We start from the raw sequence: 136889 nt of genomic DNA on the forward strand, positions 1-136889 counted from the left end.
GGGGGGGCGGACACATGACAAGCCAGAGTTTACAAACACTGGCTTGTCAATCATATCAAGCAGTCATTGTGAATAGAGGTCACTATGAACAAGTGAGGGAGCGAGAGGATCGTGTGGACGGAACTGACCTGGCCAGAGGAGAGAACTGGAGGAACGGAGCGGAGGGACAAGGGCAGTAGTGGAACCCCAGGGCGGTACTGTAATTTAACCCCAGGGCTGTAGTATAATTTAACCCCAGGGCTGTAGTGTAATTTAACCCCAGGGCTGTAGTAAAACTTAACCCCAGGGCTGTAGTAAAAATTAACCCCAGGGCTGTAGTAAAATGTAACCCCAGGGCGGTAGTGTAATTTAACCCCAGGGCGGTAGTGTAATTTAACCCCAGGGCGGTAGTGTAATTTAACCCCAGGGCGGTGGTGTGATTTAACCCCAGGGCTGTAGTGTAATTTAATTCAAATTAACCCCAGGGTTAATTATAAATATAATAACTCAAGGGCTCCCCCTGGGCGGTGGTGTAACAATTACTGAGGATAGTGAAATTGCCACTTGAGAACCATTGGCCCTAATTAAATAAACAAATAAATAGTCTTCATATAAATAAAAAAATAAAGGGGAAAAATGTCTTCCATGAGTGGGTATGCAACCAGGTGCATGTCGTGCGCAATGTATGCGTTTCTTAAACATGCGTTCAAGGGGGAATACATTTTTGCGCAGGGATGTGAGCGAGTTGTTTGTTTGGAAACCCAGATTCTGGATCTAAACAGCAAACTGGCAACACTAAGGAGCATAACCATCATGGAAAGGAGTCCGGACCTAACGCACCAGGCTGTGGTGGAGGGTGGTCTAGATGAATAGGGGCGTTTGGAGGAGCAGGATCCCGAGGTGGGTAGCTGGGTTACCGTTCGAAGGCGGGGTAGAGGGAAGAGTGCAAGGGAGGTCAACTGATTCACCCCAATAAATATGCTAGGTTGCAGGATGTTGGGGATATCAGTTCTGGGGGGACTCTGCTGGAGCAGGACGCCTCCTCTATCCGCAGGAGGAATGATTGCTCTGACGTGAATGGGAGCAGGATGGAGGGTCAGATCTTGGTGGTGGGGGATTCCATCATCAGGCGGACAGACAGGGTAATCCGTCATCGGAACCGTGAGCGTCGAACAGTGTGCTGCTTCCCGGGGGCTCGTGTTCGACACATTGCGGAACGAATTGACAGATTCTTAGATGGGGTTGGGCACGACCCAGCTGTCATGGTGCACATCGGCACCAATGACAAAATAGGAGGCAATTGGAGTGTCCTAAAAAGGAGTTCACAGACGTAGGTGCTAGAATGAAGGAAAGGACCTCCACGGTAGTATTCTCTGAGATACTGCTGGTGCCACGAGCCACTCCGGACAGACAGCGCAAGTTGAGGGAACTTAACAAGTGGCTCCGGAGCCGATGTCGGAAGGAGGGCTTTAGTTTCCTGGAGAACTGGGCTGACTTCTCAGTCTGTTACTGGCTCTTCAGCCGAGACTGGCTGCATCTTAATGGGAAAGGTGCAGCATTTCTGGAGGGTAAAATGGTTAAAAGACTGGAGGAGCTTTTAAACTAGATAATGAGGGGAGAGCATACAAATATAGAAATTAAATAGAGATTAATTAAAAACACGGGGACTAATAATACAGAGGGAAGTAATACAGGGGTAAATAGTGGGCTTGCTCCAGTCACCTGTGTCAAAGCAGTCAATATAATCTTATGGCCCAAGTTAATACAATTAGGAATGGACCACCGATAGCAAGGCCAAACAAAAAAAGTAGTGGGGAACAAGAAAGAAGTAAACGTTTATCCCATAACAAGACCGGAATCAAATGTACACCAACGCTAGAAGTCTAGCAAATAAATTAGATGAGCTTGAACTTATGCTACTCTAAGAGGACTTCGATATAGTGGGAATATCGGAAACCTGGCTAGACAGCGCACATGATTGGGCTACTAATATAGAAGGGTACAACCTGTTCAGGAGGGACAGATGTGGGAGAAGGGGGGAGGGGGGTATGCATATGTTAAAAATAATCTAAATATGCACATAAGGGACGATATCACGTCAAATAGTGGAGAAGACGTGGAATCCTTATGGCTAGAACTAGATATGACGGACGCTAGACATAAACTTATTGTGGGTGTTTGTTATAAACCGCCGAATATAGGGGAGGAAGGGGAGGCTAATCTATACTCCCAAATAGAAATAGCTGGGAAGCAGGGCAATGTAGTCGTGATGGGTGACCTCAATTATCCAGACATAAATTGGGTTAATGGTACCTCAGGTTTCACAAAGGCGGGCTGATTTCTGAACATATTGCAAGACAATTTCATGGATCAGATGGTTGAGGTTCCAACTAGGAAAATGCCATCCTAGATTTAGTCATTACTAATAATGCAGAGTTAATTGAGGCTATTGTAATTGGGGAGTCACTAGGTAATAGTGATCACAATGTGATTACTTTCAATATTGGATACAGGAAAGGGAAGTGGGCCGGTCGGACAAGAACCCTAAATTTCAGCTTTGATAAGCTGTGCCACCTAGTGGGGGACATCAAATGAGAAAACTTATTTCACAAACTGAACTCGGGCCAAAAGTGGGATTGTTTTAAGAACACATTATATATTGCTATTGCCAAGTGTATACTGTTGGGTAATAAAAGTAAGAGATCAAAAACTAAGCCTGTATGGCTAAATAAAACTGTAAAACTACACATCAAGGACAAGAGAATGGCATTTAGAAAATATAAGATGGAGGGGACGGCATTGGCATTCCATAACTACAAAGAATGGCATAAAATATGTAAACTAGTAATCCAGGCAGCTAAAAGAGTGCGAACAGAATATTGCCACAGTTAGTAAAAAAAAATAAAAAAAATTCTACCACTACATAAACAGTAAAAAGGTGAGAAAGGAGCAGATAGGCCCAATAAAGGACGGATACGGGAAGTTAGTCACAAATGACAGTGAGAGGGCCGAGGCGCTGAATAATTTTTTCTCCTCAGTATACACTCAGGAAAAAGACGGGTTTAATGTACATGATAAAACACATAGTTCAACACAAAATATACCTCAGTGGTTGACGGAAACCGGGATACAACAAAGACTTAGTCTACTTAATGCAAATAAAGCAGTGGGACCAGATAACCTGCACTTAAGGAACTAAGCCAGGTTAGAATAAGACCGTTATTCCTCATTTTTAAGGACTCTTTAAATACTGGTAGAGTTCCAAGTGACTGGCGGAGGACTACGGTAGTTCCAATATTCAAAAAGGGGGCAATATGCCAACCTGGGAACTACAGACCAGTTAGTCTTACATCGGTAGTTTGCAAACTGCTAGAGGGAATGATTAAGGACTATTTGGTAGAATTTGTTCAGGATAATGGCATAGTTAATGACAATCAGCATGGGTTTAGGAAAGACCGTTCCTGCCAGACTAACCTGCTAACTTTTTACGAGGGGGTAAGTAGAGATCTGGATGGAGGGAGGCAGGTGGATGTGGTATATCTGGATTTTTCAAAAGCTTTTGATACGGTACCACATAAACGCTTGCTACACAAGCTGAGATCCATGGGCATAGATGGAATGTTGTGTACATGGATAGAGAAGTGGCTACAGGAACGTGTACACAGAGTATCGATAAATGGCACCTTTTCAGACTGTCATGAGCGGTGTGCCTCAGGGTTCTGTGCTGGGACCCATGCTATTCAACCTGTTTATTAACGACATCGGGGTGGGTGTGAATAGCCATGTTTCAGTGTTTGCTGATGATACCAAAATCGGGAGGGTAATTGAAACGGACCTAGACAGTATAACATTGCAGGAGGACCTAGATAAAATAGGGGAGTGGGCAACTATATGGCAGATGAGGTTTAATGTCCATAAATGCAAAGTAATGCACTTTAGGATAAAAAATAAGCAAATGGGCTATACAATTATGGGTATGCCACTAGGGAAGTCAGAAATAGAAAAAGATGTGGGGGTCACTAACTGAGTACAATAAACTTCCCTGCTAAGGACTTTTGGACTCCAGCCTCTACAAGTTTATCGGCTTACTGACTGCATTGTGACACAGTGTTACCCAGGAGCAGGCACACACTGTTACAGAGGGGATATGATTTCCATGTACAGGATGTTCAATGGTCACAGCAACATTAGCCAGAAACTCTTTAGTATTAACTCTATAACAAAAACTAGAGGCCACCACCTAAAATTGATGGGAAAAAAATTCCAGCACAAGGGGTCGAAGGGGGTTCTTCTCAGTTAAAGCGGTTAGGGTTTGGAACTTGCTGCCACAGGCCGTGATTTCAGCAAAGAGTGTGGAATCATTCAAGAACCTTTTGGACGATTTCCTGAGAGACCACAATGTACAGGGGTACAGGTACTCCTAAGAATGAGATGACATAGGGACCTATACATATGCACACATAAGCAAAAGGTTGGACTAGATGGACTTATGTCTTTATTCAACCTCAAATAGTATGCAACTATGACTGCTTGAATAATTAAATTTTTGGTTATAGGCAGCAGAGAAAGTAAATCTGGCTCTGAAAGGGGCACCACTGGCTACTCAGTCAAGTTAGGCAGCTGCCTCAGCACACGCTGGGGCCTCACAGCTGCCTAGTTTTTGTGATTACAGAGCATGGAGGGGAGTCAGTGGACACAGAGCTGATGGTGCAGAGGAGAGAGGTGGCACAGTGGCAGGGAGAGAGCAAGGGGCTCAGTGGACACATAAGGCAGTGGGGGTAGAAGAGGGACATGGGCACAGTGACAAGTAGAGAGCCGTCCCAAGGCTAACATCGGTGGCAGCGGCGCTGGAGGATCGCAGGGGGAGAGGTCAGGTGAGCTCTATACCCAATAGCCAGGATGAGAAGTCAAGTGAGCTCTGTACTCTATAGCTGGGATGGGTGCTCAGGTAAGGTCTGTACCCCATAGCTGGCATTGGAGATCAGGTGAGCTCTGTATCCCATAGCTGGGATTGAAGATTAGGTGTAGCTGGGATTGTAGGTCAGGTGAGTGGCAGATCCAGGGGGGAAGGGTGGCAAAAGGGCAATTTTTGCAGGGGAGTGTGGGGAAATTATCATGAATACCTAGGAGCAGCCTATCAATGAGGAGCAAGTGTGGGCCGAAAGTTCTCCATTAGGTCCTCCTCTGCTGATTGACAGCAGACAGTGGGCGGGTGCAATAGCCAGCCTGCTATTGCATCTTAAAATAATGGGGGTGGGGCTAAAGCGGCACAGGGCTGAGACGGGACATGCCGGGGAAGTGGAGATACGTGACGGGGAAGAGGAGACACGGGTCGGGAAGAGGAGACACGGGCCGAGGAAGAGGAGACATGTGGCCGGGAAGAGGAGACGCGGAGCAGCTGCGGAGGCACAGGAGGGCCAGCGGGGGATTGCAGAGTCACAGCCGTCTCTCCTCCCCACTGGCTCCAGGTGCAGTGGTCTGTGTCCCCGCTGCCTCTGCTGATACAGATGGAGAGAGCAACGGGGATCAAAAAGGACACAGATTGCTGCATGCAGTACAAGCGGGGAGGAGAATGGAGAAGCACAGCGGCGGACACTAATCATAAATAAACTAATCGATGATGAGAATTGTTGCCAACGCTTCTCATTATCGATTTAATCGATTAGTTGTTGCAGCCCTGCTTCTGACCCACAAGGATCATTAGACTTTCGTCTGCCTCAAAACTATGGAGCAGAGGAGGAAGGCTCTTCAATGGAGTAAAGGCATAGATCATGGAGAACTGATCCCATGGAACTACCAGCGCATCCACTGTGAACGCTCTCAGATCCCTGAACAGGGATATAAACCTCAAGCAAATGGCAAACGCGGCCCTGCACTGGTATCTTTCCTAAATTTTTCAGAGAAGGGGGTGGAATAATTGCTTGAGCCTAATGGTTTAGGTTAGGTAGCTCTTCTGCAGGAATCAGGAGACCCCCTAGGAAAGGGGCTAGGACCTGAATCCAGAAATTAAAATGTAATGAGTAGAACGAGAGTGGCAGACCAAGAAAAGTTTAGAAACCAAAATCTTTTAATCACTCAACTGATGGCAGAAAAAAACAGTAGGTAGTCAACGCATATAATTTTGAAACCTACCCCTTTCCCATGCGTCTCTGCATCTCCACCCCAGGTTTTGTGGCTCCAAAACTTCTATCCAAATCTTTTGGAATAGTTTTGAAGTAAACTTTTCTAACATTCACACTTCATCAGGGGCATGGAAGCGAGGGCGTTGTAAAGTTCAAAGGATCCACCTCTGCCCACTAAACACCCACCTGTCACCCCAACCAGACCTCACGACATCACCAGGAGGTCATCACCTGTGTACCCATTCATCTCATCACACGTGAGTGCCCATTTATAATTTATAATAGTTTTTTCCCCTGGTTTAGCCACCTCCACAAAGTCTGCGCCAGCTATTTGCGCTCCTTTCCTCCCTTTCTTAAAGTCAAGATATACTATTAAGTTGCCATAGCAATGACGCCTTTCAAAGTATCTTCCGGAGCAGCCATTCATCCAGTGCATATTCTTCTAGACTTCAAACCACAACATATTTAATTTAATTTCTCATGGTGTAATTCAAAATGCTTTGAAACATATTGATCTTTATACTCCTTTTTTTTTTAATGTTATAAATATGCTCCCTAATTCTATAACGTAATTTGAGTGTGGTGCATCCTATACACATAAGATTACAAAGACACTTTAAAGCATAAATCACCCCTGTAGTTTAACAAGAGATTAAATCCTTTATCTACACATTCTGTTTTTTTTACTAGGAAATTCTTCCTTCTGTTCACATTGGACGTTGCATGTTTACACGCATGACATTTCCCACATGTGTAAAAACCTTTGATGTCAAACAGGGGTGGGGAAGGACAGTACACACACAGAGATCAAGAGTGCTTTTTAGGACCCTTGACCAGGGGGGTTCTTTATTAGGGGTTCTCAACAATAGGATACTGCATGCGTAGTAGCAAGCTGGGAAAAACAAAGGGATAAAAAAAGCAAATGGTCAGAAATCCTCTTTTTTAACATGCTACGTGTTTTGCCTATATATAGCATATCACACTGGCATAACAACAAATAAATAACACCCTCAGTCTCACAGTTTGCAAATTGATGACTTACAAACTGTTAACCCCTAGGGGCGACTATTTGTGATCCCAAATGGATGTATTTGAAAAATTTGCCTCTTTGGCATTGGTAAGTCCCTGGATACATGCAATGTCTCAGTTTTTTTCAGTATTGTATTCACTTTTGACTAAGTTGTCTTTTAAGGAGTGACATCTGCGATATGTCACAGAATGTTGTTTGTATAAAAATGTGGATATTCTAGAATCCCTGGACAGACTATGCCAGTGCCTAGATAGAATTCTAGATATTTCTTTATGTTGGTTATTATAAGTAAAAATGAATCTGACTAGTTGATCATCCTTTTTCTTTCTTTGTTGCTCCGCCTGTGTGTACTCTTTTTTGGCTCTTTTATAAGTGTTTGTCAATGTTTTGTTGGAGTAACCTTGTGCTATTAATCTCCGTCTCAAATCCATTGCCTCCTTCTCAAAATCCGCTTCTAATGTACAATTGCGTTTCACTCATCAATATTGCCCATAGGGAATGCTATTTTTTAGGGCCCTTGGGTGGGCACTGCTGGCCTCTAGAATGGTATTGCAGCAGTGCTTTTTCTATATAAATTGGTATACAGTTTACCCTGATCATCTTTACAAATCACCACACCCAAAAAGGGAAGCTTAAACTCCTCTACCTCCATTGTTAGATGTAAGTTTAGCTCATTAAAATTAATACATCTACAAAATCTCTAAGCAGATCAGTCCCTCCCATCCATAGCATGAAGATATTGTCTATGTACCTGTGCCTTAATAGGACATGGCACAGGTACATAGACAGGTCCTCTCTTGCCCAAAGATCATTCTCCCATCCACCCACATAGAGATAGTAGCGGTTGTCAAATAGGAAGGCATTATGTGTTAAAATAAAATGTAACAATCTCAAGATAAAAATGTTATGGTCATGTTCTGAGGTTCCTAAAGTGGCTAGGAACCTCTCAACAATTTCCAAACCCTTGAAATGTGGTATGGAGGGATATAGGGCTTCTACATCAAGGCCTACCAATAAGGTGCTACCTGGGACATCAAGATCTCTAACTAGGGAGATTAAGTGTGGTGTGTCTCTTACATACGATGTTAAAAACACAAACCGTACAAACAGCGCTCTTGAAATGATCTTGGGGAGGTGGATAATGTGACCCTAACTTGTATGCAGCCCTGAGATCCAGGAGGAGTGCCTGTGGATATGAAAACCAGAACGAGAAACAAAAAAACAAAAGGGCGCAAAACTCAAATTGTCGGCTGGTGTGTAGCCTGAAGTTACTCGTCCCAAGGGGAAGAGGGAGACAAGAGAGGAGAGAAGTGGGCAGGTGATGGAACGAGGGGTTAGTCCGTCTACCTGACGCTGTAGTGGAGGATTATAGCGGTGTACAGGAGAGAAGTCTGGCTGTGCTACTGTGGTCCCGGCTTTAGATGGTGCGGCTCAGTCTATAGGAGGACCGGAGCTGAGTAATGTACCCGAGCCGTGATGGCGGCACTAGAAGGGAGCCGGCGGGGTGGTCAGCGGGATGGCGAATGGTCGAGGCAGAGACCGTCATGGGTGAGGGTCAAGAGCAACGCGTTTCGAGGAATGATACCTCTTTCTCAAGCTCGAAAAGGAACATATCGCGGCGGCGGGAAACCGCCGATTTAAATGTGACAGCTGGGCGGAGCTTAGGGACAGTGGGCGGAGAAGCCGCACAATAGAGGCTGTGGAGCCTCAGCATGTGTAAAAATGTTCGGTATGTGCTTGAAATACAATTGACAGGTTGGACAGTTTGGGGAAACTTGGAGGTGAAGTTGGGGGGACGAGAAGCACACTTTTTTTTTTGTTTCTCGCTCTGGTTTACATACGATGTTAGCGATTCTACGTGGGGACGCAGATGATGATCAACATAAATGCTTATATTTTCAGTACGAGACCCACATGGGTCTTCCTGATGGGTTCTTTAAATTTTCTAGGGAGTTCTAGGGTGTACTACCCTCAAATAGTCAAAGTTTCCTTTATCGATAATGTTGTGATCATATGCGTCCTCAAGTACTTTAAAGAGTTCAATTTGGCAATTGGCTAATAGGGATACAGTAATTGGTTTGTACTAGAGGTGCACCGAAATGGAAATTTTAAAACCGAAACGAAACCGAAATAAAAAAAAATGTCAGGCAGAAACCGATAATGTTTTTTATTTTTTCAATTTTTAAAAATTTTATTTTTTATAAACTTTTTCAATTTTTTTATATGCATTTTTATTTATTAATTCATTTTTATTAAATATTTTTATTTAAGAGACGCCGGCCGTTCACAGCGCTCTAGTCCTGCAGCGCTTGGCCGGCTGCCACTTTCTTTTCTCCCCGCTGGAACAGCGCCCAGCGGGGAGAAAAGAAACCAGAGATGTGCCTATGTATCGGCCGAAACATGGCTCTTTTGGCATTATGCCAAAAGTGCCATTTTTGGCCGATATGTTTCGGTGGCCGATATATCGGTGCATCCCTAGTTTGTACCATGATTGGTTGCTCAATATTTTCATAACCATATCACAGTAATATGTAGTAGTCATAATCCCCACTTTTCCACCCTTGTCTGCAGGTTTAATCACCACATTCTTATTTTTCTTCAGCTCTGCCAAGGCGTTTCTTTGGTCTTGGGTGAGATTATCATCTTTCACCTTGTAGGATGAACCAGCCATTATATCATCACTGACCGGGCTTACAAAGTTCATAATGTTGACATTTTGTGACAAGGGTGGAAAGGAGGTTGATTTTTTTCAACTGTAAAATGCGGTTTTGTGGACAGTAGTTTATTACAATCCACATTTTCATCATCATTCTCAGAAACATGTCCCTCCAACCATAGTTCATGAAGATCTCTTAGAACTCTATAATCTTTTCTGGAAAAATCATTCCAGTCTTTCAAAATCCCTCCAAGTGGTTGGTTTTTACTTGTCATGTAGTTGTTTTAGGAGTTTCCTGGCAAACAAATTCACATCTTTAATTAATTCAAATCTGTGAAGTGGCGCCTCCGGACAGAAAGTTAACCCCTTTGAAATAAAAATTAGTTTGTTACTTTGAGAAAGTATAAGATGTTAAATTGACAATGTGATTCATCTACTGTGGCGGCTTCAACAGATATTGATCCCAGATAATTTTTTTGACTATTCCCAATTGCCCCCATTTGTTTCTCTCTTTCCCCTACAGCTGTTGGGCCTCCTCTTTATGTTGGCTGAGTCAATGTTCCTCCTAAAAAAAAGAGTGTTCATCTATCCCTGTAGCCCACAATCATTGTATTCAGTGGTGTTTCACCTGTTGTTTCTCTATATCTATCTTTAGGGTTTCTACCACTTTGTGTCTTTTTATCTTTCCTTGTAAACTTCCCTTTTTGAAATTGTGTATTATATCTACTTACTGAAGTAGGTCTACCTTCTTCAGCCAATGATAATCCTGACTCTGTTCACTCAGACAATGAATCTCCCATATCTTTACCTAAAAATTTTGTTTGTATTTGGAAATTTCTTCCAGTCTCATCTTTTCTGATGTTCCCGTCTATATGCCTTTCCATTAACAAAAGCCTTTTTGTCTCTCTCAAATTTAAGATCTTTATTTTCCACTAGTTCTCTATCATTTGTCTCTATCTGGATTTTAAATTCTATCATGGATGTTTCAAAATCGTCAAAGTGTTTGTATCTTTATAAATCAACACTGACGCCGTTAATCTGATCCTCAACTACTGTTAATTACATATCATAATATTCAAGCAACATAGCATATTCCTACTACAGATATTAAAATTATATTCCCATTTTTTCTTGAATTCCTCTGTAATGTTTTTAATATTCGGAAAGACCTGCGGGCACATATCATGTTCTACATATTTTTCTAAAAAGATTTTATTCCAAAATGTCAGGGTTCCAAACTGACTTTACTGGTTTGCAGCATTCTGGCTTGGCTGCCATTTTACTCACCTGTGTTTCCTACTTTGCCTAAGCAGACTCTGGAACGTTGCTTACTACTCCCGGGCTCCCTCTTATGGCCAGACAGGAGAGCATCATCTGAGAGAGTCAGATGGCAGTTTCCTGTCTCTGAGTGATGATGTCACCCCACTCACTATATATAAACCACTTAGTCCAGTCTGACCTTGCACTTACGTGGTCTTCCTGTGTTATGGAAATTCACTTGGTTCAACGCACAAATCCATGTCGCAATAAGCTGCGCCAAACGCAAAGAATTTCCCCCGTTGTACTACGCTCTTTTATGCAAGGACTGGAAGTATCCCCTTCTAAGAGTCATGTAGAGTCAGGAGACAGGTGTTGCTTGTTCGTTAATCCCATGCTAAGAGACCTGAACACAGGTATGTTTATTGTTTATACCTGCGCAACAGGAAGTGATGTCAGACAGGAAGGGGTGTCTCAAACAGCGAGACAGGAAGTGATGGCAAACCAACAGATGATTTCAACAACCAGCAAACCAGGAAGTGGGACAGACAGGAAGTGAACAGGAGCCAGCTAACAAAACACATTAGTAGAACAATCACATGTAGTAGAATAATCTATGACCACCGGAGTGACTTTATCCAGCGTTGCTCAGTGATCAATGCCACATAACGTTACTAGGATTCTCATGCGTGCTCATTCACAGGGACAACGTCATTATCCCTAGCGTGTTGATCAGGCACACCAGAGAGAACAAACGCACAATCCTTTCATATACTGCATTCCAAACAAATGTATCCACGCAAGCCAATAAATCCATGCATTGCACGGGGGGCCCCAGCCAGCGTCCATACATTCGCCAAGAAGACACTGCTCCGCCGCGCATAAGAAATCTCCTCCAATGGATTAATCCCCCAGTGTCTATTTACCTAGACACTGAGAGACTAATGACAAAACATTACAATACACTAAAAACACATCCTAGTAAAATTTCCACAACACCTGCTAGTGCATTCCTGCTGCTCTGAGTATCCTGATTCTGTGTATGACCCGATCCTGGCTGACGTTCTCCTCTGGCTCCTGCTCCTGGCTTGTTCCTGATGGCGCTGATCTCTGTGTTCCTGACCTGGCTTGGACGACTACCCACTGCGGCTCCTGACTCTGGCTTGTTGCAGTTTATGATTCTGCTTGCTCCTGTGGACACTATTCTTAATAAATATTTTAAGTAGCACCTTTCGCTTGTCTGGTTTTCATTGTGCTCTGACATTACGCAAGGACCATGAATCTGGACGGTGCTAGTGTAAACCTTAGTCCCTCTCCATTGCAGACTATTTTTACCAGGCTTGATTCACAGGATCAAAGAATAGAGGGGTTTGCTCAGGCCCTGCAGATCCTGCTCTCTCGCATGGCTCATTTGGACCCAGATAACACCTCGCCTCTGGGCCCTGCCACTACTCCTGCTGGTCCTTCCGTTGTTCCTGAGCCTACCCCTGGAAGGGGCATGTCGGGTCAAGCTCCCTTACCCCAACACTACGGGGTTGACCCCAAACATTGCAGTGGATTCCTGAACCAGGTGCCAATCTATTTTGAGTTGGTTCCACAGGCATTTCCTGGCAACAGGCTGAAGGTCGGGTTCTTGATATCCTTATTGACGGATAAAGCATTAGCCTAGGCTAATCCGTTTTGGGAGAATGATAAGCCCATAATTTTCAACTACCCAGAATTTGTGGCCTCCTTCAGACGGGTATTTGATGTGCCAGCTCAATCCCTCTCTGCCGCTAAACAGCTTATGTCCATTCGGCAGGGTATGAGAACTGTAGCTGAGTATGCCATAGAGTTCCGTACCCTAGCAGCAGAGGTAGGCTGGAATAATGAGGCACTGGTGGCAGCCTTCTTCCATGGGCTCTCTGATAATATCAAGGATGAAGTGGCTGCTAAGGAATTGCGTAGCGATCTGGAGGAGCTATTGTCATTCCTGATTCTCATTGACACCAGGCTCCGTGAGAGGCCCTCGTTTTAAAGAGCGCCTGCATAGGCCTCTTTAACAAGTTGGCTCCCTCGTTTTTCTCCCCTCCCACACCTCCCCTCCTCACCATCCGGTGAGTTATCTACTGGAGGTATTGAACCCATGCAACTGGGAGTTACACGTTTGTCTGAGGCTAAAAGGGCCATGGGGAGACGAGAGGGGCTATGTCTCTACTGCGGCCTCGCAGGTCATCTTTTGAGGTCATGTCCCACACGGCCGGGAAACGCTCACACCTAAGACTCCATAGGGGAAGGATCTTAAGTGGGGTTTCCTCTTCCCCAGGGTTTCTTAAAAATAAGCCTCTAGTCACTGTGGTACTTTCATGGACAGACTCCTCGGTGGTTACTTCAGCACTGATTGACTCCGGTGCTGTGGGTATGTTTTATTGATGCGTCTTTTGTCTCTCAGAGTCCGATACCCACACAATCTTGTACCACTCCGTTGGCTATTGAGTTGAGTGGTTCTGGGTTATCCTTGGCTCCAGACCCATAATCCCAGGCTCGATTGGGGAAGGTCTGAGATTTTGTCCTGGTCTGATCAATGTTCTGCAAAATGTTTGTGAAGACCCAAGGGACTCCTATGTACTGCATCTGTCTCCGAATTGCCTGAAGAGTACAGGGAGTTCTCAGATCTGTTTGATAAGGTTCGGGCCAGTACTCTTCCTCCTCACAGACTGTACGACTGTGCCATAGATCTTATCCCTGGGTCTGTCCCTCCTCGTGGTAGAATGTATCCTGTCTCAGTTGCGGAGAACAAAGCAATTAAAGAGTATGTCTCAGACGCCCTAGCCAGAGGGTTTATCCACAAATCCATGTCCCCTGCTGGGGCCGGATTCTTTTTCATCAAAAAGAATGCAGGGGAGCTTCGACCATGCATTGATTATAGAGGGCTCAATCGTATTACCGTTAAGAATGTGTATCCGATGCCTTAGTACGCTCCAGTTTGATGTCACCTTTGGGGGGACAAATGTTGTCTGCTCAGTCCAATGCTCCTCCGGAGAGACCGGTGGGAAAATGCTTTGCACCAGTAGATCTCCGAACTAAGCTCCTTTCCATATACCACAATGCCAAAGCTTCAGGCCACCCGGGCAGGAATCAGATGATTTGGTCTGTGACTAGACAGTTTTGGTGGCCGGGGATCCGTACTAACATTGACAATTTTGTAGCTTCTTGTCAGGTTTGTGCTCAGTCCAAAAACCCCCACCACCTTCCTGTGGGATTGTTGCAGCCCATCCCGAATGGTGAGCGACCCTGGACACACTTATCCATGGATTTTATTGTGAACTTGCCTAATTCTAAAGGCCACACGACTATCCTCATGGTGGTAGATAGATTGTCGAAGATGATTCATTGTGTTCCATTAAAAGAACGTCCTTGTGCCCATGAGCTTGCCATCATTTTTGCCAGGGAGGTCTTTCGATTGCATGGGGTACCTCAGGTCATTGTCTCGGATAGGGGCAGCCAGTTTGTGTCTCGGTTTTGGCGTGCCTTCTGTGCTCAGTTGGGGATTCAGCTTTCCTTCTCCTCGGCTTACCATTGCCAGTGCAATTGTGCTGCGGAGCGGGCTAACCAAGCCTTGGAGCAATTCCTAAGGTGTTACATCTCAGATCATCATGACAACTGATTGAACCTGTTACCGTGGCAGAGTTCGCTTATAATAGCCACGTCAACTCCTAAAGGGGGAGCTTGGTGTCCGGACAACAGTTCACAGCTAGTAAGGCACTACAAGGTCCAGTAGTCCCCAATCACGGAACACACATCCAGAACTAGATGTCCCAGTAGTCCTCATCTTCTTCTAGTCATTTTCCAATGAGGCCCTCCAGCCATGAGTCTCTCGTGTCTACCACTGGAGTAAAACAACTCTGAACACTATGAAGCCAAACTGCCAGTGACAAGGAGTTTGACTTTTTCCTGGTACATCACATCCTGAGCTTCTTGCTGAGAGGAGCCTCATGTCCGGACCTTCATGTGTGAAGGACTTTAGATCATTTATGTAGATCAGCTGACTAATTAACATGAGGCCTTTGGGTTAGTTTGGAACAAATGTTCTTAGAGGTTGTTGATTTCCAAACACATCTAACATTTCAAAGTAATATTTCCGATCTACGTTACAAATGCATTCTCACATTTAGGGGGTCTACTATATTTGTAACCACTCTATCCTGTAAATGTCTTGCACGTCTATGTATAAATTTTAGGTTTCTCTGGTAGAACCGCAGTTAACGGTCTATCAAAATGTAAAATATTTTAATGCTTGTTAATAATCCGCTCAACTGCCTTGTGCTGAACATTAACCACTTGCTGACCAGGTGCTTCCTAGCCAGGCCATTTTTCAGTATTTAGAGCTGCAGTACTTTGACATTTATTCCGTCATGCAAAGCTGTACTGAAATAAATTGTATACCATTTTTTGGTAACAGATAGAGCTTTCTTTTGGTGGTATTTAACCCCTTCATGACTGAGGCCTTTTTTTCATTTTTTTTACCCATGTTATATTAGAGCAGCAATGACGCGATGCTCGGCGAGGTAAGTAAGAAAAAACAAAAAAACCTGCAGCAGCGAGTCAACGCTGGTCCCGCGAGAGGAACTACAGGTGGGATTCTAATTTAGCTGGCAGGCACCTCTGAGCCAGCTAAATTAGGACCCCACCTGGAGCTCCTCCCACTGGACCAGCGCTGACTCGTCGCTGCTCTCTCCGGCACAATGAGTGAGTGCAAGGGGGGGACGGCCGGACACTATTATGCTGCAAAGTTTATTTGTAAATGTATTCTCTGCACTGTATGAGCAGTATATACTCTATATGTACTACATATAGAGTATATATAGAGTACACACTGCTCATACAGTGCAGAAAATACATTTACAATTATACTCTGCTAACATGAATGGATTAAATGATCCATATGTAACCCATTCATGTTAGCAGAGGATAATTGTAAATGTATTGTTCCAGGCACTCTATTTGTACAAGTACTATATACGACATATAGAGTGCACTGCAACAATAGATTTACAATTATCCTCTGCTAATATGAATGGGTTAAATGATCCATAGTACATGATATGTAGCCCTGTACTACAGATCATTTAACCCATTCATTTTAGCAGTGCAGAATTGTATATCTATATGTACTGTACATATACAGCACAAATGTCCCATACATTGCAGCATTAGATTTACAATGATCCCCTGCTAACATGAATAGGTTAAATGATCCGTAGTACAACTACATGTTATGTACTATTATGTACTATGGATCATGATTTAACCTATGCATGTTAGCAGGGGAGAATTGTAATTCTATTACTGCAGTGTACAGGACATATGTACTGCGGATCATGATTTGACCCATTCATGTTAGCAGGGCAGAATTGTGAGCGCCTCCCACAAGCTGAGCACCGAGATGCGATGAAGCGATCCTGCCCAGCGGCGGCTACCAGAGGCACCGTGTGAGGCAACAGGGATCGGCGTGAAACTGAGTGAGGGAAGCCGGGACGGGGCTGGCTGTAAATCTATTGCTATAGTATACTGGACGTGTGTAATGTATATGTAGTACATATATACAGCACACACCTCCACTACACTCCAGCAATAGAGTTACAATTCTCCACTGCTAACATGAATAGGTTAAATGATCCGTAGTACAACTACATGTTCTGTACTATGGATCATTTAAAGTCACCTGTCCCTTTAAGAAAAAGTATCGGTAATTAGTATCGGCAAGTACATGAGGGCAAGTACTTGTACTTGGGCCTGAAAAAGTGGCATCAGGACATCCCTAACTGGGGGTTTTATTTTCTACTATATTAAGGAAAAATGACTGAACATTTTGAAAAAAAATAATTTTTTTACATTTATTATTACCCAATTTTTTGGTAAAATATAAAAGATGGGGTCACATCGGGTAAATAGACACCAAACATGTCAAGCTTTAAAATTGCATGCACTTGTGAAATCGCAGAAGACTTTTACCGCTCATCAGTTTAGTGTTATCAGGGATTAATGGCCCTAGAATTATTGCTCTCACTGCGACGCTCATGGCGATATGCAACGTGTGCGGCGTAATTCTTTTTCATGTGTGACTAACAATTTTTGCAACTTTAATTTTTTTCCCGAGCATTTTCCAGAAATGTCTCAATTTGGAACAGGACCAGAAAATATGTGCAATGGTCGCCTTAACTTCATTACAATGCCAGCAAAGGTTAGAGACCTGGGGCCATATTTTATGAAGGACTGAAGAGACCCAGTAGCAGCATGTTAATAATTTGTAGTTGGTTCCTGCAGGCAATAGAGTTCTGCAGGCAATAGAGGCCCTATGAGAGAAATATAGAACATACGCTCGCTGCTCTGGTGACAATAAGAGAGAGAGAGAGAATGTCCCGATGGACCTTTTTCCACACACAGGTGTTCAAACACTGAGGGAGAGGACAAGGTCCTCTTTCATGAAAGTAAGCTAGAGAGAAAATCCTGTATTTGTTGGGCTCTTCATGAATCTAATGGAGGGCCAACCAACCTCCTGATTTCATCTTTTGATATGATACGTGAGCCAGATAGAAAATCACCTAGCCTGCCTCTCTCAGTATCCAAAAGCCCCTGGAAGGGTCTATCTCCCCCATCAGTGATCAAATCTGGATGTTCTGTGGCTAGGGTTAAAAGAGATGGCTTATACTGTAAGCAACCCAATGTCGCATGTATTACTTTCAGGGCGAGACCAATAAGTGGATAAACATTCAGGGTGGAAAAATGACGTGGTTTAGACATGCAATTCATTTAGTTCCGATTTGAAATTCGTACAAATTTTCAGAAATTTGGATGCATCCAAGTTTCCGAATTAAAGAAATAACGAATCTGAACATATCCAAATTTTTAGATTTTCATTCAGAATGAACTTTTGTTGTTAAACATTACAATAAAAAACAGCCCGGAGTCCCCTCCCCAATTTATATCGGACCCTTTAGGTCTGGTAGAAATTTTACGAGTGACCCAATTAAAAAAAAAAAAAAGCATGGGTCTGGTAGGAATTTTAGAAGGGACCCCAAGTTACAATTACAAAAAAAGTGTGTGGGGAGCTGGAAAAACACCTTGTCCCCATGTCAATGAGGACAAGGGCCAGGGCTGTGAAGGTCTGTGGGCAATGGAGCTTTTCTGAAACCTTTATTTAACCCCCCATAAAAAAGTGTTGATCGATGTAATCCACACGTCAGTCCCAACAAACGTTCAACCCCAATGTCAACAAAAGAGTTGTGATGGCACAGGACTTGTTCCGCCCCTTTGAGGGTCTGTGGGAAGCCCCCTTCCCACAGACCCTCACAACCACCGGGCCAGGGTTGTAGGGAAGATGTTCCTTGTTCTCATCAACATAGGGACAAGGTGCTTTTCCAGAGGGTCCCCTCCTGGAAATGCACCCTCCCCATATTGAGGGAATGTATGGTGCAGAAGGGAGGGCCGCAGGCTCGTCCCCCGCCCCCCCCCTCCTGCTCGGTCCGGCTGCTGCTCGAATCAAGGGTCTGGTAAGGGATTTTAGTCACTTTTTTTTTTAATGTTCCTTTGCTGCAATGAAATTCGTATTTTGATGTCCACTACTCTCAAAAACAATTTGTAATTATCTAATGCATACAAAATCAATGAAAATTTCGGATTTGGACAAATCAAAAACTAACATACATTTATAGCCATCAGGCCCTGGGCTTTTACTGCTGAAATAAAATAGGCTCGTACAGAGGTCAAATATCACTTACAGACCACCAAGTGGGATACCCATTTCCAAATATTGTTAAACACCTCGTTCTGTCCAAGGCTCAGCATAGAGATCACAAATCAGCTGAGACAAAAATGCACACAATCCATAGTGTAAAACAATTTAAACAGTTGAAACCTTTATTAACCCCTTCATGACTGAGGCCTTTTTTTCATTTTTTGTACCCATGTTATATTCCACATTTTAGGCCTGAAAATTACTTAAAACACAACTCTGTGTAGTGTGGTCCTAACACTGGGAAACCAGGTTTTCTGGATTTGGCTTGGGTTCCTGGAACTGAGAGATTTCAAAGAGCATTGGGAGGGATGAAATCTTCATTCCTGGGTCCGGACTCTAGTGGTGACCAGCACCTAGTGATTGTGCACTGCTCTTATGAAAAGGATGCTGGTTAATGTTCAGTGTTCCAGCTGGAAGACAGAGGAGGTGTCTGTCCAGGAGTCATAATCTATGAGAGCTTTCATCTTGAGCATATATAGCAAAGGATAAATTGGGTGCAGGTTTGACATGAGGTAGCCCAACCTTCTTTAAAAGGTACAGGGACACACCAGAAGATCAGCACATCACAATGACAGCTAAAGCCTGGGGGGTTTGTCCCCATACCACAAACTGGGGGGTGTCCCCACACCAAATCCAACAAGTGAAACAAATGGCAAACACACTCATCAATTAATAACTACCTTTAAAGCAAGGGGCACATAGAAGGGTTTTAAACAATACAAAAGCAACATTTTCCCAGCACAATCACCAGCCAGCCTGCAAACCTGCACCCAATTCATCCTTTGCTATATATGCTCAAAGATGGAAGCTTTCATAGATTAGAGTTAGGACCATGAGTAGGGTTGCCAACTTTTTTTGAAGCCAAACCCAAACACTGTAGCGTCATGCGGCAATTTTTTTGTAAAGTATAAACTATGCATATATTTTGTGATTAAATAATATTGGTGTTAATCACAATGTATCAAAAATCATATGGAGTTAATCACAACTTGCCAGTGTGCCACAGGTCCGTAGATATGCATTCTGTACATAAACAATGCCCCCATTAGATGTCAGTGTGCCACAGGTCCCGACTATACTATACAAAGCAGTATCTATATACTCTGCCGCACGCCTTACCGGATATCCAGCAGAGCTCCAATACAGATGTCACCAGCACCAAGATTCCATCTTAGTGCAAACTAGGGATGCACCGATGCGGTGCCGTCCAGCTTACTGATTGGTTAGGAAGCCAGGCTGCTTACCAACAAGTGAAGCTGTTGGTAAGGGTATATTAACCCTCAGGTGAAGTGGGCGACACCCATAGCTGCTAACACAGCAAGAGGAGAGCACACCCTAGTGGAACCACAGGTGCCAGCAGATCCACAGCAGCAAACAGGTAAAACAAATGCAAAGCAGAGAAACTCAGATCAGCTCTGCAGCTGATCTGTGACACTGGCTTCCTAGCCAATTAGGAAGCCGTCATGACCTACCTCCCAGTTTCCTGATTGGCTGGCAAGCCAGCTCCATGCTCCCTCGGCACTGCCGGTCAGAGGGAGAACTCCCTCTGACCTGCAGTTCCCGTATTGGAGGTAAGTATCGGAGAATTTGGGTGAGTACAAGTACTAGTATCGGTATTGATACATCCGTAAAACATATCCTTTTTATTGATAGTTGTCATTAAAACGACAAGCGTTTTCAGGGCCACGCAGGGTCCCCTTCATCAGGCTCAGAAATTACATTGCATAAAAGTACCACAACCTTTATAAAGACATTCTAGTATGGCATTCCTGAGCCTGATGAAGGGGACCCTGTGCGGCCCTAAAAGTGCTTGTTGTTTCAATGACAACTACCAATAAAATGGATTTGCACTAACATGGAATCTTAGTGCTGGTGACATCTGTATTGGATGATATGTACTTTTGCACATAAAAGATGCCCCCACAAAAGATTTCACAGGTTACCTGTGGCATTTTTTCATGGGGCATTGTCACAATCTGGGAACCGATGCACTGGTGCACGAGAGCTCCGGGTTTTGTGGAGCAGGTTTAGAGTAGCAAGCTGGAGTGAAGCCTGGGGTACAGGGCAGAGGACTTGGAAACTAGTGGTCTCAGGAACTGATGCAGCAGTGGGGCTCTGAACACAAGGCAGACAGGGGCATGGGCTGTACACACACAGCAGTAGGGGATACAGATGGACACAGGAGCAGGAGTCCAAACAACAGTGGGAAGGGAACACAAGAAGACAGCAGTGAGATAGTACAACACGGCTAGCTGGAGATAACAGAGGAGTGAGGCTGCAAGGACAAACAGCCACACAGGAGGAAGACAAACTCACAGGAAGCAGGAACTCACAGGGTGCACAAGGGAATCACAGGAGACACAAGAAACAAAGTAGGTAAATGTCAGTTCACAGGGAATCCAAAGCAAATAGTACACAGGGTGCGATAAGGACTTGTTGCTCGAACATCAGGCAACACGTGAGCTGAACATTTAAGACTGAGGTTCAGCATGGATTGGCAGGGAGCCGAGCACCTGGGAGAGGAGGCAAAACCCGGCGCTTGATCATGGCACAGGGAAGTGTGACAGGCATGTTTTATCTGCAATACTACACACCACCCCGTTTCAATTAATATTTAATTTGATTGAATTTAACAAATACCTGTTATTAAGTAGAGAGGTTCAGGTGAGAAGGGCGGTCCCAGACGAAAGCGGTCCACGTCGGCTGCTGCAGGACGATTTCTCCCTCTCTCCCCGATGTCACTTTCTCCCACTAAGTCCTAGCCACAGAGGAGAAAAACAGAGGGAGGGAGGGTTGAGGGACTGGAGACGGCGCCACCTGCCGCACGGTGTGCAAGTCTGCGGCTTTGTCCGGTTTGAACACCCTTGTCCAGGTGAATCCCGGATGGGTGGCAACCCTAATTGGACGATATGTACTATTGCATATAAAAGATGCCCCCACAAAAGATCTCACAGTTTACATGTGGAATTTTTTTATGGGGGCATGTTTTATGTGCAATACTAACCCCACCACCCCTTTTCAATTGATATTAAATTTGATAAAATTTTTATAAATACCTGTTATTAAATAGAGGTTGAGGTGAGAAGGGCGGTCCCAGACTCCCAGACAAAAGTGCTCCCCAACCAACAATTTCATGATGGCTGAGCGGTGAGGAGAACGGAGCCGCTGTCATCCTGTCAGTTTCCGGATGACAGCGGCTCTGTGCGTGGCCGTACGGAGGATCGATAAGTATCATTGATATTTACCGATCCTCTGTGCAGCACAAACACCGGAGTGATCGCGTGATCACTCCGGTGTTTGTAAATAACTGGGGACACATAGGGGGTTATTCACAAAGCTGCCGAAGGCAGCCGTGTGAATAACCAACACGAAGTGAAGTGAGCAAGAAGCTCAAAATTTCCACTCGCCCCCTCGCATTTGGCAAGTGAAAATTGCGTGGGGGCGAGTGGAAATTCATCGTAGTAGCGCTACCGACAGTAACCAGGGGGGAAACTACCGCCGCTTCTGCAGGGGCGATTGTTCAGTTCTCTCTTCTCCTCCTCAGCAGCTACAGAGTAGCCGAGAAGAATGAGTTTTGCTGTCTTCCCTTCACTTCGGCTCCTCTGGCCACCTGCAGCTTCCTCCGCCCACCTCTTCTGTCACAGGCTGGGAGAAAGACTGCAGAGCTACTATTGGCCGGCTGGAGATGTATGCAGCGCTGGACCTGAAGAGAGGCTTCACCTCGGTACATGAAGGATACATCTCTGCCCCCCTCCCTCCCACCACCACCACCATGAGAGGAAGAGGGCACCTGCATCAGATCAGCTATGTGCACTGTAAGTCCCTGTTCTTTCTGCCTTACATTACTGACCTCTGTACGGTGCATTACATTACTGACCTCTTACTGTGCATCACGACTGACCTCTGTATTGTGCGTCATACTGCTGACCTCTGTACTGTGCATTACATTACTGATCTCTGTACTCTGTGTTTTTACTGATCTCCATACTGTGCATCAAAACCACTGACCTCTGCACTCCTATTTACTTCTGTACTGTGCGCCACACCACTGACCTTTACAGTGTGTGTCACACCACCAACCTCTATAGTGTGCACCACGCCGCTGACCTCTGCAGTGCTGGACCTAAAGGCCGGCTCAACAAAGTTGCTGGAGGCTTCACCTCGGAACATGGAGGCAACACGGATGGACCCTCCCCCCACCAACAGGAGAGGAAGAGAGCATGTGAATCAGATCAACTGTGCACTGTAAGTCCCTGTTTTTTCTGCGTTACACCACTGACCTCTGCATTCTGCGCTAGATTACTGACCTCTGTACTGCTGGCCTCGGTACTGTGCGTCACACCGCTGGCCTTGTTACTCTGCGGTGCACCGCTGGCCTCGGTACTCTGCGGCACACCCAGCTGACCTGGCGGAGTTAAGGCTGGGGCAGGGTAGGGGTTAGGTGGGACAACTGGTGGCAAGTAACTCTTAAGGCCTGGCTAGTAGCTCAGGACTTGAAATTTTGAGCCCCAAGTTAGACAGTGTATTTTTTTGCAAGCTGGGTGGTAAGTGTGCTGGGAAATTTTTGCTTTTTTCCTCTAGAAGTCTAACATGCGCTTCCAATGCTCACAGAAATGTGCAAAATGCTTACGTCGCTCATTTCCAGGCATTTTAGTTGAAGTCTGTGGGGCCAAACACACTGTCATTGCCAAAAAAAAGCTCATGTACTTTTTTCAGCGTTTGGCATTTTGCAGCTTGCAACAAAATGCTCAGGTGTGAACAGGAGCTATTTAAATGCATGGGATTTCTTGTGTTGAGTTTTATCGTGCTTTGCTTTGAGCGTCAAAACGCCTAGGTGTGAACAGGGACTAAGAAATACTTAATACATAGTTATAAAGTGTATGCAAATCCTAAGTGTTTATGCTGCTGGTAAACAGCAAGGCTGACCTATGCACATAATGAAGCAAAGACCTGTCTTCACCTGCTACCGTACTGTGTTCTTGTGTGCAAAAAGTAATAGCTAGGATTCAAAGATATAGCTTTGATCATGCAGCCTTGATGTTATCTGTAATAAAATCTACAAATCAATGTAATGACTTTAAACCATCAAAATATTTATTGATATCAAATAAAGATCACAAACAGTTGACCAGATTTAAGTAGTGTTCAAAAGTGGACGGTAACAACACAAAATAGGTCCTGTGTGTAATGCGTTTCTATTTACCACCTTAGTGCTTTATTTATGTTCAATTTTCCTTCAGACAATGTATTGTATAACAGACACAATTACCTATTAATCCTGGATAAAATCTCTTTCATCTGAATAATCAATTCTTCATGCTGAGCTGGATCAAGTTCGATCACACTGTGAAGCTTAGCCATATATATATCAAGGTTTCGTATTGTTGGGGTCTCCACTGTGCCTATGTTGCAAAAGAGTACAATTAAATTTGAATATTGCACCATCAATGAAGTGCATTATATTAAAACAGTATCAATGCAGAACCCATGACAAAACAACTAGTAGATAGTTGAAACAGACGCACGACATATCCCATAGATATTTAAGGGCATTTATTTGTGCAGGCAAGGTCTGACCCTTCTCAGGGCATGAAAGCTACAGTGTGTTGCTAAGTGTTTCAAAAACCTGCAAGTATAGGCAATGTTTATTAATGCAAAGGGAAGGAACATGTGGTTGGAATAGACAGACACTGCTGGCACTGTTAATGTTTGGACAAAATAGCGACTGGGCCCAACTTTCAATCCTGTTTGAGAAATGATTCATTATCTTGGTCTTAAGGCATCTGCCTCCATAGACATAAGATTGTCCCTGCATCCAGTAAAAAAAAAAATTACCAGCTTGGCCAATATCTATACCTTGGATTTAAAGGTCAATTCATTATGTTGAGTGATTATTCTGGTTCACACACTTCTGTCACACCAATGTTAATCTTCCTGAGGCTCCAGCCTGCTTACTGGACGATGAATAAGCACCATACTGATGTTTATTCATTGTGCATTGAGCAGGCTAGAGCAAGAGTTGCTGTTATTCTGTAAGTCCAGGACTGACAAGTTACACATGACGTCAGAGTACAGCAAAGATATGAGTCAATGAGCTGCTGGTTCTGTTCTTCGCCGGCTGCTATCAGAATACAGAAGAGACATCGAGAGCTACACCCCGTCACTCCTGGCATACCTAGTGAGCCCGTACTGACTACCCAGAGCCCCTACTGACCACCTAGCGGTCGCATTGACCACCCAAAGCCCACACTGACCCCCACACTGAGCACCCATAGCCCACACTGACCACCCAAAGCCAACACTGACCACCTAGAGCCCGCACTGACCACCCAGACCCAACACTGACCGCCAGAGAGCCCCACTGACCCTAAAAGCCTGCACTGGCTACCTAAGAGCCCGGACAGCCTCCTGAAAGCTTGCACAGCCCCCCCATAAACCCCACAGAGCCCTCCTGAGACCCTGAAAAAATCAGGCCATGAACCCTGAGCAACACAGAGTATGTAGAAAAAAAAAAAAACCCTCCCTCCCCCACACATAACATACACCAACTATGATTATTTGAGGTACTTTTCCATGTCTAGTTCAGTATGAGTTTTTAGTTATTGTATTTCCTTATTTACTCTTTCTCTTTATTTCTATTTACTTCCACCATCAGCTACATGTAAGGCTACGATTGAAATCATCATATCTCTGTACATTGTGAGGGAATTTGTTTTTCTTACTATGTAAAATTCTATTTTCATAGTAACATAGTATGCAAGGTTGAATAAAGACCAAGGTCCATCCAGTTCAACCTAATAGCAAGACTATTTATTTTCAATAAAGTTTTGCTAAAAAAAAAAAAAGAAGAGTGATGTGTAGGGGGACAGAAAATCTTGCTACCCTTCAGAGGAGGGTCAAGTCATCTGGAGTGGCATACATTAATTGAGTTGGAGACATTTGGTTGATCGAATATCTATGCTTCTATAGAATTATCCAGTATCTGTCATTATCATCCATTTGGGAGGGAATGACATCTGAAGTCTCAGGCTTGTGAGGTTGATTACTAAAATGAAAGATGTTCTTATTAAAATTAGAAGGCAATTCCCTTGTACCGCTCCGGTCTTCTCAAAGCTAATTTGTCGTTTGCAATGGAAACATTTCTCCAACATACAGGTAAGCCTAACTTGCCTTTATGTCCCGTTAAAGAAAAAGGAGGGGACTCTGCCCGAACAGGTACATTCGTAAAGAATAACATGTTTGTGTATTCATCTGCATTGGAGGGTCAGTCAGTAAGGGAGTATGTATAAGATCAGAAAACTGATGTCTCAAGTATTTCCACAAGTGGGCTGATAAGAGACTATGGGAGTCTCCAAACCTTTTCACCACCGTCACGCCAGGTTAATGTAGATTAATGAGGAAATGTGATCAGCAATGTTCAAAGGGGGAAAATGGGTAGGGAGAAATAATGATGTTTGCTGAATCACAATGTTATATTAATCAAGTTGATATTATGCATAATGAAACATATTGTGAAATGTATCTCAATAAGATATAAATTATAAATTTACTTTAAGATAAGGCACACTACCAGAAGTGAGTGTATAACAATTAAAGTGACAGTTTTAAAGCTATTCCACTATATGATTACAGCCTACATTTATTTTTATATTATGATATAAAGGAGGACCTGTCAGTGTGCCTGTGCTATCCACATAGGGGGCTTGTTAGCAACAAAAATAAATAAATGTCACATATTAAAAAAAAATTTAAATGGCCCTATACTCCTGTCCGTCGGCTAGGATCCGAGTCAATGGCTCACTCTCCCCTAGCTTCAAGATCTCTAATGGCACCAGACAGGGCTGTCCATTGTCTCCTCTCCTTTATATCCTCACCATGGAACATCTGGCAGTAGCCCTCAGGCAGGATTCTGCCTTCCAGGGTCTGCAGGTAGGCCCCCACAATTCTAAATTAGCATTGTTCGCAGATGATCTACTACTCTACGTGACCCACCCTCATATCTCCATGCCTACAATTTTACGTGCGTTCCAACATTTCAGCTCTCTGAGTAATTTTCGGGTTAACCCTACCAAATCGGAAATCCTAAATGGGAGCAACAGATCTGCACCTCCTAACTGACAACTACCCCTTCCGCAGTTGCCCAGCCTCGTTGAAATACTTAGGTGTCTCCCTTACGACTAATCTAGTGGACCTATTCTCTGCTAATTTTCGCCCTCTGCTTGACAAGCTCCATCTAGACCTAACGGCCTATAACCGCAAACATCTTTCTTGGCTGGGGCGGATCAATGTACTCAAAATGGACGTGATCCCTAGATTTCTCTATCTGTTCCAGACAGTACCCATCGCCCTACCATCCATATACCTGAAACAGGTCCAAAAGGCCTTCACAAAATGTATTTGGGGCACCTCACGCCCACGACTTGGCTATCGATCACTGGCCCTTCCGAAACACGGGGGGACGGACGGACATCTCCCTCTACCACGCATCAGCCGTCCTAACCCGCATAGTGGACTGGTTCCACAGGGGTGGAGAAACAGTGGGTCGGACTGGAAGAAACACTCACAAAGGGTGATTTAACCTTGGATACCCCCTGGATCCAGACCGACACATCCCCCCCTACCCCTACTAACAGCCCATGTACTGAAACTATGGGATCGCTGTGTCTCTAAACACGCCTTGTCACCTTATATTGGCCCGATGACACCTCTATTCGGGAACCCGACTTTCCCCCCTGCCCTGACTGGGACCTCCTTCGGCAGATGGACATAGGCATCCCACCGCAGGGTGCTTTCGGCGCTACAGGCACAACCACTGATGGGAGTGGACCGCCTTGACCCAGGCCTTGGGGACTGGCTGTCGGAGGGACAATTTCACTCCTTCGTCTCTTCTCTCCATGGACCGGACGGTTTCGGGAGTGAGCAGACGGAGTTTGATTCCCTTCTTCTAGCATCAACACCTCCTACGCACGTAGTCTCCCTTCTATATTCCTTACTCTCCCTCCTAGCCTCTCCTACGCTTCCATCCTACACTTCGGCCTGGGAACGTGAACTGGACCTCACCTTTACAACTGACGAATGGGAGAAGTCGTTTGCCCTCACACATTCTCTGTCCATCGCAAGCAAAGCCCACGAGAAGAACCTTAAAATACTCACTAGATGGTACAGATGTCCCACGGTCCTCCATCAATTTTATCCCAGTGTCTGACTCTTGTTGGAGGTGCGGAGCCTCCCCAGGAAACATGACTCATATCTGGTGGAGCTGTCCCCAGCTTCAAGGATTCTGGCAGGGGGTGTTGGGGACATACCTCAGAGTGAGAGTGACAGGAACAGAGATCATGAATGACCCCAAAATTCTACTATTGTCCATGATCCCTGGTTCGCTCAAGAGGGCGAAGAAGGGCCTGCTACGACACTTTCTTACAGCAGCTAGGGCTGTTGTCCCACGTCATTGGCGTACACCTGTGGTGCCCACCCTTGCGGAATGGGTTGTGGAAATGGACCGCATTGCGGACCTAGAGGGCCTCTTAGCTGGAGAACGGGGTGAGGGAGATAAATATGTACATACGTGGTCCGCCTGGATCGTTTTCAGGAACACTGACGGATTCCAAGCTACACTCTCATCTTAACTTGCCTCCCGGAGGACACCGTTGGCCGCCATGTCTGGGGCTAGGAGACTAACATCCCCTTCCATGAACCTCTATCTGCGCATCTCGGCAGGACCTCTCTCCTCTTCCTACCTTTTCGCTTCTTCCCCCCTGTGGAACCTTCCCCCTGGCACCTTCTCCCTGAGCTGAGCAAATGCAGCTGGTTACCATTCTCATGTGTGCTATAGCCCGAGACACAAATTGCATTCACCTGGGAGGTTCCCCCCCTTGCCCTGTCATTGCGCCCCACGATGGGTGCCGTTGGGAGAGGGCGGTGCAGGCTGCCCAGAACCTGTACCAACCTGTAAGATTTTTATAGAACATTGTGTCCTGTGTGCCATCAGTAATGTTGACATTTTGAAACCACTTATACCCTGCTAACTGTTCTGTTGACGCTACCCTTGGGCCTACTGACCTACAGGCTCTTACTTTTCCTTTATCGTCTGTATTATGTTTTTTTTTTTGTGTCAAGGTGAACTTGCATGTTTACCTTCTTGTAATGTATTTGAAATTTCAATAAACTCAGATTGAACTAAAAAAAAATAAAAAATGTAAGACCCCCCACCCCCACATATACGCACATACAAACGTGATACGCGTCGGAGTGCGAGCAATAATTCTAGGGCCATCAATCACCAATAACACTAAACTGAGTGGTAAAAGCTTTTAAATTGTCACCTATGCGCAATTTTGGGTATAGTAGTTTTTTGCGGTTTCGCAAATGCGCACAATTTTTATGTTTGACATGTTTGGTGTCTATTTACCTGACGTGACCCTGTCTTTTATATGTTACCAAAAAATTGGTTAGTAATAAATGTTTCATAACAAAGTAGGGGAAACCATTTTTTTTTCAAATGTTTTGGTAATTTTTCCTTAATATAGTAAAAATAAAAACCCCAGTGGTAATTAAATACCACCAAAGGAAAGCTCTGTGTGTCCCCAGAATTGGTATAAAATTAGTTTCAGTACAGTGTTGCATGACTGAATAAATGTCAAAGTTCTGCAGCGGTGAAAAATGGCCTGGACAGGAAGAGGTCTTAACACCCCAGGCTTCAAGAGTAACCTAAAAACTGAGTAACCTAAAAACTGTAAGACTGTAGAAATAAGTGCAAAAAAAATCTTTCCTACAAGTGCTAACCTGGAATTGGAAGCAAGGCAAAGCCTGCCAGCAAATTCTCTTGGACCGTTTGTAGTTGCTGCTGAAGGGCCACTGTTTGCCTTTCTTCCTGTACCAACTCCTGTTCAAGTCTTTCTTTTGCAATCAGCATGCTTTCAGTGTGTCTCTGTAGGACAGCATTCTGCTCTTCAAACTCGGTGTTCATTTTTCGTAGCCTCCTAAGTTCTGCTTCACAAACTAAAAAACAAACAAAAAAAAACAAAAACCAAAAGTATACATATATATATATAACATAGTAGGTGAGGTTGAATAAAGACCATGGTCCATCCAGTTCAATGTGTGTGTGTTTGTATTTATGTGTATTTAACGCTTCCTATATCCTTGTATATTTAGTGACTGAAAAACTAATCTAGAAGTTTCTTGAACTTTTCTACGCTGTCAGCGGATACCACTGCTTGTGGAAGGGAATTCCACATTTTTACTACTCGCACAGTAAAAAAAACCCTTGTGCAATCTAAGATTGAACCCCCTCTCTTCTAACCTCTTGTTGTGTCCACATGTTCCAGCTTGTTCCAAAATATTGTTGTCCCCATTAAAAGGAGAATTATGGGGTTAGGGCTTTTACCCATAGTTCTCCTTAGGGTAACGGGAGGACACAAACTAGCGTCCTCCCATCACCCTAAGCTCAGTATACCGTGAGCTACAGTTCGCAGTATACTGAGACGCTGTAGCTGAAGCGGATCCCGACAATTATGTCTGGGTCCGCCCAGCTGCGTGAGTGACAGCTGGCTCTGCCTATCTAGAGGCAGAGCCAGCTGTACCCACCCCCTCCGTTCCGCCATTCATCGCTGGAGGATCGGAGCGGGGAATCCAGTCCCTCCCCTGTCACGTCTCTCTGCTGTGAGAAGTGAGCGAATGCTGGTATGTGTTCGCTCACCTCCCGATCTACTGAGCCGATCTGTGACAGTCTCATTGTCACAGGTCGGCTAGAACTATGAGATGAGTGAAAAGCACTCACCTCATAGTTCTCCTTTAATGATTTTGAAGACTGCAATAAGGTCCAGTCTTAATCGCCTCCTTTCTGAGAATAGATTTAATTGTTGGAGGTGGTCTTCATAGCTTTCATAGGCCTTCTATCCCTTTAATTAATTTTGTGGCCATTCTTTGAACTCTCTCAAGCTCTTTTTAATAGCACACTCTTATCTTAATACTTATATATAACTTTTTTAAATGATACTGCACAAGTTCTTCTTTCACTTTGGCTCTGGTACATTTTACCTCCAGTCTTGAATTTTGCTGCATTAAAATTGGGCTTTTTCACACAGAGATCTTCTCTCCCCCCCCAGCGCACAAACATTGGTCTTTCCACTTTATCTTTCCTCCACATTGACGAGTTCCCCTTCAAGGGACTCCTCCCTGGAAAGTACCCATACTCCCTCTACACAAATTGCATACTGAACAGTATCTATGCCATCCCCATAGCCATTACTTAGTGAAACTGCACACAGATTTTGGATGTTCAGTACGAAGCATAGCTCAGCAGCAGTTTGTGCCCCTTTTTGCAGAAGGAAAGTTTCTTGTCATTTTGTAGTCAAGTGCCTTTAGCGTGTCATGGCTGCATGGCGTGAATTACTCTCGAAAAATAGCAGTACACTTCCTGGTATGTGAGGATACCTATTCAGAGTCACAGTAGTATATCTGCGGTGTAAATCTTTGGTTCCGCTACCTATGACTGCTAGACACAGGAGATTTGGAGTGAGATATGGTAATGTTACTTACTGTACTACTCACTGTTCTTGCTAAAGGCTCTTATATGATGACGTAAAGCCCTGACTCTACCAAGATAACGGCCCCGCTTTCAGAATTACAGTGCAGAACAAAGTATTGTTAATCAGTAATGGGGGGAAATCAGGCAATACTGGTGGCTAGTCCTTTCTCTTCCTAAGTTCAGTTCTTTAAGTACAAGAATAAGTAAAAAGACAAAAAAAGATGACATACAGAGAAAGAACTACTTTAAAGATGTAGCCATAATTTAAAATACATATTCAAGCAAAAATATAAAATTACCTTTGTTTTGATCCAAAAATTCTTCTGTAAATATAGGAACATCAAATATTGCTAATCCATTATTTTGTGATTCTCCAGTCTGAAAAGACAGACACCACAATTCCTTATGAACTAAATGTGCCCCATAAAATAGTGATTAAGCAAAATATTATCAAACTACTGGTCACTGCAAGTCCTTTTTACAGGGAAGCCGGGTGGCTAGTCTTTACACGCTGCCCGGCTTGCAGGCTAAATCAGGATTTCTTCTATTATTTGTTCTATAAACAGTATCTCACAGAAGTGAGTACACCACTCACATTTTTGTAAATATTTTATTATATCATTTCATGTGACGACACTGAAGAATTAACACTTTGCTACAATGTAAAGTAGTGAGTGTACAGCTTGTGTATCACATTTGTTGCCAGTGGTTTAGACATTAATGGCTGTGTTGTTATTTTGAGGGGACAGCAAATGTACACTGATATACAAGCTGTACACTCACTACTTTACATTGTTGCAAAGTGTCATTTCTTCAGTGTTGTCACATGAAATTATATCAAATATGTATAAATTTTGAGGGGTGTACTCACTTCTGTGAGATACTCTATCTGTAGCAAGACACAAACAAGAAACTCAACGTCTCTACATCCTAATGTTTATTGTAAAAGAAGTTTTCGTTTCCCCTTAGGCTGAAAGCCTGATATAGAGATTTCATGTTCAAAATAAAAATGTATAAAGTTCAATAGTTTAGGAAGGAGGGGTGATAAATAGTGGTTTTGTATTTCAAATGAAACACCTTAAAAGTTAAGAACGGATTAAAATAAAATTTGGATGTTAGACAAGGAAATGGTCATGGCACTCCTTAAGTTGTGATTGTTTTTTTAGGTGATGTTCTGCGACTGTCTGAAACTGGAGCAAGTGCAGATGAAAATAGCTGCAAAAAATGCACAATTGAAAAAGTAGTTCAAGCTCTGGTCAAAACAGGTGCAAAACACGTGCAGTTGGGAAAATAGCGCAAGCTCAGGTCAAAACAGGGGCACATGTTAAAAGACAGATTTGCACATAAAAAACAAAATGATCTAAGAGGCTAAAACTGTCGCAATTGCTTTGATAATTTCCCCCCATTCATTTCCTAAAAGTACTATACCCAAGGGTGCCAGTTTTCTATGCTTTACCAAACGTTCATAAGGATATAACAAGACCACTGAGTAGACAAATAATTTCAGAATGTGGGGCAATTACAGAAAAGAAGTATCTATTTGGACCTGTTTTTGAGACCACATGTTGAGCAACTTTCCTCTCGTGTCTGAGATACCCCTATTTGATTTAATTGATTAGTACCACGTGGAAAAATTCCTGTTGGTTTGGATGTTGAGGCTTTATATTCATCCATTCCGCATAAAAAAGGGGCCTTGGTTGGTTAAATAGTTTTTGGACAATTAAGCTATATTTGAACAAAATATTCTTTTTATACTTTTGTAGACAAGAATTGGATTTCCTTTTAATAATTACAACCACCTCCAGGTGCAGGGTTCTGTGATGGGGACTACATGTGCCCCATCATATGCGAACTTGAACCTGGGGGTGTGAACAGGAGATACTATTGAGGAACGACCTGTGCCACATTTTGTACATGTATGACATCTTTGTCCCTTGGACAGGATCTAAGGAACTTTTACAACAGTTTGTGAGAATCCTAAATTGCATTGAGTACAATTTAAAGTTAACAATGGTGATGGATGATAAACAAAATTCCCTATTTTTGAAAATGAAAAACTGTAAGCATTTGCAGGAAATATCATATATGACAGTTTATAGAAAAAGTACTGCTGGTTATACCATCTTAGAGGCAAGCAGTGCACACCCTAATCCCCTTATTAAAAGGATTCTCAATCTCAAAAAAAAATATAGAATATAAAAATAAGAATATAAAGAAAGAAAAGCTTATAATAGGATAACATTTGAAAGTGAAGGGTCTGATTGAACAGAGCAAAACAAAAAGAAAAGGAGAGGAGGAAGAGAAAGTCAAGATGGATTTAAACTACAATAACCAACATGATGAGGCTTTAAATATACTGTCAAAACATTGGCATTACCTAATAAAGGATTCTAACATTTCAAAAATTGTTATGGATAGACCTGGAATAACATTTAGGAAGGCTAGGTTACTGAGACACAGATTGCTTACCTGTGAGTATAGTAGGAATAGAAAGGTGAGATGTAAATTTAAAAGGTACATGTCAATGTCAGAAGTGTAAGTTCTGTAAGTATATCAAGATAGTATTGGTGGGACAGCTGTTCAAAGCCAACATTTTCCAAATTGTGAGACAGTGGGGGTTATTTACTCCAGCTGGGTGGATCTCAAGAGTATTGTCTGGATCCGTCCCGGCTGCGGCGGTCTCAGTATACCGCGAGCTGCAGCTCGCGATATACTGAGCTTTGCGTCACGGGAGGATGCTAGTATATGTCCTCCCGTGACCCTTAAGAGAACTATGGGGAAAAACACTTACCCCATAGTTCTCTTTTAAGTGTTATATGTTTGTATATTTAGGTTGTGGTACATGCTATATGAGATATTACTAATGACTTTGCATTTGCCTCTCCATTGTACACAGTGAAAAGGAAGTTCCACTCTGAGTGTGGAACACAGCCATGTGTGGAGGAACAGGGCCCACTTTGTGTTACGATGTCATGGAGAGACATACGCCACTGAACACTGTATGTCTAGTGTGTGATGTAGAGCAGATCATGCCCCTCTGAGGAAGTCCTGATAGGAGGAGGAAACACATCAGAGAGCATGCATGGTGTGTGGTGTCTCCATGCACAACACAATCAACTCCAATCTGTGGTATGCTTGTATTGTCATAAACAGATGGACCTGTTCGGGAGAGCGTTTAACAAGGTCTTGGGCTCTTGAGGTACCATGAGATAACACAAGACTCTGATTAAATTGAACCACATTATATGACGGTTTGCAACAGAAGAATGGCGTGATTAACTTATGAACTATACTATATGTTGAAATATAATATGAGCCAGTGGGACGACATGAGGCATCTACTACTTGCCATTTATTTAAATTTTTTAAATGCATTCTTTGACTGAAAAAGGTACAAAACAAGTAGCATATAAAAATATTGACACTCAATCATCAAAAAGTGAACAGTGCAATGTACAAATACGAGACATATCATGGAAACATATCCATGAATAAAGACCATGTCAAGCAATATACATCGTTTTCAGTAACGACAGAAGTGATACATAAAAGTACCAGTAAAGCAATGTTCTTAAGCAAAAGAAGGATCAAAGAAGAAAAAAACAAAACAAAACACTTTGTCTAAGGTTTAGCTAGGATTTTGTGATGATGATAAAGAGATCATTCAAAAGGAGGTAGGAAAGGGAGGAGGGAAACAGGAGGAGAAGATAGGGAAAAAGGGAAGGGTGAGCAGTGAAAAAAAAGCAGAGAAAATGGGAAGGAGAGAGAAAAAAAGAAAAGAAGAAGAAGAATGCCCCCCCCCCCCCCACTACAATGAGACGCCGCCCATGTCAGACAGGAGAAGCCCTGGAACAAAGCCAAATCATGTGAGAAAAGTATGATAGGGCACGTAAAATTGATTTAAGCACTCAATGGGTCATAAGGTCAGTATAACGATCAGAGTGTCAAAAATAAATCCAGGAGTCCCACGTGGAAGATAATTTCCCCTCAAAATTTCTTAAGGAAGCTTTCAGGTCTTCCATAACATATACATTTGTGCACCTTAGAGAGCCACAATTGAATTGTAGGAAGACATGACCGTTTCCACAGCAATGGGACACATGCTCTAGCAGCGTCCAATAAGTGGTGTGTGAGGGAGCATTTGTAGTTGGAGATCGGAATCTAGGACATGTGTAAAAGACATGCCGCCAGGTTGTTTTCTGAGGTTTACCATAGTTAGGCCTTCGATGACAGTCAGAAAAACATGTAGCCGCATCTCTAGCACTGATCAGAGATGGAGGCCCTCTATTTGTGTGAGAGCCAAGGAACCCTATACCAGCGAGACACTATGTTGTACACCATTTCTTGAAATTTGCTGGCAGTGGAGGATTTGAATGACATGGTAATGAAGGGTGTGTCTTTGTTGGTCTGTAAAAGTGTACCCCAAGTCCTTTTCCCAACTCTGTAAGAATGAGGGATAAGTATCTGTAGACGATGAGGTTAGCAATTTATATATAGTAGAAATAGTCCAAAAGGCAAGTTACCCATGCACATATCTTCATATACCGTATAGGGTCTATCCACGCCACAGGGATTCAGGATAACTCGTAGAAAATGTCTTGAGTTTCATGGCACTCCAAAGGTCAAAGGGAGGTTCAACCAAAGACTGGAGAGCTGGGCATGTAAGCCAAGCAGAGTTCTCCTGGAAATCTATCAGTCTAAATTTTTCAGCTGACAAAAGGCGGGGGAAACGAGTGTTGCCAGCACTCGGGGGACAAAGTCTGGATCTCCCAGAACTGGAATCATGGGCAGGAGAAAGTAACTATGCAGTATTGCACAAGCCTTCCGTATAGTGGCAGATTTTAAAGGGTGCTCTTGGATCGTGGGCGGGAGAGCTAAGGAAGCCCCTCCAAAAGGGAATTGGTAGGTACATCTGTCTAGGGAAACCCATAGCTTGTCGTTGCGATGCAAGTGCCAATCCAAAATCCTGTTTAAGTGAACCGTCTTGTAGTACAGGTGGAAATCAGGCAGTCCTATCCCTCCCTGGTCACTGGGAAGAGTTAGGGTCTGTCTGCTGATCCTCGAATGCTTACCGGCCCAGACAAAGGACTCCAAAGCCCTATGTAGACGTTGGAAAGAAACCAGGAGGAATGAAGATCGATAAGGCTTGGAACAAAAAAAGAACTTGAGGCAGAATGTTCATCTCAACGCCAGCACATTTGCCAAACCACGAGATGGTAAGGTTAGACCAGATCTTAAGATCTTTGAGTATCTCCGTCAGTAATGGAGTAAAGTTAGCAGCGTACAAATCTTTGATATCAGCCGTGATGTACGTCCCTAAATATTTAAGTTGATTAGTCGCCCAGTTTAAAGATAAATCAAAACGTGGTTGGGTGATAACATTGTGCTGCAATGTGATATTTAGGGCACACAATTTAGGCAAGTTCACTTTAAAGTTAGATAACCGACCATAGTCAGAGAGAGCCAAAATAAGGTGAGGAGCAGATATTAACAGATTGGTGAGGAAACATATTAAATCATCTGCATATGCAGCTACCTTCTGCTGATCTGAGGGCGAGGGAAAACCCTGTGTTAGCCGATTTCCTTAATGTGCAGAGGAAGGGTTCCAACGTTAAAGCGAAAATTAATGGCGAGAGTGGGCAGCCCTGAAGGGTTCCATTAGCCAAGAGGAAGTCTGTAGATCTAGTCTCGTTGACTTGAACTGCCACAGATGGCGAGGAGTAAAAGGGCAGAAATTAATTCAAACATATTATTACCTAGGCCTATATGATGTAAAACAGCCTTCATGAAGTCCCAGTTTACTCTGTCAAATGCCTTCTTGCATCAGTGGAAAGCAATACTAGAGGTTTGTTCTTTTATTTGGCCATATAGATAAAATCCAAAACCCTGAAGCTGTTGTCTCCTGCCTCTCTAGAGGGGATAAAGCCTACTTGGTCAGGGTGGATAAGTTGGGGCATAAACAGAAGTAGACTATTTGCTATAATTTTAAGAACAGTTTCAAATCCACTTTTAAAAGTGCAATAAGTCTATAGTTACTGCAGAGACTAGGGTCACGATCTGTCTTTGGTATTAGGGTAATCCAAGCACAGAGCATGTCTCTAGAATTTGGGGAGTCCTGCAGAATTATAGGCAGAGAGGAAATGATCAGAGAGCTGGGGAAGAAATGATTTATAATAGACTACCATGAATCAAATCAGGGCCAGGAGCTTTCCCAGTCTGGGCAGATTTCATGGCTGACTCCAGTTCCAAGAGCAAAATAGGGGATTCCTACAGATCCCGATCTTCAGGTTGGAGAGTGGGCATGTCCGAATCTCTGATGTAAAAGTGAATCACATCATCAAGAAGAGGTCGGACCCCATCCAAAGCTGGAGGTTGCAGATTATACAGCCTTTCATAATAGGTCCCGATTTCCTTGGCAATATCAGTGGATGTAACTGCTTTCCTACCTGAAGTCGCCATAACATGAGAAATAAAAGACTTGGCATGAGACCCACGCAAGGCCTGCGCCAAGAGTTTCCCAGGTTTGTTTGAAAATTCATAGAGTCCCCTCCTGTCTCTGAGCAAACATTGTTTTACCTTAGAAAACAGAAGGCAATTGGAGTTCCTCCCTAATGGCACGCAGTTCAGTTTGGGTTTCAAGAGCCAGAGATCGCTTGTGATAGGCCTCTAGAGAATGTAAACGATCAAATATATAAGTTATGTGCCGAGCACTCTCTCGTTGCTTGCGTGCACCATGTTTGAGTAACACACTCCTCATGACACATTTGTGGGATTCCCATGAGATCAGTGGCAAGGAGGATGAAGGGACATTTAGTGTAAAGAAAGTGGACAATTCCAATTCCACCTCAGCCTTTATGTGAGGGTTCTGTAGGAGTAATTAATTAAGCCTCTGTGTGAAACATGGTGATGGAGGTGTCGACTGAGCAAGAGATAAATGAATTGGGGCATGGTCGGATAAAATATCAATGGAGGCCGATTGGACCCGTGGTAGCTCTTTATGGGCTATGAAAAAGTAGTCCAGTCTTGAGTACGTTTGATGGACATGGGAGAAAAAAGTGTAGTCCCTACCCTGTGGATGAAGGAACATCCAAGTGTCAGTCAGGTGGAGAAGATGCAACTCCGATTTCAGTGTTTACAGGTACAAAAAGGCCAAGTGGGATGTGCCTTTGGATACACCCACCAATGGGTCCAGAGCAAAATCGAAATCACCTCGCAGCACCAAGATGCCACCTGTAAATTCCAATAGGACCTGAACCAAAGTATGTAAAATCCCAATTGACAAAGGTTATTTGGCAAAGGTCACTGGGACCACCTATTTTTCCTTTTAGGAGGATGAACCTCCGATTATTGTCTGTGTATTGGTCAGTATATGTCCATGGTACAGATTTAGCAATGAGGATGGAGACTCGCTTTGATTTAGTGAGAGGGGAGAGGCAATGGTAAACTAGAGGAAATGCTCTGTTTAACAACTTGGGTATCTGATCACATCTGAAGTGGGTCTCCTGAAGGAACATAATTTGAGAACCAGGTTTCTTCAAATCTGTCAACAATCAAGATACAATAAGAAGCAAGGAATGTATGCATAACGCAAGGTGTGTAGTAGCCCCATGGTAACTAGTAGGCTCTCAATGGGGCCAGAAAGAGGGAAAATCACCTCAGATCCTGGACTTCCCAGTATGTCATACTGTATCTATATCCATCCCGTGTAGCAACAAAACATGCAATTCCCCATGAAGGGGAAACAGCACTCCTGTAGTTAGCCTATACCAGAACAAATACAAGGAAATCACATCGAGGTGAGCATAACAGTGGTCACAAAACAAACAAACATCTTTAGCATAATCACATCCCGAGGGTAACATAAGCATTGCAACCCACCGAATTAAAACAGCAGTGCAATGTAACAAAAAGTTCCATATCAAGGGAAGCGTTAGATCAAAGACGGCTAGCAGGCGATATTCAAGAGTTCAGGATTAGTGCCATGTTGGAGCCGGTCGGGAAGAAGAACGCGGTTGAAAGCGGCATCTGCCTCTGGTGGAGCGAGCCTGTAAAAGGGAAAGTTGAGCAGCATCTGTGGAACCAGAAGGAAAGTACAACCAATCCGGAAGATTGATCAATCCCACATCAAGCAAACGAAAAAGGTCAGGCAGTTGAGATGGTGAGTGAAGAGCAAAGGAGCTATCCTGATGTTGAACTTTTAGATGGAAAGGATGGCCCCAATGATAGGAAGCCCCAGCAGCTCTTATTGTATCCAGCAGAGGTTTCAGCAATCTTCGCATCCTCAGGGTGTGGCGGGAAAGATCAGGCATAACCTGAATTGATGCTCCATGAAAGTCAATAGGACCTCCATTCCACATGATTTCCTCCTTCATCCAGGGCCGGCCTTAGGTGTGTCCGAGCTGTGCAGCCGCACAGGGCGCCATGGCAACAAAGGCGCCCGACACAGCTGGTCCTCGGGGCGGCTTCTCTCCTCCTCAGCGAGCGGGAAGATCGGAGCCGCTGTCTGTGCGTGGCAGAGCGGGGGATCGGTAAATATCAATGATATTTACCGGTCCTCTGTGTGAGAAGGACAAACACTGGAGCGATCATCTGATCACTCCAGTGTTTGTAAATAACTGGGGACACATAGTACATTGTGTCCCCAGTTATAATTGAACAGGTTGTGATTTACATCACAGCCTGTTCATTCATGATTTCCTTAATGGAGAGAAGCACTCAGTACAGAGGCTCCTACCCATTCAGAAACGGCTGATAGTAAATATTTTACTATCAGTGTCTGAATGAATGGGGAGGAGCCTCTGTACTGAGTGCTTCCCATTCATTGAGTGCTGAGGCTGCTGAAAGAAATTGAGGATTTGGTGTCCTCAATTTCTTTTCTATTTTAAAAGGGAAATGTCAGGGGTTTGTTTGGACCCTTAGGCCCCGTTCACGCTGATCGATTTATCGCGCGGTAATTCCCGCGATATCGCGGCTATTTACCGCGCGATATAGCTCTCCAATGCTTGGCAATGGGGCAAAGGGTCCTGCTGTCGCGGGTCGTGCGTCGCTACAGCCGGACCCTTTTTGGAGCGGATTTTCCGCGATTCTAGCTTGCTCAATGCAAGTATTTGCGCGACATCGTGCAAAATGCGAATCGCGCAGTGTGAATGGGGCCTTAATATTTGCCCTGCCTCCCCACACACACGCATATTATTAGACATGTGCAAAGACTAAAAATTAATTTCAGATGATATGAATGAAAACTAAAAATGTTTCATCAAACAAAACAAATTTATATGCTATTTTGGATTCAGCCATTGGCGTGTTCTGGAGGTAGGGCGCATGACCGCACGTGCTGGGCACTGCCATCGTGGTGCATATCTAGGTATACACCAAGATGGTGGGGCCAATATAAACGTGTGACGTCACCTGACGCCACGCATGCATGGTGTCATGTAACGTCATGCTCCCCGCCTCCAAGATGGTGGCACACATTCACAGAACACGCCGGTGGCCAACATGGCCGCCGTGCATTCTCAAACAAAATATTATGTGCCGGAATACATGTTACGTATATTCGGACATATAGTAATTCATTAATTTTACACGTAGTCTGGGTTTTGCGTTCTGTTTTCTATTTGTACTTTTCTAGATAAAGTTACTTCAGGAAAGGGTCGGCATGACAACCTGACCTTTAGTTTTATAGATTCTATTTTAGTTTGACATTTATTGTTTGCCTTCTGTTTTATTTGATAAGAATACTTATATTGTGCCGACAAGTTTAATACCTTTGAATAAAAGTTTTATTTTTAATCATACTTTTTAATATGTTTCTTTGCGGCTTAACAAAATAGGAGTCTTTAAATGGTGCGGATATTGCGGAAAAATGTGTGTGGTTACTGGGAGTGTGGTCACCGAAGGGTGTGGCCACTGAGGGGTGTGGCCACTGATGGGCACTGTAAAGCTTTCTCGCACAGGGCGCCTAAAGGCCTAAGGCCGGCCCTGCCTTCATCAAGAAAAAAAAGCACTCGGCAGAGGACATCCCTAGGTATTTCAGTAGTAGGACAAAAGGACTGTACACACTGCACACAGTCCTGCTCAATAGAATCACCTGGAGGTTTGTCGAATAAGATGTTAACAATCGCTGTGACTGAGGAACGAAGCTCCGGGCCCTTCGTAGCTTTAGGAATACCCTTCAGCCTGAGATTGTTTCGGCGACTTCTGTTCTCTGCGTCATATTGATGAGGGAATAGAGTAGTCATGCAATGTTATGTGGCAAGTTGAGCCGATTTGTCAGGGATACCGTGCACGGGTAGGTCTATGGAAGGATCACACTAGACAAGGTTTATAAGCACACAGTTTATTAAACACACCAAAATCATAAAAACACAACTAATAACAGCTAACTGAATGCAAATACAAACACAGACAACAGGGAAAGAGAAACCAGGGAAGCAAGGCAACACAAGGGGAGCCACGGGGCAAAGGTCAGGGTACAAGGGGGCACCTGGATACGGGACTCTGGACTGGACTTGCAGGTTCCAGCACCACCCAGTGGTGGTCTAGTACCCAACAGCTCCTGGCTGCCTGGAAACACCTGCAGGTGAGTGCAGGACATGCAGGACCGGGTTCCAGCGCCACTTGGAGGTGCTATGGTCCCTGACACGATTCTATGGCTGACATCCATGGTCCAGGGACACTACTTGCTGTTTGATCTTGTGTACCTCCGTAGGTAGAGCTTGCACTATCTTGGCGGCCATGGCATCCAGATCAGCCTTAATAGTGAGCTGAGGGAGGATGGCACGCCACGTGCTGCTCTCTCCAGCTTCCGGATCCTGGGCGGCAGTCAAAGACCTGGGGGGAAGAGTCACTGCATGGTATAATCGGTGTCGGGATCGGATAAGCCTCTCGAGCCATCCTCTGATACTTGCCATTTATTAACAATCTACATTTATTCTGTTAGAGACATGAAAATGTCCATGAGTAACACAACATTCAGGGGACCATACATGATCCATGTAATCTTTTTTGGGAAGGAATACACTCTGATGAAAGTGAGATCTTTATGTGCGATGTGTTGAGCACTGTGGAAAGTGGACTGGAAGTGTAAAGAAGCCTAAAATCTATAATGGCAGTTCCCACTACCTCCAGATGCAGGGCACTGCCCATCGCATTCCTTCCCAAAAAAGATTACATGGATCATGTATGGTCCCCTGAATGTTGTGTTACTCATGGACATTTTCATGTCTCTAACAGAATAAATGTAGATTGTTAATAAATGGCAAGTATACTACATGTGCCCCATCGTATGCACATCTATATCTGGGGGGGTGGGAACGTAAGATGTTTTCCATGGATGATTATGCAATATACCTGTGATGTCCTGGCACAGGTACATTGATGATATCCTGATTTTCCTTTTAAATCAAAATACCTGGAATCTAAAATTCACTCCAAAATTTGTATTCCATTTTTAGATATCTACATCTGCAAAGATGAAAGGAGGAAGGAATATAGAAAGGAAACAGCAGGGAATAGCATCCTCCTAGCAACCACCATCCATCCTAATCATGTGGTAAAAAAAATATCCCATATGGGGAATATTTGCGGATTAGCCAAAATTGCTCAAAAGATGAAGACTTTTAAGAGGTAGCTCAAAAATTGAGGACAAAATTAGGGAAGAGAGCATATGGAAGGAAGACTCTTACTAGAGCCTAAAGAAGAGTGAAGGAACAACAGAAGGCTATTCAGGGTGTACATCACAAAAAAGAGAGGAGGTATACAGAACCAGAGCCGCTATGATTCCTGACTACATTTTGTGTGCAACATGAGAAGATACATAATATACTCCAGAGGCACTGGTATTTATTAAAAGGAGATGACAGTGTATCCAAATTGGTTCCGGACTCCCCCATGTTATCCTTTAGGAGATCTAGATCCCTAAAGGATTAATGAGAAGTGAGTACAATGTGAATAGATGTAAACAGTGTTTTAAATATTGGAGCATGTATCAATGTCAAACATGTGACTTTTGCCAATATTTACAAGAAGGTTCGACAGTCATCTTACTAGATGGCAACCAGTTTTCGCCTCAACATTTTGCCAACTGAAATACAGAGTATTGTCTATCTTTTGACATGCCCTTGTGGCATGTATTATGTAAGTAAAAGGAAAAACCTTTAAAAAAAAACGAATTTCCGACCAGTAGGAGACATAAAATCTTATAATCTTTCGTCACCAATAGCAAGACATTTTGCTTTTAAACATAGGCGGTGCCCCTAATGGTCTGAAATTCTGTATGCTAGAAAGGACACATAAAAATGGTAAAAATCATAAAGCAAACATGGCAACAAATTAAAAAATGACCCCTGTTCAAAAGTCTGCATACAATACTGTGTATTGCCCCCTTTAGCATCAATGACAGCATGCAGTCTTTTGTAATAGTTGTCCATGAGGCCCTGAATTCTTGCAGGTGGTATAGCTACCCATTCATCTTGGCAAAATACCTCTAGGTCATGCAAAGTCGTTGGTCGCCTTGCATTAAGTGAGTGTTTGAGATCTCCACATAGTGGCTCGATGATATTAAGGTCAGGAGACTGTGATGGCAAATTCAAATATCCTTGTATTGTGCTCCTTGAAACAACCACACCGTCTTTTTCCAGAGCAGCCTGTATTTCTACTGAGGTTACCTGTGGGTTTTTCTTTGTATGCCGAACAATTCTTCTGGCAGTTGTGGCTGCAATCTTTTTTGGTCTACCTGCCCTTGGCTTGGTATCAAGAGATACCCAAATTTTCCACTTCTTAATAAGTGACTGAACAGTACTGACTGGCATTTTCAAGGCTTTGGATATAATTTTATATCCTTTTCAATCTTTATAAAAAGTTCCATTACCTTGTTACACAGGTCTTTTGACAGTTCTTTTCTGCTCCCCATGGCTCAGTATCTAGCCTGCTCAGTGCATCCAGATGAGAGCTAACAAACTAATTTACTATTTATACACAGATACTAATTGCAATTTAAAAAGCCACAGATGTGGGAAATTAACCTTTATTTGCCATTTTAGAGTTGAATCAGGTTACCTTTAATTGCCATTTTAGCCTGTGTGTGTCTGCAACATGGCCAAATATTCCAGGGTATGTAAACTTTTGATCAGGGCCATTTCGGTGATTTCGGTTATCATTACGATTTAAAAAGGAGCCAAACAACGATGTGATAATAAATAGCTTCATATGATCACTATCCTTATATAAAAGACAGTTTTTTAACATGATCAGTCATATTTTCAATATCAATGGCAAAATGTCATGATTTCTGCCAGGGTATGCAAACTTTTGAGCACAACTGTACATAAACTGGGTCCTCAACACTCCTGAAGCCGACTAACATAAAAAGTACAGTCTTTATTCACTCCAAAAAGGTCAATAATCCATAAGTTAAGCACAACAGTTCATTGGACTCTCACCAAGACATCGTGTCTGTCCCATACACTCAGTGTGATAGTCCCAGGACTTATCCGTATTTCTCTGTAAATACAGTCCTCAGAACTGCTCAGCAGCCCTCCTCAGCTCCAAGCGGTGTTCATGGGTCACTGTCTCTCTCCGTTTCTCTAGCAGATATCTCAGGGTCCCCAACCCTCTTGACCTCTCCAGCCTTCCTGGCTGTGTCACTTGTGCTTGCGCACACAGCAGAGTCTGCCTGTGGTCGTGTGCCTCCTGCAGACCCACAACTCTCCCTGAGCTCTGGGCTGGCTTCCTAACGAGGCTGCTCTCAGCCACCTGATCAGACCAAGCTGGTCATTGGTAACACCTGGCCCCAGGACTGGAGATCCCATCCCACTAAAGTCCAGAAAACCTGGAAGGAACTGAACAGCCAGTTCCTCCTCTACAAAAGGTATTCACATTGTGGAACCTCTTAGCCCCTCTGAGTGTTCATGGGGATATGTCAGACGATCAATCCGGTGTTTGCTGTAAACAGAGGGATCGTTAAATATCAATGATATTTAACTTTCCCCCGCTCGGCCACGCTACAGAGCCGTTGTCATCCAAAAACTGACAGGATGACAGCGGCTCCGATCACTATGCCGCTCGGCCATCCTGAATTGCGGCCACGAAGACAGCTATTATTTTGAAGGGGACAGTCTGCTGAACAGTTCTGCTATAAGCTTATGGTTGCTAAATCGACCATGAGCTTATAGCAGAACTGTAAATGCCACCGACGTAAGGCATACTGAGCTGGCCAGCCGGGAACACTTTTGTTCCGCCGTATGCCTTACGTCGGTGGCAGCGAAAGGGTTAAAGGCTATGGGGGTCAGAGTGTAGATTATCTGACTGAGCTAGGGACGCAATGCAAGAGTAAAACTGTGCATCTGAAAGCCAATATCAGAAGTCATCGGTCTAAGCGATCGACAGACAGGTCCGTACTCCCCTGCAGCCAGAGAATAGGATATGAACAGTGTAAAGACACAGTTGATGAGTGGCCTTGTTTCATCTCCCAAAGTACAAACATCGTAGTGGAGAGGGAAATGCCAGGTTGTCATACGACGGAGCCATAGGGCCAAAACATGAGGAGATTGAATATTTAGAAATAAACTGATCCCAGAGACGCAGAGTATGAATTGTGACTAGAGGTAGGGAGGAAGGCGATCGGCGAGACAGGGGATCCAGCCACCGTGAGGCTAGGTTCACACCTAGGCCATTTATCGCGCGGATTGAGTCGTGCCATATCATGCAAAACACAGATTTGCATTGAAGTCAATGGATGCTGTTCACACCTTTTGCGGCTTGTCGCGTGGACAAAAAATCGCCATCACGCAAAAAGGTGCAGGAGCTTTTTCCGGGCGGTTGTCACACGGTTTGGGTCCCATAGACATTCCTTTACATTGAAAACCATGCAGTTTTCCAAGAACAGTCGAGCAAACGAAAATGCGTAAAAACTGCTCACCAGCGCAATCTACTAGGTGTGAACCTAGCCTAAAGGCTTGCAGGTCACAATCAGATAACGTATGGGCCAGGTTAGAGAATATCTTATCAGTGCCATGATGAAACCAATCAGTGATATATTTTTATACCATGCTGCCGCTCTCCTACTTTATATTTGGGCGCTTGCCCCCCCAATGTTTAGGCAGAGATAAAGTCTTATATTTGAGGTGTTTTTTTTTTAACCTTTTGTAAAAATTTAGGAAGTGGGGGATCATTTGGAACAAATATAGATTTTGGGGCATCACATCCATTTTTTGTACATTTTTTCTACCCAGCCACAAGACAGTCTTAGGATGACAGTTAGCAAGGCCATGAAACATATGTTTGAGTAGGGGTTTAAAATTTAAAGTAGAGTTGGGATAAATCAGAAGGCATTGGTTGATAGGACCGATGAGGAACACGCTTAACAACCAGTGACAAATATTGTTGTGGAAATTTTATTATATGGACTCATGTGGACATTTTTATATTAGGATGTGTGTGTTCTATAGGTTGTCATCTGTCTCCCTGTGTCGGATTTAACCAAGGGACGCTTTAGCAGAGCGTACTTGGGTTGAATCGGGACCAGCGGTAAAACCGTCAGTATGAAAACCTTTTCATGGGGTTGGAGACGTGTTCGTATCTGTGCGTTTGCCGGTTTGTGAGCATTAAGTGAATGCGCTGGGCTTCTTGCCTTCAAACGTCTATGCACCTTAGCGAAGCGGAGTCCGCATAACGAGAGATGCATATTATATTTCTGTTGCGGCTGGGCTATCCCTTTTCGGATACGTATCTGCTTTTGCAAGAGTTATCTGCCTTGTCGGTATACTGGTACGGTACATTGACAATAGCATTAGCAATGTCCCCGCAGAGAGTCTCAAACCTGTACGAACAAATAGAATGAGCTTACTAGATACTGGTCACTCGGGGCAGTATTGAATAGGGTCAATGCTGACTAAGATGGCGGATGTGCATACATGTGGCTGGTTGTGGCAGTGCACATGACTCAGCACATCATAGTTAACACTAGTGAGTCATGTACACTTCTCTGCTCATGCATGTGGGTGCCCTCCCCTTTTCTGTTGTCACTTCCTGTGATGTCATTGTGCATGAAAGAAATGGTAGGCTGTTGGGGCCGCCCTTTCCTGTTGTTACCCCTTTGTTGCCTTATAAATAAACAGAGCTACTGTGCTAGAGGACACTTGAAACTCCAGCTTGAAGCAACACCTTGTCTCGACTCTACTTGGCACTATAGAAGTACCTCCGTTCCTTGTACGAAACAGCTTAATACAACGTGCTTTTAAGTACGACGGAATTGTTTGTGCTTGGCGCACTTTGATGCTGAAAGTACACCTTTTAGCGTGGCGTGGATTTGTGCGCTCAGCAAAAGCGAATTTCCATAACAATATCTTGCTGCCCCAAGCCTTACCTAAATCCTCTGTCCTCTCCCGCAGCTCCACCTCCCGTCTCCAGCCTGTGAATTTAAAAAAAAGTATAAGCCACATACTTACCTCATGAAAAACAATGTCATATAATGTGGGGACAATAAAGGTTCATTAAGGGCCTGTTTACACCTATGTCACGCAATGCACCTTACAGATGTTACAGTGCAGCAAGTGTGTTGTGTTATATGCACTACTTTTTTCCACCCCAACGCATGGTATTGCGGTACCACATGCTGCAGTGCAGTCAATCACATTGTGGCCAGGGGGTGCATTTGTGGTGCCATTCAAACAAATGGCAACACAATGCACCTGCTGCACTGTAAAGCATGGCCCTTGTGTTGGGCGGTACAGTGTGTTAATCAGTTTGGTCCTCCACAGCCGCCCCAGTTGCTCATGTGGCTCCTTGAGAAAATGAATTGCCCACCCCTGTCTTAGACTCTAGATTATGTATCTGGGACTATGAGTTACTCTACTAAGCAGACAGCAATTGCTTGTTCCCTCCTTTCCGTTTGACCACCTATCTTTGCTGGACTCCTTAATATGGCCTTGAAAGCAATAGGTTACAATAGTTTAGTTGTACATTTGTTTATCGTTTCCCTTCTATCTAGAGCAGTGGTTCTCAACCTGTGTAACCTCAGGACCCACATTTGTCCTTGGTCATGAAGTCGCGACCCAAGTCGCACCGCATTGGAACGCACGGATGATGATACAAGACCTTAAGCTGGCCATACACTATGCATATTTTAGACAGTTCTTGATGTTTTATTCTGTCAATGTTTTATTATTGTAAGTCTTCCTGAAAATGACTAAAATGTTTTTGGAAAAAAAAAAAAAAATCATAATAAAAAGATATCCAATCCAGGCATAAATAGTGAGATAGATGGTATTTCCTTAAAATGATACAAATAAAAAGGTTTCTTTTTCTGTTCCCAATCAGTTTTAAAACTAATGCAATTCAAGGATATAGCCTAAATAAACTCCTGTCTTTGTTTATGCACAGCCATGTCCAGCCACAGTATTTCAATCGGGTTGAGGTCCGGACTTTTGACTGGGCCATTGCAACACCTTGATTCTTTTTTTTTTTCAGCCATTCTGTTGTAGAATTGCTGGTGTGCATTGTCCTGTTGCATGACCCAATTTCGGCCAAGCTTTAGTTGTTGCGTGATGGCCTCACATTTGACCCTAGAATACTTTGGTATACTTGGGAGTTTGTGAAAAGTCCATCTTTACCATTGACGCAGAAAAATCTTTTGACAATGTCAATCACACATAGTTCTCCGCGGTTCTAGAATGGATGGGATTTTCAGGTTCGTTTGTCTCCTTTCTCAATGCTATGTATCAGACACCAACAGCAAGAGTACATACGGCTGGTTTCCTTTCTCCTCCAGTATCTTTGCAGAAAGGTACTTGACAGGCCTGCCCACTTTCTCACTGACTTTTTAATGTGGCCATAGAACCTCTAACACAATTACTTTTGAGGACTAATGATCTCCATTGTATAAAAGTTGGCAAGTAAGAAATGAAATCTGCCTTAATCGCAGATCTCCTCATTTTTACTTCGAAGGTTGAGGAGGCAATTCCTAAGATTCAATCTCTACTTTGCACCTTTGGCAAGGTATCCGGATATAAAATTAATGTGGATAAAAGCGAAATTCTCCTTTTATATCAATCATCCCTATCTCTGGCAAAAAGTTGTGGATTTCAATTGGCTAAGAAATACATCACCTACTTGGGCCTAAAGATAGGTAACCTTCCCTCTAGTACAGGGGCGCCCACAATTTTTCATCTGGAGATCTACTTTTCAAATGACGAGCTCAATTAGATCTACCAATGAAAAAACACCTGCGTTCAGGGGCTGGAGGTGCATTGAAGTCAATGGCACCGCAGCCAGGCCCCTCACCCACAGTGCGATCGCCTGCACCTGGAACCCAGGCACATTAGGTCAGAAGCCAGTCTGGAAAGGGCGTGGACCTCGCCCTGGGCGAAAGAAACAAATTTTGGCTTTAAGGATATTATTGATCTGGGTTCTGGGGCCCTGCATCCCTTTCTATGCCTTAGAGAGAAACACTAACTTCCTTCTAAAGCCTTATTTGCATATCTTCAGATAAAACATTATGCTCAGTCCATTACTAAATCCCGATCATTTCCAAAGTGTACTCCGTTTTGAGTCTCTCTGCGCAAGGTCGCCCTCCTCCAGGGGCCCGATTTCCGCTATATACAATTTGCTAGGAGATGCTGCGGTAGGGGAGCTCCCAAGACATCCTTACATGCGGAGATGGGAGGGATTGCTGGGAATATCTATCCCACCGGAACAATGGGAGAGTATTTGGAGAGCGGCATTGACATCCTCCATATGCTCTACATACAAAGAAAATCAGTATAAAAGGTACTCTATCACTGGTACCACACCCATGAATTTCTTCATAATATTTATCCCAGCTTCTCTGCCCTATGTTGGCGCTGTGAGTCTCAAACTGGCTCCCTATTTCACATATTTTGGCAGTGTGGTCGCATCAGGCCATTCTGGAGGAACGTCCAATCGGTGTTGGAGAACCTTCTCCGACGTAGGGTCCCGCTAGACCCACTACATTACCTATTGGGCTTCATAGATTCGATAAAAAACTGGCATCCCATGTGTTGACAGCCGCACGCTGCCTAATAGCCTTTCACTGGAAGCGCAGTACTCCGCCCACGGATTTGGACCTCTATACCAGAATTAAAGATGTCCAAAAATTGGAATATTTGACTGCTAGGCTGAATAACTCCTTGAATCTCTACAATAAGGTTTGGGAAGTGTGGGATGACATGGAGTTTGCCGACTCCGGTAGACAAGGGACCCATTGGGTTCTGATCCAACCTGCGGAGGGGCGGGGCGACGCCGGTACCTAATTTCCTATCCCTCTTTCTTTTTCCTTTCTTACCTGGGCACTCTTCTTTGTTTTCCTCTCTCTCTCTATGGTAAAACTATGGCCGAGAAGCAGAGTCTAAATAATGCTCCTTTCTGATGTAAATGGTCACAGCTCATTTTAAGATAGATATATTGCCGAATATAGCGAAGATGCTGCATGTGTACATTTACTTATCTCTTTTTTAGGGCTGGTAATGATTAAAATGTTTGTGTTCGATTAATCAAATTTTTTTTTAATCGATTCATTGCGATTATAATGCACATACAGATCCAACTACATTGGCCTATACACATACAGCACAGCAGTGAGAATCATTACCCAGAGTATGGTAATGGGGGCCCACTCCACCCCAACGAGGGAACATTTAAATTACAAAATAAATCATTAAAAAGAAGCACAGGTACACCCTAAATTTAGTTTCAGATAAAGTAGAAGCCTTCACCTACCTTCACTTAACCCCCTGACAGTGGATGGGTAGAGTTTTCCCAATAGTCAAAGCCTGCCTTCAAAATCCCACTGGTTTCCATTAAGATCTGCGGCGCTAACGTCGGCTAACGAAGGGAAGTGGGGAGGAGTCCGGTGACATCACGGACATCGACGTCACCGAACTCCTCCCCCCTTCCCTTCGTTAGCCGTCACTGACTGTAACAATACCTCCCCAAATGCTGCTGGATCGCAACTGCGGATATGGCAGCCCAGCACAGGTGGATTTAGAGAGTGGGTCAGGCTGGGGATACTGCTATTACCCTCTTTATAGGAGGTGAGGGGGGTGCAGATCCCACAAACATCATATACCACTTTAATAATCTTAACCTCTGTATTACCACCATACAGGGTTAAACGTTAGTATCTGGTATTGATACTATTTGCAGTGTATTAACCTCATACAATGCGTCTTCAAGGAAATAATAATTAAAGGTAGGTCTAGTAAAGTTGGTGGCTGTAATTTCTGACAAATGGTTCACAATGCAGAATGAATGGTATTTAGTATAGTAGATGGCAATAAACAGTAACAAGTTCCAGCACTAGGTGGCAGTATACCCAAGTTCCTTAATCACTTCAATGCAGGAAGATCTGCTAGGTTACTTGCCTTTTTGCAGACAGTACGAGTGTAGAGGAAGCCAGCCACAGGTATCCCGAGGAGCCTGGGAGAGTCCCTATTCACCATCCGAGGAAGAGGACCCACTCAGCGGTGGAAGTGCAGCATGGGGGAGAGAGCAATTGCTCCACGTTCAATCTCCTTGCTTGAACGCAGAGCAATTGAATCTCCCCCGGCTCCCTTCTTAACGAGGGAGCCGGCTTCAGGTGGGCGGAGCTACGGACGGGGGCCGGAGAGCCAGTGACGACGTGGGGTGACGTCGCCGCTGGAGGAGGGGCCGAGCGCTGCAGGAGCGACGCTGCAGAGCAGATCCCTGACACGGACATCGACGTCACCGGATCTCCGAGGAACTCCCGGAAGCCGGCGGAGAGGTGAGTACCGATCAAAATAATTTTGATTGATCCAAAAAATTAACGATTAATCGTTAATTTCCGCAGCCCTACTCTTTTTGCAAAATTGTAATGAATGCTGGTTGGTATACTCTTTTTTTTTTTTAAACTGGCAGTTATCATTTCTTGTTCTTAATGACTTGACACCAAGGCTGTATTGATATGCATTGATTTCTGTTAGATAATACTTGTTGGCCATGCCTGCTGTACGATTCCTTTGATACTCTCGTATTTTCCGAATGTGAAAAAAATACGTCAGTTAAAAAAAAAAAAAAATCATTAAGCTTATCTCTACGCTCTAAATACAAACCTAAAAGTATCCTTGCCTCTGTGAAGAGCGCTACTGTATAGTGAATCCTTTCATATTCTTGTCTGAGAGGACAGCGGTATCATAGGTATTGTTTAAGTGTTTTAAACTGTTACAGAACTTGCTGGGCACGGTCTTTGTTTCCGTTAAAACACATGGTGGCAGCGAACGTTTGTGAGTAAAGGGTTAACTGCAGAGTTACCCAACCCTGGTGATGATCGATCTCAGTCTGCTGGCTTGAGATTGTGCCCCGCGAGCTGGGGAATCTCTGTGCAGGGTGAGGCTGAGAGTGGCATCGCCATGTTCTTGTGACGCCACGCTCGGTTCAGAACTGTGTATAGCCACGTATGGTTGACATACAGCGGGTTTGGGCCGCTCCTCTGTGATTGACATCAGGCAGTGGGCGGGTGCATTAGCCAGCCTGCTATTGGCTATTTCAATTTTAAATAACCAATAGCAGGCTTTGTTTATTTCTGCCCACTACCCGATATAAATACTCCCCCCCTTCCTGCCCCCTCAGGCTGCTGCCCAGATTAAGGGTCTGCTACGGGATTTTAGGGGGAACCCCACATTTTTTTAATTTCTTTTTTGGCATTGGGGTCCCCCTTAAAATTCCTACAAGACCTAAAAGGGTCTGGTATGAATTGTCGGGGGAAACCACAGGCTTTTTTTATTGTTCCTGCGGACTGTCAAAAGTTAAAAAGAAAGTAAATATTTAAGGTCACTTTTCTGCAACACATTTACATTCATAATTATCATTTAACTCATCTGAAATAAAAAAAAAAATCAGATTTATCCGAATCCAAAAGCCGAAACGAATTAAACTTTAAAACCTGAATCCTGAAAAAACAAAATAACGGACACATAGGAAAAGGAACTAAATGAAACAAAAAAAATGTTTTGCCCACGTGCATCTACACGTAACGGGGCCCCGGTGTTCAAACACCGGGAGCCTGCACTGCCCCATATTGCAGGACTGGACCGCACTGAGAATGTGCGGCCCGGTACCATTTGATCCGCGGACCGGTACCGGTCCACGGACCGGGGGTTGGGGAACACTGACCTAGGGGACAGGAAAGACCCCAGCTGCAGGTAGGCAAGCAACCAAAACAGTGCCAGTACCTCAGTCTGCTGAGCCCAGTCAACAAGGAACAACATAGCTCAGAAGTGCGATGAGCCCCTGCTCAGCCAAAATACTTGCGACAGAGGACATGGGACAGAGCCACAACATGAAAGAAAAAAGGGCCTGCAACAGACGAACTGTGCCCCAGAGACATGACTGGTGCGTTCCACCCCCACCAGGATCTTGCACAAATATGCCTGCAAACCTGTTACAGTCCTTGGGAGTTTGAAGCAGATACTGTCAATCCTCTACTACTGGATGCTGGCTACTGAAAGCCAAACAGCTGAGGAACCCAGGTATAGCAAGCCCAATTACATATCAGACCCCGGTCAGTCAGCAGCACAGCTCCGCAAACACAGTGCATGCCGATTCTCACTTCCCTCCTCCAGTTCAGGCAACATGGCAGAAATGACGATCAGTCCCAGAGGGTGTAAGTGACATAATTAAGGGCAAAACCAATAGAAAACATGGGGGCCACGGCCACAAGCCGCTGTCTCAATTACTGTGGCAGCCGACAGCGAGGTGCCTGCACCTGAAGAAGGGGCCTGGGACCACAAACACTAATCCCTATAAAGGAGCAAGCACCGCAGACGAGATAGAGTAGACCGCAGACAGTGGCCACAGGTACTAAACAGCTAGAACATGTGGTGTTCACTCATGGTCAGGACTCAAAACAGACCCCCATCAGGGGTCCATGTCACAAGCAGCACAGTGAAGCAAGGGGGAAGCCTCCCACCATGAAGAGGCCCTAGGCACCAGTACCCCTGTTGAGTAAGCACAGCACTGTGCCTTGCTCCACAACATTGCCCAGAAACACCCGTGCACCAAAAGAAGTCCACACCAAGCACCACACCAAGGCCGCTGGTGCCCACCCCCACTCCTGTCCAAACACATCACGGCCCCCAGAGAAGTCATTGTAACACTGGGTGGTGGTAGTCTCAGGAAAGAGATCACCCACCTGCCACCATCTAGTGCCCCGGATGAAAAACACATACACAACACTGAGGGGGGAGGAGGAGGGGAGACTGGGAATAGAGGCCTGGGTACCGATACCCCCTCGGAGAATGGAGAAGGAGGCTGAAATACTTACGGATCTTTGCAGGATATGTGGAGGGTACTGCTTCCCAGGACAAATTGCCAGATCAGGGACGCCGTCTGTCCGGGGGGACGACACTGTGACAGAGCAATGAGGTCACTTGGCATATGCACCCCCCATGAGGAACACTCATAGGCTGCTCCAGATCCAGGATAGGGCTGTCACAGCCGACCCTGCACGTAGCTAAGGATCTGAGCTGGGGACGAGGCTGGGGACAAGGCAAGGATTTATATTATCCAGCCTGTCACCCAGCTCAGCTGTTAATTGAAGGTCTTGAAGACAGAAGAAAAATATAATACCCTGCACAAAAAAAGACTCCCAGCATGGAACTTAGGTCCTAACTCGTTGATACTAGGCAAAAAACCCCGCTCCTAGTTGTTAGCGGGTTTGGCTACCATCTGGGACCACCCCTAGGCTGTTGTTTTGGTGCCTAGTGTCCTACTCATGAAGGTGGTGCTATATAACCCAATTGGTCAAGATCTGAAGATTCACTGTGTCCTTCAATGAACGAAAGAGAATCTGTGATGTTGGATTGTGGTTTGTGCTCAAGCTACTGTGCAGCTGTCCTGCCATAGCTCTTCATATAGGTCTATACTCTGCACAACACTATCTCTGAACTAGGTTCATGACAAGTTGGTCTCATCAATGGCTATATTACTACACTTTAATCACATAATGACATCACTTACTGCTCAAAGTTCCCCCATCCCAACTGTCACACTATGATGTGTTACCAACTGTCACACCTAAAAAGGTCTCATGACCCACTATATAATCTGTCACCAAAAAGGCAAAAGTATTCCCATTTGGTACCAGAAGATTAGGTATCAATTATCCCGGGGATACCTTTAGGAGCTCTGCATGGTCATATGATATGCAATTTGTTTTTTAAAGTCCACCAAAAACTATAGGAAACATAAGAGTTAGATTTCTTTTCTATCCATGTATGGCTTTCAAACTTTTTGTGATGTGCCCTCTGCACCCCTTCATTCCATAACACACATGCATACAATCTCTTATATATAAATATATATAAAATGGTAGAAACTCACTTTTAGCATGTGTCCATTCAACAAAGTGCTGATAGATGATGCACGGTTTTCTTCTGTGGGATGAAAAATAGACAAATTTAAGCTCATAAAGTCTGTACAAATAAAAAGTATTGTGCTAATTTGGGTGTTTTACTACACAGCTAACATATATAAGTGAAATAATAAAAGAATTTATGGGGGGCGTGGCTCGGTAATGGCGGAGAGTGCAGCACAATAAATGAGCTCCAGGTCCAACTTCCTCTATAACGGCAGACTCCCCACTCAGACTTCCACCACTCGCCCATGTCCAGGAAAGATAAGCAGAGGGGGTCGAAATATACCGCCAAGTCTGCTTTTAACCCTTTCGCTGCCAAGGACGTATGGCATACGGACCTACAAAAGTGCTTCCAGCTGGCCAGGTCAATTAAAAAAAAAAAAATTTTTAACTAATTTTTTTTTTAACCTTTTTTTCTTCACTTAACTTTACTGCTATCAAGCTCCCTATGTGATAGCCAATTTACAATGACAGGTCCTCTTTATGGAGACATCAAGGATCTTTAAAAAAAAAGGGTCAAAATGCCAACCGGGGAACTATAGACCAGTTAGTCTGACATGCATAGTATGTAAACTTTTAGAGGGAATTATTAAGGACTACTTAGTGGAATTTGTTCGGGATAATGGCATAATAACTGATAACCAGCATGGATTTAGGAAGGATCGTTCTTGCCAGACCAACCTGCTAACCTTTTACGAAGAGGTGAGTAGAGATCTAGATGGAGGGAGGACTGTGGACGTAGTATATCTGGACTTTTCCAAAACATTTGATACGGTGCCACATAAACGCTTGTTATACAAGCTAAGGGATATGGGCATAGATGAATTAGTGTGCACGTGAATAGAAAACTGGCTAAAGGAAGGTGTGCAAAGAGTATCGCTAAACAGCACCTTTTCAGACTGGGCAGAGGTCCTGAGTGGCGTGCCCCAGGGTTCTGTGCTGGGCCCCATGCTTTTTAACCTGTTTATTAATGATATCGGGGAGGGAGTGAGTAGTCATGTCTCAGTGTTTGCTGATGATACCAAAATTGGGAGGGTAATAGACATGGATTTAGACATTGTAACATTACAGGAGGACCTGGATAAACTCGGGGAATGGGCAATGTCGCTAAATGCAAGGTATTGCACTTTGGAGTTAAAAATAGGCAAATGGACTATACACTTATGGGTGTGCCACTAGGGAAGTCGGAAACGGAGAAGGATTTGGGGGGTCATTCTAGACCGCAGATTGAAGAACAGCTCGCAATGCCAGACTGCTGTAAACAAAGCAAGCAGAGTCCTGTCTTGCATTAAGAATGTATTGCAAGGACAAGGTCTATAAACTGTTTACGGTTAGCTCCGTAACAAAGACCAGAGGGCACCACTACAAATTGGTAGAAAAAAAAAAAATTCTACACACGGGGCGCAGGGGGTTCTTCACAGTTAGAGCGGTTAGGGTCTGGAACTCGCTGCCGCAGGAAGTGATTTCAGCGAAGAGTGTGGAATCATTCAAGAAACTCCTGGACGAGTTCCTTGGAGACCATAACATACAGGGGTACAGGTACTCTTAGGAGCCAAATCACACATGGACTCATATACACACCTGCTCAAACATAAATGCATACACACAATAGGTTGGACTTGATGGACCTATGTCTTTATTCAACCTCAAATACTATGTAACTATGTTTAAGACCCCTAATGTCACCGAGTGACCCCTAGAGAAGCTGATGAAGCAGAGATCTGCTTTACCAGCTTCTCCCCGGCTTCTGTAGCTGGGAATGGCAGTTGAATGCTGAAGTAATATACATCAATTCCCACAGAGTATGGGGAGGAGATTAGAGGGAGATCTTGTACTGATCTCCCTCTGATCCACGGTGACAGAGTCGCTGTGCCGGTACCAGGCCCGCACCAGGCACAGCAGATCTCAGGATCGGCAGCAGACAGGGGGGTGCACACCTGCATGCATAATACAAGTAATAACCTGCTGTGATTGGCTCACTACTCTTCCAGGTAGTTTTTCTCCAATTAAAACAGCAGCACTGACAATTAAAGTAATCCCTTATTCAGAATCCACAGAGCTGAAGCAAGTAAGAATCTATTGTATGGAACTAGTCTCAAGGCAGAGGCAAACTCAGTCTTTTTAAAAAAAAAATTGCCAGCTTTTATTCCGGACAGCAGTAAACAAAGGTTAAAAGGCATCCAGCAAAAAAGAGACTGTCATATAACAAAATAAAGATCTGCTCCACTGAGCCTTACTGAGTCCTTGTGATCGTCCTTTGCGCTGGGTCTATTTCCTCTTTGGGAACAGTTCCACTGATTCTTGCCCTGTGGACAGGCGTGGTTCTAAAACAGATGTTTGCTGCACTCAACACACTGTCTCTACTTCCACTGAGAAACAGTCCTCAGGTAGGCCCAGCTGCACACTAAAGAGGACCTGTGCAGTCACCACCAAGTTACTGTCCACATAATTAGGAGTCTGTCCCACCCAGAGCTCTATCAGACTCCTAGTAAAACCACCCCCAGAACAGGTTTTACCAACACAGGTTAAATAAATATCTTTCTTTACCTCCAAGACTCTGCTGCCATTACCTTAGATCATATATTTAAGAATCCCTTAAGGAACATATTTTCCATCTGTCACGATTCAGCTGCAGACTTGCTGTTCAAGTATATACATACCTCTTACCACTGGTACTGCAGGCATGCAGGGCTGTGCTGGTGCTTGTATTCCTCCAGTCATGTGCTCTGAACCTGACTCACACTTGCACCAGTCTGGCAGTTTTAGGCGTCGGCCGACCTCTCCTGCTGTTTCTTATACAGCTTCTCGGCCAATCAGTGCAGTCCGTGTGTGGCCAATCCTGTGGATCCACCCTCCTCCTGTCTCTATTTAAACTCAGGGCAGCGAACGGCACGCTGCCCGAGCAACGCTTTCTCAAGCTAGTTACCGAGTCCCCCATTTGAGATGTACCCTGAATTCCTGTAAGTTTTCCTGTGTACCGAACGTTTGGCTTGTCCTTGGAAAGTCTACAGGCTGCCCTGTGCTTCGCTTTTGTCCTAGGAAATCCCTGTCAACAGGCTGCCCTGGGGTTTGCTTTTGTCCTTGGAAATCCCTGTTTATAGTCTACCCTGTGCTTTGCTTTGTCCCTGGAAGTCTTCAGCCTGCCCCTAACTTTTGATTTGTACCCTGTACCTGTTAGGTGAGTTGGGTGGACCTTGGGATTGTGATCGGGCGTCATCATGCAGCCAAGCCCATCTCCACCATCAGGAGCTCTGGTGAATACCGGCTGGCCCTTAGATTCTACATCCTGGGGGACCCCATGTCACCTACTCAGCATCCCATGCCACCTACTCAGCATTGCAGCACCCTGCCTTGTATTTGAACTTCCAGCTTAAGCTGACTTCCACTGCCTCATTCACATACCTGCACTGTTCCCTGTACTCTAGCTGTGGGAGTCGTCAGCCTACACTGCTTGGACCCTTTTCTCCAAGTGTCCCTGCCAGTGTAGTGGAAAGGGTCCACATACCAGACTCCAGTTTATACCCGTGAGTCCCAATCCATGACACCAAACAGTTTTCCTACCAACCTGGCAGGTTTTACAGGCATTTTATTTTGGATTTTATTGGTATTTGTGGGTTGATTATCTTAATTTATTTGTTAATAATTTAATGTACTCATTTGGATATTACTGGGACTCTTGGGTAAAAATATTTGTATACAAGGGGTGTTGTTTTTAATTCCATGTCTTTATGACATGATTGGATACTATGTTAATTGATTCTTAATTTATTCATGGTGAGATGTATAAATTGGATCTCCCTAAGGGTCCCCACACACCTTACGATTATCGTACGAGAATCGCGGGAAATCCCGCGACCGTACGATGATCGTAAGGTGTGTGGAAGCCGTGCGACCTCTACTACTGTAAGGTCGCACGACTTTAAACTTACGGACATGTTCGAAAACCCACCGAGCATCGTACGATGTTCGGCGGGTTTGTGGCATGTCCGTACGATAACAGCCGCACGGGCCGGTGTGCGCAAGCGCACACTGCCCGTTCAGCATTGCGGTCATCGGAAGCCCGCCCCTCAGGGGGCGTGGCTTGCGATCATCGCAAGTACGATCTGCCTATGCAACATAGGCAGATCGTACGTTTTTTTCAGTTCCTTACAACCATCGCAAGACAGAAGTCTTGCGATGGTTGTAAGGTGTGTGCCCAGCCTAACTCAGCACGTACACCCTCCTTGAAAAAGTCCCAGTGACGAAACGCGTAGGAAGTGGTGTGTTCCTTTCGTCTGAGGCTAGTTTTGTGGTGGATGCTCGATCAGCCTGCGGATGACTTTATACTTACTTGTAAGTTACTACATTTTAATAAATATTTTATCTCGATATACTACACTATTGTATCCCTTTTCCCTTTTTTGGGGATGGATCGTTCAATGGAGTGGGGGAGCTCCTTCGATTTCGTGTGTGGCCTACCCACCCCCCCGTACCTCTGCCCCGCCGTCTCCTCGTCGCCGCTGCCGGACCGTGATCCGATGTGGCGGTGCGGAAACTGAAGGAAGATACTCTTAGAGGCATTAGTTGCCAAATCGCAGTATATCATACTGATTTATATGAACATTAATCTGCATTTGAACACTGTTTGATATTGATGTATATGAACACTTATGCACTATTTGATTTATTGGACACTTATCAAGTCTCATAAGAGACTTACACTGTGAACTGTATCACCTTGGATTTAAATTATTTATTGGAGGTTGAATATATTTGTTTTCAGCATTAAGACACACTTTTTGTTTGATATACTGTTTAGAGGTTCAGCGCGGTGCATTGGTTTAAGAATTTACAGGCACCCTGTTAAACTATTTTAAAGCTTGTTACAATTCTTACAAAGTAAGTAATTGGCCTGTACATACTTGGAGAATTGTGTTTTCTCAATTTATGGTTTCACCTTTGTGGTCTTTACAGCCATAAGGCTACAATAAACATCTAGCACATAAAAGGTATTTTTGTATTTACTCTAAAGTGACATTAGTTACTAAAGGCATATTAATGCTATTATGAAAAAAGATAAGGGCAGAATGAAGAAAACACTGCAATGAATTAAAATATTGTAAAATTCACCTTTCTTCATCTTCTTTTCATGAATCTTATCGGAACACATCTTGTAAGTCTCAGACAGTTGATATTCTCTTAACTCCTTCATATACTGCTGTTTGTCCCTTTCAGCATCATCCAGGTACCTCTAAAAGCAAAACATTAATAATAATGTGAATAAAAGTACCCATGATTCCTAAAGACAGCCTGTCATTACCCCCTCCACAGAAACAGATAAGCATGCCAAGTAAAAGCATTTACATAACAAAGCTTCTCGCTATATTTGGTTTGCTTCCCCATCAGCAGCCAAGGTTATAGCCAGGGCCAGACTAGCCATAGGGCATACCAGCACTTGCCCGGTGGGCTGAACACAAATCAGCCTGATTGTGTTCGACCGGGACAGCCCACTTGGCCTGATGCACAGTGTTGATTAGCTCCTCCCTCTCATCCCCCTGCTCAGAGCAGACAGATGTAAACGAGCGCCGGTCCGTCAGAGCAGGCTGATGCATACCGCACTGGTGCCCGAAACCTGTTTAGATCGGTCTGCTTTGAGCAAGGGAATAAGAGGGAGGAACGTCGGTCCAGGCTGATGCATTCCGTACTAGTGCCCGACGCTTGTTTAGATCGGTCTGCTCTGAGCAGGGGAATGAGAGGGAGGAGCTAATCGACATTGGGAGCCAGCCTGTGTCTGTCCTTTCCCGTGCCTGTAGTGGAAGATGGGGTGATTACAGGCTGAATTGGATGCAGGCAGCTCAGGTCACATGCTGTGCATTGCCCAATAGGACCCCTCTGGTGTGAAGGAGGGAATGGCCACTTATTTTGAGCGCCAGTATCGGCAGGACATGAAGTTACATGAAGTTTGTAACTGACTGTAGCTCCCTGACTGACAGCAGAAGTTTGAGCGACACCCTGTCTCACCCTGAGGAGCAGCTGGAGGGTGGAGTCATCATTGAAGGTGCACATTCAATCCAAGATGGCGGACGCACCTCACCATGAGGACCCGCGGGCCTCTCCGGCTCCCACGCCTGAGGTATTTGACTCCTCATCCCTCGACAGCATGTCCCTGACCCCTGCAGACAACCCAGAGAGCATCAGGGACATGGCCTTACTAGATAAATTCCGATCTATGCTGCAAACCGAGCTGACCCTGGCCACTGACAAGCTAGCAGCAGTGCTGTCTAACGAAATTAAAGAGATAGGCACCCGCATGGATCTTCTTGAAACCAAGATGGATAATGTGATCACGATTGTTGAATCCCAGGAGAGGGAATTTGATTCGATCTCTGAGCAGCTGGGGGTCGCACTAGACAAGCTGGAAGACCAGAAATCTGCGACATAGAGGCCTACCTGAATTCATGGAGGATTTGACTTCCTCAGCCACAGCACTTTTTCAGGAACTGGTTCCATCTACCCCCATTGATCGCCTAGAATTCGATCGCATACATAGAGCCCTGGCACAAAGACGCCGTGATGGCCCTCCAAGGGACATTATCATCAAATTTACTTACTACAAGACGAAGGAGGCCATTTTGTATGCCGCCCGGGGACAACGAGACCTACTTTTCCAGGGTCACCCATATCAAATATATGCTGATCTCTCCCCAACCACACTCCCAACGGCGGAAAGAGCTCAAACCTTTGCTGGAAGTGCTCCGAGTGCAACATATCTCCTACCGCTGGGGGTTCCCCTTTAAAAGGTGCTTTTCAACTGGGATGGGAAGTCGTTTGCAGCCTCTACCCCCGATGACCTCCGCAAGATACTCGCAGAATTGTCTCTACTACCCCCCTCGCAATTGCCCACCTCATCACAGAAAGAGAAGCGACTTCCAGTCCCACCAAGCCCAATTTGGGAGAGGCAACAGAAGAAACGGACCTCCCCACAGAAGAAGCTGAGAGATAACCCCCTTCCTACAGATCCGACCTGATGACATGAGGTCCACCTGGTTCCAGTTTTTCCTACCATCTTCTCCACACAGTTTGTTCACCTCCGAGTTGGTCATTGGGCCATCAACCTGACACTTACTACAGGAGCTGAGGGGCAGCTGATGCTGTCTGTTAATTACTCTAATGCTCCTGCCCTTGCCACCTGGGCGAGTACCCGCTGCACACCTACTTGACAGGAGTACCGTGATGTCACCACCCTCAGCTGCCCTCCACATCCACTTTGGTTCATGCACGCTGAAGCTCCTGCTTATTGCATAGACTCCGTTGATGTCTAATCTTTATGCTTTTGCTGCTAGTTGTAGTAATTGATTTTATTCAGGTAGTAATTACCGATAAGCTATCGCTTTCCATGGGGATCGGTGGTAACACCCCTCCACATGTCAAGCAATGGGACGGATAGTCCCGTTCCCGTTGCCTGCGAGGCCGATCCTCACGGACGGCTACTATTGTTGTACTTTATTGTTACACTTTTTTTTTGTTTTAACCTGTGTTCTGTTACCCTGAAGGTTTTTTCCCCTCCCACCCCTACATCTCTCTTGACTCAACATCCAACTCATCAACTCGGGTTCTCTCACCGGACCGTGCTGACTACCCCATCTACCCCTACTGTGGTATGCGGCTGAAGCCACAAGTATCGTCCCACCTACCCTTCTTTTATGGCTAGTGAGTTTGCATTAACTTCTCACAATGTTCAAGGGCTGAATTCCCCTTCCAAACGACATAAAGCTTTCTCATACTACTCCTCCTGCCATGCGGATGTAATCTGCCTGCAGGAGACTAGATTTTCCACGACATCCTGCCCAGGCTTCCTCCATAAAAACTACCCCCAGTTTTACCATGCCAATTTCACTGGAAAAAAAAGAGAGGGGTATTAGTAGCCTTTAGGAAAACCTTTCCCTTTGTTTGCCACAAACAAATAGCTGACCCTACAGGTCGCTATATCCTCCTAATCGGCACTCTCTTTGATGTGGCGGTTACCTTCCTCACCTATTATACCCCGAATACACACCAACTCAAATTCCTTTCGCACCTATTTCAAGTAGTTCAACATCATGCCAAAGGCTTGCTATTTTTAGCTGGAGATACTAACATGGTGTTACTCCCCCACATGAATAAAACCAATAAGGTAACTACCCCCATTCTAACATCGGCACCCCCTACGAACAATTCTACCTTGATAACCTTTTTAAATGATCATCATTTAGTGGATGTGTGGAGAGAACTGAACCCCACCACTAAAGACTACACCTACTTTTCTAACCCACACCAAATCTATTGCAGAATTGATCACATCTTCACAATCCAACGATTTTTGTCCCACTTCCTGTCGGCCAATATAAAGGCAATCCCGTGGTCTGACCATGCCCCTAACGTCATACAATTTCAAATGGAGGGCGGCACTCAGGGCCGGGGGAACTGGAGAATTAATGACTCCCTATTCTCCACTGTAGACAACATGTTCCGTATTGAAACATGCGCTAGACAATACTTTGAACTTAATGAGGACTCGGTCCAATCGCCTGTGACCCTGTGGGAGGCACACAAAGTTACGATGCGGGGGCACCTGATAGAGCGTGCCTCCCGTCGCAAGAAAGAAAGATTGCACAAGATAGCCAAACTACAGTCTGAACTGGGAGTACTGGATCAGGCCCTTAAAGACAGGTTTGATCGCACACTCCTGGCCCGACTGAATATGGTCAAAGCTGAACTAAACCTTTTGCTGGACCAGCAATCTGATAAAACCCTACGGTGGGCTAAACATAAATTTTATTCAAGAGCTAACAAACCGGGTTCTCTACTAGCCAATAAGTTAAATACCTTGCCGGACCGGTTTACTCCCATCAGATTGCGGGCATCTTGTGGTAGTGTTTCAGCAAACCCTGAAAAACATGATCTGAAAACGCTATATGCCAACTCGAGATCCTTCCGACCAGAGCAGGCGGATGATCTCTTGCAAGATGTGACCTGCCACCGGTCCTGCCGGCTGACTTGGACCTCCTCAATTCGAATATTACGTTTGATAGCGGTCAGAACTTCCTCTAACATCTCAAACCCTCCAAAGCGCCCGGCCCCGACGGCTACTCCGCTTTGTATTACAAAAAACTTGCACCATTGTTAGCCCCTAGGTTGGCCCTGATGTTTAACTCCCTTAAGACTGGCCTGAATTTACACCCATCGTCACTATCGATGTATCGATGATACCCAAACCTGACAAAGACCATCGAAATCCCAGTAATTACAGACCCATCTCATTGCTAAACATTGACATTAAAATTCTAACGAAAATATTGGCCACTCGTATTAATCTCATCCTTCCTTATATTGTCCATAGAGACCAGGTGGGATTCATTCCCAGTAGGCAAGCAGGGGACAACGTTCGGAAAATAATCCACCTGGTTCATGTGCTCAAATCTCTAAATATACCAGGTTTCCTACTGTCCCTGGACCTGCAGAGGGCATTTGATTCCATCTCATGGGAATACCTATATTACATTTTACGCCGCTGGGGTTTTGGAGACTCATTCCTGACTTGGCTGCAGGTCCTTTACTCCACACCCAAAGCCCAAATTAAATACCTAGGTCGCCTATCACAAGAGTTCCCAATCGAGAGGGGTACCCGCCAGGGATGTCCCTTTTCCCATGCCCTTTTTGCACTAGCCATTGAGCCTCTAGCGATTCTTCTCCGCAGGGACCACAACATTAAAGGCATTGAACTAGCGGGGGTAGAATATAAAGCGAGCCTTTTCACCGTTGACGTTATGCTTACCCTGACTCAGCCGCATACCACAGTTCCCAACCTTTTAAGTCAACAACAATTCTCCACCATAACTGGACTTACAGTAAACTGGGGTAAATCCGCTGCATTGAACGTGACGCTCCCTAGACACTTATATGAACATCTTTGTACCAATTTTACCTTCGAATGGGCTAAGTCCTATAACAACTACTTGGGGGTTAAAATTACATCCTCATACGACACTTTATACGCCACAAACTATATACCTCTATTTAGAAATCTAAAGAAAACGTTGACCTCCTGGCTCCCTCATAAACTCTCATGGCTAGGCAACGTGTCTGCAGTCAAAATGACCATACTGTCCAAACTTCTTTACTATTTCAGAACGCTTCCGGTCGTCATCCCCTCCTTCGCCTTGCGTTCAATGCAGCGGAGCATCCTCCATTTCACATGGCACCCTCTTTAGGGCCAGAGTGGCACGCACCACCCTATATAAACACAAGAGAGATGGAGGAGTGGGCCTGCCCAATATACAACTGCACTACCAGGCATCACAACTTTTACCTTTAATTTCCTTACACGAACAACGATCTCTCTCCCCACCCCCCCCCTCAGGCTTATGCTGGAAATTCCGAATTGCTCCCCGGTGCCATTATCGGCGCTGCCCTGGATACCAACTATTAACAGGCCCAAAGCCCTGAGTCCACTAATGTTACATTCGCTTAAAGTGTGGGATTCCATCAAATACTCAGCTAATCTACTCTCCCCATATTTCCCACTCCTGCCTTTGGTGGCCCAGCCCTTGTTCCCACCAGGAATGGACAACCCTAGAGCATTCCAGTGGTGGACGGACAACAGCTTTAAAATTGTTTATGACATGGCGCGATCCCCTGCCATACCCTCCTGGCAATACCTACGGGAACGTAAACAGATCCCAATGTCTGAACACTTCCGATACCTTCAGCTTCACCACTGGACCTCTGCCTTAATAAAAAGGAGAGAACCGGGTTGCATACTTACCTGTTGAGCATATCTGCCTACACTCTCCCGGGGGCCCGGGTTTGGTGTCAATCTTATACTCCCAGTTAAATAGACTACTTAGTCATACCACACACTCTTATGTTAACGGCTGGGGGGAAAGATTTGCAGCAGACGTGGTCCTTGGAGACATGGCGACAAGTATGGAAGAATATCGCCAAATGCTCACGTAATGTTACGAACGCCGAAGTGGCGTATAAAGTGATTATGAAGTGGTATATGGTCCCAGCTAGACTTGCCCGTCTATAACCTACTTCCTCAGGAGATTGTTGCCGGGGGTTGCCGGGAACCTGGCGATATGGTGGCGATGCCCTACTGCTACCCGTTTTTGGATCAAAATATATAGACTACTCGCTGCCTTGTTCCACAAGCATATCCCTAGAAACCTTCAACATGCTCTTTTCCACTTACCCATCCCGGAACTGCATAACTCGCAACGGGCGCTATCACATTTTAATTTTCCTTGCAGCTAAGCTCACCCTGGCGGGCAACTGGAAAAAGCATCAAATCACATATATGGAGTTCACTCGTAGGTTAGATAACATGATGTTAAATGAAAGGCTGTCTAGTATCGTGGAGGATTCACAAGCCAAGTTCCTACTCATCTGGGAACCTTGGATCCTCCACCAACACCCTAATATGGATCCAACCAGCTTCAGAGGTATATAGGCACGCACAATGACATGGGGCCAGGAGGGATAATGGGAATGTGGTGAATTGGTCCTGCAGTATAAGAACTGATCAGTGGTCCGACAAGGAGTTACCCGTTTAATCAAAAGCAAATCAATTATACTGATGTTGACACTTCCCCTCCAATATTCCTCCCTACTCTACCCTACACTGTCTTCCCCCTTCCCTACTTCATTGATCACCCTCTTCTGACAATCCATAATACCTCTGTCTATGTCCCCCATTAGGCGATGACAACCATTCTGCTTTGACCTGCCTAGTAAACAGATTTTAATGTGCTAAGAGGAGTTGAAATGCGAATATAACACTTGAAAACACCTTTGTATAACAACCTTTGCGTGTTTGTTACTCTCCTCCATGAGATTGTTTCCATGGAAATGTCAGAACGTTTTATATTAATGTAACCCTGTAAAACTTTAAAATATTGCAACAGAAGGTGCACATTCAAGGCAGGAGTAGGATTCTATCCTACTTTTCCATTGTACTGTGTACTAGGGATGTGCCAATACCACAGAGAGCCATCATTAACCCCGCACACCTACCCCAGAGCTGCCATTAACCCTGCACACCTACTGCAGTAGGTGTGCAGGGTTAATGGTAGCTCTGAGGTAGGTGTGTGGGGTTAATGGCGGCTCTGGGGTAGGTGTGCGGGGTTAATGGCGGCTCTGGGGTAGCTGTGCGGGGGTGAATTGGCGGCTCTGAGGTAGTTGTGCAGGGGTTAATGCTGGCTCAGAGGTGGCTGTGTTGGGTTAATGGTGGCTCTGAGAGCCGCCATTAACCCCACCATTAACCTCATACAGCCATCTGAGAGCCGCACAAACGACCAAAGACAACCCACCTGAGAGTCACTGCACAACCTACCTGAGAGTACACACAGCCCACAATGGAACCTGCTCAGCCAGGTGAGAGTTCGTATAGCCCACCATAGAACTTGCACAGCTCACCTTAGACCCCACACAGCCACCTGATATCCTCTGCAGGAGATATCAGGCCGGCATCCCGCATCAGCGCAGAGCATGTAGCTTCATATTATTCTGCATTGCTGTAGCTTCATTATTACAAGTATCGGTACTTTCTTACTTGGTCTGGAATAAATGTTATTAGTGCATCCCTACTGTGTGACTCTTTGTAATTTACAGGGAAAAGCATAGCTGTCTGTACCCTGTAATCTGCAAAGCATACCCATCTATTAATCCTTGACTGGCTCAATGGACCAAGCCAGGCAAATACTATCATCCTAATTGTGTTCGGCCTGCTCTGAGAGGGTTCACTCTTGGATTAGCCACTCCTCCATTGCTTGGTGTGGCACGCTGTGTCTGTCCGCTCGGTGCTAGAAGCGTTAGAAGCATAAGGGGTCCTGGGAGGCTCTATTGGAGGTAGCTAAGGATGATGTGTCAAGGAAGACCAAACTGCTGGTGCCCAACGTCATCCTGATTAGTATCCGAGTTACATTGTCTGGGTGACTATCTGCACGGCCTTCCTCTGTGCCCCCTGACCCCGCACCAAAGCTGGAAACCCTGCTCCATGCGGTTTGGCCAGCTGCATGTTGATTGGCCCGGGAACCCAGCTTCCCAGCCAAACAGCATGGAGCTGGCCAAACGGGCTTCCTGATTGGCCAGGAAGCCGGTTTTATGTTGCCTGGCAGCACTGCCGGTCAGAGGAAATCTCCCTTTGACCGGAAGTTCCGGTATCGGGGAAGGTATCTGAGCATTTGGGCATACTAGTATCCCTAGCACAAACCTCTCTATAGAAGGCCTCACAGCTGACAATGCATACTGTATCAGAGAAAAAGCCATGATGTCAAAAGGAACTGCCTGCAGAGCTCAGAGACAGGATTATAGCAAGGTACAGATCTGGGAAAGGCTACAAGAAAACCTTTCTGCTGCACTGAAGGTTCCCAAGAGCACAGTGGCCTCCATAATTCTCAAAATGGAAGAAGTTTGGCACAACCAGGACTTTTCCAAGAGCTGGTCGTCGGGCCAAACTAAGCAATTGGGGCAGAAGAGCCTTAGTAGGAGAGGTAACCAAGAACCCGATTGTCACTCCGACTGAGCTCCAGAGATCCTGTGTGGAGATGGGACAAAGTTCCAGAAGGACAACTATCACTGCAAAACCTCCACCCATCTGGCCTTTATGGCAGAGTGGCTAGACGGAAACCTCTCCTTAGTGAAAAACACATGAAAGCCCGCTTGGAGTATGCAAAAAAGCACCTGAAGGACTCTCCGCCTGTGAGGAACAAGATTCTCTGGTCTGATTAAACCAAGATTGAACTGTTTGGTCTCAATTCTAAACATTATGTCTGGAGGAAACCAGGCATCGCTCATCACCTGCCCAATACCATCCCAACAGTTAAACATGGTGGTGGCCGCATCATGCTGTAGGGGTGTTTTTCAGCAGCAGGCACTGGGAGACTGGTCGGGGTTGAGGGAAAGCTGAATGGAGCAAAGTACAAAGATGTCCACAATGAAAACCTGTTCCACAGTGCTCAGGACCTCAGACTGGGCCGAAGGTTCACCGTCCAACATGACAACGATCCTAAACACACAGTCAAGACAACACAGAAGTGGCTTAGGGACAACTCTGTGAATGTCCTAGAGTGGCCCAGCCAGAGCCCTGACTTGAACCTGTTGTGGAAATTTTATTATATGGACTCATGTGGACATTTTAGATTAGGATATGTGTGTGTGTGTGTGTTTTATAGGTTGTCATCTGCCTCACTGTGTCAGATTTAACCGAGGAGCGCTCTAGCAGAGCGTACTTGGGTTGAATCAGGACCAGCGGTAAAACCGTCAGTATTCAACCTTCTCATGGGTTTGGAGACGTGTTCGCAGTGTGTGGGGTCGTTTGCCGGTTTGTGAGCATTAGGTCCAATGCGCTGGGCTTCTTGCCTTCAAACGTCTATGCACCTTAGCGAAGCGAAGTCTGCATAACGAGAGATACATATTATATCTCTATTACGGCTGCGCTACCCCTTTTGGATACATCTGTTTTTACAAGAAGACATTGATATCTGCCTTGTCGGTGTACTTGTCCCGTATATTGATAACTGCATTAGCAATATCTCCTCAGATAGTCTCAAACCTATAAGAACAAGTAGAATGATCTTAATAGATACTGGTCACTCTGAGCAGTATTGAATAAGGTCCATGCTGGCCAAAATGGCGGATGTGCATACATGTGGCAAGGATGAGTCATGCTCTGCTCATGCACGTGGGTGCCCTCCACTTTTCTGTTGTCACTTCCTGTGATGCCATTGTGCATGGAGGAAACGATTGGCTGTTGTAGCCACGACTTCCTGTTTGTCATTCCTTTTGTTGCCTATACATAAACGGAGCTAGTGGTCAGAATGACACTTGAACACAGAACTCCAGCTTGAAAGCAACACCTTGTCTTGACTACATGACTCTACAGACCTCCGGTCCTTCTATGAAAGAGTTTAGTACAACTGTGCTTTTAAGCGCACGGATTAATATACGCAGGAAGCGTATATTAATTTCCAGAACAAACCCTATTGAACATCTCTGGAGAGATCTGAAAATGGCTGTCCACTGGCGGTGTGCAAAGCTTGTCATGTCATACCCAAAAAGACTCAAGGCTGTAATTGCTGCCAAACGTGCTTTAACAAAGTACTGAATAAAGGGTCTGAATACTTAAGTACATGTGATATTTCATTTTGTTCTTTTTTTTTTTTTTCACAGGACATTTCTAAAATGCTGTTTTCACTTTTGTCATTATGGGGTACTGAGTGTAGATAAATGAGAAAAAAAAGAATTTAAAAAAACAGTAGTATCAGGCTGCAACATAACCAAATTTAAAAAAGTGAAGGAGGTCTAAATGCTTTCTGAATGCACTGAATACAATTCTGCTTCGAAGAAACAAATAGAAAAGGTAAGAAATGTATTTTTTAAAATTATTTTTAGATATGCTGCATGAATGTGAACAGGAACATATAATGGTGGTTTCTCAAATTTGGCTGCAAGGGTGCAAATACATGAAATACTTGAAACATGATCCCATTTCATCGACTGGTTTCTAGGACCATGCTTATTTAAAGCGCATATGTGAATTCAGCTGTTTCCTACCTGCCCATTGAGGTGGCTATGCAAATAATTTCACTACTGGATAATCCACACACACCCAATGCCAAAGCCTGGTTATAGGTTGCTCAGTTCCTGAGCATCTATGTGGTTCAGGAGTAGCCATTGTACTTATGTTTTAATGTTAGTGGAGATACCGGAGTAGATGTTCTGGTTGGCAGTGCCAAATTACATAAAACACTTGCAGTAAGCCTTAAAGTAGTTTGTAGTAAACTTCTATCAAACTAAATTAAAATTGTTTATGGTTGCAGTTCCAACACTCTGCTTTTTCAGAGCACTGAAAAGGTGTGTTCAGAAGAAACACATGCTTTATTACACACAATGAAGACAGTTATGATCTGCTATAAGACCTGTTTTTCTTGTCCCGGCAAAGTACTCCACTCAGCTCCCAGCATCTTTGTGATTTCAGGAAATGGTAGATCAGGGTATTGTGACCGAATTTGCTCTCTGCGCTCGTTTAAAAAACGCACATATCCAGTAATTGGAGCTTTTGGTCCGTTGGGCAAGACTTTTTTTCGTTTCTTTCCCTTTGGCCATCCTCTTTTCTTTACAGGCTATAATTTTAAATGGAGAAAGAAAAAAACACTTAAAACAAAGTTTAAACAACAATAAAGTTATAAGAGTTACGCACGCAGAATATAAATGCTAAATCAGAAGCTAGTCTTTCTGGTGACCTCTTTTGCCAGGGAGCAACATAAAAGATGAGGTCAATCACCTTGAGGTGGTGTGTACGTGGATAGAGAACTGGCTACGGGAACGTGTCCAGAGGGTAATAATGATATTAAAGCTGAGACCAATTTTAATTTCTTAACCCTTTCTTCTTTTCTACATGCATGGAAAATCAAAGGTTACCCTGTTGGGATTTGTGAAAGACACCTATGGATAAAAAGTTCTGATATTGTCAATCACCTTGCAGAACAGCAATATCAAAAGTTAGATATACCTTCTCCAAAACCTTCCTACCAAAAGCCATATCTTGCTTAGATAGAAAGTACACCAGACATTGGTGTGTAACTTTGACCTAGCTAGGAATTAACATATCTTGTTCTCTGACATTCTATAAATAGTCCTATGACTGTGTAAGAGAGAACTGTGGATTTTCTAAATCGACTCTACAGCAAAAAGTTTTGATCTGTTTGAGCCACCAAGAGATGGTGGAACTATAAGCTTGTTCCCCTTTGTGGGGACCATAAGGAAAGATGGAGAGAATACCAGGGTTATTCACATAAGGGTGAAGAGTTTGGAGAAGGCAGGAGTGAACAATCTAGGACAACATAGCTGAACTGGAAAGTGAGCTGAATTGGAGAATTTTTCAAAATCAGCTATTTTGGCCTAGATTGTTCACTGGCTTCTCCAAACTCTTTACCCTTTGTGCATAATCCAGTAAGTCTTTCTAATATAAGCAGTGGCTGTCAAGTAAGCATTCTTTACAGGACAAGGCCAACAGGTCAGAGACATGACTTGCAGAGGTAATGGCAACCAGAAAAGTAACCTTGTGAGTAAATGTGTGAAGGTTAATTTCTGATTGGATCAAAAGGCAATTTCTGAAGATGCAAAAGAACCAAATTCAAATTGGCTGTGATGGTTAAATGCAAAGGGAGAGCCACATGGGACCCTGCACAAAAATCTTAATCAAGGAATGGGAGGTTAGTGGTCCTTGAAACAAGATCGCAAACACAGAGATTTCCCCCCTTGATTGTACTCAGGGCCAACTGTTGATCCAGACCTGACTGCCCACCTTATTCATCACTCAGAGTATTTCCCGGGATGAAAGTTTGTTTCCATTCACCAAGCGAAGTGTGTATTGTATGTGCAATGGTAGACCATGTGGGAAGTGTACTTCCTAGCTTTTATCCACTCTCAAAGTTATTATTCCTTTTGAGTCTCCACTTATAGAATAGTTACACGGCAGGTAGCTCCTACCTGTCACATTTAAACAGTCCCTGAAACTCCCGCCCGTTCTTGACTCCCCGCTCCGGCTGAGGCGTCGGCCTCGAAACGCGTAGCCATTGGATAGCTTCCGCCCAGCCCTCCACTGACATCACACTGTGTATCGATCCTACTGCTCACTGCCAGCGAGACACAGCGAATCAGACAGCAGCGGAGCGGTCTCCTCGCCGCACCTTCACGCAGCCACTAAGGCTCAGCCTGGCCAGCTGGGACCTTGTGACTCTGCACAGAGACACCCTTTGCTTGTGACTCTTCACAGAGTCATCCTTTTGATATATATGCCCCTGATGGAGGCAACCGGCCAAAATACAGCCCACAGCCTTTTCCTTTCCCTGTGACCCTGGATTCCGGATAGGCGCCCTTCTCGGCAGAGAAACATTACTCCTCATCAGTCACCATTGAGCCATCCATTAATCTCATACAACAGTGAGTAATTTTATCCATTTGTACAATCATTTAATCATTCAATTGTCTATCTAGGCTCATGCTAATGTTGCTATGCATGAACACCACAACATACATGGTATTATATGTATACTTAAAGGGCAGTAGCGCTTCTTTTATCTGTTTTCTATTGTTTAACTACAGAGGAGCAAAAGTCTCAGTGGGCACAGAGGGAAAACAAAAATCCCCATAATTTCCCCAAGGAGGGGAGCCGCAGCCCTAACATGGAGCCCAGGCACAAGACATGGTAACTGCAGAAAAAAAACATATCACAAAGTGACTGCAGCCACCAACAGGGGATAGAGGCACACTGCAACCTTGAACCATCATGACAGGCACAACAAGAGTAGCGCTGAGTCAACATCACACAGAGGCAAGTCCACACTTCACCTAGCAGCAGCCAAAGCGCCCTGTGTTTCATCATAAGAGGGGCCGGATGGAGCATCAGACACTCATGCCTACCCACATACTTCGCACAGCCACGCATAACATGGGCATTGGTGGCCGTCAGACCATAGTACAAACACCGTGCCAAGTCAAAACATGGTTGTCGGCAAGTACCCTTGCACAGCAAGTCCGCCAGAGACCCGTCCCCCAACATGGGGTCTTAAGCTCTGCGCCAGACCATATATGCGGCCAGTCTGCAAACATACAAACAGCCCACTCAGGGTGCTCAGTAGGATTAATGGTGGTAGAGGCAGGAAGAAACCTGCTTCCCACCTCAGCAGAGACACTAAATAAATGCACTAAAGCCAGCACATGCCATACATAAGGGGTAGAAGGGAACCCACAGAAGACTGTCTTTCTACATCCCCCCTCAGATGAAAGTGGGGATATGCTCCCTAGACAGATCGCTTCTGCCGCAACAAGGGGCGTTCTCTCCCTGGTGGGATACAATAACTGAGCAACCAGATCACCTGGACATATGTGTCCCCCCATGGGGAACACATACAGGCTGCCCCTAGATCCAGCAAGAGAAAGAAGGAAACCAACAACAAGGGAGAATACAAAACCCACTGCACCTGGAAACAGCAAGTGTGCTGCTGAAATGAGAGTCTTCTGGCAAGACAGCTATATACTCCCCTGTATTACATAACAGTGGAAGTGTACTGGGCACAACATTAGCAGCCAACACCCCTCCCAGGCACAGCACTCAATACATGACATGATTAGACATGAACCCATGCTCAATCCCAGCATCGCTGCCGGCCCCGCCTCCTAAGGTTGCCTGAGCCTACCAAAGGAAATAGGGCTGCCAGAGTTCCAGCTGGTGAGTGTTGTTGGGGGGGTGAAGGGGGCCCACGCAAAGAAACCAGGCAGCTGTGGAAGTGACATACCACATGGGATGGGGCCCAACATTAAGATGGCGGCCATGGCCTCCAGCCCTAGTGGACCCCAAGCCATGGCCTCAATTGTTGAACAGCACAAACGCGTGGTGCGTGCACCTGCGACTGGACACAGAGGAGGCAAAACTACATTTAGGATCTCAGAGCTATCCCTGACGCATATAGCCAACACTGGCTCCCACAGTCCCATAAAAAACACCAGTGTCCAAGGGGGAAGTCCATGCAGCAAACGCGGACTGAAGGCAGAAGAACAGGTTGCTCCTGGTTAGAACCAGCGTCTATCTGCTACTCGGAGACAATGTGACTGGTAGGAGGCACTGCATATCACACACACAGGGAGCAAGGAAAACAAAAAGGTACCCAGACCCCATAGATAGCCACCCCAGAAGGGACGGGGAAACAGGTTACCTCAATTACCACATCATACTGGATGAAGGAGGGCACCATCCCTGTGACAAGTCACCTCACTGCCAAAACAGGGGTGCTGTTTGCCTTGGAGGCAGTGTGACAAAGCAACAAGTCACTCGGTCATATGTGCCTCCCACCCCATGAGGAACACCTACAGGCAGACCTTAAATCCAGGATATAGCCAACCCCAAACGTAGCTAAGGATCTGCATGCACTCGATGGCTGAGCTAGGTGAATACAAGGATCTATATTATCAAGTCTGTCACCCAGCTCAGCTGTTAATTGGAGTATTGCCATTTGCTCTGAAGAAGAGGGTTTATCCCTGGAAACACATCAGCAAAGCCTAATAGATTGCTTCTGCTCACATTCTGGATGTCCGATAGTTCAACAGGGTGCTGACCCAAGTCCACCAATTTGGACGTTTGTTCTGAATGCCCAATATACAGACTGTTTGTGAGTGGATATATATTTTTATCCAGTCTTTTATTGACAAATTAAACAGTATTTCATAAGGAGAAGGCGCTGTTCTTTTGTTATTTTTTGCATGTTTTCTTAGCCTTGTTGAAGGGGCCACTGTTGGGCCTCGAAACATGTTGGCTTCCTCACTTGATCTCTATCTGATCTTGCTTTGGAAAAAAAAAATTTAAATGGACTATTAACCTGTGGTGTGGCATTTCTAGAACTTCACATCAAGGAACTTCTTTTACCAAATGGAAAACCCCTCCAACTGAATATTCTGTAGCAAGGGAAATTCAGCCTGAGCATTAACCCCCACTGAGAATCAGCAGAGCTGCTGAGGCAGGGTGCCGTTTTCAATTTCATCATTGTTCTTCCAACTTATTTAAATTTACTTTTTTTTCCCGCTCAGAAGATCAGCTGCTAGGAAGTCCAAAGTCTTGTTCGCACCAGCAGCCAGCTGCTGATGTGCATGTGCCCGAGCAGTGCCCATGTGCTTAATCTTTCCTTTTTTTTGTTAGTACTTGACAATACATGACAAAACATTTGTTAGTACCATGACAAGGTAAATGACCGTTTTTTTCCAGTGCCGCCCGAATGCAGATGGTGTTAACGAGCCCAAAATGTGGGCCTAAAAAAACAAAAAACCTTGTTGATCTTTTATTACAACTATTTAAAAGTAACCTAAACAAAAGGAAGTGTTACTTCACCTCTTCTTCAACCACTGAGTTTTTCTCTTCACTTGTTCTGGGCACTTCAGTTTTCTCTTGTTTAATGGCGACCAAATAATTGCCACTTGGTGTTTTGGAAACAGGATGCCTGAGATATAAAATCAAAAAATATATCCCGACACAAGCATGATATACAAGATATGTCTAAACTATTTGCTATACAGTATGTACTCACAATAATCCGGTCACATTCTTGGTTGCCTGGGACATGGTCCACATATATCCAAGGTAAACTCCTGTTACACAAAAAGACAAAATTGAAGAAAAAAGGTTCCACTTTAAATTTCTTATGTAGTATCAAATTTACTGACTTCAGCTTTTAGATTTTGATCAAAATGTAAATCCATTTTAAGCCTTATTCACAAAGACTTTTGTTTGAAATACAGTGTGTAAAGCAATCTTTTGCACAGCCTTGGTCAAGCTTCAAGCAGCTTTATTGAAGGTTTACAGACACCATTCACACCAGGGCAACAGTGTTTCTGTGTGCTTTACAGGCGTTTTCTGTTCATATGTAATAGCGTTTTAAGGTGCATTTTCAGCTGGTTTTCAGTTGCCCAATGAAAAGCAGTCTCAGCTGCAAAAACACACGCAAACACGTTGAAAGGCGCTGATCTGCGCGTTTTCATTGAAGTCGATGGAGCAAAACGAGCTGATAATTGCGACAAAAGAAGCTCAGGGACCATTTCAAACAGGCGTATCTTGACAAGCAATTCGGTGAATTTGCGTGAACGGCCCCCATAGGAATACATGGGATTTTAATTTGTGCCTTGCGATCACCAGCGGCTGACCGTGGTGTGTGTGTGTGTGTATATATATTATATATAAATACATACATACATACACACACACACACACATATATATATATTAGAATATCGTGCAAAAGTTCATTTATTTCACTAATGCAACTTAAAAGGTGAAGCTAATATATGAGATAGACTCATTACATGCAAAGCAAGATAGTTCAAGCCGTGATGTGTCATAATTGTGATGATTATGGCTTATGAAAACCGCAAATCCACAATCTCAGAACATTTTTGGCAGTGTGGGCAGGTGCCAAGTCCTGCTAGAAAATGAAGTCAGCATCCCAATAGAGCTCGTCTGCGGAAGAAAGCATGAAGTGCTCCAAAATCTCCTGGTAGACAGCTAAGTTGCATTAGTGAAATAAATGAACTTTTGCACGATATTCAAATTTTTCGAGTTTCACCTGTATATACAGGATGTGATTTACATCACTTCCTGTTCATTCATGATTTTCTCAATGGGGAGAAGCACTCACTACTGAGGCTTTTCCCCATTCAGAAACTGGTTGATAGTAAATATCAAACTATCAACAGTTTCTGAATGAATGGGAAGCCTCTGTACTGAGTGCTGAGGCTGCAGAAAAAGAAATGGGGACTCTGTGTCCCCAATTTCTTTTTCAAAAGGGAAACGTCAGGGGTCTAAAACTAATATTTCCCCTGATGAAGGGACCCTGTGCGGCCCCGAAACATTGTTTTTTTTTCTGTGACGACTGGTCCATCAACAACATTTGCTGAGTGCTGGCGATTCCTGTCTTTCCTATGATGATTGCATGGTGCCATCCATGATTGTCACTGCGAGCACCATTGCGGTTATCTGCGCCGGGAACGCTGTGAGGAGTGCAGAGGGTTTTACCATCTTCTACAATAACAGATGATGTCTACTTCATCGACTCCCTGATGAAGTTGCGCATTTGACGCAACGTACATAGGCTGGAGCAGGCAAGCACAGTTGACGAAGTTCACAGAGGATTGAGAAGTGTATATCCAATTTTGATGCAATTTGTTTTTAATCTACATGCGAGTAGGACTTTGTTTGAATAAAGCATTTTTTAAAATTATATATATATTGATCTGCACTACGTAGAAGATACATTGGAAGTGGCAATACCACAGAGTAACCACAGAGAAAGGAGATCAGGAGCTTTCCCCATGTGCAGGACAGTGGGCTACATTCCCTTACCTGGGTTTCAAAAGAGGGGACAAGCGTGGTTAGACCCGCTTTGGGTCTGGGAGTCAGGTAAGCAGTATTCCTAAGGATTTATGTTATTGGTCACATCGATGAAATTTGCACATTATAATATCGATTATTGATTGACCGTTTGAAGAAAAAAAAAAAGGAAGAAAATACTATTGCCAATTGTTACGGTATCTATTTATTGCACAGTCACTTTATAAATGGCTCTTTCAAATTGCTCTAATGTCGAGAGTGGCATGCCCCAGGGTTCTGTGCTAAGCCCAATACCGTTTAACCTGTTTATTAATAATATTGGGAAAGTTGTAAATAGCTATGTTTCTGTGTTTGCAGATGATACTAAAATTGGGAGGGTAATAGACACGAGCTTAGACATTATAACATTACAGAAGGACCTGCATATAATAAGAGAGTGGGCAACTACATGGCAGATGGTTTAATGTTGAAAAATGTAAAGTAATGCATTTTGGGGTTAAAAATAGGCAAGCGGAATACACATTAATGGGTACTCCACCAGGGAAGTCAGAAATGGAAAACGATTTGGGGGTCATAGTCGACTACAGATTGAATAATAGCATGCAATGCCAGGCTGCGGCAAACAAAGTTCTGACATGCATTAAAAAGGGGATGTACTTGCTCCTATGAATATATCCTTACTCCAACACGAGTATAAGCAACTTCGTGAGAATTTTGCTTTCTCTTGGGCACAACAATCCATACGATATCTAGGAGTGACTATAACCCCCTCCTATGATAACCTGTATATGGCCAATTATATTCCCCAACTGGGTACACCATAAGCCATCTTGGCTGCGGTCAGAATGTCCCTACTCCCAAAATTGCAATATTATTTTAGAACCCTGCCGGTGGCAATATCTTTCTTGGCCTTATGATCATTACAGAGGACTATTTTAAAATGTATATGGCACCCCTTAACCCGTTGCCGTCCACCCATTGTAAAATTACTGGCGGACCCTTCTCGGCTGGGTCACGTAAATGTACGTCTTTTTTCTGCGCGGGCGAGCAGAATCCCGCCGGGAATCCGTACAGCCGTTACACATACAAGCAATCGGCGGCTCTATAGCTGTCCGATCGCTTGTATGTGCCACCATGCGCGCCACCCTCCCTTGCCGCAGTACCACCGCCCCCCCCTCCTGCACCCTCACCTTCAATCTTGCACCCTCACCTTCAATCTTGTAAAGCGTCACCTATGGACAATTTGGGTAGTCGTTTTTCAAAGTTTCACGGGTGCGTGCAATTTTAAGGCCTGGCATGTTTGGTGTCCATTTACCCAACGTGAACCCTAGAGCTGCAACAACTATTCGATTAAAATCGATAATGAGAATCATTGGTTACGATTCTCATCATCGAATAGTTGCCGCTGTTCTCCTCCCCGCTGGTGCTGGCTGCAGTACGATCAACACCCCGTCCGGGCCATTCGTATGACGATACCCAATTTTTTGGTGAAATATGAAAGACTGGGTCACGCCGGGTAAATAGATACCAAACATGTCAAGCCATGTGAAGCCGCAAAAAAAGTAAATACCCAAAATTTCCAATAGGCAACATTTTAAACGCTTTTACCGCTCATCAGTTTAGTGCTAACAGTGATTGACAAGGCTAGAATTATTGCTCTCACGCCGACATTCACAATTGTCCTTTTCACACGTAGGTGCACCGACGCGTGTATGTGCGTGCACGTGCGGGGCGGAGGATTTATTTCTTTATTTTTCTTTTATGCTACTTTCATTTTTATAACTTTTAAACACTTTATTTTTTTACACTAACCCTATTGCTATTACATAGGGGGCTAATAAGCACCCCTATGTAATAGCAGATAGGGTGTGACAGGTCCTCCTTATGGAGACCTCACTGTTATTTCAGACCCCTTATGTCACCTAGGGACCACAAAGAAGCTGAGGAAGCAAAGATCTGCTTTCCCAGCTTCATCCCCTGGCTCCAAGAGCCAGAGACTGTGTACAGTGACACCGGAAGTGATGTAACTCACATCACTTCCGGGTCCAGTGATCGGAAGAGAGATCAGTGGCTGGAAGCACGGGGACAGCGGTGCCCGGAGGAGACAACGGCGGACAGGCGGCTGTACAGACGTCGGATCGCTTGTACATTAACAGCCATCGCCTGTTAAAAGCAGTACCAAGAAGTTCTTGTTTTAACCACTACTATAGGAGGTATTGCGGCCCAGAAGTGGTTAAATAAAGGGTTGTTTTTTTTATTATATTTGCTTAGTTTTACAATTCACATTATTTAAAATCCATGAACCTAATTACAGTGTCTAATATAATACATACAATTATTAAAAAGATGTATCCTTTTAATAATTGTATGTATATAAATAAAAAAGGTGGGAAAAGTCATTTTCAGTTTTGGCCTGACAAATTTTGCTGCAGGTGCGTTGCAGTGCCATTAATTTCAAATGGAACCCAAATGCCCCTCCCGTCTGCAGTGTGATCGCCTGCACTGGAATGCGCGGTACTGCAATGCCCTGCGTTCCAGTGCGATATCAAAAAATGTGTGCACTGTTTTATTCTCAAGTAGACTTTATGTCTGTAACGCTGCATTTGTGTATTTTATTTTAAATAAATTATGGTATTAACTTTATTTTATCCGATTAATCGGGTAACTAATCGATTAGGAAAATAATCGTTAGCTGCAGCCCTAATGACCGCGTCTTTTATATTTTACCAAAATATTGGGTATTATTAAATGTTTCATAATTAAATATAGGAGAAAGGTTTTTTTTCAAAATTTACCGTGATTTTTCCTTAATATAGCAAAAAATAAAAACCCCAGTGGTGATTAAATACCACCAAAAGAAAGCTATCTGTCCCCCAACAATTGTAGAAAATTAATTTCAGTACAGCATTGCATGATGGAAAAAATGTCAAAGTACCGCAGCGCTGAATACTGAAAAATGGCCTGGACAGGAAGAGGGTTTAACACCTCGGACTTCAAGTGGTTAAGACCTAGAGTATCGAGGTCTTCTTTGTATAAACATAAAAAAGATGGAGGCATAGGACTACAGAATGTCCTACTATACTATCAGGCATCCCAAATTTTACCCCTCATTACTATCCATCGCGTAACCAATATTCCTCTATGGACCCGGTTGGAGATTCAAGACTGTTCCCCTATCCCACTCCATGCTCTCCCATGGCTCCCTACTAAAAATTATTTGTCTTCTCTAAGCCCTCTCATGAAACACACCCTTAAAGTGTCTGACTTGCTTAAATATTCGGCGGGTCCTATATCACTTTATTTGCCCCTTCTTCCCGCAACCATTATTGCTCCCGGGATACAATGACCCGAACGCATTTAAATGGTGGAATAACCACGGGTAGAATAGGGTATACGATTTATTATTAAGTGCTAATGTCCCCACTTGGTCATATCTTAAGGAACACAAAAAGATTCCTGATGCAGAATTGTCTGAGGAAGAGAAAAACTTTGAACAACCCACTCACTTGTTTTGAACACACCTGCCTCAATTGCCCGTGTGGACCCAAATTAATATGGATCTTGTACTCTAAACTGAATGCCCTGACGAACCTTAACCTACATTCCTACCCTAATAAATGGGAGATGGATCTTAATTTATGATGGTCCACTGACAACTGGAAACAGGTGTGGGAAAATATCTCTAAATGCTCACTAAACGTTACAAACTGGGAAGTGGCTTATAAAGTCCTATTCAGATGGTACCTAGTCCCCACCCACTTAGCAAAACTATTCCCCACCTCATCTAATAAGTGCTTTCGTGGATGCCCATCTCCCGGAGACATGTTGCACACTTGGTGGTCTTGTTCATTTGCTTCCCGCATTTAGAAAAAGATCTACCAATTGCTATCCGGCATGTTTAACAAACACATCCAGAAAAACCCAACACAGGTCTTGTTACATACAACGGTGCCTGGCTTAACGAAGTTCCAGGGTTCCCTGGCACATCTTATATTCCTTGGAGCCAAATTGACCATAGCCAGGAATTGGAAAAAGCAATGTATTCCTTTCCGGGAATTCACCCAGAGAATGGGCAACATTATGCTGAATGAACGGTTGGCATACATTCTAGCTGACAACCCAACCACACTAAGTTTTTAAATATCTGGGAACCATGGATATTACACCAGCACCCTAGCTTACACTATATTACCAAAAGTATTGGGACGCCTGCCTTTACACACACATGAACTTTAATGGCATCCCAATAATGAGTTGGCCCACCCTTTGCAGTTAAAACAGCTTCGACTCTTCTGGGAAGGCTGCCCACAAGGTTTAAGAGTGTGTCTATGGGAATGTTTGACCATACTTCCAGAACCGCATTTGTGAGGTCAGGTACTGATGTTGGACAAGAAGGTCTGGCTCGCAGTCTCCGCTCTAATTCATCCCAAAGGTGTTCTATCGGGTTGAGTTCAGGACTCTGTGCAGGCCAGTCAAGTTCCTCCACCCCAAACTCGCTCATCCATGTCTTTATGGACCTTGCTTTGTGCACTGGTGTGCAATCATGTTGGAACAAGAAGGGGCCATCCCCAAACTGTTCCCACAAAGTTGGGAGCATGAAATTGTCCAAAATGTCTTGGTATGCTGATGCCTTAAAGAGTTCCCTTCACTGGAACTAAGGGGCCAAGCCTAGCCCCTGAAAAACAATCCCATACCATAATCCCCCCTCCACCAAACTTTACACTTGGCACAATGCAGTCAGGCAAGTACCATTCTCCTGGCAACTGCCAAACCCAGACATGTCCTTCGGATTGCCAAACAGAGAAGCATGATTCGTCACTCCAGAGAACACGTCTCCAGTTCTCTGAGTGCAGTGGCGGCGTGCTTTTCACCACTGCATCCAACGCTTTGCATTGCACATGGTGATGCTATGCTTGGATGCAGCTGCTCAGCCATGGAAACCCATTCCATGAAGCTCTCTACGCACTGTTACATAGTATTTGAGGTTGAATAAAGACATTAGTTCATCAAGTCCAACCTATTTGTTGTGCCAATCTGAAGGCCACACAAAGCTTGGAAGTCTGTAGCTATTGACACTGCAGACAGTTGGCGACTTCTGCGCACTGTATGCGCTGACCCCGCTCTGTCATTTTACGTGGCCTACCACTTCGTGGCTGAGTTGCTGTTCCCAGTTGCTTCCAGTTTGTTATAATCCACTATCAGTTGACCGTGAAATATTTAGCAACAAGGAAATTTCACAGAACACCTGAATCCAATGATTTTGGTAATACGGTGTAGATACCCATACCCTTTGATGCCTGTGATGGGGCCAGGCTCCTAGTGATAGGTGAGGGAGGACATGCTCAGGACCCGGGGGTGGACCTGTATCAGAAAAACGGTAATACTCACCATCTGATGGACCTCTTCCTTGAGTTACTTTGAGTTTCTTTCCTAGTCTCTTTACTTTATTGTACTATATGTGGTTGATGCAACTGTATTTGTATCTTAAATTATACTGTAACGTTTCTACTTCACTGTGTAAGCGACACCTTATGTACTCAAATACTATGTACAGTGCCTTGTTTATTTTCTATTGAAGCTTATAAAAACTGTTACGAAAAATGGAATGGATCAGGCAAATCAGGGGTGCCGTACCTTTCCAAGAGCAATTTGCTAACCAATTGCTGGCCAGAATGAGCGAAGCGCACTTTCCCTATCTATTCCTCACAGGCAGAGTACATTTGGTATCACTCCGCCTGTGACAGGAGCCGGCGCTATAGAGGAGGCATCGGCTTATGCGGCTCTGCTCCCTCCGCTGCCGCCTCGCCTCCTCTAACGCTGGCTTTGTTGGCACAGCTGATTCTCTCCTGCCTCTCCCGCGGCTCTTCAAGTTCCCCCTTATGCCACCACCGGGTCTTATTTTCGGGGTAGGTCTTATATTTTAGCAATTCCCAAAATAGTACTAGGTCTTATTTTCGGGGAAACAGGGTACTATAAAGAAAAAGCAATCATTTTGCCACTTTATAGATCACTCATGTATGCGGTTCAGTTTTGGTCACCAATCCACAAAAAGGATGTCCTTGAGCTAGAGTACAGAGAAGAGCAACAAAACTAATTAAGGGGTTGGAGGACCAAAGCTATGAGACAAGGTTGCTAAATTTAAACTTGTTCACACTGGAAGTGAGGAGTTTAAGAGTGGACATGATTTTGAAGTACAATATGTTTAATGGAGATGGCAACATCAGCTATAAACTTTTTACTGTAAACGCCCTTAAAAAGACTTGACAACACCACCTAAAAAAGATGGAGAAAAGATTTAACCACAAATGACGTAGGTGCTTCTTTTCAGTAAGTCCCTGTTCACAACTGGGCATTTTGGCACTCTGTTGTATGCAGAATAAAGTTACAAAAATAAATATTATAAACTAGGGCTGCAACAACTAATCAACATAATCGATTATAATCGATTATTGAAAAAGTTGTCAACTTTTTCAATAATCGATTAATCGGCTTCCGATCAGTTGGCCCTGTTCACAGCTCCACACGCTGTGCGCCGCACCTCCTCCCCAACTCACGCTCGCCGCTGACACACAAGAATCCCCCTGTTCCCTGCCCCCCCCACACATAAAATATAACAATAAAGCCCCCTCACCTGCTTGCCTTTCTGCAGGGAGGAGGCAAGCAGGCAGATCCCTGGTGATCTGGTGCGATTAGTAAGACACTAATGACTTTGTTTTCGGCCAGAGCTCAGTGAAGAGCTGCGGCTGAAAGAACAGAAACAGCCCAGCAGGAGCAGCTGCTCCCACAAGGCAGGTTTGCGGTCCGTGACCGCAAGCCTGACTGAATTTCCACTCGCCTGCACTGCATTTTCACTCGCCAAACACGAGCAAGCGAGTGGAAATTTTGAGTCCTGCATTAATACACCATATACCGTGTCAGTATTAACTCCAAACAGTCCAAACTTCAAAAATTCCTTTAAAAGAAAAATTGCATGTCGTTTCACATTTCTATATTTTTAGCATAGTGTCAGAGAATTCTCAATATAGCAGTGACTTCAACCTCCTATATTCATGAATAACCGTGCCAATAGCAGTGCCAATCCACACTACCGTGCTCTTTAATCCAAAGAAATACACACAGCAGATATATGGGGCTACCCTGTATAGGATAACCCACACGCGCTTTTAGTTTGCATCATTCAGAACATGTCACTCCTCAAGTTCTTCTCTGTCCCCCAGAATGTCTGGCACCTCCAATCCTCCATCAGGTTTGATATCAGTAAACACTCAAAAGAAAGAAAAAAGTACCTTCCATTGTGTATTTCTCATATACTTTATTAATAGAGTTACAAATACACTTACAAAAAAGTTAATTCACTGATTTCTTTGTATCAAACAGGCCAGCAGCATCCATGCACCAGGAAACGTTCATATGCCCAGCCTTCGACGCGTTTCGTCACATGACTTCTTCCAAGGGTCAGCGTGCATGCTGACATTTCCTGTGCCACATTATTTATAGTCCTGACATTTCTACACCTGTGGTTGCTTTTCCTATCAGTGGCCACCAGATTTCATCATATCTATTAGCAATCAGACAACATACTGACAAGTCGTATTGTCAGTATGTATGACTAGTCGTGATCTCTGAGCCTGATGAAGGGGACCCTGCGCGGCCCCGAAAGCGCTTGTCGTTTGAGTGACATCTATTAATAAAATGGATTTGCACTGATATGGAATTTTTTTGCTGTGACATCTGCATTTTAACATACTGTCAAGAACACTTGACAAGTATAAACTAATAAAATTATCAATTAACGTATTAAAAATACAGTATTCAAATAACATTTCATTAAAACTAAGGGGATATTCCTATTAAAGACTATGCAACCAAAAGGTTTAACCCTTTCGCTGCCAAGGACGTACGGCATACGGACCTACAAAAGTGCTTCCAGCTGGCCAGCTCAGTATGCCGTACGGACCTGGCATTTACAGTTCTACTATAAGCTGATGGTCGCTTTAGCGACCATCAGCTTATAGTAGAACTGTTCAGCAGACTGTCTCCTTTAAATTAATAGCTGTCATCAGCGGCTCACAAGCCGCTGATGACCGCTATTATCAAAAATACCGGGCGGCCCCCCGCCGGCACCGCCGCTGCCGGCCGCCGGCATCTGGAGTCTCTCATCCCTCCCTGGAGCCATCCCAGGGAGGGATGAGGGACTCCATGGATCCCCACTGCTTGTAGGGTCTGTGGCAGCGGGGATCCATTAAAAAATCACCGTCGGGGGGGTCGGGGGGGTCCCGGGAACGAGCGGCGGCTGGCCGCAATTCAGGATGGCTGAGCGTCTTCTGTTCTGAGCCGCTGTCATCCTGTCAGTTTTTGGATGACAGCGGCTCTGTGTAGCGTGGCCGAGTGGGGGATCGTTAAATATCAATGATATTTAACGATCCCTCTGTGCAGAGCAAACACCGGAGTGATCGTCTGATCACTCCGGTGTTTGTAAATAACTGGGGACACATAGTACTATGTGTCCCCAGTTATGAATGAACAGGCTGCGATTTACATCACAGCCTGTTCATTCAAGAATTTATGAATGGGGACTAGCACTCACTACAGAGGCTCCTCCCCATTCAGAAACTAATGATAGTAAAATATTTTTACTATCATTAGTTTGTGAATGAATGAGAAGCCTCTGTACTGAGGCTTCTCATTCATTGAGTGCTGGGGCTGCAGAAAAAGAAATTGAGGACTTATGTCCTCAATTTCTTTTTCTATTTCAAAAGGGAAATGTCAGGGGTCTATTTAGACCCCAGATATTTCGCCGCAGCCCCCCCAACAGTAAAAAAATAAAAATAAAAAATTATTAAAAAATAAATAGAAAATGTAAAAAAATAAAAAATAAAAAAAATAAAAATGTAAAAAAAAAATAAAATAAAAAAATGTGTACAAAAAAAATAATAAAAAAAAGCACAACCCCTCCCTCCCCCCACATAACATACACATATTGAGGTGTACGCCATGCACATGCGCTGCAGTGCGTTGTTAGAACGCATCGCAGTGCATGATTTTTTTAATGTATTTTTTTCTTTAAAAAAAAATTAAATTAACTGTGGCAGCGCATGGCAAAGCTTTGTGACGCATTGCCATGCGTTGTGATCTTTGTGTTGCAATAAATATACGCCTGTATCATTTTATCACAACACAAACACCAACACAGCGTGACATTTTTTTTTAACATAAGTTGCTTATTTACAGTTTTGCGTACCGTAATTTTTTTACCTTTTCGCAAAAAGGCGCAATTTCAAATTTGCAAATATTTGTTATTTATTAACTCAATACAGTTTTATCTTTTAGATTTAGTCAGAAAATTATTTTTTTTTGTGCGCTGATACTGATTTTAGTGTGTTTTATCAATTGAATTGTGTATTTTTATCGGTTTAATATTAATTTGAGAAACATTTGCGCAATTATCGCACGGCCTACAAATTTAGTATCACCATCTTTTTATTCTACCGGGCCTGCGCTTTCAGAAAATATATGGTTTGGGGGGTCTTTTACAAACGCTAGCAACGCAGCAGTTGAAAATCAAATCAATGGGAAAAGTTGGCGGCATCTGGAGCCTCTCATCCCTGCCTGGAGCCGCTCCAGGCAGGGATCTGTGACTCCATGGATCCCCGCTGCTGACCCCTGCTTGTAGGGGCTGTGGCAACGGGGATAAAAAAAAATCTCCAGGGTTGGGCCGGTGGGGCGGAGGAGCAAGCGTCGGCTGGCGGGGAGAAGCCACAAGTTTCAGGATGGCTGAGCGGTGAGGAGAACGGAGCCGCTGTCATCCTGTCATTTTCCTGATTGCGCCTGTTTTGCAAAAGTTTGCAGCCGTTTACATCTGCTTTTCACTCACCTCGTAGTTCTAGCCGACCTGTGACAATGAGACTGTCACAGGTCGGCTCAGTAGATTGGGAAGTGAGCGAACACATACCGGTGTTCGCTCACCTCCCGATTCTGTCACAGCTCACTGCCGTGACAGGGGAGGGGCTGGATTCTCCCCTCCCCAACCCGCCAGAGCTGACTGGCGGAACGGACGGGGGAGGGGAGGGTACAGCTGGCTCTGCCGTCACTCACACAGCTGGGCGGATCCAGACATAATTGTCGGGATCCGCTTCAGCTGCAGCGTCTCAGTATACAGCGAGCATTAGCTTGCGGTATACTGTGGCGTCTCAGTATCCCGCGAGCTGTAGCTCGCGTTATACTGAGCTTAGGGTGACGGGAGGACGCTAGTTTGTGTCCTCCTGTTACCCTAAGGAGAACTATGGGGAAAAGCCTTAACCCCATAGTTCTCCTTTAACAAAACTATTTAAGAAGTTCCCATGACCACTTCTTCAAGACACACACACATTAAATTTGTCAATATGCTGCCCTGATTAAGGGACCCTGAAACGTTGGCTATAGATTTATGTGACGTTTTGCTTCAATAAATGAGCACAAGGATTTAATGATATTTGAGTGCTGGTGATTTTCACTTTCTACAAACTTGTTTGCGCTAAGTACTACCCCTAGACAAAAAGGGAAACTTTCTCCTCAAAAGATTGTTGTTTGGGTCAGTCCCGAGGACAGGATTGTACTTCCCGCAGACACTGGCAAAATCTTATGGTTCATTAACTGAAAGCTCATAAAATGGTTACCATATGGGGCAAAGGGTACCGGTGTGATTGTGCAGTTGATGTATGCTACTCAAGTTGCTAATGCTACAGAATTGTTTGGGGTGCATCCATGTGATAGAAGCCTTAAGAGATGAAACAAAGGTGGTAAGAGACTAGGAGACAGGTGGTTGCAAAACAGATGGGATTGGATATTTTGTTCGCTGCACAAGGGGGTTTGTGTAGGATCATTGGTCGGGGCGTGGTTTCCGCGGCAAGCAAGATGGCCGCTTAACTCCAACTGCACCCAAAATCAGCTTCTGCAGCATCCCAGAGGACGACATGGGGAAGATTGCCCCGCATTACCCTCTGGCAAAAGCACCATCATCGAAGGGGAACCCGCAAAATAAACATGTACCGGACATGTTCCGCTCCCAACGCCACGAGGCCTCCGAGACGCAACCTCCAAATATGGCGGAGGCTCCCTCTCGCAGGACCCAGGCCGTACTAGCCGAACCGGACGACGAGTCTATGCACGCATTCATTAAACATCTACCGTCTCGGTCCGATTTAACCTCCATAGCAGAGGACATTAAAGAAACCCTGCACACTGCGGTGAACAAATTACGGGATGACATCCGCGACATCGGGCACAGGCTGAGTGTGGTAGAACGTGAGGGAGCGGCCAGAGATGTGGCGCTCTGAAAACTCCGCACACACCAGAGACTACACAATAGACTACCTCTCACTCTCTCATCACTATGAGACGTCAGCCGGACGGCAATGGACGATACACCTCGTGATGTTATCTGCTGCCTGCAGAGCTTTCCCTTGAAGGAAGAGATCTTACAACGTTCCAGGCGCAGGGGAGCTGTGTTCCTTGACGGGGTAGAGGTGAAGCTCTTCCAGGACCTCTCCCTCCACACACTCCAGCAACGGAGGGCCCTGCGTCGCCTATTGGAATGCCTCCGCCATCATGGCATAGTCAACAGATGGCGCTTCCCTTTCTGCCTCTCAGCCACACACAGGGGTAAAACAGCACTTCTCCGCACCCCTGAAGATCTGGAAGCATTCTGCTCCTTGCTGGATCTCCCTCCGGTTACGATCCAAGATTGGTATGAGGATCTGAGACACATTCCTCCATCACAGAGAGAATGGCGACAGTCCCCGACTCGCCCACCTAACCTGTCACCACAGCACACCTCACCCCCAGCTTTCACGGGTCCAAAACGAAGCAAGACACAATGCTTACCACCATGCATGGCTGAATCTCCTCCACGCTCTGAGGATCTGAATAGCGGGGAGCACCGCTTCCACTGATACTTCCCAAAAACCCTTTTCTGAAACTGTTGCCCCTCAAGCTGGCGCTACATACCACGGCCGGAGGACGCCCATCGGGTACCCTTTTCCCACACCTCGCGTCCCACCACATACCCTGAACAACCCTCTGCATTCCGCCAACCTTCGACCACCCAGGCTGGACATCGTCCCCTTGCCCATTTCTGGACACCGGATCACAGGCTGAACATTTCTACCGGGACCTCATCACACCCCATTGCCCCTCAAGATGGCACGATCAGTCCTAGATGGCTACAACCGGAGGATACCGATGGTCAAACCCCGAGCGTCCTACCGGCTCCCTCAACTCGGTATGTAGGCCACACCGAGGGATGAGGGACCCGCGGCTGTCCTATTGTAGCTTCTTATACCTTTCAGGGCTTGTTCAGTTGAAAGTTAATAACTTGTTTACCCGTTTCCTTGTTTACGTTTTAACTGGTTTGTTGTTGAATCGCAAGTGGCTCGGCCCGCCCCCTAGACCATAGGACCTACCTCGCCATTTCTGCTGAGTACTACTACTCCCTGGGACGCCTCAATATTCTACCGGGCTCTCCCCATACCAAATGGGTTAGACCCAAGATTTCCCATGGCGCCGAGGGGGCGTGTGGCCTGTGGGTTGGCCGAGCTACTACTGTTACCATTTCACAAACACCTGGGTCCAGTAATCCCACTACCATGCTAATATGTTACTTACCCACTGATTCTGTTCCCTACAAGCTTTAAGTGACTCCCCATCGACCCCTTCCGACACAGACGGCCGAGACTCGGATCGTGGAGCCCGCACTTTCCCCCTCAGCTCTAATTGATGGAACTGACCGAATGAAGACTACCTACAATGCGGGCTCCGGGATCTGACCCCCGACCGCCCCCCTTCCCAGAGTAACACCCCAGATAGCAAGGATAACTTGCTACAAACTTGTGGCGGGGTGAAATTGTAATTTTGTTAACTTGCTGCACATATTCCTGGCAAGTTGTAGACTTGCAGAACACTTGCAGCACAAGTTCTAGTTGACACTTTTTGAATTTGTAGCAAATTTGCTTGGCAAGTCTACAGCAAGAGTCCTGCAGGTCTTAGCAAGAGCTCTGCAAGCTCGCTGGTCTGGATACTTGCAATGCAGACTTGCTGTAATTGTGCAACAAAATTGTGAAGCTTGGCAAGTCTGCAATAGTTTAGCAGGTCATTTTCAAACTTGCAGCACAATTTCTTGCTATCTGGGACTCTAAACGACTTTTCCTACTCGCATCTCCCACACATGTCGTTCAGAAGACTACAGACCAATCCTGCTCCCCATCATGCAACTCTAGATGGGTTGCAGGGTGATATAGGAGACTTCTGTCCATTTTTTGTCCATCCAGACACGTTGGTCCCATCCCCCAAGTGAGGGGGTCATCGCTCTGCGCGTACCTTGACCACCTGACAATACCCAAGGGCTTGACCGCCCCCTAAATACCCCACTTCCCGAGATCTGCTAGTACTGCACCCCGGTACAATGGGGGACCTGTCCAACTTGAAGGTGGTCTCTCTCAACGCAAAAGTCCTAGGTGACTTGTACAAACAATCGGCCTCCATAGCACTACTTCAAGAGACACACTTCAAACACAACAAAATCCCCAAACTTGTCGATCACCACTATCACTCAGTCTTATCACGCCCCCTCTCCCTCCAACAAATCCCGAGGAGTATATATCCTTCTCCACAAACATGTCCCCTTTCAGATCCAGGGGGAACTTACAGATCCAGAAGGACGATATATCACTCTGAAAGTGCTTTTGGGCCAAACTCCCCTAACAATAGCCTCAGTATACCTCACCCAACAAACACGACACTACTTTTCTAAACAAGTTAATCTCCCAACTCTCTGACTTCGCAGAAGGTATGTTAATTGTGGGCGGTGATTTCAATGCTCCTCTTGACCCCCTGATAGACACCTCAAACTGTAGATCTTCACTACCCTACCGGACCCTTAAATTCATGAAAAAACGCCTCAACACACTACACCTCTGACACCTGGAGGATGCTCAACCCCACCGGTAGAGACACTACACATTTTATTCACACATTCATGCTAAGTACTCTCGAATAGACTACATTTTTGTGACTCAATTAGACCTACCCAGACTCCAATCCTCAACAATCTAAATATTGTTTCCTCTGACCATGCACCAATCTCAGCTACTTTCTCTATCCCCTCCCCCCCATCCTTACGACAATCCTCGTGGAGACTGAATCCCTCCTTAGTTAAAGAGACACACAACATCGACACACTCTCCACAGATCTGAAAGAATATTTCACCTTCAACGCGACAGGAGAAATATCTCCAATGGTCACCTGGGAAGCACATAAGGGCTCACACAGGGCTTGGAAACAAAGTGCCTGGTAGCTAAGTGGCGTTTAAAAATTGGCGTTTAAACAATTGAAGTTTAACCAGGCCAGTTGTAACTTCTTCCAGGGCGGTGGTATAAATTAAATTTAGTTTAACAAACAAGTTATTGAACGTACCACTTGTGAACCATAATTTAACCCAGGGCTGCAGTATAATTATACAGAGGTCGGTAGTATAATTCAGTATAATTTACTTATCTTAATCTAATTTAAATTATTTAACATACAAGTTATTGAACAGGCCACTCGTGATCCACTAAACCCTAGATAATAAAGCTACAGTTAAATAATTAATCTTATATAATCCCTAATATACATTAAAAATAAATAAATAGTAAGGGTGGAATAAAATAATGTCTTCCATGAGTGGGTATGCAACCAGGTGCATGTCATGTGCAATGTATGCGTTCCTTGAACATGCGTTCGAGGGGGAATACAATTGTGCTAGATGTGAGCGAGTTGTCTGTTTGGAATCCCAGATTCTGACTTCACAGTAAGATCAGTTAGGGTCTGGAACTCACTGCCACAGACAGTGATTTCAGCAAAGAATGTGGAATTGTTCAAGAAACTTTTGGACGATTTCTTAAGGGACCGTAATATACAGGGGTACAGGTACTCCTAGAATGAGATCCTAATAGGTTGGACTTGATGGACTAATGTCTTTATTCAACCTCAAATACTATGTAACATAAATGCTTCATCAGAGGGAGACTCATCTCTCTAGCAGTAAAACTAAAGAAAGCACGCTTGGCACAGATACAGACCCTTACATCTAAACTCCACAACCTGGAAATGACCCACAAAGAATCCCTAGCTCAACGCGACCTACTCGCATTGACCGAAACCAGACAGAAGCTCCTACGCTTCTTGTCGACCAAGATCAGATGAACGTTCACCCTGCGTACAGGACACTACTACTCAGAAGGAGACAAATGCGGTAAGTGTATACAAACGAAGACCAATACCACCGACCGCTTACATCAAATACGCCAATTTCTATCAAGAGCCAACATGCCTACCATAGACGAGACACTCCTGGCCACTTTAGACAACCACCTCATTGAGGAAGAACTCCAGACTTCCTTCAAACAATCAAAACCGGGCAAAAGCCCGGGTCCATACGGCCTCCCATCTCAATACTGCAAGTCTTTTCTAGACACCCTACTGCCACATATGGTCAGCATACAACTCCCCAAAAAATTATTACCACCCTCCTCCACAACTTCTGGAAGCCCACATCACTGTAATCCCCAAGGAAGGGAAAGACCCCCAGCTTTGTACCAGTTACCGGCCCATATCCCTGCTCAATGTGGACCTGAAGATCTTCACGAGGGCCCTGTCGAACCGCCTTCTCCTGCTGTTACCCGATTTGATATCCCCTAATCAGGTGGGATTTATTTCTGGCAGAGAAGCCAAGGACAGCACCAAAATAACGCTCAACCTCATCCATTGGATGCAGCAACGAAAGCTGGAGACACTGGTGCTGTCCACAGACGTGGAGAAGGTGTTCGACAGGGTGGCTTGGGACTTCATGTTCGAGGTACTTCGGCACATCGGCTTACAGGACTGCATGTTACATTGGATACGGGCCGTCTATTCCTGTCCTAGAGCAAGAGTCAGGACAATGGGCTGTCTATCAGACAGTTTTCCAATATCCAATGGGACCCGCCAAGGTTGGCTGTTGTGTAAGATCATTGGTCAAGAATGTTGTGCTTACATGACAAACAGAAATTATGACCTAAACAAACACCTTGCAGCAGTTGACCAACTCCATAGGCAAGCTCATTACATTTTTCATCATACTTTAGGTATCTCTCAATGGGGGGCTGACTAATGGTCATGGTTAAATCCAATTTGAAGGTTTGCGAAAAGTTCTTAAGAAGCAGGAATTTAATAGAAAAAAGATTATGTTCAAAAAAGGTGGATTCTCCTATCATCACAATGGGTACTCAACCATGCAAGACAGCTGCCCTCTAACCTCACGGGTGTGGACTTCCTGTCGCCTGATGTGCAAGACATGCAGTTCCAGGCACTGGGCAGTTAGGGTTTTTTTCTACATTTAGCCCTGCTACGGGCAAGCAGCAGGGCTAAATGTAGAGGGGGAGCTGTTTTGTACAAGTGATCTTCAGCCGCTCAAGATCACTTGTAAGCAGCCTGATTATCACTGCCCCCTCTCTGAACACAGCCTCGCTACCCGCCCTCTGCATTTCTCCCGCCGCCTCTGTCCTCGCCCTAGTTTCCAGGGTCCCCTGCTCCTCTGGGGGACCCAGGACCACAGCAAATTAGTTTAGAATGGAGAGTACGGAGCGTCTATTGTCCGCTCTGCTCCGCGTGAACATTAAATCTCCATTCACAACTTATAAACAGCGTTTCCATGGCGCAAAGCGCATGTTTTTACGCACATTTTTACACACACATACAAAGTTTTATTGAGCAGATAAAAATGCATTGCTGTGAATGAGGAAACGTGCACGCAAATGTGCACAGAAATATGCAAACCGCTTGCGTCGCGCCTTTTAATGCACTTTCATTGAAGACGATGCAGCCAAACGTGCTGTAATCTGCCCGAAAGCTCATGAACCTTTTCCAGTGTTAGGCATTTTACAGCTTGCGGCAAAACTCTAAGGTGTGAACAGGGGCCATAGAAATGAATAGGATTTCTAGTGATGAGTTTTGTCGCACTTAGCTTTGAGCGTCAAAACGCCCAGGTGTGAACAGGGACTAAGACTTGCAAGAGCTAACCTTGCAGTCTTCCCATCTGAGCGGTCACAGAAGACCGTGCTAGAACGCCTGTATGAATGAATGCTATCACATTAGCTCCTGAGTGATAGCAATAAAGATAAGTTAAAAAAAATGTTATATATATATATAGAAACAAATAATTTAAAAAAAAATAAAAAATAAAAAAGGTGATAAAGTAAAAAAATTTAATAAAATAAAAGATAAAAAAGTTGTAAAAAGAAAGAAAAATTAAAACCATCCACACAGTTTAGGGTATAGAAATCTGTTGCACTTTTTTCCATCTGACCATAGAAAATCAATAGGTATATGGCCAGCCTAAAGGTGCCCATACACTGCACGATTCTCGTACGAGAATCGCGGGAAATCCCGCGATTGTGCGAGAATCGTGCAGTGTAAAAGCCCGTCCCTCAGGGGGCGGGCTTGCGATGATCGCAAGTACGATCTGCCTGTCCAAGATGGGCTGATCGTAAATTTTTTCAAGTACTATACAACCCTCGCAAGACAAAAGTCTTGCGAGGGTTGTAAAGTGTATAGGCACCTTAACACTTGGGAGAGATTTGCCCCTTCACAATAGATAATCATGCACATGACTGTGTAGTTAATGCAAGCTAAATCACAGTCTATTACACCAATAAGAGAATCTCCTTTAGAAGAAAACATGTTTTTGTTGATCCCAAATACAGCACAGTCACTTTCTACAAGGAGTTTGTATGTTCTCTCTGTACTCTGGTTTCCTCCCACACTCCAAGGACATGCTGGTAGGTTATTTGGCTACTGTCTAAATTGGCCCTTGTATGTATGAATACGAGATGGGGACCTTAGATTGTAAGATTAGATTTACATCAGGGCAGGGACCTGTAAAGCGCTGCAGTAAATTGTCGGCGTTATATAAATACCAATAATTTGCAGTAACAAAAGACAAATACTTTGCCAGCTCAGGAAAGCTGAATTATATTTTGAAGCAGCATATATGTGGTTAAAAGGAAAGAAAAGAAATGTCTATACAGACAGCAGATATGCCTTGGGATTGCACATGATTTGGTAGTATCTGGAAGGCTAGGAACGTCCTGACAAGTGAAGGGAGACCAGTCAAGCATGTCAAACTGATGAATTGTTAAAACATTTCCATGAGGCCTTGTATGTGTTGTTTGGGTGTCAACGTGCTCGGGCTGGCCTCCCATTTAGTGGTGCTATACCCGACCACCCGCCCCAACTTGTTGTTCCCTTCTTGTTTTTGTGTGTTGTGTTGGTTTATTTCTGTTCACCATAAAATGCCTTATGGGCGGGGCCAAATACGGTTACTTAAACTGATCTTACAACCTGTTACCGAGTTTATACTATATGCCTCACTGTCTGTTATTTAAACATTTTGCGAGACCATGTGACCTCCGCATGTTCTCCCTTTAAAAAGGTACCCCACCCTTTTTGTCTATAAATAAAAGATTAAAAAAAAAAAAAAGAATAATTTCCATAAGCCCCTTGAGGTGGCCATCTGAAGGTAAAGGCCCATACAAAAGCAGGTACAAGGGAAGCAAAAGGGAAAAGAGCAATGGATGAAGCATTAGCATTTATACAGCTGGAGGTGTGGGCCTCTGACACGTGGGATGGGGAAGCCATAGTCCCATCTGCAGATCCAGGCACCCCAGAAGGAAAAGGAACTAAGGAGAAGGGAAGGAGTTCCCCCTGCCAAAAGAGATATCAATTTCTAATTCTGTAATCACATGTTTTAGGCTAAAAATGAATCCATTATACAGGCAGTCCCCGGGTTACGGACGTCCAATTTAGGGACAATCCATACTTACGAACCGGGGTCCACAGTTCTCCTTAATGTTCCAGAAGCTGCCGGTACAGAGAACTGTGGCTGCAGGGGGCCTGTGTCCGTTCAAATTAGGGCTGCAGCTAACGATTCTTTTCATAATCGATTAGCCGATTATTAAACTTCGATTAATCGGATAAAATTAAAAAAATTAATATCGCACAGTAACGGAGGGCTTTTCATTACCACGCGTTCCAGTGCGGGGGCGATCACACTGCGGCGCTGCAACGCACCTCCTGCAGCAAAATTTGTCAGGCCGAAACTTAAAATGACTTTTCCCACCTTTTATTTATATACATACAATTATTAAAAAGAGATAGATAGATATATATCCATATATAGAGATAGATATATATATCTCTATATATGGATATATATCTATCTATATCTATATCTATCTATCCATCTCTTTTTAATATTTGTATGTATTATATTAGACATTTTAATTAGGTTCATGGATTTTAAATAATGTGAATCGTAAAAATAAGCCAATATAATAAACAAAACAACCTTTTATTTAACCACTTCCGGGCCGCAATAGTCTATAGACCGCGGCACGTTGAAGTGGTAAAAACAAGAACACGGCTGCTGCAGGGATGCCGGACCGGGAGGATCGTAGCAGTGGCCGGACCGGGAGGATCGTAGCAGTGCCCGGACCGGGAGGATCGTAGCAGTGGCCGGACCGGGAGGATCGACGCTCTAGTTCAAATCCCTGCTGCTCTCCGCGCCTGTGTTGGGGGAGGCAGCGGGGACACAGACTGCTGCATTCCTCTGCTGCCCCCTGTACCTCCGCTGATGTTCCACCGATCAGTCGCTCTCCTGGTCCGGCTGCGGCTCCTCTGCCCCGCCCCCCTACCTCTTCATTGCAGACTGGGAGCCATACCCAGCCTACTATTGGTTATTGTAAAATGCAATAGCCAATAGCAAGCTGGCTATTGCACCCGCCCACTGCCTGCTGTCAATCAGCATGGGAGGACCTGATAGAGAACTTTATGCTTCAGGCCCCTCCTCTGCTGATTGACAGCAGGCAGTGGGCAGATGCAATAGCCAGCCTGCTATTGGCTATTGCAATTTGAAATAACCAAAAGCAGGCTGGCTATTGCTTCCAGCATTAAAATAAAAACAAACGTGACCCTTCCCTATGCTATCCAAAACGAAAAAATGTTTTTTTGGCTGGAGTTGCACTTAAAAAATGTACCTGTTCCGACTTACATACAAATTCAACTTACGTACAAGAAGTCCCTATCTTGTATGTAACCCGGGGACTGCCTGTACACACAATGTTCACTATACAAGTACAGTAAGTCGCCTACATACAAACGGGTTACGTTCCAAGAGCTCGTTCGAAAGTCCAATTTGTTTGTAAGCCCAACAAAGTTAGCCTAGGTCACCAGCTACATCATTTCTGCTTTTAGGCTTAAGGACATCCTGGGCTTGAAATAAAGATACTGTACTCTATACAGTACTGTACAGTGAAATACACAAAAGCACACACACTAGACAATGGGTAACCAATAAAAGCATATGTCAAAGCCCAAAAAAATAAATGAGTACATCACTGAAATATATGCTCACTTACTTCACCCATATTTTATCCTTTTAAACTTGCTGCAACTACACAAAAATAACTGCTGATGTGAAAAAATATAGTATGCTTCTACCTCTGATATGACAACACTGCTTTGAATGCCAATTAGCAATTTAAGTGACACTAAACTCAGGAGTTAAATGCATTCAAGTACCTTAACAAAAATGTAGCTTATTTGTGTATCACTCGGCTGTAGATCTTCAAATCATCTCTGAATTGGTGCTGACACTGTCCTTCCTTCTGGAGGGTGGCTACTTTTGTTCCCCATGGTCCTTGTGTGTGTTGTATATTAACCATAAATGTAAACTGGCTCCAGTGATGGACTACAATCTCACATTTAGTTTACGAATTTGTATTGAGATTATAGTCCATCACAGGAGTGATGGCTGCTTTACAACACACACAGGGCCCATAGGGAACAAAAGTAGCCCCCCCTCCCCCCTCCAGAAGGAAGGACAGTGTCAGCACCAATTCAGAGATGATTTGAGGATCTACAGCAGAGTGATACACAAATAAGATACACTTTTGTAATTGAAGTTTAATATAACTCCTGAGTTTAGTGTGACTTTAAGAGAAGTTCAATTAAAAGAATTTACATGCACTTAAATACTGCATAGTTGAGTGCCAAAAAAACTACACATGTTGAGGAATGATTTCTCAAAAGCAAGCAATAGGCATTAACCCTAACCATGCAATACTGCCTATTAGGCCTCATGCACATTAGCAGGCTGTGTTTAAACATAAGGCTCCAATCACACGACCGGTTTTCAGAGCCAAACACTACCCATGAGTGACAGAAAGGTTTTTGTGTTATCATTCATATTCTCTGAATAATGGCCAGGAAATCATAAATTCTGCCAGGGTATGTAAACTTATGAGCACGATTATATATATTATACATATATTTATTTTAGGAGGTGCACCGAAATGGAAATTTTAAAAACAAAACTGAAATTTAAAAAAATGTCGGGCCGAAACCGAAAATGTTTTTAATTTTTTCAAATATTTAATTTTTATAACCTTTTTATTTATTAATTCATTTTTTATTAAATATTTTTATTTTTTTACTTTACTTTTAGGGGCTTCGGGGAAAACTTCTGGGTTTCAGCGGTCTAAGCCCCACTGACGTTGTCACATCTATTGCAGGTCCATTCATCTGCATTAGATGTGAGGATGCCAATGGACATACCACAGTCGGAGTAGAGGGGGGAAAAGAAGTGAGTACTCACCCCCACAAGACCGAGGATTAGGTTATCTCCTGTATTCCAGCCCCAAGACCAGGGGTAGGCAACCTTGGCTCTCCAGCTGTGCTGAAACTACAAATCCCATAAGGCATTGCAAGCCACAGGCATGACTCCCAGAAGCAGAGGCATGATGGGAATTGTAGTTTCAGCACAGCTGGAGAGCCAAGGTTGCCTACCCCTGCCCTAGACTAAAACGAGTAGTTAACTCTTGGTGTGGGGATAGCCCCACTGCAAGGGTTAATTTTTTTGAATAACTTGAGTTCATCTTTAATGTTATCAAATAAAAAAAAAGTAGTTGACATAATGGTTAAAGGAGAACTCTAGCCGACCTGTGACAATGAGACTGTCACAGGTCGGCTCAGTAGATCGGGAAGTGAGCGAACACATACCGGCGTTCGCTCACCTCTCGATCCTGTCACGGCTCTCCTCCATGACAGGGGAGGGTCTGGATTCCCCCCTCCGATCCTCCAGCGCTGACTGGCGGAACGGACGGGGGAGGGGGCGGGTACAGCTGGCTCTGCCTCTAGATAGGCAGAGCCAGCTGTCACTCACGCAGCTGGGCGGATCCAGACATAATTGTCCGGATCCGCTTCAGCAGCGACGTCTCAGTATACGGCGAGCTACAGCTCGCCGTATACTGAGCCTAGGGTGACGGGAGGACGCTAGTTTGTGTCCTCCCGTTACCCTGAGAACTATGGGGAAAAGCCCTGACCCCATAGTTCTCTAAGTATAAACTACTCTTAAATATAATGTATACTCCACCTTTCAGACCATGTTTCATGTTACAACTATATTTAGTGCGTAACATTAAACAAAGTCACATTCCCCAAATCCCCATACACACTTGAATCGTGGAGTGTTCCTCCCTGCAGTATTGGGGGGTTAATGTAGGGTGGTGTGTGGCACCACTAACACAACCGAATCATTTATTCACAGGGATCTAGGACTTAGAAGACTGCAAGCACTTGTACTATAACGTCTTCCAGTCCCATTACAAAAGATCTGTACATCCATACAGACCTGGGGGTAAACAATGCAGGAGCCTGTTTATTGCAGATGAGAAACAGTGATCAATGGTTGCAATGCTTGAATGCAAAATTATCTCTTTTTTTTTTTTTAAAGCACTTTTTTTGTTTTATTATCATCATCATCATCATCATCATCATCATCATCATCATCATCATCATCATCATCTCATTGGTGCCCCTATTACATCATTTTAAAAGATGGACTACACCTTAAAAAAAAAAGTTTGTGAACAGAAACATCATGTGATAGCATAAAGCCACGTTTGTTCCAAACGCAACAATTTGATTTAAATCGGATATGTTAGTTACACTCACAATTCGTTCAATACCTCACAGATTACAAACTAAACACGTGATGTAATCTCTACAGGGTTATAGGGTAGATATTTGCGAATTACAAAGACCTAAGAAATACCGCACAAACGTCAATCATATACGACACTACTTCCCTCGCTGCTATGATCGGGTAAATTTATCATACATTTCACAAGCCATTTTACTTGACTGTCACCTCTCAATAAACTTTCCTTCTTTCAGCCGCGCTTGAATCCCCACCACGTATCAGCTCCTATTGCTTGTCTCTCCGGCCCCGTTGACCACTATTCCTTACGTCTGATAGGCTGAAACGCATCCCCTAGATTATGAGACGGAGTTGAGAGGCAGGAAGACTCGTTGGCTGAGGCGATAACACAAAGGGAGTTACCAGCTATTGATTGGTCAATCTTCACGTCAGTTAAATTGAAAGCAAGTTAGGTTGAAACAGGCTTTCTCGCCCACCAATCGTTAATCAGCTTCATCCAAGTGGTAGGAGTTTATTAAAGGGCCAGGTACTATTGGAATTAAAGCTCACTCGCTTTGCTATAGTTGCCAAGTGCAGAGGCGTAGCAAGGTCACAAGGCGGCCCGGGGGCAAGTCTTTCATTAGCGCTCCCCCACAAACGAAACCATAGTTTAATCGTGATACACACAATTAGGGATACACCGATACCGGTATTTTGGTAACGAGTACCGATAATTTTTTTTCGGTACTTGCCGATACCAATTACCGAGTAACGGAAGTCCCATTCAGGAAGCCAGGTGGCGTGTAATGACTCGCCACCTGGCTTCCTGATTAGCCGGGCAGCGTGTAAAGACTCGCCACCCGGCTTCCCGATTAACAAGAAAGTCCCCGAACGTGGCCTTCCTCTGGTACCCAGCCGGAGCCGTCTGGCCGGCCAATCAGGAGTCCGGGCGCCGTGTAATGACACGACGTCCTGCTTTCTGATTGGCCAGCTTCCTGACCAATCAAGAAGCCGGGCAACGTGTCATTACACGCTGCCCGGCTTCCTGATTGGCCGGGAAGTCGGCTCCATGCTCTCTCATCACAAGTGATGAGAGAGCATGGAGCCGTTTCCCGGCCAATCGGGAAACCGGGCAGCGTGTAACAACATGCTGCCCGGCTTCCTGATGCCGGAAGTACTTGTGCTAGGCATCGGAGGATTTGGGCGAGTACTCGCCCAAATACTCGGAGTCGGCACCAATATCGATACTAGTATCGGTGCATCCCTACACACAATCCATGCAGTCTGAAGCATGGAGGGCCACAGACTGATAAAAGGGCGGTGTCCGGTAACCTGCAATGTTGGCGGTTACCAGGGCTTCGTTGATTCATAGGTATTCATGAAAATGTCCCCACATCCCCCTGCAAAAATTGCCCTTTTGCCACCCTTACCCCCTGGATCTGCCACTGACCTGACCTTCAATCCCAGCTATGGGGTACAGAGCTCACCTGACTTCTTATCTCAGCTATGGGGTACAGAGCTCACATGATCTCCCATGCCAGCTATGGGGTACAGACCTCACCTGACCCAGCTATAGAGTACAGAGCTCACCTGATTTGTCATACCGTTTTGGGATACAGAGCTCACTTGACTGCTCATCCCGGCTATGGGGTATAGAGCTCAACTGACCTCTCCCCCTGAGATCCTCCCATCACTGCCACCGATGTTAGCCTTGGGTGGCTCTCTACTTGTCACTGTGCCCACGTCTCTTTTCTCCCGCCACCGCCTCTGTGTCCACTGACCCCCCTACAGCTCATCCACTGACACTGTGCCCACCTCTCTCCTCTCCCACCTCTGCTTCTGTGTCCACTGATCCCCTCTGACTCTTCCACTGCCACTGTGCCCATCTCTCTCCTCTCTCACCACCACTTCTGTGTCCACTGACCCCCTGGCTCTCACCCTTTCCCCCTGGGGTACAGAGCTCATCTGACCTCTTTCACTCCTCCTGCGTTCCTCCCACTGCCGAACCTTCAGCTCTGTAATCATAAAAACTAGACAGCTGTGCAGACCCAGCATGGGCTGAGGTGGCTGTTTAACTTTACTGAGCCCAGTGCAGCCCTGGCACTGTATTCTCGCCGTGATAGTTCAGTGTGGCTGTTCTGGCAGAGCAGCGGAGGGAGCGGTAGCTAGTGGCGCCCCCTTCAGACCAAGATTTTTTCTCCCTGCTGCCCCAAAGCAAGGTTCCTCTATGTGCCCCCCTCACCCCAAATGGAGAATGGCAACCAGATGGCAGGGGCGGCAGGATTTGTTTTAATTTTTTTTCTTTATTTTATTTTACTTTTTTATCACTTTTTTTTATCATTTAACTTATTTTCTTTTACTTTTTTATTTTTTTATAATTTTTTTCTTAATATTTGTTACTTTTTTTTATTATTTTTTACTTTTTATCACCTTTTAATTTTTTGTTTGAATTATTATTTTTACATATTTTTTCATAATTTTTATTTATTTTATAATTTTCTATCAATTTTTATTTTATTTTTTAATTCAATTTTTGATTTTTTCACCTAACTTTATTGCTATCACAGAGGAGCTAACAATCCCCTGTGTGATAGAATTTGGAGGTGACAGGTTTTCTTCATGGAACCTGTCACCTCCAACACAGGAGTTATAGCACTGTGCTGGAATTCCTGTAACAGCTGAGGGGATGGCTGCGAGTGCAGCTCTCCCCTTACTGTTAACACGGAGCAGAGCAGAGTCACGTGTCACTTTAAGTCCTTTAAGTCCTGTAAGTTGCGAGATGGGGCTGGTCAGTGCAGAATCCCCCCTACATTAATGGTCAGTGTAGAATCCCCCCTTACATTGGTGGTGGTACATGTAGAATCCCCCCTTACATTAAAGTGACATTAAAGGATAATTTTTTTCCCTCCCCCCAATGTTAGTGTCAGCACTTACCTTAAATGATGTCTCTTATTCCGATCTTCTTCTTCTTTCCCCATGTTTTCATCTGTCCCTCCAGCGGTGCGGCGGCTCTCTGATCCAACGCTGACTGCTTTGTCCCTCCGATCCAGCGGTGTCTGCATGCGGGTGCACGCGTCCATAGACTTACCTTACGTCTCTGCTCGTCTCTCCGGGCCTAGAATCCGAACTGCACATGCGCCCGCCCCAAGATGCTTTGCGGCCGCCCGAACAGTTTCGTTTTCTCGGGCGGGAGCGCGGAAAGAAAAAAAGGTAAGTTTAAACCGCTGTTATAGCGGGGGGGTTTTTAAAACTGTTTGCCTATATCTACTGCTTGATAGCAGTAGATATAGGCCAAAAAAACAGCAGGGTTTAGAACCCCTTTAATGGTCAGTGTCAATCCCCCCTTACATTGGTGCTCGTAAAGGTAGAATCCCCCCTTTCATTAGTGGTCAGTGTAGAATCCCCCATTACATACAGGCAAAAGATTTCCAGCTAGGACCTGTTGCTATTGCTGTTGCTACCACTGAAGACATTGTCCTCCATTTTTGTTCTTTGGGTATCCTTAACCCTAACCCTCTCCCCTGAGTTTATTACGGAGCAATAAATGTTAAAAAGACCCTACGACTCGAGTCTGTTCTATTTTAAAAGTGTTGATGCTGGTGGAAAAGGGCCCGGTAACTGCTAAAAAATAGTTTTGTTTTGGTTTTCATTCAGATTTTGCGTTATTTCGGGATTCGGGGTCCAAAAGTCTATTCGTTTTGGGATTCGGATTTGGACGAAATTCGTTAGCGGTAGTCTGTACGAAATTTCATTTGTGGGCGAAATTTCGTTGCAGCAAAGTGACATTAGAGAAAAAAAAACTTTTTTTTTTTTTACAGTCTGCAAAAGAGAAAAAAAAAAAAAAGCGTGAGGTTCTCCCCAATTCATAGCAGACCCTTTAGGTCTGGTAGGAATGACTAGTGAATGAGTAAGGGGTACCATCTTCTCAGAGTATCCCCTAGCCAGAAATCTACTTTGCATAGGCTGACCATATTTCCTTAACGGGACATTGGGATGGCAAAACAGGACGGTTTTAATATTTTGTATTCATGAAAAAGTAAGATGAGAGCAAATGTTTTATGACAATATAGTAGATGTGTACAGCATAAAGATTTGGACAAAATTAATTAATGTGCTTTTTAGGATTTGGAGGCAACGTCACAAACGTTTTTCAGTTCTTCAAGTCTAACTGTGTATATATTGAAGTATTTGTATACTTTCAATGCAAAACATTCAATATCAATTGATAAACATTCAACAGCACACTGGAGGCAATTGTGTATAATGTGTGCCCCACAACCAATAACGATAATTGGCCTCTTAAGTTCAGTTTCAAGTTTTCGCCAAACATTATTTTTACCAAGTCTTTTGCAACCACCAAAATTGGTGTTCGTGTTATCTGCACACAAAGCAACAATTGTGTTTTGTAAAGCAAATTTGTCAATTACTTCCTTCAACATAGGACATTGTAAGCAACACCAAAGTTGAAGAGGCTGGTCGGAGGACAGTGTTAGAGTCTACGTCCATATCACCCTGAAAGCGCACAATCTCGTATGATCTCGTAGAAAAAGCTGGGTGGGGCCTGGTTAGTACATGGATGAGAGACTGCCTGGGAACACCAGGTGCTGTAGGCTTTTTATTTTTATTTGGATGATAATTCCGTTCCTACCTGCTTCTGCTCACCCCTGCAACCCCTAGTTGAAGAGGTTAGTCGGAGGACAAGGTTAACGTCTATGGCCATGTCACCCTGAAAGCGCACAATCTCATCTGATCTCATAGGCTAAGAAGGGTGGGGACTAGTTAGTACCTGGATGGGAGACCGCCTGGAAAATTCAGGTGCAGTAGGCTTTTTATTTTTATTTGGATGATAATTCCGTTCCTAGCTGCTACTTCTCATCTCTGCAACCCCAAGTTGAAGAGGTTGGTCGCAGGACAAGGTTAGCTTCTATGGCCATATCACCCTGAAAGCGCACGATCTCATCTGATCTGGGAGGCTAAGCAGGGTCGGTTCTGGTTAGTACCTAAATAAGAGACCGCCTGGGAAAACCAGGTGCCGTAGGCATTTTTCTTTTTTTATTTGGATGATAATTCCTTTCTTAGTTCCGTTCCTAACTGCTTCTTCTCACCTCGGCAACCCCAAGTTGAAGAGGTTGGTCAGAGGATAAGGTTAGCGTCTATGGCCATAACACCCTGAAAGCGCACAATCTCGTCTGATTTCGGAGGCTAAGCAGGGTGGGGCCTGGTTAGTAACTGAATCGGAGACCGTCTGGGAACACCAGGTGCCGTAGGCTTTTTTTTTTTATTTGGATGATAATTCCATTCCTAGCTGCTTCTTCTCACCTTGGCAAACCCAAGTTGCACCCGATCTCGTCTGATCTCGGAGGCTAAGCAGAATGGGGCCTGGTTTGTACCTGGGTGGCAGACCGCCTGGGAAAATCAGCTGCAGTAGGCTTTTTAAATTTTTTTTTATTTGGATGATAATTCCGTTCCTAGCTGCTTATTCTCACCTTGGCAAACCCAAGTTGAAGAGGTTGGTTAGTGTCTAAGGTTAGTGTCTAAGGTTAGTGTCTAAGGTTAGTGTCTAAGGTTAGTGTCTAAGGTTAGTGTCTAAGGTTAGTGTCTATGACCATATCCCCCCTGAATGGCCATATCACCCTGAAAGTGCCTGATCTCGGAGGCTAAGCAGGGTGAGGCCTGTTTAGTTCCTGGATGGGAGACCTCATGGGAACACCAGGTGCGGTAAGCTTTTGTTTTCTTCTTTTTATTGGGATGATAATTCCGTTACTAGGTGCTTCTTCTCACATCGGCAACCCCAAGTTGAAGAGGTTGGTCGGAGAGCAAGGTTAGTGCCTATGGCCATATCACCCTGAAAGCATCTGATCTTGGAGGACCTAGCAGAGTGGGGATTGTTAAGTAACTGGATGGGAGACTGCCTGGGAACACCGGTTGTCGTAGGCTTTTTTTTGGATGATAATTCCGTTCCTAGCTGCTTCTTCCCACCTTGGCAACCCCAAGTTGAAGAAGTTGGTCGGAGGTCAAGGTTAGCGCCTACAACCATATCACCCTGAAAGTGGCTGATCTCGTCTGATTTTGGAACCCAAGCCGGGTGGGGCCTGGTTAGTACCTGGATGGGAGACAGCCTGGGAATACCAGGTGCCGTTGTTTTTTTTTTTTTGGATCATAATTCCATAACTAGCTGCTTCTTCCCACCTCGGCAACCCCAAGATGAAGAGGTTATCGTCTACGGCCATATCACCCTGAAAGTGTCTGATCTCAAAAACCAAGCAGGGTGGGGCCTGGTTATTCTCTGGAAGGGAGACTGCCTGGGAATACCAGGTGCCGTATGCTTTTTTTTTGGATGATAATTCCGTTCCTAGCTACTTCTTCCTACCTTGGCAACCCCAAGTTGAAGAGGATGGTCGGAGGACCAGGTTAGCACCTACAGCCATTTCATCCTGAAAGCATCTGATCTCGAAGGCTAATCAGGGTGGGGCCTGGTTATTCCCTGGATGGGAGACTGCCTGGAAACACCAGATGCTGTAGGCTTTATTTTTGGATGAAAATTCCTTTCTTAGCTGCTTCTTCCCACCTCGGAAAACCCCAAGTTGAAGAGGTTGGTCGGAGGACAACGTTAGAGCCTTGGGCCATATCACCCTGAAAGCACCCGATCTCGTCTGATCTTGGGAGGCCAAGAAGGGTGGGGCCTGGTTAATACCTGGATGGTAGACCGCTTGGGAACACCAGGTGCCGTAGGGTTTTTATTTTGGATGATAATTCCGTTCCTAGCTGCTTCTTCCCACCTCTGCAAACCCAAGCTGAAGAGGTTGGTAGGAGGACGAGGCTCACGCCTACGGCCATATCACCCTGAAAGTGTCCGTTCTCATCTGATCTCGGAGGCGGAGCAGCGTGGGGCCTGGTTAGTATCTACATGGGAAACCCCCTGGGAACACCAGGTGCTGAAAGCTTTCTTTTTGGATGCTAATTCCGTTCCTAGCTGCTTCTTCCTACCTCGGCAGCCCGAGGTAGGGTTGCCGAGGTAGGAAAAACAGGTGCAATAGGCTTCTTTTTTTTTTGTGTATGATAATTCCGTTCCTAGCTGCTTCTTTCCACCTCAGCAACCTCAAGTTGAAGAGGTTGGTCGGAGGACAAGGTTAGCGTCCATGGCCATATCACCCTGGAAGCACCTGATCTCGGAGAATAAGCAGGGTGGGGCCAGGTTAGTGCCTGAATGGGAGACCACCTGGGAACACCAGGTGCAATAGGCTTCTTTTCTTTTTTTATTGCCTGGAAAAACCAGCTGAAATAGTTTATTTTTTTCATTTGGATGATAATTCCGTTCCTTGCTGCTTCTTGCCACCTCGACAACCCCAAGTTGAAGAGGTTGGTTGGAGGACAAGGTTAGTGCCTACGGCCATGTCACCCTGAAAGCGCACATTCTCATCTGATCTCGGAGTCTGAGCAGGGTGGGGCCTGGTTACTACCTGCATGGGAGACCACCTGGGAACACCAGGCGCAATAGGTTTCTTTTATTTTTTTATTTGGATGATAATTCCTAGCTGCTTCTTCCCACCTCGGCAACCCCAAGTTGAAGAGGTTGGTCGGAGGACAAGGTTAGCGTCTACGGCCATATCACCCTGAAAGTGGTGGATCTCGTCTGATCTAGGAGGCTAAGCATGGTGAGGCCTGGTTAGTACCTTAATGGGAGACCGCCTGGGAACACCAGGTGCCATAGGCTTTTGTTTTTTATTTTAATTGAATGATAATTCCGTTCCTAGCTACTTCTTCCCACCTCGGCAACCCCAAGTTGAAGAGGTTGGTCAGAGGACAAGGTTAGCGTCTACTGCCATATCACACTTAAAGCACTTGATCTTGGAGGCTAAACAGGGTGGGGTCTGGTTTGTACCTGGATGTGAGACCCCCTGGGAACACCAGGTGCCGTAGGATTCTTTTTAAATTTTATTTGGATGATAATTCCGTTCATAGCTGTGTCACGTACCTGATGGAGCTTGAGATGATGAGGACGGCCTCTCTCTTGCAACTCTGGTCCCAGAAAGCCTGATAGTGAATACAGGTACTCTGGGGCACAGCGGGGCACGAGTGCCGGAATGAAGACTTGGGTGCTAGGTTGAAGTCTGCTAGCCGCTTTGCTGCGTAATGCAGTATAAACACACAGCAGGGAGTCAGGCAGAAGATACTCGAAGTCAGGCAGACTGGGTCGGCAACGTGCAGGCAGGAAGGTAGTGTAACAAGAGACAAACTCGTAGTCGGGTCACAGGCCGGGTTCGATAACGTGAAGGCAATACAGGAAGCAGGAGAATCGTCAGACAAGCCAGGGTCAGGATGCAGGAAGAGCAGCAGAGTCAGGAGCAAGCCGGGGTCAGCAACAAAAAAACACGACAGGAAACAGGCACAGGATACAAGGCACAAAGCTGAAGAGTACTCAGCACTGGAGTCATGGAGGGGCTGAGCTTACAATACGTTGTAGATGCGCACACGCGCACGCACTGACATCTACACGATAGTGCACGGCCTGGCCTGACACAGTGGGTCCTGCCGTGCGCGCATGCGCGGACGCGATCCACTTTGTGCGGGCTTCCTGATCTCGGAGGCAATGCAGGGAGGGGCCTGGTTGGGAGACCGCCTGGGAACACCAGGTGCTGTAGGTTTTTTTTGGGGGATGATAATTCTGTTACTAGCTGCTTCTTCCCACATCGGCAACCCCAAGTTGAAGAGGTTGGTCGTAGAACAAGGTTAGTGCCTATGGCCATATCACCCTGAAAGCGTCTGATCTGGGAGGCCAAGCAGGATGGGCACTGGTAAGTAAGTGGATGGGAGACTGCCTGGGAACACCAGGTGCCATAGGCTTTTTTTGTGGATGATAATTCTGTTCCTAGGTGCTTCTTCCCACCTCGGCAACCCCAAGTTGAAGAGGTTGGTAGGAGGACAAGGTTAGCGCCTACGGCCATATCACCCTGAAAGCGCCCGTTCTCATCTGATCTCGGAGGCGGAGCAGGGTGGGGCCTGGTTAGTACCTGCATGGGAGACCTCCTGGGAACACAAGGTGCTGAAGGCTTTTTTTTTGGATGATAATTCCGTTCCTAGCTGCTTCTTCCCACCTCGGCAACCCCAAGTTGAAGAGGTTGGTCGAAGGACAAGGATAGCGCCTACGCCGACACTCATGCCACTCTGCGTCCCTACACTCCCTGTCTCCACTTCCAGGGATGTTGGACAAAAAGTGCAAGAAAATCCCCCTCATCAGCTCTGTCTAACTCTAACCCTAACCCAAGGTACTAACAATCACCAAGGTCACACTCACAGAGATCATTGCTAAAATCTTGCTCTCGGGCAATCAGTGATCAACACATAACAGGATTTTCTGAAACAGGAGAAGCTAATATGGAAGCTTACTGAATTAATGTAGTATTAAACTTATACTTTTTTTTCAATAAGGAATCCAGGTCAAACAAATATACTGTACATTGCCCAGCAAAGAATTACTTTAAATTTCTGCCTAAGCACTTTTAGTAGTTATATTCCCAAACAGCTTCCTCTCTTTTGGCTCAGCTTCCCGAAACTTCCTGTCAAGTACACGATTACAATTGACAGCACTGTCTCCAGCAGCTGTCCATCTACTAGCTTGAAGAAGGGAGGAAGGATACGCAAGAAGCAGGGAAGTGCCTTGCAGAACCACACATAGCTTACAAATCAGGGCTAGTGCTTAGGGGACCAGCTCATTTTACAGAAAACTAAAACTTTTAAACATCAAGGGGCAGATTTCATTGTAAGTGATTTAATCAGCAACTGAAATAACTTAAAATCTTTTGACTTCAAGATCAATATAAGAGGGAAGTAGCCATCCAAACATAAGCTGCCAAAACAGGAGCACAAGCTGAAGCACAAGCAGGGCCGGATTTACTCCCCCTGCCGCCCCGAGGCCAGGTTCCATAATACGCCCCCCCGTGCCGCCATCAATTGAGAATGGCAACCAGATGGCAGGGCAGGGGGGGAGGGACACCTTACACCGGCGCCTGCAACTTCCCCACAAGGTCACCGCTGCTGCCCCTCTGCGCTCTGCCGCCCCGAGGCCGGGCCTCGGTGGTCTTGTGGGAAATCCGGGCCTGAGCACAAGCTGGTCAAGCTTGTGCATAGGTAATGGTGCAAGCTGCCCAGCCATAAGTGCAAGCTGCCCAAGCACGAGTGCTGGAAGAAACAGCTCAGGCAGCAGCTCAGCTAAAAAAATTTCAGAAGAAAAGAAAAGAAGCAGCCTTAGCCAAGCTCAGAGCCTTGGAACAAGCTGCTGAAGAAGAAACTCATCACTCTGTCATGACAGCCTCTGATGACCCTGCAAAGCAGACATTACAATTCATCCTACGTCAGAGCAATATCAACACAATTGAACTAGGTGTTTAAAATCCTGTACTCAAGCCCACAGTACATTCACCAGAAGGAGGAGGTGCAGCAATCCACCACACAGGTCACCCTGGTGTATTGAACACTTCTCTACTAGACATGTGTGATTCGTATCCTTCCGAATGGACATTCATATGAATTTCTGCATATTCGGACATTTGGATGCATCCGAATTTCCGAATGACAGAAATAACAAATACAAACGAATCCAAAAGTTTTTGATAACGAAAATCGGATGCATCCAAAATGTTTCCAGAATGTTATTTGGAATGGTACAAAGGGACCCTCTGGAAAAGCACCTTGTCCCCATGTCGATGAGGACAAGGGCCTCTTCCCCACAACCCTGGCCTGGTGGTTGTATGGGTCTGTGGGCAGGGGGACTAATAGAAATCTGGGTGCCTCCTTTCATTAAGGGGACACCCAGATCCCGCTCCCCTTGTACATGAGTAAGGAGTAGTTGATGCCCCTACTCATTCACCAAATAAGCATTAAAAATGTAAATAAACATTCAAAATGTAAATACACACCATGAAAAAGTCCTTCATTTGGAAAAAAACAAACACAGGTTTTTGACAATTCCTTTATTAAAAACAAAAATGTCCATCCAATGTCATTTACCTCGTCCTGCATGTAAATTGTCCCACAGACCCGCCCAAAAAAATATATTTGCCGGTCGGCAAAATGTTTACGTCAGGCAGTGGGCGAGAAATAGCCAATAGCAGACTGGCTATTGCAACCGCCCAGTGCCTGATGTCAATCAAAGAGGAGCAGACCTGAAAGAGAACTTTTCTACGCCTTCTGCCATTGTAAATCACTGGGACCAAGCTTTTAAAATAATTTCCGAGTTTACATCTTAACCTCTGACCCCATCGATTGAAAGGGTCTTGTTACATATAAATTTGACTGATCTCCCGTCCGAATCTAAAACTATGTTCCACCATATCCTATATGCTAAGATAATTATAACACAGTAACTTGACCCTTCTCCACCGAATCACCTGACTGTTATACGTAAAGTAGGTTTTAACAAGTACCCCTTTCTCATTCACAAGGGAGGGCCGCATCTGGGTGCCCCCTTCATTAAAGGGGGTACCCCGATCCAAATAATCCTGCTAGGCCAGTGCCCAGATTAAGGGTCTGGTTAGGAACTTTAGGGGGACCCCAATTTTTTTCCTTTTTTGGGTAGTGGGGGTCCCCCTTAAAATTCCTTCCAGACCTAAAGGGTCTGGCATGACTTTTTGGGGAATCCCATGCATTTTTTTTTTACCTCTGGGGCCCCTCTTAAGGTCCCTACCAGACCTAAAGGGTATGATATGGTTTGGGAGGGGGACCCAGCTGTTTTTTTTAAAGTTTCTATATTTGTTTACATTTTTAGGGGAAAAATATATTTCCCTACAATTTATGTTAACATTTTTTGGGGACAGATAGAGCTTTCTTTTGGAGGTATATGATCACCATGGGGGAAGGGGTGTTATTTTTTTTACTGTATAATAAAAAAAGTACCGTAAATGTAAAAAAACAAAAAAAAAAGTTTCCCTACGTTCTGTTATAAAACATTTATTCTTACCCATATTTTTGGTAAAACATAAAAGGCGGGATCACGCCGGGTAAATTGACACCAAACATGTCAAGCCTTAAAATTGTGTGCGCCCGCAAAATCGCAAAAAACGCCCACAGGCGTACAATAGTGCAATTTGCATTGATGTTTTGAAGACCTGAAAAACAAAAAGGAAAACAGTGCATATAATGCAACAACTGTAATATATAGAGTCCATAAATGTGACCTTGTGACTTGTCCTCTGCACCTGAAAATAAGAGAGAACAAATAGGCACAAGTCTAAATGTCAGATAGAATCTGTGATGACCATCAGCATAGCTTGAGAGTTGATATAGACCTTCAAGAACATTAGGTCACTTATCCATAAATGACAAACTTGTAAAGTTCCTTAGTGGTGAAAGTGAGATATTCAAAATGTCTTTGATCAACCAAAGAGACTAAGTCCACTCAGGGCTGGATTTGCTCTCCCTGCCGCCCCAAGGCCAGGTTCCCCAATGCACCATTTATTATTTTTTTTCATTTTTATTTATTTCCGTATAATTTTTTATCAATTTTTTTCACTTAACTTTATTGCTATCACACAGGAGAAAACAATCCCCTGTGTGATAGCATTTGGAGGTGACAGGTTCTCTTTATTGACCCTGTCACCTCCAATACAGGAGTTCTAGCACAGCACTGTGCTAGAACTCCTGTCACAGCTGAGATGGGAAGAGCACAGCTATCCCCTCTCACTGTGTACATCGGCTGCATGGACAGGAGATAGACTCGGCGGCCGGGGGGAGGACGGAGTCCCGAAGACAGAGCCAGCAGAGAGAGGTAGGACGGGGGGTGGGACGGACGGCAGCACACATTTTACAAGTGATAGCGGCTACATTGCCGCAATCACTTGTTAACGAGCGAGCGGATTCCCCACACTACATTTAGTCCTGCCTTCCCAAAGCAGGACTAAATGTAGAAGGCAACTTACCGCCCAGCGCCCAGAACTGTATGTTCCGGGGATCGGGGGACTCCAAGGCGCTGCCGCCCCTCTGCGCCCTGCCGCCCCGAGGCCGGGCCTCGGTGGCCTTGTGGGGAATCCGGGCTTTAGGTGTGAATGGTGCACGTTAGTACCTGAAGACTATGGGCACTCATGTAATTCCAACTGTAAAGTTCCCAGGTGAAACAGGAACAGTTCCATTCTTCTTTGTGAGAAGAGTAGTTGGAGTAAGGATGGCTCTGAACTCTGGATCCATAGTCACATCATCAGGGCCGGCCTTAGGCCTTTAGGCGCCCTGTGCGAAAAAGCTTTACAGCGCTCCTCAGTGACCACACCCCTCAGTGGCCACACCCCCAGTACCCACACCCATTTTCCCCAATATCTGCACCATTTAAAGACTCCTATTTTGTTAAGCCGCAAACAAAAATATATTAAAAAGTATGATAAAAATAAAACTTTTATTCAAAGGTATTAAACTTGTAGCACAATAAAAGTATTCTTATCAAATAAAACAACAGAAGGCAAACAATAAATGTCAAACTAAAATAGAATCTATAAAAATAAAGTGTCAGGCTGTCATGCCGACCCTTTCTTCAAGTAAGTGTATCTAGAAAAGTAAAAATAGAAAACAGAACACAAAACCTAGACTACATGTAAATTAATGAATCACTATATGTCCGAATATACGAAAAAACATTTCAGGCACATAATAATAATTTTTTGAGAATGTGCGGCGGCCATGTCGGCCACCGGCGTGTTTTGTGAATGCGTGCCACCATCTTGGAGGCGGGGAGCATAACGTTACATGACACCATGCATGCGTGGTGTCAGGAGACGTCACACACGCAGATATAGGCGCCGCCATCTTGGTGTATACCTAGATATACACCAAGATGGCGGCGCCCAACACGTGCGGTGTTATATGATGTCATGCTCCCTGCCTCCAGAACACGTCAGTGGCTGAATCCAAAATAGCATAAAATGTGTTTTGTTTGATGAAACAAATACATTTTTAGTCTAACTTTTAGTTTTTACTGTTGGGGGCTTGGGGAAATATTAGGGGTCCAAACAGACCCCTGACATTTCCCTTTTAAAATAGAAAATAAATTGAGGACACCAAATCCTCAATGTCTTTTTCAGAAGCCTCAGCACTCAGTACAGAGGCTTCCCATTAATTTAGACACTGATAGTAAAACATTTACTATCAGCAGGTTCTGAATGGGGAGGAGCCTCTGTACTGAGTGCTTCTCCCCATTGTGGAAGTCTTGAATGAACAGGAAGTGATGTAAATCACAGCCTGTTCATTCATAACTGGGGACACATAGTACTATGTGTCCCCAGTTATTTACAAACACCGGGGTGATCAGAGGATTGCTCCAGTGTTTGTCCTTCTTACACGGAGGATTGGTAAGTATCACTGATATTTACCGATCCCCCGCTCTGCCACGCACAGAGCCACTGTCATCCTGAAACTGACAGGATGACAGTGGCTCCGATCTCCTCCCCGCTGGGCCAACACTGCTCGCACACCCCTAAGGCTGGCCCTGCACATCATTGTTGATAAATGGATTCAGCTCGACAGTTGGATTGTTTTTAGGAATGTCCTGCTTGTCACGGACACATCCCATCTCTGTGCTAGAGATGTTCTGTTGTACATTGCATTTTAGTATCAGCTCAATTTGAGCCATGTCTTTTACAGAAAGAAGTTTTTGACATAGGTGCCAATCCTGACAGTGAACATAATTGGACTTGGTGCGATAGCAGTGTTCATTAAAGTGACATTAAAAGATACATTTTTTTCCCCTCCCCCCAATGTTGATGTTAGCACTTACCTTAAAGTATGTCTCTTAAATCGATTTTCTTCTTCTTTCCCTCCCATACCAGGCCACATGCCCTCGGCTCTGGGAGGGTGCTTTTCCAGCATCGCCCCTGGAAAAGCACCTTGTCCCGTTGCCGATGGGGACAAGGGCCTCTTCCCCACAAGCCCTGAGGCATTGGCTGTGGGGTCGTTGGTTGTGGGGCTGCAGGCAGGGAGCTTATTCACATCAGGGTACCCCTTAAAGGTGCTGCCCCCCCCCTTGTGAATGAGCCCTTTCTTTGAAAAAAACAAACAAACAAAAAGGATTTTTGACAAGTCCTTCATTAACCCCCCCCCAAAAAAAAAAATGGATCCACCGACATAATACAGGGTCAAATAGGACGTCCAGCATTGTCGACGATGACTGGACCTGTCATGACTGGACCGGCCCGTTCGCTCGCAACAAACTCCCGCCGCAGCAGCAGTGACAGCTAGCTCCCCCCAACTGTTTACAGTTGTACGGCATCTGATAGGTGAGCTATGATTGGGCAAAGTCATCATGACTTTGTCCAATCATGGCTCTTACACAGTACTGTGCCCTGATTGGGCAAAGTCTTGCACCTGAACTGTGGTCAGGTGTAAGGCTTTAGCCAATCAGGGCTCACAAGGCACTGTGCCTAGACACCGTAAGCCTAGACTTCTCTGTAGAGGGCATGTCTATTTCCAGATTTAAGTCCTTAAATCCTGTGGCATGATCACCAGGTTGAAAGGCTTTCATAACAGCAGCACTATTTTAAGCAATCTTGTGTAGTCTGAGGTTAGCCTTAGGCTGGGCACACACCTTACAACCATCGCAAGACTTTTGTCTTGCGATGGTTGTAAGGTAATTAAAAAAACGTACGATCTGCCTATCTTGGACAGGCAGATTGTACTTGCGATGATCGCAAACCCGCCCCGCTGAACGGGCAGTGTGCGCTTGCACACCGGCCTGTCCGGCTTTTATCTTACGCACACGCTACACACCCGCCGAAAATCATACGATTCTCGGCGGGTTTTCGAACATGTTCCTAAGATAAAAGTGATGCGACCTTACAGTAGCAGAGGTCGCATGGCTCCCATACACCTTACGATAATCGTACGATCGCGGGATCTCCCGCGCTTATCGTACAATTATCGTAAGGTGTGTGGGCACCTTTAGAAAACATACCTTGAGTCCTTTGGAGCAGATCTATGGCTTCCTCATCTGCAGGTAAAAATTTGAGTTTGTCGTCCACGTAGAAGCCTCTCTCAACGAAGTGTTGAGCATCTGCACCATATTCATTTTCGCCATCAAGAACATTCTTTCGTAGATCATATGTTGCAACAGCAGGTGAGGAACTTTTTCCAAAGACATGTACCTTCATGCGCTATTCAATCATTTAAATGTTTATGTTGTTGTTGTCACGGTGCCACAGAAACCTTAGGAAGTTCCTATGGTATTCCTGTACAATAAAGCAATGAAACATTTGTTCAATGTCAGCAGTTATGGCCCTGATAAGTACACCTACAAGGTTGTTGCTTAGGTTAGGACCAGTGAGAAGAACATCATTCAGGGATACGCCTTAATGCTTAGCACTGGAGTCAAACACTACTCTGATTTGTTTTGGTTTACATGGATGATACACTCCGAAGAAAGGCAGGTACCAGCACTCGTCATGTCCTTGAAGAGGTGGAGCTGGCTCGGCGTGATCATTGTCAAAGATCCTTTTCATAAAGGCAATTAAATGGTTCTTAATTTCAGGCCTGTTCTTTAGTGTTCGTTGAAGTGAGATTAATCTGGATAAAGCCTGTTCATGATTGTTTGGTAGTTTGACTTTTGCAGCACAAAGACGTAATGGTGCAACCCAGCTGTTAGACTTATGCTTGAAGAATTTATTGTCCAAATGTTCCTTTATGCCAAATATCTCAAAGAATTTAGGTTTAACCAGGGATCTGTTGCTCTGTTCATCTATTACATCCTAGTAGCTTTCTCAGGTTGACCCTGTTGGTATATGTTATGGAAATTCGCTTGGTTAAACGCACAAATTCATGCCGCACTAAAGTGCGCCACAGTTGCCAAACACAAAGAATTTCCCCGTGCTTAAATGCACGTGTATTACGCTCTTTTGTGCAAGGACTGGAGGTACCTCTGTAGAGTCATGTAGAGTCAAGACACAGGTGATGCTTTCATCGCGGCGATTCTGTTCTAAGAGACCCCTGCACAGTCTCTATTTATTTTTATATATGTCCGACAGGAAGTGATGTCAGACAGGAAGTGATGTCTCAAACAGGAAGTGATGTCTCAAACAGGAAGTGATAACCGATGAGCAGAACATGACTCATCCTTGCCACATGTATGCACAGCCGCCATCTTTCCAGACCCACAAACACAAGCTCCCATTAACACTGGAGCAAACTTTATCCAGCACTGCTCAGTGAGCAATGCCCAATAACGTTACTATGATTCCTATGAATGGAAGCTTATCTGCAGGGACAATGCCATACTATCTCCAGTGCGCTGATCAGATGCATCAGAAATACAAATGCACGTTCCTTTCAAAAAGGCAGATATGCATCTTAAATAATACTATGTCCTCAAAGCAAGTGCATACACGCCAAGCCAATAAATCCGCGTTTTGCACAGGGGCCCTAGCTGGCGTCCACACACTCGCTAAGAAAACATTGCTCCGCCACGCATAAGATATCTACTCCAATGGTTTACCCCCAACGCTGATTTAAATCCGGGTCACGCTCCGATCGAGCATGGCCCAGAAATCCAGACACTGAGAGACATGATGACAATATTACAATATACTAAAGCACATCCTAATAAAATTTCCACAACATATATCTTGCTTTGGCATACCTTGGCACAGCATTTGTGATCTAAGCCTTCTCCACAGACTTCTGTACATGAAGAGGAAACATTTGCTCTGGCTGGAGCATGGCTTTGTTGCTCCACACAATGATTTGAGACAGGGCTGAATGTAGGTGGCTGCTGTGGATTGTCTGGAGGTGGACCAGGATGCATACCGGTAACATTTTTGTCACTACTGCATTCAGTGCACTTGATAACAACTTTACAGTCTTTAGCAAAATGGTTTGAGGAAGCACAGAAGCTATAGCATATTCCAAGTTTCTAGAGAATCTCCCTGCGCGCTGTAAAGTCTTTACCTTAATCCCACGACATTTCTTAAGGTGTGTGAATAGGGCACTGACGATTAGGGTCTTTATCTCTATCACCTGCACTCTGGTGTGCAGAAGAGGATCCGGGAGGTGAGATGTCTGTCCTTTTAACAGATATTGCTCTATTAAAGTCTCTATGTTTAGCTGCTGTGTTATCCTACGTTGATGATGATGAAGCAGGCAAGCTGGGTTCACTGAAGCTCAAGCTGGGATCATTTCTCGTCCAGGCTTGTTCACAGATGCACCTGCAAAAATATGAGAATGGAGGAAAAGATATATTAAAGTCTCTTTTATATTTTGAGCCCTGTTGCGCCCATTTCTCTTTCAGGCCGTATGGCAGTTTAGACACCACTGGATTCACACCATGAGCGATGTCCAGGAAGTTTAGTCCAAGTATAGGTGTGTCTGTCTTTGCCAACTCTTGCTCCATGAGGAGGTCACATAGTTCTTGAAGCTTGCGATGATCTTTGATACCTAATTTTAGAAAGTGTTGTTGTCTCTTGAATAGAGCGTTTTCTATGGCTTCAGAGCTACCATCAATTTGCTCGAGTCTTGTCCATGCGGCAGCAAGTCTTGCATTTGGGTAGTCAACATGTATCGCTTTTAGTCTTTTAACACGATCTGCAGATTCCGGCCCCAGCCACTTTATGAGCAAATCACGTTCCTACTTGGCTGTAAGGTTGAGATCAGCAATAACAGCTTTGTAGGTTGATCTCCAGTCCCTGTAGTTCTCTGGACAGTTGTTGAACCTTGAGAGGCTAATGTTAATGAGCTTATGGCGTATCATATATCTGGCAAAGTCAGACAGGTTTGATTTCTCACTCTTTGGAGCCCCTTGGGTGTGAAAGTTCTCTGGTGAAGAAGGGTGAGGTATACCAGGATAAAATGATGTTGCAAGAGCGTTTAGCTGTGGTGTAGTCTCTAAGGCTTCTGCTGGCTGTAGCTTGAACTGTGGCTTGTTGCTGGGAGTCACCTTGTCGTTAGCAGGAGGTGATGTGGTTTGCTGTGTAGATGCACTTGCGTTATATACTTGAAGAGGCTCATGCAATTTGAACTGAGAGGTCTCTGTGTTGAGAGTCAGAACAGTGTTGTTAGGAGGTACAGGAGATGGCTCTGTATCATTGCAAACATTATGCCTTAGAACATGTAGCGCTCACCCCCGAATGAGCCGCCAAAGCAACCAAGGTATTTCTATCCTACACACCAAATGCACCACATAAATTGGATCCACAGCACACCAACACACCTTTAAAGAGTTTGATAACAGATTTAATAAGCGATATACAGTTCAGTGTAATATGCAGTTTAGTTTTGGGCACCAGTTCACAAAAAGGATGTTGTGGAACTGGAGAAAGTGCAGCAACGGGCGACTAAACTCATAAGAGGCATGAAAGAGCTCAGCTATGAACCAGGGAATATCCGATTGCCTTATGGGGTCAGGAAGGAATTCTTTTCCCCTGTTGGAGCAAATTGAACCATGCTTTATAGAGGTTTTTCTTGCCTTCCTCTGGATCAACAGGGGGTAGCTGTGTGCATAACGTTCTGTTTAGGCTTTTCTTCTCTTTTTTTTTTCTCCGTATCTCTTCAGGTTGAACTCGATGGACTTGCGTCTTTTTTTTCAAACCGACTAACCATGTAATTATGTAGCGATCAGTGTATATGCACAGAACAATGCAACCATAAACACAAGAACTAAATGAAGAACATTAAGTAATAGGCTAAGGCACTCTGACATTCAGTAGCTGCAGCTATCTACTGTATATCCTGAGACATGTACTTCTCAAATTACTTCAGAAATTTTCCTCCAACTGAGTATATATATCTGTATATATATATATAACATTAATGCCTCACTCTTAAACAGTCTCTGACTCTCTAGACTACTGACCAGTAGTAAGGTCCTAGGCTATCCAACGTTGGGGCTCGTACTGTAATGCATGTATGAATGTTAATGTATCACAATGGCCAAAGGCCTGTCACGACTCCCAAGGTCAGTCGACAGGTAGCAGAGATGATGTCCGTCAGCAAGAGAGACAGACGTCCTTCTCTCAAGACAACTTCTTTGAAGACGGTGAAGTCATCTGGGGGTCTCTTGAGTAAGGTCTCCACTCATCCAGGGTACTGGGTAGGTGTCTCGGTTAAAACCGCCTGGCTCCCCTCACTCAGCTGGGCCTGCTGGATCACTCACAGTGCTGGATCAGCCATGCGACCTGGCCGCGATATCCTCACTGCAGCCGCGTCACTGGGTCCCGCTGGAGCACTCATTTGGATGCCTCCAGGCACTGCACTCCAAATAAAGTCTCTCCTCTAACAGCTTGCACAGAGCCCAGATAGCAAGGATATGTTGCTACAAACTTGTGGCAGGGTGAAATTGTAATTTTGTTAACTTGCTGCACATATTTCTGGCAAGTTGTAGACTTGCAGAACACGTGCAGCACAAGTTCTAGTTGACACTTTTTTAATTTGTAGCAAATTTGCTTGGCAGGTCTACAGCAAGAGTCCTGCAGGTCTTAGGAGGAGCTCTGCAAGCTCGCTGGTCTGGAGACTTGCAATGCAGACTTGCTGTAATTGTGCAACAAAATTGTGAAACTTGGCAAGTCTGCAATAGTTTAGCAAGTCATCTTCAAACTTGCAGCTCAATTGCTTGCTATCTGGGAGCCTGTGTTCCCCTGTGTGTCAGCGGCAGCTACATAGCTCTGTTACTCACAGTCTCAGTCCCCACCAGGATCACACAGATCTGCTCCTCACTGAGATCTTCCAGACTGAGCGCACTCAGCAGCCACAGCCCAGAGTCCCCCTCCTCTCTGGCACAAAGCCTCCTGGGAGTTGCAATCTCAAGGATCCCTATTGCAACATCACAGTCTCTGCTATGCACTGCAATTCTCACAAGTCTCCGCCTCACAGGACACACAGAGGCAGTTAACTGTTCACAGGCAGGCAAACAAAACAAATGGCAAACGCACTCATCAATTCATTACCAGTTTTCCCAGCACACTCACCAGCCAGCATGCAAAAAAACTTGTCTCACCGCTAATGTTAAAAACAGAGGTTTAGATACACGTCTTCTGCAGAAAATGTAAAAGCCGCGCAAGGCACCTCTTATAGTGCGGTCCTAACTCTAAACTATGAGAGTCTCCATCTTGGAGCACATGGGGCAGAAGATAAAATTGGATGCAGGTTTGTCAGGAGGAGTCCCAACTTCCCTTAAAGGCACAGGGATGCACAAGGGATCCCACACATCACAAGGCAGCTGAGACCCCCCATGCATCACTGCACCAAAACAAATGGCAAACACACTCATCAATTCGTTACCAGCTTTACAACAAGTGCACCTGGAAGGGCCTAATACAGTACAAACAGCAAAAGGTTTTCCCAGCACACTTGCCAGCCAGCATGCAAAAAGCTTGTCTCACCGCTAAGGTTAAAAACAGACGTTTAGATACAAGGGAGGTTGGGCTTCCTCCTGACAAACCTGCACCCAATTTGATCTTCTGCCATATGTGCTCCAAGATGGAGACTCTCATAGTTTAGAGTTAGGACCGCACTATCTAGAGGTGCATTGGCGCGGCTGTGCGGCTTTCACATTTTCTGCAGAAGACGTGTATCTAATGTTTTCAAGCAGGCATATGACATGTGGCCATATTACAGTCAGCCATGACATCAGAAACGACTACCTCATGAAGAAAGGGAAATAAATCATAAATAGGAGGGAACACAGAAAACGTGGTGCAATACCCCAAATGACCACAAGGTGGCAGTAAAATAACCAGCTACTAATGCCAAAGAGCAAATGGCTTAAAGTGACATTAAAGTCAATTTTTTCCCTCCCCCCAAAGCACTCACCTTAAATGATGTTTCTTAATCCGATATTCTTCTTCTTTCCTGTCGTGTTCATCTGTCCCTCCAGCAGGTCTCTGATCCAGCACTGACTCCACTGAGCTTGCTGGCACTTCATGTCCCACGGTGTCTGCATGCGGGTGTACACGTCCATAGACTTACCTTGTGTCTCTCCTTGCGTCCCAGCTGAAAATGTGAACTGCGCATGCGCTCCCCCCAAGATGCTTTGCGGCTGCCCGAGGATCTTCACATTTTCGGACGGGAGCGCGGAGGGAAGACACAGGTGAGTATTAACCTCTGTTAAAGAAGGTTTTTTGTTGGTTTTTTTTTACACTTTTTGCATAGATCTGTGCTAGCAGTAGATCTATGCAAACAAAACGGAGGCTTTAATTATCCTTTAACCCTTTCGCTGCCAAGGACGTACGGCATACGGAGGGGAAAAAAATAAAAAAAAAAGCACAACCCCTCCCTCCCCCCACATAACATACACATATTGAGGTGTACGCCATGCACATGCGCTGCAGTGCGTTGTTAGTACGCATCGCATGATTTATTTAATGTATTTTTTTTTCTTTACATTTTTTTTAATTAACTGTCAGGGATACCAGCACAGGTGACCCCACACCTGCGCAGGTACCCACACAGGCTAAACAACACCCAAAAGCAAACATAAATAAGTCACATCAACAAGACTACAAGCAAGGTAATGGAAACAGGAGGACAAGCAGGTAATGGCAACAGGAGGAAAGGCAGGTAATGGCAACAAGAGGACAAGCAGGTAATGGCAACAAGAGGACAAGAAGGTAATGGCAACAGGAGGACAAGCAGGTAATGGCAACAAGAGGTATCTAGGACTGCAAATGGGTAACCGGGCTCGGGACACAAACAGGGTACAGGACTGGTAACAGGACTCTGGACGGAAAGCAGGGTTCACCGGAACTGGGGACTCAGGGTTCACGTTTCAGGAAACAGGAAACGATACTGAGCCATCATCCTGACTGCAGGAAGGGTTTAAATATCCTCCCAGGAAGCACCAGGTGACGGCTAAGTACCGGCAGCTGGGAAACACACGCAGGTGAGCACTGGAGCTGCAGGTCTCAGCTCCTGCGCCACCTAGAGGCGCTCTGGATCCTAACATTAACTGTGGCAGCGCATGGCAAAGCTTTGTGACGCATTGCCATGCGTTGTGATCTTTGTGTTGCAATAAATATACGCCTGTATCATTTTATCACAACACAAACACCAACACAGCGTAAAAACTATTTTTGAACATAATTTGCTTATTTACACTTTTGCCTACCTTTATTTTTTTACCTTTTCGCAAAAAGGTGCAATTTCAAATTTGCAAATATTTGTTATTTATTAACTCAATACAGTTTTATCTTTTAGATTTAGTCAGAATTTTTTTTTTGTGCGCTGATACTGATTTTAGTGTGTTTTAACAATTGAATTGTGTATTTTTATCGGTTTAATATTAATTTGAGAAACAATTAAAAATAGAAAAAAACTTTTTTTGCTGTGTCATTTTAAATAAAAAAAATGTAACATTATATTATAATCTTCTGAACTACAGGAACAGACAGCAAAAGAACCGTGACCCTTCCCTATGCTATCCAAAACTAAAAAAATATATTTTTGGCTGGAGTTACACTTACAAAATGTACCTGTTCCGATTTACATACAAATTCAACGTAAGTACAAACCTAAAGTCCCTAACTTGTATGTAACCCGGAGACTGCCTGTAATATGAATATTAAATTGTGGCTATGCATCGTGTCATGTTTATACAACTGTGTACCAGGACACATGTATTGCTGAGATGTGCAAAATATGTTGTTTTTTGAAACATTATTTAAGACGTTATTTAGTTGTACAGCTACTTGAAGATCTTGGAGGGCCAATGTCTCAACCAACAAATTTATATGGGCACAATCAAGGACATATAAAGCTTGCAAAGAGTGATAAGATTAATGCCAGAACCAAGGATATTAACCTCAGGCATCATTATCTGAGAGACTTCATGGAACACAATGTGATTGTGGTTGAATACAGTAAGCACAATAAGACGATAGCAGATGCTATAACTAAACATATTCCAAACCCCATGTTTGAGGAACTCAGAAAGAAGGTGGGTCTTATATAAGAAGTCGTTGTTGAGTGGGGGTGCTAGCATGCTGTGTATCCATACATAGATGCAATATCTCTTTGAAGAAGTTATGTTCTGCCTCTAGGTGGTAGTGTTTAGTTAGCGCTTTTTTATAGTTTGATTTTCCATGTGGGAGTATGTTGTTTGTGATGTAATATCCTCTTCCTTACCACAATAAAAATGAATAGCTAATTAAAAGATACAATAACAAAGCCAGCTTTTGGTGCAATATTCACCTTCAATCCAGAGATTTCCCCCGTAGTACATTTTTTCTGCTGCTAGATGCAGGGCCGGATTTACTCTCCCTGCCGCCCCAAGGCCAGGTTCTGCGATGCGCAGGATGAAACAATCCCCTGTGTGATAGCAATTGGAGGTGACAGGTTCTCTTTATTGACCCTGTCACCTCCAATACAGGAGTTTGAGCACAGCACTGTGCTGGAACTCCTGTGACAGGTGAGAGAGGAAGAGCACAGCTCTCCCCTCTCACTGTGTACAGTCTACACGGAGCGGCACAGTTACTTTTTGTTTAATATATTTTTATTGTTCTTATTATTTCAGCTTCCTCTTCCCTCAGCAGGCCGTAAATCACTGACAACGTATGCGGGATAGGGGCTTTACTCACGCACAGTTTCTCAAATGGTGTAAGTGGCCTATTCAGGGTTTTACGGGCCCTAAGATATCTTATATAATTTGATAGTTGTATAACCTCTAGCCATAGCTTCCCATTATTTTGTTTCTCCGGTCTTAGCTCTATTTTCAGCTCTTCTTTCCCTGTCTCTAAGACTTGCCAAACTTGTCTTAGAACTACTCTCCATGTTTAAGAAAGGGGCCACCTGCATGCCTGGTGGGAATTGTGGATTTCCTATAATAGGTGTCAAAGGCCCGGGTCTGGAAGATAGGTTATATTTAGTGATGGACCTGTCCCATACTTGTAACACCGGTCTTACCAAGAAAGGTAGGGTGTGTCCCTTAGGTCTATTCTCTAATAACAACCAAGGAATTTTGCTTAATGGTGAAGAGGATATATCAGTCTTCAATTTTACTCCACTTTTGTTTTGGCTGGCATGTATCCAGTCCAGTAATCTTAGTAGCAAGGTTGCTTTATGATACAATTCAAAGTCCATTTTTAACCCTGCCGCTCACTGCAGTGAGGAGAGACTCGGCGGCGGAGGACGGAACCAGAGGAGAGAGGTAAGTGAAGGGGGGAGGAGGCTACACACTGTTTACATGTGATCTTGGCGACATCACAGAGTTTACATGTAAACGAACAATCGGCTGCCTTACTCTAAATTTAGTCCTGCTTGTACAAAGCAGGACTGAATGTAGAGAGGGCCACTTCCCCACAGGGACACCGCTGCCACCTCTCTGCGCACTGCCGCCCGAGGCCGGGCCCCAGTGGCCTTGTGGGGAATCCGGACCTGGCTAGATGTATCAAGTTTGATGGCCAGCATCAATCAATTCACTTTCTTTGAGCCCAGGCCATCCTGGACCCACCACAGCCAGTTACTGGACAATGAAAGGAGAAGCTGCACGGAGATTTGCTCTCTCTCTCACTCTGCTTTCTTGTTCCTATCAGCATGGCATTAGCACATGAACTGATTGATTTCTTGTGCTGCTCCTTTCTTTCATACTCCCGCTCTGCTATACGGGGACTGCAAGAGCCTAATACCAGGGCCATCTTTAATATTGATTGGACCCCGGGCAAACATTTTCTTGGGCCCCCCACCACGCCCCCCATGCAATATTGCCCGCTATATGCTGACAGAGCAGAGCCACGCTGCAGCTAGGATGGATCCAAAAAATATTGTCAAGATCCACCCCACCACCTGATTGACAGTTGACTCTACCTCTCTAGAGGTTGTGTCTGCCCCATCCATCCCTCCAGTCAGCATTGGAGGATCAGAGAGGGGAGGGGGGGTATTCCTGCGAGGAGTCGTGACTGCCAGTCACCGCTCTCTGCAGAGAGAGTGAGTGCAGGAACTGCGTGATCAGCGGTATGTGATCGCTCAGTTCTCAATCAAGAGAGCCAAGCGGTGGCAGCTTCAGTAACTAGGGGGAAGAGTGCATTTCACTCTCCCCATAATTCTACTTTCATAGTAAATGTGTGGATAATTCGCCACCATTAAAAGAATAATAATAGTCATCAGTACAGATGCACCGATACCGTTTTTTCCGGTATCGAGTACCGATATTTATATTTCGGTACTCGCTGATACCGGTACTTCTGGTAGCATAGAGCCGGCTTCACGGGCAATCAGGGAGCCAGGCAGTGTGTCATTACCCTCTGCCCAGCTTCTTGATTGCTCGGGAAGCCGACTCCATTCTGTTTGGCCGGCTCAATGCCGCTCTCCGGGATCTGCCCACGTCTCTTGTGTGTACAGCGCCAGCGTGATCGCCCCTCAGCCTGCTACTGCGTATGCGCAGACTACCCAGCGCTCTCAATCAGAAATCTTGTGCATGTGCAGTAGCAGGCTGAGGGCTGATCACGCGGGCGCTGTACAGACAGGATCCCGGAGAGCTTGGAGAGCGGTGTCTGGCCGAGGGAATGGTACGGTAATGACTGCTGCTAAGGATCTATGTGAGGGGAATGTTTTGTCTGCAGGGTGGGGGTCATGTCGCCATATTATCAGATTTGTTTGCCCGGCTTGACACTGAGCACAGCCAATCAGCACCGAGCTGGCCAAATAGCATAGAGCCAGCTTTCCGGCTCCATGTTCCCTTGCAGCACTGCCGGTCAGAGGAAATCTCCGTCTGACCAGAAGTTCTGGTGTCGGGAAAGGTATCGGAGCATTTGGGCAAGTACGAGTATTCGGCATTGCGGAACCTGGCCTCGGGCCAGCAGGCAGGGAAAATCCGGTCCTGTCCCTAGTCCTCACCATAATGACACCAGGCGACACCCGGGACACACACACACACACGTCATCACCATAATGACACCAGAGGACGGACATAGCAATAATGACACCTGGGGACGGAGATAACCATCATGACACCAGGGGACATAATAATAATGACACTGGGGGGACATAATAATAATGACACTGGGGGGACATAATAATAATAATGACACTGGGGGGACATAATAATAATGACACTGGGGGGACATAATAATAATGACACTGGGGGGACATAATAATATTGACACCAGGGGGACATAATAATAATGACACCAGGGGACATAATAATGATAATAATGACACCAGGGGGACATAATAATAAATAATAATAATGACACTGGGGGACATAATAGTAATAATAATGACACCAGGGGGACATAATAGTAATAATAATAACACCAGGAGCACATAATAATAATAATGACACTGGGGGATATAATAATAATGACACTGGGGGGACATAATAGTAATAACAATGACACCAGGGGGACATAATAATAATGACACTGGGGGGACATAATAATGACACTGGGGGGACATAATAATAATGACACCAGGGGGACATAATAGTAATAATAATGACACCAGGGGGACATAATAATAATGACACCAGGGGAACATAATAATAATAACCACACTGGGGGGACATAATAATAATAATAATGACACCAGGGGAACATGCTCAGGTGTCATTATTATTTTTATACAGCATTACATCATAGCCCAGCAGTGCCACACCTAACCCGACCACCGCCCATCCCCCTTCTCCCCCCCACCCAGATAGAAGCCCAACCCAGCAGCCATGTGGACTCACCGTGGACATGGGGAGGATGAGACTGCAGCCATGGAGGGAGGAGGGCAGGACCATGAAGCAGTGTGAGCAAAATCGATCTTCCTCCTCTGCTGAGAGGGAGGTGACATCCCAGATCTTTGCTGCACATAGGGACGGACAGGAGGCTGCTGCCCTATAGCGACAGAAAGCGGTAGTGCAGACTAGACGGCTGGTCCAGAAACGATTCACTAGCACTAGTTTATGGGGTACAGGGCCCCACACAATGACTGGGCCCCGGGCAAGTGCCCCTTTAGCCCCGCCTTAAAGACGGCCCTGCCTAATACTATGTCAAATTCAGGCACTTACACTGTTTGCATTTAAAGATACATTTAATGATGTATTATTAATTTAAAAAGCTGCAATCATTTGTGACTTTTATATCTGCCTGCAGTTCAGCGTTAACTGATGCATACTGAGGCTGCTAAGTTTCGTCTGAGCATTTAATCCTCAATTACCTCTGAGTGAAGGGCAGGGAGCCTGTACTCTACTACTACGAAAATATAGTACTTCTGTTTTAAGGTAATGACATCACAGATGTGGGTTCTCCTGCTCTACCACAGTTCATCACACCTTCTGACTGTTAATGAAATGAGAAACTGTTTGGATAAAGGGAAGTTAGTTAATGAGCATGGGGTTCATTAGGCAACTTTCCTAGCTCACTTCAACCAGGGATAGATATCTTCTTGACAAATCAAAAGTCAGCTTCTGCTGTGTAGAATCCCCAGCAGAGCAATTTTTTTGACCCTTGCTCATCACTAGTACAATCTTGGATTCAAAGATTAAACAGTATAGCTATAAGGCCCTACTTGAAATAATTCTGAATTAATGTTTCTTTACCAGTTAAATTAAAAGTAGTCTTTTGTTTAAACCATAAAATTATAGCTATATTTGTATATGTTGTTGTCCTCTGGTTCATTCACACTATATGTAAATGTGCTTTCTGGGAATAAGCAATTTCCTGGCTATATCCATGGCAGCGCTGACAAATGGGTTAGCTCCTATTTCCCCTAGGTAAACAGAAACAAGAAAGGGTTAAAAGACCAACCCCCTCTAGCCCATATAAGCCCCTCCTTTATCTGAGTTCCCCTGTCTTTTTTTGTTCCTGTTCCCCTAGGACAGGAGGTCTAATGTTTTTCCTCCAGGAGAATCTTACTGAACAGCCGCAGGGAAGTTCAGCCTCTCATCCCTGTCCTCGAATCTCGGCCCCGTGCAAGGGTGTCCCCTTGAGGAGGCGGTGGACGGCTCCCAATGCCTGGAAGAGGCCTGCGGTAACCCTGGGGGTAGCGGCCGTGGGATGGGGGCCAAGGGCTTCAGCTGTCCTCTCACAGCCCCTCCGCCGCTGTTCACCTCTGTGTGTGTGTCCTCGCTCTCTGCGGCTGCTTCAACGAGGTAAGGGCAGATCGGTATGGGCAGTCACGGCTTTGTGATCCTTCTGCGCATGTGCAAATCGGACTGGGCCATGACTTTAGAGTGTGCGATTTTTGGCGCGAAATAAAATGTAAAAAAATTAAAAATAAAAAAAAAACGAAATTTTTCTCTGCTGGTTTTTCTGATCCTGGCTGGAAGATAGGATACCAACATGGATGGCTGTAGAGCCTAGGTGAGGTGTTTTGGAAGAGAGGAGTAAAAAAGAGTGCATTTCTTTGTTTGGGGGCTAATGCAAACTTTTTTGTTTTAAATTCAGCCCTGTGGAGTTAGAATCCTCTGCATCCTTGGGGAAAAAGAAAAGCAAATCTGACAGATGCCGCGCTTGTGAAGCTATGGCAGGAAAGAAGCTCTGCAAAGGTTGTTTGTATGAGGAAACAGGGACTTCCAAACGCTCTACAGACATCCTGGAGCTCATCCCGCAGGCTCTTGCCAAAGGGGTGAAACAGGCCGGTCATTCCCGGAAGAGGTAGAGAACTGCCAGTTCTCGTTATGATTCCTCTATGTATACGGAGGAGGAGAGGTCTATTTCTGAAGGAGAATACTCCTCTTCCTCAGACCAAGAGGGCTCAACGTCTGCGTTTTCGCTGGAAGCCAAGATGGTGGATACGCTTATTACCTTAGTGCACAAAACTTTGAGCATGAAGGAGCAGGAGGAAGTTTCATCTCCCTCAAGCAGACATTTTCCAAGGCAAAAACGAAGCAGACCATCCTTCCCAGTGAGCAAGATCACCAAAAAGCTCATTAAGGAAGAGTGGGATAAATCCGAAAAACGAATGGGGTCTAAGGGAAGATTTTCTCGTCTCTACCCAATCAGTAGCACGGATTCCGGTGCATTTGACTCGGCACCTAAAGTGGATGCAGCTGTTGTCAGGTTGGAGAAGCGCACAGCCTTAACGGTAGATAACGCAGGGTCCCTCAAAGATTCCATGGATCGCAAAATGGAGCATAATCTGATGAAAACCTACACGGCTTTGGGGATGGGCCTTCACCCGGCGGTGGCCCTATCTTCAGTTTCAGTTTCAGTACATCCAAACTTTGGATTGATGAATTGGAGGACGATTTAAAGAGAGGAGTGAGCAGGCACAGACTTCTGGATAAAATTACAAAAATCAAACTGGCAGCTGACTTTTCTACAGAGGCTTCAGACGATCTGATTCAGTCATTAGCCAGAAGTATGGTGTCCTCAGTAGTGGCTCGCAGAGCTCTGTGGCTTAGATCTTGGGGTGCTGATGCTTCCTCGAAAAACAGTCTGTGTTCCCTAGCATTTCAGGGAGATATGCTGTTTGGTTTGGAGCTGGATGCTTACATCAAAAAATCCATTGAGAGCAGGAAGGCCATGCTTCCTCAAGAGAGGAGGAACAGGAGGAACTATAGAGATCAGAGACCTTGCCAAGGCAAAATTACTTTTCGTGACCCCAGATCCTACAAGCCAGGAAAGGACTCTTCTTGCTCACGACCATGGAGAGGCGGATTTGGCCCTTCCAGATATGGGAGGGACAAGAATGCGGGTCCTAGCAAGTCAGAAAACCCCTTATGAAGGTGTAAATCCCGGGGGCATGAGAGTAGGTGCGAGGCTGCGGCTATTCTCAGGTCTTTGGGTGCACTCAGTTGTGAACTACTGGGTCCTGAAAGTGGTCACGGAAGGTTACAGTTTAGAATTTCGATTTGGTCCCCCGAAAGGCAGATTTATTGCAACCAAACTTCCAATGGATCGGCTGGTTATTTGGGAATATATAGACTCTCTTCTTTCCCAAAATGCCATTGTGGTGGTTCCCAAGGCGCAGCAGTTCCAAGGCTTCTATTCCCGCTTGTTCTTGACTCCCAAATCGAAGGGCGGGTGGAGGCCAGTCCTGGACTTGCACCAGCTGAACCGTTTCATCTCTATCATAAAATAAAAAATGGAATCCCTTCACACAAAGGCGGTGCATCCACGAATGTGGATGGTGTCCATCGATATCAAGGATGCGTACTGTCGCTGTGCAACATCAGAGATTCCTGAGGTTTTGTGTCGGCCACAGGCACTTTCAATTTCGGGCAATGCTGTTCGGTCTGAACATTGCCCCCAAAACCTTTTTAAAGGTTCTGGTAACCATCATTGCGGAAATCCGGAGACGCGGGGTGAACATATTCCATTGCTTGGACAATGTCTTGATTCTGGCAGACTCGGAAGGAGAGGCCATATTGAGCAGAGAAGTCTCCATCAGCACCCTCAAAAGGTACGGATGGCTGTTGAATATGGAGAAAAGCAACCTGACTCCAACACAGTCTGTGGTGTGCTTGGGAGTGGAATTCAACACCAGATTGGGGACCGAGTCCACAGGATAAGGGACAAAGTCAGAGCGGTCCAGACCAGCACACTAGTCACAGCCGAATCTTTCATGAGCCTGTTGGGCTCCATGTCCTCAACCATAGGCCTCACTCAGTGGGCACAGAGGAATATGAGGGTGGCTCAGAGTTCCTTTCTCAAACAATACAGGTATCGGAGCAAGAAACAATGGATCAGGGTATCTCCCGAGGTGCGGAGTTCACTGGAGTGGTGGTCCCGGGAAGTTCACTTGCTCAGGGGGTACCAGGTTGACCCAACAGAATGGTCTCTGTCGCGAACAGTTTTCAACAGGCTGGTTCCGAGATGGGGCAAGCCGGAAGTGGACCTAATAGCTTCCCGCAACAATTGCCAAGTCAGCAGAATCCTGTTGAGGAGCTTCGACCGGGGGGCGGAAGGCCAGGATGTTCTGCTACATCCATGGGACTGCACACTTGCGTATGTGTTTCCCCCCTTTTCAATGATCATGCCAGTGCTTCAGAGAATACGGAGGGAGAAAGTGACAGTCATTGCCATCATCCCATATTGGCCCAGACAGCCATGGTTTCCTCCCCTGCTGTCTCTGAGCGTTCAACCGCCATGGACGCTTCCCGGGGTAGCGGACCTACTGTCTCAGGGTCCGGTCCTGCACCCGTATCCTCAGAAGCTGCAGCTGACGGCATGGCTGTTGAGAGGGAAAAGTTGACGAAGTCGGGGTTTTCCCTGTCTGTCATCAATACACTCTTGCAATCCAGGAAGGTGTCCACTTTCGCATCATATTGTAGGATGTGGTCTGTCTTTTCCTCATCGGCTAAGGATAATAATATTAATCCGGCTCAGCCTTCTTCACAAGTTATGTTGGAGTTTCTGCAATCAGGTCTAGATAAGAATTCAAGCCTCAGTTCTCTTAAAGTGCAGGTATCGGCTATTTCAGCAATCACCGGTATCAGATGGTCTCGAATTACCAATATTGCTAGATTCCTGAAGGCGATAGGGAAAGTCAATCCGCCAAGAAGGTCTCTCTACCCGTCTTGGGATCTTCCTCTTGTGTTGGCAAAGCTTTCAGAAGCACCCTTTGAACCCCTGGAAGAGGTATCCCTGCAATGAATGTCTTACAAGACCATCACCTTGGTGGCTTTGGCTCTGGAAGCAGAGTGTCCGAACTCCAGGTTTGCAGTTGCGAGCAACCTTTTCTCTGTTTCCAAGAAGATAGAGCGATTTTGCGAACGGTCCCTGATTTCTTGCCTGAGGTCCATTCCAGTTTCCATATGAACCAGGACATTGTATTGCCCACTCTTGATTCGCAGGGCCTAGATAAATCTCTGGATTTGGTCAGATGTTTGCACATATATGTGGAGCGATGCAGCGAGTGGCGGAAGTCCAAGAGATTATTCGTTATCCCAGCTGGAGCAAAAAAGGAGCTTGCGGCAACTAAAACATCTTTAAACAGATGGATCATATATACCATCATTAACGCCTATCGGGTGGCAGGAATCTCTCCACCGGAAGGCATCAGAGCTCACTCCAGTAGGTCTATGGCTTCTTCATGGGCAGCAGCAGCGGGTGTTTCTGCAGACCAGATCTGCAGAGCGGCTACCTGGGCTTCCAGGTCTACATTTATCAAACATTACCGGTTGGGTGTTAGAGCTGCGATTAACGACCAGTTTGGCAGAAGTGTGTTGCTTTCTCGCCATTAGGTCACATAATAAATATTATCAGCATGCAATGTTTTTGATTGTATGGTTTTTATCTATACCACCCTTTCCTTGCAGGGGGAATTCCCCATTTGTCAGCGCTGACATGGATATGGCCAGGAAAACGGAAAATGTATTCATACTCACTCATTGTCATTTTCTTTTCCTGGTTATACTCCATGGCAGCGCTGGGCTCCCACCCTCGGGACAGTTTAGCGTGTTACTAGACAGGGGAACTCAGATAAAGGAGGGGCTTATATGGGCTAGAGGGGGTTGGTCTTTTAAAGGAGAACTATGAGGTGAGTGCTTTTCACTCATCCTCATAGTTCTAGCCGACCTGTGACAATGAAACTCACAGTTTGGCTCAGTAGATCGGGAAGTGAGTGAACACATACCAGCGTTCGCTCACTTCTCAATCCTGTCACGGCAGAGAGCCGTGACAGGGGAGTGGCTGGATTCCCCCCTCCCCGTCTGATCCTCCAGAGCTGACTGGCGGAACGGACGGGGAGGGGGCGGTTACAGCTGGCTCTGCCTCTAGATAGGCAGAGCCAGCTGTCACTCACGCAGCTGGGCGGATCCAGACATAATTGTTGGGATACGTTTCAGCTGCGGCGTCTCAGTATACCACAAACTGTAGCTCACGGTATATTGAGCTTAGGGTGACAGGAGGACGCTAGTTTGTGTCCTCCCATTACCCTAAGGGGAACTATGGGTAAAAGCCCTAACCCCATAATTCTCCTTTTAATGGGGACAACAATATTTTGGAACAAGCTGGAACATGTGGACACAACAAGAGGTTAGAAGAGAGGGGGTTCAATCTTAGATCGCACAAGGTTTTTTTTTACTGTGCGAGTAGTAAAAATGTGGAATTCCCTTTAAAGGAGAACTATGGGGTTAGGGCTTTTCCCCATAGTTCTCCTTTAACCCTTTCTTGTTCCTCTTACCTAGGGGAAATAGGAGCTAACGCATTTGTCAGCGCTGCCATGGAGTATAACCAGGAAAAGAAAATTACGGTGAGTATGAATACATTTTCCGTTATTTGTGATTCCGCTGCAGGAATTCGTAGGTTCCTGCTGCAGGAATCCCAAAATGCACATTCACACTATTGTGAATGTAGCCTTAGTTTTTGCAGAAAAACATATTTATAGGTTGGAATAACAATTACATTTTAAATATAAAAAATATAGCTTGTTAACCAAAATAAAAAATAATTACATACTTTCTATGTATAGTTATATATACAGAAGTTAAAATATAAGGCTTAAGGTTTTGTATATGCAAATTTGATTTGCACAGAAACAAGCTTTCTACTGAGTTATGCAGTGGATTAGGCAGGTGTTAGCATTTCTGGTTATAAAGTGATCAAGCTTGCTTAGTTCTCTGGCTTTGAGGCTCATAAAACCACTCCCTTTCTTCCCCCTCTTTCCTGCCACTTTTAAGTCTAAAATGAGGGCATATTCATTATCAATCAGTTCTAAGAAGGACTGTTTGTCAGTGACTACCAGAATTGTTTCTACTTGCAAAACTCAGGTATCTTAATAATTTCGACGTGTTTTTTATTACTTTATTTCTTTTAAAATGTTTTGTTCTAAACAACAAAATAAGGGTGACAAAAGAAGGACCACTTACGTTAGATTGAGTTATTTTGAAAGGAAGTATTTAGGGGAGGGAATATTTGTTAAATGGTCAACTGTGCCCATGACTAGAGAACCAGAAACATCCTGTTGTGGCTATTCACTGATGTGTTTATTACATGGTCATTGGTTGGTGGACTCACATACCCACATATTTAAATCAAGCATACGGCAAAATAGTATACATGTTCAATCACAGTATGTTTATTGCAAAGACCATTAATTGTGAATTAGATATAGTCCGATCAATATAATTAAACTGTTAACTTTTCACTGTAATAATTTTGTTTTTAAAATCATATTATTGTGTTTAGGAAGAATTTTCAAATCATTTGAAGAACTTTTTCTCCCATAACATGTATATGATATTAAGTGCCATTTTGGACTATATTTTTGAATATTAATTTGGAATTTAATTTACTTTGCATCCTTGCACTACAAATACTAAATGAATAAGATGGGAATTTAAAAAATACAAGAATTTGGAGTTCTTAAATAGTAGTTTTAAGCCTCCCAGCATGTAGAAAATA

The 136889-nt window shown here is 44.8% G+C and overlaps 1 protein-coding gene across 1 annotated transcript; it reads right to left on the minus strand.

Moving 5' to 3' along the window:
* Positions 1-24086: 24086 nt before the first annotated feature.
* HMG20B (high mobility group 20B) lies at positions 24087-76874 on the minus strand. Its single transcript, XM_018569975.1, has 8 exons — positions 76840-76874; positions 76644-76752; positions 71680-71883; positions 60851-60971; positions 55708-55760; positions 31650-31728; positions 29604-29819; positions 24087-24223 (listed from the first exon to the last, which is right to left on the minus strand). The coding sequence occupies exons 1-8, from the start codon at positions 76872-76874 to the stop codon at positions 24087-24089; spliced, it is 954 nt and encodes a 317-aa protein (XP_018425477.1).
* Positions 76875-136889: the final 60015 nt, after the last annotated feature.

Source organism: Nanorana parkeri, unplaced genomic scaffold (genome assembly GCF_000935625.1).
Source record: "Nanorana parkeri isolate BGI_ZX_2015 unplaced genomic scaffold, ASM93562v1 scaffold1436, whole genome shotgun sequence".
NCBI lineage: Eukaryota > Metazoa > Chordata > Amphibia > Anura > Dicroglossidae > Nanorana > Nanorana parkeri.

Excerpts from the sequence above, each read along its gene's own strand:
- HMG20B (XM_018569975.1), bottom strand. The coding sequence starts at position 76,874 with ATGTCCCAGGCAACCAAGAATGTGACCGGATTATT. Across the intron at positions 76,753-76,839 it reads AAGAATGTGACCGGATTATT|GCATCCTGTTTCCAAAACAC; the intron begins GTGAGTACATAC and ends TTTATATCTCAG. Across the intron at positions 31,729-55,707 it reads TGAATGGACACATGCTAAAA|ACTGGAGAATCACAAAATAA; the intron begins GTGAGTTTCTAC and ends CTGTCTTTTCAG.